The 132,816-nt window shown below is 38.5% G+C and overlaps 1 protein-coding gene across 10 annotated transcripts; it reads left to right on the forward strand.

The window, feature by feature from the left end:
- The first annotated feature begins 2,033 nt into the window (after nucleotides 1-2,033).
- LOC5569466 (casein kinase I) lies at nucleotides 2,034-110,656 on the forward strand. Of its 10 annotated transcripts, none has more exons than XM_021838948.1 (3): nucleotides 2,034-2,626; nucleotides 18,850-19,812; nucleotides 107,875-110,656. In XM_021838948.1, the coding sequence occupies exons 2-3, from the start codon at nucleotides 18,989-18,991 to the stop codon at nucleotides 108,020-108,022; spliced, it is 972 nt and encodes a 323-aa protein (XP_021694640.1). In that variant the 5' UTR covers nucleotides 2,034-2,626; nucleotides 18,850-18,988; the 3' UTR covers nucleotides 108,023-110,656. The 10 variants fall into 10 exon arrangements, with proteins under 10 accessions (XP_021694640.1, XP_021694642.1, XP_021694643.1 ...); XM_021838950.1 differs by having other exon boundaries at nucleotides 2,034-2,420; XM_021838951.1 differs by having other exon boundaries at nucleotides 2,034-2,341.
- Nucleotides 110,657-132,816: the final 22,160 nt, after the last annotated feature.

Raw genomic sequence — 132,816 nt, forward strand, 5'->3', positions numbered from 1 at the left:
CTGCCACACAGTGCAATTTTTCGTTGCCAGTTTTTCAATGGCCGCAAAACCGGGAGAGAGGAGGAACCTTTTCAAAAATTATTCAGCTGGAGCACCACAGCAACTTCATGCGAAGGATAAGAAAGGGGATCTTTAATATGTTCTTGAAGAATTTCTTCGCGACGGCTATCTTCGCTCTCTTCCTGATGGTTCCAGTTTCAACTTGTTTGGGGTCTGGGAAATATGTTTGCGCACGTTAATTACATTTAGGTTCCGATGTTGGATATTTGAGCGGCCAGCACCAGCACCAAGGTCGTTTCCGGGATGGATGTGGGGATTGCAGTTACCACCATTACCAAGAAGGGAACAAATAGGGCATCCAAACCCGAAGATCAACAAAGATGAGACCAATGTTCTGAATTTACTTAGGTAGCGCAAATCATTGAAGCGTGCAACTATTTCTTTCTTTTATTTTCTGGCTGACGTCACTGTTTGCTCTGCATATGAAGAGCGAAAGAATAAAAGAGAGAACTAGTGTCACGCATCAATGATCTGCGCCTGTCGGCCAAACAAACCGATTTTAGCATTTTGATCGAGATTTGTTCTAAGTGTTACGTCTGTTTGTCTGTGCTGTTCCAACTGATATAAGCCTGAATAATAAGCCGTTTTATTCAGTTACTAGCGACGCTTTTCTACCAGTGTAAAATCGACTCAAGTAGAGTTTTGTATTGATTCGCGGTTAAGTCAATTTGTATCTCCGTACAGCGGGGCAACGAAAGTAGTGGTTAGGTTGCGAAAGTTGATAAACTTACATTCGTCGTTTTGTATATCCAAAAATTAAACGTTCTAAAAGTGAAAAATCGTGTTGGTTCAGAGCGAGTAGAATTTGGTCTGCGAAACAAGTAAGATCGATAAAATAAGTTTGTATACTTTCTTGACTTGAGTATATATGAATAAGTTTTCGAAAATTACAGAAAAAACCGTCTTCGCCAGTCTAGTCTCAGTTCGCTACCAATCGTGAATTTCGTACACTGAAATGAATTTTATTGTAGAAATTACTGAATCTATGGTAGAATTAAGAACTGCACCAACAATTTTCAACTGACTACATTAATCTGTTAACTCTACCAAAACATAGTCAACATCACTACACAAAACAATTTCTTCTGTCAATTTAACCAGAGATGTAGTATTTATGAATAGAAACAATCTAGATTTTAGAAGTTTAGCATCATACTTTTGACCACACTGTGTTGTACGGTGGGTGTCACGGATTGAAATACAATGCTTTGTAGTGGATGCTTCTATGGACATAGTCAAATTTACTGCACTGCTCAGTGATTTTCACCACATTATGGTAAACTTAACAGATTTTTGTAGTCGGTTGAAAATCGTTGGTGCAGTTCTTAATTCTACCACAGAGAAACAGACGTTACACTTAGAACAAATCGCGATCAAAATCATAGTCGCGAAAACATGTACGCCCAATGCAAAAAACACTCTAGGTGGCCGATGGACCAACAGGTGGCGGTAGTGTGTAAACGTCAAACACGAACAAAAACGACGCGAGCGCTGCGGGTGGTCGATTGACCACCTACCATATATTTGAATCAATCGTTAAAAAGTTGGTCGATGGACAGCATCGAGAGTGTGACGTCTGTTTATCTGTGATTCTACCATGGATTCGGTAGATTATACAAGAAAATTTGTTTGCGTGTAGTCGCAAATTGGCCCTTTGGATATCAAATGCGTGATTCCATTTTTTCACACCCCTCGGACGCCCAGTCGACCCAATCGCGATGAAACGTCAAAAAACCGCCCGTGGCGGTGGGCCACCCTGTTCTTGTCGACCTAATCGTTCTTTCAAATCGGCCATGTTGGAACAAGTACTATTCCATTCCCGCCAGGTCATCACTTTTGTCCCACGAATCCATCACCAAACTCGACATTCGTGACGTCACCGCGTGTATGGCGGTGTATTTCATGACGTGTTCACTTGAAATACTACTGCAGTCGATGAATTTTGTGGCCCTTCGAACGAATTCTTGCCAGTCGACCTAATCGCGGGACGAAAAGAAAGAAAACCACCTCATCACGAAGAAGAGAGAGCCATCAAAGTGCGCTCCGCAAAAAGTCGCGAGTGTTGCTGATGGTGAAAGACGTCGTCGTGCGAGGAAAAAATAGTGACGACGAATCGAAGTAGGCTGTGGAGCAGAGAAGAGTAGTGTGTGGTGCGTGTGTGCTTCGCTTTTTGGGGTCCCCATCTTTTCTCCTTGGGACCGTTTTCGCGGAAGTGTTGGCCGTGTCCAGGGAACCAAAGGATTTTACGGTGAAAAAACGGTGCACACGGTTCGAGGAAAAGGTGGCCACGCCGTCGCGGAAATCAGGGCGACGAAGAAAATCGGATTTTTTTTCCTGCTGCTGCCGCTTTGCTCTTGCTGGTATTGCGTTCCGTTCCGTTTCGTTTCCATTCGTTCGTCCGTCATTCACAATCATCGTCCGTCCATCTTTCGGATTCGGATTCGGTTCGATTTTTGGTTTCGATCGACGGACGGCCGCTGCGATTGTCGTCCGTGTTTCTGTATGTGTGCCGCGTGTACGTGTGACGGATTGGCCAAGTAGGCTAAGCAGCAGCAAGTGCAGTTTTGTGGGTTTATTTTTTTTTTTTGCGTGGCCATATTTTGAGGAAGAACGAAGACCAAAGAGGCCAGAGTAGTTTTTTTTTCAGTTTTTCTTCCTCTTGTTGAGATTTTCTCTCCTCCCGTCCTCGATTGTTGCTCTAGAAGAAGAAGTAGAAGAAGGAAAAGTGTGTGGTGTGGAAGGGAGTAATAATAAGAAGAGGAAGTGGCACTTGAGTCCGAAGTAAAGAGTAAAAAGTGTGTTTGAAGAAAACGAAGTATAATCAACACAAAAGGGAATAGGAGGAAGAAGGGGGAGAGGAAAATCTCGAATCAAAGTGAACAACATTACAAGGAAGAAGAGGATTACAGTGAATTCAATTCGATTTTATATTCGTACAAGGGCACTGTTTTCACATCAAAAATTGGTAAAAAATACTATCAAATTATCTAGCATAAAATGTTAAGTGGGCATAACTCAAAAATGTTAACAAAATGAGATTTTATGCTGTTTTTATCAAGAGACATTGTTATCTATTCTGAGGCAAAACTACTTAGGTTTTCCATACATCTCGACTTATGAATTATTGAACAATATTATCCTACCGAACGTGGGGCCTTCCTTAGCCGAGTGGTTAGAGTCCGCGGCTACAAAGCCAAGCCATGCTGAAGGTGTCTGGATTCGAATCCCGGTCGGTCCAGGATCATTTCGTTATGAAAATTTGCTTGACTTCCCTGGGTATATAGTAGAATCGTACCTGCCACACGATATACGAATGCGAAAATGGCAACTTTGGCATAGAATGCTCTCAGTTAATAACTGTGGAAGTGCTCATAAGAACACTAAGCTGAGAAGCAGGCTCTGTCCCAGTGGGGACGTTAATGCCAAGAAGAAGATCCTTGATAACTCCAACGCTACAAGGGTTACTTCGAAATTGTTTAAAAAAACTCTGTTAGGGATTTTTCCAAGAAACCCTACAATAATTCTTACGCCTTTCTATCTACGGTTACTTTCGGGAAAATGCTCCAAAAATTCCTCCAAAGATTAAACGAGAAAATCTTTTGAAAACTTTCTAAGGAATTCCCAATCCTGTGATTACGCATTAGGTTTCTCTAGATTTTTTTTCTAGTAATTACCACAGTATTTCATCCAAGGATTGCTCCTGCAGTTCTCACAAATTTTTCTCAATCAATTTCTAAAAAAAAAGTCCATTTTCGAAAGTTTAATGAACACTACATCAAGTTATCCAACCTTCGATCCTTCCAACACTGAAAAACTCAAATTCTCATCTAACGTTCGAAATTTCTTATGCGTGACTTGCCAACCACACAATTCAGCAGTCAAAACATCAACATTCAATTTTCACAAGTTTTTAAAAGGGTTCCATGATTGAATCATGTTGAACGGCTTGAATGTGTTGAGTGATTTTGCTTGAAAATCTCAAGCGTGAGGTTTGCGGATCAGATTTCCAATGAGCTTGCTCTCGCTCAATAATTGAGATTCGATTGTGAGTCTATCAACACTGTCCCGACCCTCGTTTTTTTCAGTTTCAACAGAGGTTACTTTGGAATTTTCTTTAGAAACATCCCCGGATTTTTCTTTCTACCTTTCTCAAACATATAAATAGTTTTGGCTCTATTTCTATGTTTGGATGATCGTGAAAGAACTAAAATGTACAAAATTTTTGTTACACTCTAAAAGCATTTCAGGTTATAGAATATAAAAGTTGTCCAGAAAAATAATCATTTTGATTTCAAAACTATGAAAAAATACCAAGGGTACGTCGTTTGAACGCGGATTTCGGTTTTAGAGGGTTAAACAAATCCCGAAAAGCATCTCCGGAGAAGGTACCGGTTGGGGGGTCTCGTAGCCTCGAGGTTATGGTTTCGCTTCGTAAGCGGAAGGTCATGGGTTCGATTCCCAATCCCCCCACACTAAAAACTCCGTCCAGCCACCAGAAGACGCCGCACGAAGGACTGTGTATAGGGGAACACATCCATCCTTCGTCAGTATCGGATGGTGACTGAGACACACTGACCCTCTTTGTAGGCTGTTGCCTCACACGACACATATACATGGCAAAATGAACCACCGCACACCAATGGATTTGGATATGGATATGGATTGGACCAACGGCAGCACTCTCCTCTACCTGCTCGGTATGAGAGAAATAGCAATAAGAACTAGGATATAAATAGATTCTGTAATGATCCTCGGCATAGTAGTGGCCAAGTGCACGGAGTGCCTAACAAAAAAAAAAAGGTGGTACCGGTTGAATTTTTGAAGATGTTCTAAACGGGAAGTTTGGAAGTTTGTCCTTGGAAAATCAATGAAAAAATCATTGGATTTGGACATAATCCTGGACTTAGATATTTCTTGAAATTTTTTCAAAGGAGTCTTTGGAGGCGTTCCTGATGGAATCTGTGAGGTAATTTATGTGCTTATCCTTGAAAAAAATCCTGGTGAAATTCTCGAGGTATCAACAACAGAAATCTTGGAGAAATTACCTAGGAAAATACTGGAAGGAATTCTCGTACAATTATTGAATGAACTCATTAAAAGATCTTCGGAATAAGTAATCTGTATCTGTAGGTAAATAATAGAAATATGTTTTATGGAACTCTCAAAGAAAACCATAGAAAAACTAACAGTACTACGATCAGAAGTATTTGTCGTAATGTCATGAGCAATTCATTAAAAAAAAAAATTAGAAACATTCTTAGAGAAATGTCTGGTCTGAGTCTATGAGGAATCAAACTCTTATCTGATGATTCCTGTTAGGTATCTTTTTGTATTCTTCATTCCTGTTTCGGTCTCGTTTATTCAGGCAACAGGTCTTCTATTTTAATGTAATTCAGTCGCTTCAGGACTACTTCCTCGGACTCCTCCAGAAATTTCTCTAGAGATTTACCACAAACTCCTAAAATTCATCCAGAGATTTTTGAAGGGCAATTAAAATAATTTCTCCAGAATTTATTCCAGGAAAACCAACACAACTTCCTCCACTATTTTCCACAAAGATTACACTGACAAGAATCCCTGCTACCATTCCAAGACTTTCTCCTGATATTTTACCAGTTTCTCCAGTAGTGACTTCAACAGAGCTTCCGCAAGAAAATCCTCAATGCATTATTCCAGAGTTTTTGAGTGATTCGCTAAGAATTTTTCTCTGGAAATCCTACAAGTAGGGTGCTGGTACCAATGGTTGTAATGTACCAGTAGATTGGACTATGGAACAAAACGTACATTTTTTGATAAAAACGACATGTGCTATTTTTGTTGGATAGATCGCCTCTAGTTTAGTCGATTTGCCAAATTTCAGCTTTTTATTTCATCAAAAAGTCATATAAATAATTAAGTTTACGCAAAAAAAATGCTTCCTTGCACCAATAGTTGCCGTCGTGTTCCAGTAGTGGATCAACGGATGGAAGCAGTTTTTAAAATAGATGTAGAAAAATGAAGAAAAGTCCCAGAGATGTTCTTAATGCTTCATTCGAAAGATATTAGTTGCTGTTCGAAGGGAAAAATGTTAAACCTGTGTAAAAATTTGCCTTTTTGTTTAAAATTCCTTGTATAATTCCCAAACGTCTACTACTGGAGCACTAGCGCAACTATTGGAGCACGTGTACCAATAGTGGCTCAAGAAATTTTATGTCAAAAAAATCGTTTTATCATTTTTTTTATATTTTTCCCATATAGTAGAGGTTGAAATCTTTCTGTTGACGCCAAAAGATCTCTGCTAAGGCTTTTCGTTATTTTGTTTTGATTTTTTATAGCTTAGGTAGTCCACTAATGGCACCGGCACCCTATTCGTCTAGGAGTTCGTACGCCGATTCTTCAGTTATTCTTCCAGCCATGTTCATATAGATTCAAACCAAATGCTTCCAGAATTCTACAGCGGTGTCTTCTAGAATATCTGCAGGCACTCATCCAGGGATCTCCCCAGCAATATTTTTAGGCATTTCTCCACCAATTCTCTCAAGAATTCATCCAGAATTTTTTCCAGCGGTTTCTCAAAATGCTTAGAAGAATTTCTTCATATTCCCTACAAGAAATTCTTCAGAGCTCCAACGCTACTTCCTTTAGTAATTTCAGCATCCTGATTTTAATCCTGATGGATTTCCCAGAATTTCCTCCAGCTTTTTTTCAGTTATTGTTCTACCGATCTCTCTTGTTTGTACAAAAGTGTTTGCTATTTTCAAGGAGATTTTTTCATGAATTTACGAACAGTTTCTACTATGAATTTCTCAAAAGTCCTTCAGGGTCATTCAAGGAAATCAATCTCCATAGACATTTATTCAAAAAAAGAAACTTTCGATTTTTTTTTGAAAATGTTTTCAGAAAATCGTATAGGATATCATCTAGATATTCTATTGATTATTTCTCCATTTCATTTATTATCTTAGCAAATCATATAAAAAAAAACATCAAAACATCCTCATTAAGTAAAGAGTTTTTTCAGAGTTCCTTAGCGAGAATTCATCAGGCTTTTATGTTGGAGTGTTATCAATGATCACTGTAGGTCCTTGACAACTCTTTGAAGACTAGGGAAGAAACCTTAATAAATTTTATGAGTACTTACCTGGACAATCTTTGCAAGAGCCTCCGGAAGACTGACGGAATCTTAGAAAAAGTATCTGGAGTTATTTTTAAAGGTATTCTCTCATGGTTGAAATTAGAAAACATATATTCTGAACGACAATTTCGGAGTAAATCCTAGCAAATCAAAGGAGGCATCGCCGGAGAATTGTCTAAACCAAAATCCTTAGACGAGATCGATGGAAAAATCGTTTGACGAACTTCTGGTGGACTTCTGATTTTCTTGAGAAATTTTTGAAAGAATCTTTGGAAAAATTACTAAAAAAAAACAAATCATGGTGGAATCTCTCGATTGATCTCTGATGTTATCCTTGAATAAAAAAAACCTGGTTGAATTGGTCAAGGTACCTTGAACGAAATTTCTCAAGAAGCCCGTTACCTGTGATACCTGAAGAAAAAGCTTTGGACAAATACCTGCATTGGTCTCTGATGAAATGAGTAGTAATACCTGACGGATTGTCTGAGTAATACTTAAAACAATGTTGGGAATATTCATGAATAATTATTTGGCTAGATTCTTTGAAAACATTTTATTAAAACTCATCTTTTGGACCCTTTTAAAAACCCGAAAAGATACTTGATCGGTAGGATTGAACCGTTTCTTCATATATATTTATCTAATTGTACCACTGATATTTCCAGTTGTTTTCTAGGAATAACCTCAACATTGCATTCAAGTCTTATTGCTGCAATTATTCCAAACAATTTCATTAGATATTTATCAAGTATAATCTCCAAGTCTTCTTTAAAAGCACATTCATGGATTCCTTGGGCGTCAAACAGGCAGTAAACGAAAAGTAAGGAAGCAAACTTTAAATTTCTTGGTTCCATTTGATTCCATTTTGGTTCTTTTTTTTGTTCCTATTCGTTCTTTTTTTTCAGACAACAGGTCTCCAATGTTCCTTCTTTTGATACACTTAGTCGTTACCAGTCACGTTCTCTTGAAAATGAACTAAATTCAGAAGGCGCTAACTCGAGCAGTATTTTTCTTAAGGCCGAACTAACTGATGGGGCTTAATCAGAAAAAAATATGACAAAAGTCTAACTATAGATACAATTACGTTAAATAGTCAGCCTAACTTATCCCAGGGCCCACAATTGCATTCGTAGGATATGTTTCGTCATATATCTCTTGAAGGAGTGCAGATATCGCCATTTTGAAGTGATATTTTGTCGCTAAAAGTCCTAAATGTAACAAAACAATTCGAAAAGTATACCAAATTTTTGAAGAGTTCACTAAAACTGCAATTATGTTTATTGTGCCGCCTTTAAACCTTAACCAAAAGCTCTATTTTTTCACAGGATGTTATTTTGGAACCGATGATCATTTTCTACTTGACTTTCTAATTTTGACCACAACAGATTTTGAAAAATAGGCCCCGTCCTAATGTGACAAGTGCTTAGATTTCCGAATTTTCCGTATTCTTATTTCTCATGTTTACGTTTGCAAGTTAGGCCCTTATCACATGTTATACTAGAAAAGATGTATCGAATTCAAAATACTTTTTCAATAATGTAGACCAAAGGTGTCATCTATTATTCGGCCAACAAGGTCGTTAAAATGTATGGAATAATAGAAAACTATTGAACTTGTGTCTTACATTAACCCATGTCCATATTCGTACATCTTCCAAAATTCAAACGTGTAATACATACTTTAAACTATATTTTACTCCTCATAAACGCATAATTGTCCCATGCGAATTAAAAATCCAGCAACATGGGACTGGCATGCGTTTATGGACAAAGATCGATCAAGTTCTTTATAACGTTATTCAGATGTATTAGAGTACAATTCGACAATTTTAAGGCTTCTTCAACGATTTTGCTAAGAACCCCGACAATCTAACAGTAACATACATTTTGTCGAATATTAGACATTTCTTCCACAAACTACTCCTGCAGTTCATCCAAACAATTCTCGAGTAATTTAAAAAAAATCTCAACCTCTTATTTTCATTATTTTTTTGAGGTTTCATACCAGCAAATACAACAGCATTTTTTTCCGACCATTTCTACACAAGTTTCTTCATGGATTCTGTTCGTTGTTTTTCCAGGAATGCATCCTGATAATCGAGGGTTTCAATTGAATTTGCCTTTCAATAATTATCTTAGGAATTCATCTTGAAATTCTCCTAAATATCTTCAGAAGTTAGGAAGCTTGTAAAGAATTACTACTACTCGCTAAAGCTCATCAAGAATTACTACAGAAGTTTTATAGGAGAATACTACAGGATTCCTTTCAGCAATTTCCGTTTTTACAGCGATTTCTCCAAAAATTCTCTAAAAATGTCCTCTAATCTCCCTGGAAACAATCTTTGAGAAATTTCTCAAGGAATTTCCGCTGGGCTTTCTGAAGAAATAAGAGGAATAAACTCTAGAGTAGTTTCTAACGTTATCCTTTTGAAAATTATGGCTTGAATTTTTGGAAATATTCTACCGTAAAGTACCCATGTTTCGCGTGCGCTCCTAATTTCGCTCACTGACACTTGAATCTTGCGAAAGAAGCATTCAACGACTGTGCATTTTCCATTTCAGCTTTGTGTCCGTAAATTACCCGAACAACAAAATATGGAAAGATGTATATACCTCTTTTAATGCATTATATGCTAACACAAAATAGAATTTTAAATAATTTCGAAGTGATTGCTTCTAACTGAGATAGGCAAATTTATTTATTTTTATTTTTTTGGGTTATTCCTGAGGGGCCCTAATCATGTTAGTGATGTTTTCTGCCTAGAATCTAAATGTCCCATCATTATTTGAAGTAACCTACAGGTCATTAGTTTCAAGTCAGGCTGGAAGTAGAAAAATATACGGTTCAAATGCAGTGAGTTAATGCCAAGAAGAAGCAGTGAGTTCTATGGGCATTTCTCTTCCGTTTTAAAGCTCGAAAAACATCTTTCTTTAAGACCAGTCAACACGTTTGGCTTGGTTTTAAACATATTTAAAATCGAAAATGTGTCAAACTTACAGCTTAAAAATATAGTAAATCAATGTATTAAACTATGCAACAATACTGAATTTATACCGCTTGATTGCATAGAGCCAAGCCTTCAAAGTTTGTACGGATAATTTACGGACACCATGCACACTAGTAAATAGTTTAAAATAAGAAGATTGAATAATGGTTGAGGTGAACCGGCCGCCAGGTTGAAAGCCTCTTTAATAAAGACAAAAAAAAAGATTGAATAGAAACATCCACTCCATCAGAGATATTCACTCGTACCTACTTCAAAACTTATTACAAGTTTTTGAAACTCATTAATTATTCACAGATATCATTTTTAAGTAATATTATAAAAAATGTACGATTTTGTTGATTTGCTAGAAAAAAAACGGAAAAGTGGTATTTTTCATTAATTTGTTCAAACTCTAAATTTGTTTCTAAATATACTCTAATCACTTGAATTGATTGTTTGAAAAGCATATGAATATAGAATTAGGTCCATTTTAGACAAAATTAAATTATCCATTCCGCTTTCCAAAGATGAAATATAAATGGAAAAAGTTTAGTGTGTAGCTTGTTGTGATCGAGGAAACGAATGGATTTACATGTTATTTAACAATGCTACGATGAAAAGAAAATCTTCCTCTATCTTCCAGTTGTGATATTTTTCATCATGGTCTATTCATTTGCTTAGAAAGAACAGGGTGTCTACTACCTGGAAAACCTGGAATTATCAGGGAATTTTATTCAACCTGGAAAAACCTGGAATTCTCAGGGAATTTCAGCCACAATCCGGGAAATTATTTTGAATTAGTAATGCATGGTAGAACATGTCCTTTTTGCAACTCCAGGACTTTTCAACCAAAAAAATTTTCGGCTGCGCTGCTAAAACGCTACTTTTGATGTGCAGTCATTCAACTATTTTGTCATCAAGTCTTTGACATGCCTTTTTTGTGTAAGGTCTTTTTTTTGTCTTAAGTTGCTTGCTGTAAATCTTGATTCCAAACTCTAGAGGCCCCAGAGGAGCCTTCAGAGGCTATTACGCGACTATTCCACAAGATCTCAATGAAATTTTTCTCAGATCCCGAGGAGTTCTTCAGGAATTCTAGTGATATCTGCAGAGATTCGAGTTCTGTTTGATCCTTCGACCTTGACGCTTGCTCCTGGGCAGTGCGTCAAGAAAGCCCGAACAGTTTTTTTTTTTATTCTTTTTGGGTCGCGCGCTTATTTTTTTTCCTGAGTGCTTTTTTATAGCCGAGCAAACGAGTGAAGCCGAAAGTGGATTGTGGCTGCTCATTCAAGGATAACGGATCAATTGGTGAGCTCGTTTCATGCTACTATTTCTAATCTATAAATTATGTATGACTGCACATTCAATCGTTACAATGGTGGGATGTAAATATGATTTTTCAACAAACTATGGATGGTTCGTCACTGTGAGTGTCGACACAAACTCTGATTCATGATTTATTTATGTTTAACATTTTTTTTTTCAGAACACCTCTTATATACCTTTATTTTTGTGATTAAAAAAAACTTTGAATGGTTCGACACTACAAGTGTAGACTTGCGAAAGGTTCACTTTATTCAACAAACTTTGGATGGTTCGCCACTGTAAGTGTCGGCATAAGAATAAGAGTGTTCTATGATGTCCCAACCAATCGAGTTTTTTGTTTCTTTTCAAATGAGTAAAATATAATAACACATGCTTTCGTCCTGACAGCTGTAGGAATGTTACATTTAGGTATTTGTTCAACAAACTTTGAATGGTTCGTCACCTCAAGTGTCGGCATAATTTTCCTCTACATAGAAATTGTTCATATCAAATGAAAATATTATATTTACGTATAAGCATGTATATATCTCACAAATCATTGTTTATCATGGTCTAATCGCTTATCAAAGTGAATCCTATGACCCAACGATCCTCCCCATTAACAAACATCCCTCCCAGTAACCTTTGTGGAGATGCAGAGGCAAACACGGTCTCCAAAAAGCAAAGGTTACACACTAACATTCCTTCCCCAATCCCACCTGACTGCAAGGACGTGGCCGGCGCCGTTATTGACCCTGTATAAATAGAGGCACTGAATTATGCACACTGAAGAAGATTATGGACAATCCCAGCCGAACTTCTAGTTGATTCTTTGTGCATTTTCACTGACTTCGGTCAATCACGGAATAGCAACCATTGATATGTGTAGTCAGTCTAAGCTAAGCTAAGCTAAGCTAATTCTAGTGATATCTGCAGAGATTCCTTCTGGAATACTTCCAGGATCTCTTTCAGGAATGCTACCACCGATTTCTAAAGGGATGCTTAAAGAAATTTCTTCAAAATTTAATCCAGAAAATCCTAGAACACTCCAGCGCTACTACCTCCAGTAATTTTCAATGAGATTACTCTGAAAAAATCCAATTTTTCAAGGATTTCCTCCAGATGTTTTTTTTTTCACTGGCTTTTATAGCGATTTTTCCAACTGTTAGAAACTTGTTACTTCTAGGAAATTTCCCACAGATCCTACAGGTGTTCTTCCATAATGATTTATTCCAGTGTTTGAAAAAACACGTTTCAACATTTTTCCAAACCTTATACCGTAAAGTGCCCTAATTCAGCGCAGTGCCTAATTCCGCGCATTTCTTACAAAACTATTTATATATGGAAATACACATTATTATTTCAGCAACTTTTAATGCTATTCGATGCTACAGTCGACTCTCCACATCTCGATGTTCTACATCTCGATATCTCTCCCTATGTCGATGATTTCATAAGTCCCTTCAGTCTGCATACATTTTCACTCTCCATATCTCGATATCCTCCTTATCTCGATATCTCCATAGCTCGATGTGTATCAGTTGATTTTTCGTTCTCAATTTTCTCTCCGTATGTCGATATGATTAATATCGAAGGTTACTAGACCAAAGTTTTGGGATTCAAAACAAATTAGGAGCGCAAAATGACGTTTGTTTGTGTATTACTTTCTTGGCAACGGAGTGTTTTTTAATCTAGTATTCATCAAAATTGGTTCTTTGTCTCGATCTCTCCCTATCTCGATGGTCCCTTCGATATCGAGATGTGGAGAGGCGACTGTACTTTGATTTAGCATAAGTTTGAATCACAAATAAAAGCAAATAAGGCATTTTTTCGCAGCATAAAAAAATAATCACTGAAGGCCCGTCGGAGTAAACGTCATTTTTCTAATTTTCTTAGCGTCCGTGCTAAGACTGTAGGACAACAACAAACACGATTTCTTTATCGAAAATGTTTTATTTTTTATGCAATATTCCATGGAACTACTTGCTACGGATATGTTTCATGGTGCTTCTATGAAATCTTATCAAATATTAGCATAATTATTGAGTGTTATTTAAAAAAGTATTGCGCGGAATTAGGCTACGTCTTTTTTTCAGAATGCCCTAATTCCGCGCACTGTTCTTCGTATGACAACAGACAAGTAAAACATGCTATATCCGTCTTCACATCTGTCTATTTTTCTGAAAAGTAACTTCATGCATACTTACGCTTCATTCTTCTTCTTCTTCTTTCTGGCGTTACGTCCCAACTGGGACAAAGCCTGCTTCTCAGCTTAGTGTTCTTATGAGCACTTCCACAGTTATTAACTGAGAGCTTTCTTTGCCAATTGACCATTTTTTGCATTTGTAAATCGTGTGACAGGTACGATGATACTCTATGCCCTGGGAGTCGAGAAAGTTTCCAACCCGAAAAGATCCTCGACTGGTGGGATTCGAGCCCACGACCCTCAGCTTGGTCTTGCTGAATAGCTGTGCGTTTACCGCTACGGTTATCTGGGCCATACGTTTCATGTACAAGCGGAATGTCGGGAGAGCCCACTTAGGCAGCGTCCAGTAATGACGTAGCATTTTTTCACCAATTTTTGACACCCCTCCCCCTTCGTAGCCTGTTTTTCCATACTTAATACATGGTTCGTAGCAAAATCGTAGACTTCCCCCTCCCCCTAAATTGCTACGTAATTTATGAACAGTCCCTTACAGGGAAAAATACCACGTAGTTTATGCACAGCCCCAAAAAATAATCTATACATCTGTGCGCCGCACAAAATTGACTTAGCATAATGAACCACACAATGTTATGCCAATGTACACTTGTTTGATTCTTATTTATATTATACAATCCATATAGAATTATTGGAAAAACAACATATGTCGTAATTTGTAGAAGACCCCACAAATTACGACACATTCTCGGGAAATGATTCACGGAAACGTTGCGATCCCTACATAATTTACGAAGCCTCCATACAAAAAGTATGATAACACGGAGGAGAGGGATTGACGTTATTTATGGACGACCCTTAGGTTCTTCTAATTTTTTGTTTTTGCTTAAAAAAATTAAGTTTCAGTTACCCGTGGCATTAGTGGATACCATTAATTTATTTGCTTAAAACTTATTGATTCCAAGCGATAATGCGAACTAGTCCTTGTATTGTATGAACAGTGCAGAATACAAATAGGGGTAGTCGGGGCGGTTTCGCCAATGCAAGGGGGTGGAATGATTCACATTGGCATGGGGGTTTTTCAGGGGCCTTCCTTAGCAGAGTGATTAGAGTCCGCGGCTACAAAGTAAAGCCACGCTGAAGGTGTCTGGGTTCGATTCCCGTTAATGCCAAGAAAAAGAAGATGGGGTTTTTTTCTCGACCGAATTGTCTAAAACTATGCAATAAGAAACATATTTTAAACATACCAAATATGAGCTCAGTAGATTTCGAAAGAGTATTTCATTTCCAAACTTTCCAGTTCAGTGAATAAAATAATTAAATTGTTAGATTCTATGAAATAATATCACAACATAAAATAGGGTGCTCATATCACCCCATCGACAAAAAAATCAATGAAAAATTCATTCGTGATTTTTTTAAGACAACGGAAATCATGCATATCTAGTGTATTGATCGAAAAATTGCAATTCTAACGACTTTTCTTAAGATAACCAAATTGCCCCACTTTCCCCTAGACGATATTCACACGTACCAATGCCACCGTATTGGTTATCTTTATTTCATGTGATAGACAAAAAAATAATAAAAAAAAAACTGAACGTAGACTGAAAAGTTACGGTTCATACAAAACTTTACGTTTTCTCATACAAAAAGTGTTACGGAAGGGGAGGGGGTTGAAAATTTTCAATTTTAAGTGTTACGTAACGAATGGATGCAGTCCCTCATCAAAATTAATGTTAATTTGATTGTTTCATGAGTGCGCGAAATTAGGCATTCTTCTGCGCGGAGTATGGAAAAGCGTTTAAAAAATGCGCGGAATTAGGCAATTTCAACGAGTGAATTATTTCAAAAAAATCACGAATGTAAATTATGAATACAGTCTAGTTTACATTTTTCCCATAATCTAGAATAGATTTGCTAATGATCCACCCATAAAGCTTTTTTGTTGATGCAATACTAATTTTTAGGTAACCATTTGAATCGTTTTATTCCTTAACTGCGCTGAATTACGGCACTTTACGGTAATAATCTCTACGCTAATTATTTTATTTTTCCAGGCATTTCGAAAAGCATTATTTAAAAAAAAATCATCTACGTTTACTCTCAGTAACTGCTCCAGAAATCATTCAGGCATTTTGCGATGAAGTCTATTATAAACTTTTCCAAGAATTCTTTAATAAATTCAACTTGGTATTTCTCATTAGGTTTGTCCAAAAATTTCTCTTGGCATTTCTCCAGCATTTCATCAAAATATTATTACTGCAGTTCAAACATTTCTCGAAAAAAAAATCAAATAACATTCCTTAACATCCATGGGTTTTTCACAACTTCATTCAAGGTTCCTCACTAGTTAATACTACAACAATTATTACAGTTACTATTCCGATCAATCACACATAAATTTCTTTAGATATTCTGTCCGGATTTATTCTAGGAAAAACTTCGAAAAGTGTTATAGGGCATTATTCAGTGATACGAAAGTTTTTTTTTAATTATTTTAGCAATTTATTAGATAAATCCAAGAAAGATTTTCATCATGAATCTAGGAGTTCTTTTCGAGATCATTGCAGAAATTTATTAGGGCAAACTTAGAGTTCACACAAGTTTCATCGGAGATTACTCTAAGATTTTCTTTGAAAGTTCCACGCGGATTTTTTCAAAATTTTCTCCAAAAAATCTGAAAAAAAAATTCTGATATGTTCCTGGATACAGCCCTTGATGAATGATTGGATAAATTTAAAGTCCTTGGGGAATTAAAAAAAATGGTGGACTCCCTGAAGGAATTTTGATTTCTTGAAATGTTCTAAACAGAAATGTTGCAGAATGTCATAGGAAAATCAATGGAAGAATCATTAGATAAATTTCTGGAGAACTTAGAACTGCCTTGAAAAATGAAACAATCTTTGGAGAAATTTTTTGATCCTTAGAGATCACAAATCAAACTCCAGAAGAGATGTTCGGTGTAACATGTGATTGAAATCTACAGCAAAATAAGCAGTTATATTTGTCGTTATGTTACGAATAATTAAAAAAATCTAAGAAATATTCTCAAAAAAAAAATGTCTGTTTAAATAAAGAATTAAATAAGGTACCGCGGGGCAAGTGGGTAAATGGGGTAAGTGAAAATAATTGGTATATTTTACTGAATATGTGAATTAACGTTTCAAACTCATGCGTAAACCTTCGAGGCCATTCAGAACATTACGATAGGTAAGAGATTCCTGAGTTTTTTCAACCATTATTGCATAATACAGCGAAAGATGTTAACCTGTTAAATATAACTCCGTAACAAGTTGGCGGCGTGCAATCTTATTTTAATATTTTCAGTGGAAAAAAGTTGCGGAAAATAATTTTCTGTACCACTTTTAAGTTGTCCGCTCTGACAGTTTTGAACTGCAATGAAAAAAGTTTTAGAATTAATTCGACATAGAACTAAAAATAACTAAATTAAAACACCGTCAATTTTCCAATCACGTGGGGCAAGTGAAAAGTTTCTCATTAGAGATTAAATTAGTGTTTTCTCTTTAGGTAGCTATAAGTATATAAGGTGCGCAATTATCATAGACTAGCTGAACGTGCTGATAATTCAAGAAACACTATACTCAAAGCGTTAAAAGCTATAATCATGGCATTTCTCTAAATAAAGGTTGCCAAATATTATGATATTAATATGTGTACTTCGAACAGCTGATTAAAAGTAAGACGTTGATTGAAAAGTTCCAATATAAGAGAACGCACGGAAATCTCGTGGAATGTATTTGTAAAGCTAGTTCAAAACATAATAAATGGAGTATTGGTTTACCACATAAGAAAGTTTCGAAATACTTTATTGGAGGATTCCGTTTGATTGCTCTCTAAGAGTTATCCGACGTGAAATCCGATTTTCATGAAAACAAATAACGAGCGGTGAAAATTCTACAGAGCAGAAAAGCAATTGCTTTCCCATGATGTAAGAACTACCATTGGAAATGTTGCAGTTATAATGTTGTCGAATCATTTCACCTAACATAACTGAACAGAAGAAACTTCAAGTAACAAGAATAAAATGTTCTTTGTTTACATGTTATTTATGTTATTGTTCATTGGGACGCCTTAATAAATGTTAAAGGTAATAGGAATCGTGAATATGACTGTTAGTTTTTGAAATTATTGCTCAAAACGATAAACTTTTCACTTGCCCCACTTGTGAGGCAAGTGAAAGATAAAGAGACGTTTTTCAAAAACTTTTTCTGTACTTTTTTCTTCAAGTTTACATAAGAATCAATTTCAGCATACTGCTTATATTTGGTGGAAGTCAAGCTAAAAAATATACATAACCTCATTTGTTTTAATTTAAAGTCTCTAGAATTTGAAGAATCCCACCTATGCGAAATCCATTACCCACTTGCCCCACGGTACCTTACTCAGATCATGATTTCTGTTAGTCTTTTTCCAGTTTTTTTTAAGCTAGAGGTCTTTAAAGTTGTTTCAGGGTCGGTGATAGTCACTACCAGCCTTAATTTGCCCAAGATTTTTTCTATGAAAATATTCAAAACGACCTCCAGAGAAATTTCCTGGGTACATCGTTGATCCTTAACCTTTCAGTCGTCGCGCAGTTTGGCATCGTCAGAACCACCACGCTGCAGTTGTGTACGAGAAGCGAGGTTTTTTCACCAGTGTTGTACAAAATACAACAGCGCGACGACTCAAGTGTTAAATCTGAATCCCGTTTTGAAGGAACGGCTATTTTTTCCTCAGTTTGATTAATATTTTCTTCATATCTTACTTTGATGATTGAAGGCACTTTCAAATCATTTGATGAGCAATCTTGGTTCTCACGGAAATTAAAACGAAAGCACTAATTACAATCATTAATGTATTTTGGCGTTTTTCTTGAACCTGGAATCATCTGGAACTATTTTTTGAAGCCTGGAAAAACCTGGAAATATCAGGGAATTTCATTTCTGTAAATGAGTAGACACCCTGAAGAAGGAGCTATACACTTGGTTACCAATTGCTTTTAGGACGTGATCATAAGTTATGCCAGAATTATAAATGGAGAACGTTTATGATTGTTGAATAATACATGACACTTTTGATCTACATTATTAATTGATGACGTATTTTGATTTGAATATGCTATTTCTCAGTTGTTTGCCAATTTGATGTGAACACCTGTGCGCCCTTTACGAATATGAATTTGACTCACTATATCTAATTGTTGGTGCAAATTTTCCCGTGAAGATCCTGATCCTGACAAGAGCCAGATCACAATCAACCGGAGGAAGGGCGCCACAGAAGAGGCAGAGGCAGAGGGATTCGCTTGGAAGCCAACAGTGCAAGAACGGCAGCAAAAGTGGCAGCCCCCGCAGCAGTATCGAAGATGAACGAATTCGTCGTGGCCGGAAAGTACCGGATCGTGCGGAAGATCGGTTCCGGTTCGTTCGGAGACATCTACCTGGGGCTGAATATCACCAATGGCGAAGAGGTGGCACTCAAAATGGAAAGCCTTTCGGCGCGGCACCCCCAGCTAATGTACGAGTACAAGCTGTACAAGGTGCTGATCGGCGGCGTCGGAATTCCACACATCCGGTACTTTGGCCAGGAGCGGCATTACAACGTCCTGGTGATGGATCTGCTCGGACCCTCCCTGGAAGATTTGTTCAACTTCTGCAGTCGCCACTTTACGATCAAAACGGTGCTCATGCTGGTCGACCAGATGATTGGCCGCCTCGAGTACCTGCACATGAAGAACTTCATCCACCGGGACATCAAACCGGACAACTTCCTGATGGGCATCGGGCGGCACTGCAACAAACTCTTCATGATTGACTTTGGCCTCGCGAAAAAGTACCGGGACTTCCGGACGCGCATTCACATCATGTACCGGGAGGACAAGAACCTGACCGGAACGGCACGCTACGCGTCCATCAACGCTCACCTCGGGATCGAACAGAGCCGCCGGGACGACATGGAATCGCTCGGGTACGTGATGATGTACTTCAATCGCGGGTCGCTGCCCTGGCAGGGCCTCAAGGCGACCAACAAGAAGCAAAAGTACGAAAAGATCTCCGAGAAGAAGATGTCCACCCCGATCGAGGTGCTGTGTAAAGGCTTCCCGGCCGAGTTTGCAATGTATCTCAACTACTGTCGCAGTTTACGATTCGACGAGGGGCCCGACTACATGTATCTGAGACAACTGTTTAGGTAAGTGGGGGAACAGCTGTTTCCGTTTTTTTTTCGCTTGCTTTCTTTCTTTCAGCCACACCACTAAACGGTTCCCACGCAAATGGCGAACCTTCTGGCCGTCTGTTCGGTTGCACTTGATTTTTTTTTTCTTTCGTTTTCGGGGGCATTCGTTGATCGTATTGGTGCGAACGTTTTGGAAGCTGGAAGCCGAAGATGAGCCTCTTGCAGTTTGTACCGGGTTTGATCGATTTGCGGAATTGGGCGTATCGATCTTCCTCATTAGGCATGGTGGCTTAAATTATGACAAAGCGTGAGATTAATCTGCCAAAATTTGGCATTTGCCGTTGTTCAAGTACAGGTCGGACTCGATTATCCGGAGTATAGATTTTTTTTTCACTCCGGATAATCGAATCACTAAGAAAAAAATTGAACTTAAATATTATCTTTTTTCGTTGTTTTATTTATATGATGCGGTGGCGTAGACAAAAATTATTTCTAGGAACACAGAAAACAAGAAAAAACTAATTTTGATCAGCACACACAGAAAACCACTTTATCAAACCCCCTTTTCTTAAATACGTTCAAAACTGCAAAACCATTCATATTGTATATTGCAATACCAAATTATCTCAGATGCATGTATAAAAATTGAAAAACAAGAAGATCAAAAAACAAATTCCGGATAATCGAGTCTAAAATTCCGGATAATCGAGTCCGACCTGTATTGATTCTGCAAAATGTTGATACAGGCAGGGTTGGAAGCAGGTTTGTTTTTAGAAACTTTTTTTTTAATGCAAGTGATTTCAATCCAAGTGTTTATTCATAGTGGAAGGTATTTATCGATTACTTTTTCAAATCGACGTAAGTAACTTCCATACGATTTTGAGAAAATTAATTCAGAAGAATCACAACCTGTCTTCTAAAACTGTTTTAAAATGAATCACCCTTTTAACGTTATTTTTGACGTGTACATTGCTTAAATTTTGCATACAATGAGCTCGCGTTCAAAAACTATGGAGTTCCTATTATTTCACACAAGAATTTTATGACAAAATTATAAGCCGTTCTATTCAGTTAGCTGCGACGTTTTTGTACCAAGTAGTGTTTTGTTTTGATTCGTGTTTAAGTCACTTTCTCTCTCCATACAGCGGGGCGGCGAAAGTAGTGGTTAGGTTGCGAAAGTTGAAAAACTTACTTTCGTCGTTTTGTAAATCCAGAAATTAAACGTTCTAATAGTGAAAAATCGAGTTGGTTCAGAGCGAAACGTGTAGAATTTCGTCTGCAGAACACGTAGGATCGATAAAGTAAGTTTGTATACTTTTTTGACTTGAGTCTGTATGAATAAGTATTCGTGATTTTTTTAACGAAAATTGTCTCCAAAATCACTTTTTTCCTCTTAGGAACTATTACTCGACTATTTCACAGGCTTTTCAAGGATTCCCTCTCAGATTCATCGAGGAAAAGCTTCAGGAATTCTTCTAGTGATTTTTCCAGAGATCTATTTGCAATACTTCCAGGAATTCATCCAATGATTCGTCCAGGAATTTCTCTAGAGATTCCTCCACCAATTTTCCCAGAAATTAGTCCAGCGATTGTTCAATAGATGCTTAGATCGAAATTCCTGAATAATTTTTGGAGTAAATTCTGAAGTAATCACTAAAGCAATTCTGGGAGAAACTGCTCCAAAAATTAAAATTATATTTTAATATTACGTTATAACAACGAAGTTCTTGTACAAACTTTAGAAAGAATTTCTATAGAAACTTTTCTGCAGCAATCTTTAGAGAAAATCTCGAAAAAACTTATAGACAAAACATCCGGAGGAATTTCCAGAGAAATTCCTTGACTAAATTCCGGAGCAACTCCTAGAGGAATTACCAAACACATTCCTAGAGGAACGTCCAAAGGGAATTCAAGAGCAAAAATCCTTCCGTGGAAAGTCCTATAGAAGCTTCTGGATTGGTTTTTGGAGAAACTCCTGGGAAATATTGAGGAGTTTCAAAAGGAACTACTCGATGTATTCTCGGTGGAAATCGTAGAGCAGCTTCCGAAGGAATTCCAGGAGAAACTTTCAGATGAACTACTAAAGGAACTACCTTAAGATCTTTTAGTTGAACATCTGGAGGAACTCCTAGCGAAACTTTCTGGGTTATTTTTAGCGGAACTGCTAGGAAATCTTACAGAATCTTCTAGAGGAACTCCTAGGGGAATTTCCAAATGAATTATTTGCGGAACTCAGCCGAATTTTCTAAGGATCTTCAACAAGAACTTCTTCAGGTAACTCCTAGGGAACTAAGGGAACTCCTAGGGAAGCTTCCGGAGGAACTTGCAGAGTGATTCCTAGAGAAGGTTCTGGAGGAACTCCAGAATAAACTCTCGGAAGAATTCCAAGAGTAACTTCAAGAGGAACTACTAGTGGAACCTCCGAAATCACTTCAAGTGAAACATCTGGAAGAAATTATAGTGGAAGTTCTGGAGGAACTTCAATCGGAAGTTAAGGAGCAGCTCCTTGCATAACTTCCGGGGTAACTCCTGGGGAGATTTTCGGAGGAACTATTAAGAAAACTTGCGGAAGAACTCTTAGAGGAACTTTCGGAGGAACTCCTAGACGAACTTCCAAAAGACATCGTATAGAAACTTCCAGGAGAAATCCAGAACAGGAGAAACTTCCAAAACAGCTTCTGGTAGAAATCTTAGAGGAACTTCTAACTCTACGAAAAACTTCCGGGAAACCTACCAGAGGAACTTCCGGAAGAATTTCTAGTGCAACGTCTGGAGAAACTTCCAGGGAGACTTCTACAGGAGCTTCTGGAGAAACTTCCGGAGAAACTTTCAGGGGAACTTCCGGAGAAATTCCTAGTGGAATTTCCAAGAGAAACTAGAGACATCCTAGGAGAACTTCCGAAATAATTCCTGCAGGAACTCACGGTAAAACTCCTAAAGGAACTTCCGGAGCAACTTTGAAAGGAAATTCCTTGGGAAAATTTCTAAAGAACTTGCTGTAAGAACTGGAACAAGAATTTCCGGAAGATTATGGAGGAAGTTTCTGGATAAATTATACAACACGTTCCAAAAGAACTCTTTGGATGAAATCCTAGGGAAACTTCGGGATAGTCACCTAGAATAACTTCTGGAGGAAATCTGTGGAACTTTCGGAGATCTTCTAAAGCAACTTGTAGAAGAGCTTCTAGAGGAATTTTCAGGGGAACTGCTACAAGAACGTCCAAAGCAACACCAGCAATTACTTCCGGAGGAGTTTCTACAGGAATTTTCGGAGAACTTTTACAGGAACCTCCGGTGGAACTACTAGTACATCGTACAGAGGAGCTTCTACAGGAGCTCATGGAAGAAATCCTGAGAAACTTGAAGAAGAACTCTAAGAAAAATTTGCGAAAAATCTATTAGAGGAACTTTTGGAAGAACGTCTAGTGCTACATCCAGAGAAACTTTCGGGGAAATATCTACAGGAGCTTCTGGAGGAACTCCTAGCAAAATTTTGGAACTTCCGGAGCAATTTGCAGGGGAAATTCTTGAGAAAATTTCTTCTAAAGGACTTGCTGGAAGAACTCCTTGAGGAATTTTTGGGAAGTTTCGGGAAAAATTCTATAGCAAGTTCCAAAGTAACTCTGCAGATGAAATCTTAGGAAAACGGAAAATCACCCAGTGGAACTTCCGGAAGAACTCCCAGTGCAACGACCGGAGAAACTTTCTGGGAAACTTCTACAGGACCTTTTGGAGGAACTTTCGGAGAAACACCTAGCGGAATTTTCAGTGGAAATCCAGACGGAACTTCTGAAAGGGGGGAACTCTTGGAGTAACTTATAGCGGAATTCCCAAGAGAAACTTTCGAAGACATCCTAGAGGAACTTCAGGCAAAAATCCTAGAAGAATTTCTGGAGCAACTTCGAGAGGAAATTCCAGGGGAAATTTTTGAGAAAATTTGAACCTATGGAGGACTTGCTGGAAGAACTCCAAGAGGAATTGCCGGAAGATTCCGGAGAAAGTTTCGTGATAAATTCTGCAGCAAGTTCCAAAATATCTCTCTGGATGAAATCCTAGGGGAACTTTCGGAAAATCACCCACTAGTGCAAGGTCCGGAGAAACTTCCAGGGTAACTACTACAGGAACTTTTGGAGAACTTTTGCAGGAACGCCCGGAGGAACTTCTAGTGCATCGTTCAGAGAAACTTCCAAAGGAACTTCTACAGGAGCTTATGGAAGAAATTCTAGAGGAACTTGCAGAAAAACTTCCGGAAAACCTACCAGATGAGGTTCTGGAAGAACTCCTAATGCATCGTCCAGAGAAACTTCCAGGAATACTTCTACAAGAGCTTCTGGAGAAACCTCCGGAGGAACTCCTAGCGGAATTTTCGGAGAAAAGCGAGGGGCAATTCTGGAAGTACTTCTAGAGGAACTCCTAGCGGAATTTTCTAAGACATTCTAGAAAAGAACTTCAAGAAAAACTCCTAGAAGAACTTCCGAAAGAATTTCTGGAACTTCCAGGAGAAATTCTTAAGAAAATTTCTGAAGAAATTCTAGAGGACTTGCTGGAAGAACTTCCAAAAGAATTTCCGGAAGATTCCAAAGGAAGTATCGGGATAAATTCTGCAGCAAGTTTCAAAAGAACTCTGTAGATTAAAACCTCGGGGAACTTCCGGAAATCACCTAGAGGACCTTCCGGAAGAACTTCTACAGGAACTTATAGAAGAGCTTCTAGATGAATTTTCGGAAAAACTGCAACAAGAACGTCCAAAGGAACTTCTGAAATAACTTCCGGAGGAACTTCAACAGGAACTTCCGGGGAACTTAACAGGAACGTTCGGAGGAACTCCTACAAGAAATTTTGGAGGAACTACTAGTGCAACGTCCAGAGAAACTTCCAGAGGAACCTCTACAGGAGCTTATGGAAGAAACTTGCAAAAGAACTCAGCGAAAAAATTCCGGAAAAATTATTAGAGGAATTTCTGGAAGAGCTCCTAGTGCAACATCCGGAGAAACTTGCAGGGAAACCTCTACAGGAGCTTTTGGAGGAATTTCCGGAGGAACTCCTAGTGAAATTTTCGGAGGAAATCCAGGTGGAGCTTCTGGAAGTACTCTTTGGGGAATTTTTGGATGAACTTCTTGCGGAATTCCCAAAAGAAACTTCCGAAAACATGCTAGAGGAACTTCAGGAAAACCCGCTAAAAGAATTTCTGAAGGAATTTTGCGGAAAAACTTCTAAAGGAACTTCCGGAGCATCTTTGAGAGAAACTTCCACGGGAAATTCTTTAAAAAAAAATTAAGAACTTCTCGAGGACTTGCTGGAAGAACTCGTAGAGGAATTTACGGAAGATTCCGGAGGAAGTTTCGGGGTAAATTCTACAGCAAGTTCCAAAAGAACTCTCTAGATGAATTCTTAAGGGATCCTCGGATTTTGCGGAATCAGGAAACTTCCGGAAAAAATCCGAGAAACTTTCGGATGAACTTCCACAGAAACTTATAGAAGAATTGCTACTAAAACTTCCAAAGGTACTCCTGCAATAACTTCCGGAGGAACTTCCAGGTAACTTTTACATGAACGTCTGGGGAAACTCCTACAGGAACCTTCGGAGGAATTCCTACAAGAACCTTCGGAGGAATTCCTACAGGAACTTCCTTTGGAACTACTAGTGCAAAGTCCAGAGGAACCTCTACAGGAGCTTACGGAGTAATTTCTGGAGAAACTTCTAGAGGAACTTTCGAAGGACCTCTTAAAGGAACTGCTCGAGGAACTCCTAGTGGAACTTCCGGAGGAACTCCTTGTTGAACTATCAAAGAAGATCCTAGGATAATTTTCGGAGGATTTGCTAGGCCGCTTCCGGGGGACTTCCAGAATAAACTTTTAATAATTTTATGAGAATATTACGATTACGATCCCAAAGGAATGGCTGGACGAATTTCAGCAGACACCACTGAACTTAAACAGACATCGTAAAGTAAACAGGATCCGGCAGCAGCTGTATGATTTTGACAAAACAGTGATATTAGATATTCGAGGAGGTAGAAGGAAAATCATTATATCAGTTGTCAAACAATATCATCATAATATCCAGTGTGAACAGGTTTCGTGACACTGTTGTATCACGTTGCTTGTATCATGATACATTTCCGTAGTTCTTCTATGAAAATCCATAAAGTATTTTCTTTTATGGATTTTCATGGAAGAACTACGGAAATGTAGAAACCCTTTAAAATTTCCTGTGTTGCTTCAGAAATTCATTCACGATTACTCCCAGAAATTGGTCGAAAAATAATCCAGCAATTATTCGAAGAAATCTATCATGTGTTCCTCAATATAGATCAAAGAGTTCCACAATAAATGAGATCTGAGAATCCTTATGAGGTTTCTTACAAATTTCTCCATGAATTTCTTCAGCATTTCATCTAAGGATTATTCCTGCAGTTCGTTCTTCCATGTACTTCTCGAATAATTCTCGCGTAACTTTTTAAAAGGACCTATCCATTGAGAGGTTTTCTTTGTTTAATTTCTCTTTAGTCAATAACTGAGGAACATTTACTCCTTCTGTTGCGTTTTTTGTATGAAACGCTAGCCAAGAACACTGTCTTTCGATCTGCTGTGAAAAACACCCGAAAGGCTTGCTATATTGCTATGAGGAGAGAGGAGGAAATCTCTCATTGTTACCTAAGTCCTTTTGAGTCACGCGAAGAATTTGCTCAAGTTTCCCCAAACTTCATTTAGGGGTTTCACATAAGCTCAGACATTGCAGAATTCGTTCTCAATTGATTTCGAAACACGACCAAAACAAGCAAAGATAAACATCGCATCGGTATCGGTTCATAATCGGCAATGTTTCGCTAGTTGTAGCAAGCTTGATAAATAGCAGTAGTGAAGAAGAGCCCCAAAGAGAGAGCGATGATAAAACCCATTCTTCTCGCTTATTTGGAGGTTGTTTAGATGGGTTTTCTCATGTTCTGTTATCTCCCAGATATAATCACAGCTGTAGCAGTAGACGATAATCAGACTCATGATGTGCAGCGGATCATGATTGTTACAGAGAGCGATAAGTGAGAGATACTCTCAATTCTCTCAGAATTCAACCCCTGATTATAGTTCATAATGATAAAGTGATGAAAAGTAGATCATCGCTTTGGGCAACAAAGCTTGATCATAACGTGTTTTCCACAATAAGTTGCAACGTGTTCTGAATGACAGTTGTGTTATTTTCAATAGCTTATGACGCACAATTTCGATTCTCCTGAACACAAAGCTGCCAATTTACGTTTTTATTAGTAAACAACTGCAGTCCGCTTCATTTCGAACAATATCACCTTCTATCTTCCGGTTCATCCAGCTTACAACGTGCACCACAGATTCCCTTTTTCATCTCAATCAATGTTTTCAAAATTCAAATGTTTTGTATTGTGACAGCTACTCACTGGTCCCACTGCTACCATTCGATTCAAGAGGTTGTTCTCGGCTCTACCCTGAAAATAGCATCGATCTCGCGTTGTGAAATTCAATCAAGCTCTCGTCGTGATGAATCAATCCATCCGTCGTCCCATCCATTGATTGCCACAACGAAGATGATGAGGTTACAACAAGCTCGGCAAAAAGCGAATAGGAAAGGCGCTACGCAAAAGTCGACACAGCCAGTCCCGGCTTTGGGGCTTATCAGCAGTTGCTCGTCGCAACGATGAGGCTTATCGCCACCGACCGATGGGCTCTGATTGACTTCCTTTGCCTGTATCATCTTTGTCCAGCGTAACATTTGAAAAGGTCTTAACTGCAAAATGTAAATAAACGCGGTTATCTGATGGATAGGCCCTTGTCGAATATTTTCTAGAATACGGGATTTTCGAAACTTGCTCTCAATTTGAGGTACACTGTAACTTCTTTGTCATCGAGAATTGGAACGTTTCGGCAAGTTAATTTTGCGTTTTTGTGCATCCTATGCCTTTTTCCGTTTAAGCGTGCACTGCAGTCGTTCATAAACGACGACGGCCAATAAAAATTGATAACAAACAACGACGGACAGCGAGGAGGAAAGATGGCTTTCTCGCCTTTCACACCGATTTGTACGACGCAGATCAAAATAAAAACAACGAAAGGGGGCCCCTCTCGAGTTGGTTATTTCCGGTTTGGCGTTATAGTATCTACTCTTCTCAAAGGGAATTAAAGTGTATTCGGCTACGAACGCACGCTGCATGGGAGAAAGCTTCGCCATCATCCTTCATTAATTGGGCTGCGGTCTATGTTTGTAAGTGCGAGGAATAAGGTTAATCGTCTTGCCTGAAAATGAAAGACGATGGTGCCACAGTAGTTGGTCAAGGACATTCGGTCTATCTCTATCTCTTTCTCTATCGTAATAGTTACGTATCTTTTTGTCGATGAGCGAACCTTGTTGCATAGCCTTTGAGGACTGTTTGTCTTGGATTATTATTCCTGTAGAAAGTCATGATGCAATCCTCATAGAAAATTTAAAAAATGGTGCTCAATTTGTGTAACGCTGATACGCCCCTCTCTACACTTTCTATGTTCGATTCCCGGTCGGTCCAGGATCTGGCATTTTTGGCAAAGAAAGCAATCAGTCAATAACTGTGGAAGTGATCATAAGTGCACTAAGCAGAAGCAGACTCTGTCCTGGTGAGGACGTAATGCCAAGAAGAAGAAGCACCCGTACATCTCAGAATGGCCTTATTGACCACTATGGCTGAAAACTTTTTCAAAACAGAAAGCCAAACATTTACTAAAGTGAGATCTTACTAGCCGAAGAGACAACAGTAAAACCAAAAAGCTTCAATATTAAAGCATCGAGACAGACTATCTAGAGTGATAATGTGCCGCTATAACAGGGCTCCACCAGTAAAACCATTCGTCCTTGACACAATTCGCACCTTTCCGCAAACCAAGCCGCGGCGATCAACAAACAGTCAGTCGTCTCGTATTTGCAAAGCAGCTGAAATGAATTCAGAAAGGCACAGTTATCGCTCACTCCCCCATGCATGGGTAATTACCGACTATCGCAACGTGCATTCATTCGAATCTCGCTCCCTTCAGAAAAAGACGACGGACCTTACCGAGCGGAGCTTGAAGTTGCTGCTTTTCGGGCGGCTTTGCGTTTCTTGATCAATGACAAACAAAGTTTCATCGAAAATGATCGATTCCCAATCGGTAGCAGTGCTGCGGCTTGGACGCCGAAATTGGTCAATCAAAACTTCATTATGGCGCGTTATCTCGATCCCGTCCCCGAAAACTGTGTGCGCGACAGCAGTCTAAAATTGCTACCCGACTAATTGCCCTATAATTATATCAGTCGACGAAACAAGATCAGGAAGTTGTTCGGTTTATTTGCGATTCAAATGTAGGCTACTGATGTCAATCGCTGCTAATCGGCTGTTAATGAGCTTTTGACGAAATTTCGATCGGGACCTTGAAACCTTGGCCGTAGACAGTTTGAGGTACTCGTTGAAGTCCTGGAGTTTCTGCGGAAACCCTTAAAGCTTTTGTGATGTGTTCAGAGGCGTCGCGTGGCCTCATTGTCAACCTGTGCACTTCTAAATTAGTATCATTTTTTTGTCATTATTAGGTATACCTTGGATTCAAACTATTTTTAATAAAAATGTGTGTTCAAATATATATTTCTTCTAATTTTTCAGTTGTTTTAAACCGTTCAAGATAACATATGCAATTCGGGTTGTTGATTTTGATTTATCAATTACACCAATAGTTTTTCTATTTTACCAATTTTTCATGATTATGGGCAAATTGTGAATTTAAACATAAAAATAATTCTAATTATGCGGGTCATCAGTAACGATTTCAGCAGCACTGACGAATAAAATTACTGTTCAGTAACGATCAGTATTTTTTTTTCATTTCAATTCAAAAATAAACACTTTTTAAGTGCATCTCGAAGAAAAGTCAAAATGTGTTTTCACATTTCAAATGTGAAAAAATAAACAAATAAATAAGATACTCAAAAAAAAAAATGTTTGAGCTATCAAACATACTTCAAATTTTATTATTTTTTTCTTGCTTTGTATGAGAAATATATTAAAATTTTTATATTGAAAATTGACCATACATTTTTTTCTATAAAAAAAAAATATTTCAGGGTTTTTTTTTGAAGATTGTGATTACATAATAGTAGCATTCCTAACTATAGGTCGCTTTATTTCTATTCGCCCTACTTCTTCTGTTTATTTAATTAGAAACAATAAACAAAACTTTATACAAAGCTTATTTATACATCCAAAATCATATAAGATTTTCGTAGTAGCATCAACGCTTTAGATTTTCATGAATATATGAAGAACAAAATCAGATTTTCACACGGTTTTTACGTTGATGGATAATTGAAGTATACTTTAAGAGGTCCTGAAGTTATCAGGATCAAAATCTGGTTTTTAAGTTCAAATGAAAGGTGGCTCATATTACCCCGTAAGACCATATTGCCCCTCCTTACCCTACTTAGTGCACGCATCATGAAATATGCTGACTTTCAAAACATACTACAAGCGTGAAGATGCTGGAGTTGACGAAGGACGCGACCGCTCTTGAGTTAGTTTTCTGGTTGTCATCTGATTGGCCACCGTAAGTACCACCGTGAGTACTGAGTGCCAAGCCAACTAGCAAAAGCTTCCTACCGCCAAACAGCCGCCAGAAAAATCACGCTTGCACCACACCACAAGCGTGAGAGCAAGCAAAATGGATCTCTCTCGTGGACTGATTTCTCTCTTGTCTCGCCATCCGCACGCTCGAACTGATCAAATTTGTTGATGTAGCAAAACTGTGCACCGGCCAGAGTTGGCGCTTTGGCTACTAACACACTGGCATTTGTAGTTCAAAAAGCTTTCTACCACATATGCAGGATTGCGTGTACGATACAAGACAGCGCGTTTCCCGATGAGAGTGCACGCGTTGGTTTCCATCGTCACAGCAGCAAAGTGTAGCATGGAACAAAATGTCGCAGAGCATACATCGCGCGAAGCGCGTTAGGAAAATTAGGTCTCAGATCGCATGAACCAGCTATTGCATTTCATTTGCTTAGCAAAAATTTAATAATTGATAGGTGAAAATTGTGTTGCATTCTATCAGCAATAGAAAAAACATGAAATGGGATAAATTTTGTTGGAAGAATTATTATAAAAGCAGTACATATTGTAGGTGGTTTGGATGAACGAATTGCCACCTGTGCAGTGCACATGTTGCACATGCGGACGCGACGCCTCTGGATGTGTTTTAATGTGTTATTTGTGATCTTAGGCTTAACGTTTTGTGCAAGAATGCTTAAGATTTAGGAGCAATAGGGTCCTAAAGCGCTGTCCCAATTTTAGTGCCAAACGCTTAAGTTTAGGCCAAAATCACATGTTTACTCAATTTTTCAATGTTTTCCTTTGTGATGGGCAATGGACGGGTGGCTAAATGACCTATGAGGTTTTAAGGGTCACCTAGACGACGGGAACTGGTTTTTACGGGGTGTGATGCGGCTGTTTTTTCTATACGGGTTCTCGCCTACCACAGCGGCAGTGGACTGTGGAAAGGCAAGGATCAAACGGGTATTGCTGGAATCTAGCAGAACTACGTTTTTGGCACTATCACTTCAGCCAACAGTGCGAGTTCTCTACGGTCGAGGCAATCTTTGGAACGGGTAAAAGCACTGGCAAAAATTGGCGATTTTTCGGATATCTTGCATTGAGACTTGCACAGGTGATTAGCTCTCGGTTATAACTAATTGTATTTCGATGATATAACAATGACAGTCGTCAGAAAAAGGGAAAAGCAGAAAGAGAACTGAGAGGCTGAAATGTTTCAGCTTGTGTAATGTTTCAAATACAGTAGTAATTCAATTTATTACCTAACATAATACCGGCCACCTTTTGCAAACTATTTGCGAAATTAAACTATACCTATCTCAAAATATTTCATATGAAATTCACATTATCATCTTACTCTTCTGTAGCACATTCCATGGGGCAAATTTTGCAGACGGCTCTTTTAAGAACTCCGGACGGCGTACGAAGACTCACAACTCGAGTCACTCCATCGGGTCCTGGATGAAGTTCAGTTATGCGGGCCAACGGTCAGCGGGCAGGGGGATAGCATTCATCTTTCACGATAACGAGGTCTCCGACGCTTAACTGGTAGCCTTTTGGGTTGGTCCGGTACAGTGAGTTCAGCTGCTTCAAATATTCGTTTCGCCACCGATGCCAAAAAAGTTGGGAAAACTTCTGAAGAGCCTGATATTGACCGAGACGGTTGAATGGAACATCTCGAACGTCGACTTCGGGGAGAGGGCGGATCATATTCTTCACCAAGAAGTGCGCTGGGGTAAGAGCACCTAGATCATTCGGGTCACTCGATAGCGGCAACAGCGGTCGAGAGTTCATGCATCCTTCAATTTTGATGAGCACCGTACACAGTTCTTCAAAAGACAGCAGAGCAGAGCCAAGCTGACGCACGAGGTGAGTCTTGGCAACCTTGACTGCCGCTTCCCAGAGGCCACCAAAATTAGGAGCGCGAGGAGGTATCATGTGCCATTGGATGTTGTCTTCGGCGAGATGCTTGGCGATCTTATCGTTGTCGGGACCGGATTGAAGCATAGTGTAAAGTGCGTGCAGTTCATTTTTCGCCCCAACAAAATTCGTACCGTTGTCTGAGTACAAATGCTGGGGCTTGTTCCGCCGCCAAACGAATCGGTCAAGTGCCATTAGGAATGCAGCCGTACTTAGGTCACTCACCAACTCCAAATGGACCGCTTTTGTACTCAAACAAACGAAGACGCAAATGTAAGATTTACGAGCAGCGGCCTTGCGGTGAACTGGCTTGAGGAAAATGGGACCGCAGTAATCAACACCGGTGCACGCAAAGGCTTCGTTGGCGGTGACACGGGCAACGGGTAGCTGGCCAATCGGTTGCTGGATGGGTTGGGGATTCGATCTGCTGCACCTGTAGCATTTTCGGATGGCACTCCGAACTGCTCTCCGGCCATTTAGCGGCCAGAACTCGTCACGAACGACCGACAAAGTCATCGTAACTCCTCCATGAATGAGCTTGCAATGGTGGTGGTTCAAAAGTAGTTGCGTGAAGGGGTGGAATCCAGGAATGACAATCTGATGTTTCACATTGAAAGATTCGTTGGACAGCCTCAATCGGCCACCGACGCGAATCAATCCATCGGCGTCAATGAAAGGGTTCAGCAGGCGAAGGCAGGATTTGTTTGAAACCATTTGTCCCTTTTCTAACCGTTGTAGATCCTCGGGGAAAACCTCACGTTGAACTAGCTTTGCAAGCGCTAGTTTGGCATTCTGCAACTCGATGACGGAGAGGACCTTGCTGGAACACTTATTAGTTTTATTACGAGCATAGTTGCAGAATCGGAAGCAGTATCCGACAACACCAAGAAGAGTTTGGTATGACGAAAATCTTTCAAATAGCGGATTTGGCTGCAGTATTTGGGTGGTCAAGACGCTATTCTTTTTCATCTCCAATTCTTCAACAGTGAAATGCTTTTCCTGAATATCTGGAACGGGCCACTGCGACCGTTCTTCGCGTAGCCACTTGGGCCCACATTTCCACAGTTCACTGTTCACCAGATCATCGGCGGGCATTCCTCGTGATATTATATCCGCAGGGTTTTCGTTTCCAGAAATATGGTTCCAATGTGAACCGTGAGAAAGAGCCTGAATTTCGGCGACACGATTAGCCACAAACGTCTGCCACGTCCGCGGGGGGGCTTTCAACCACTGAATAACGATTGTTGAGTCCGACCAGGAGAAGCTCCTAGAGAACTTCATATCTAACGCAGAGATGACCTTTTCATATAAGCGGGCGGCGAGCAGAGCGGCACACAGTTCCAAACGAGGGATGCTCAACGGTTTTAGAGGGGCTACCTTCGATTTGGAAGCGAGCAAGCTCACATGTACACGTCCTTCATGGTCCTCGGAGCGGATGTACATGCAGGCGCCATAACCGACTTCCGACGCATCAGCAAAACAGTGCAGTTCCGCAGAGCAATAGCCGTGAACAAACGCAAATCTGTCGATGCTGAAGTTGGAGAGATGTGGAAGTTGCTCGCAGAATTGGTGCCATTTTCGTTGCAAGTCAGGCGATACTTCGTCGTCCCAATCTAATGCTGCATTAGTATTTTGGCTTGCACTACAACGGGAGCGATGATACCAAGCGGGTCAAATAATTGCGCAATTGCTGATAAAATATTGCGCTTTGTAGCAGGTTGGTTCTTCACCATGGGAGACATATCGAAACGAAATACATCTGCTTCAAGGTCCCAGCGTATTCCCAAGGTCTTGATTATTTCACCGGCATCGAACCTCACAGACGATTGTATCCCAAGCAGCTCAGAGGGAAGTCCGGATAGGACCGGGAGCGAATTCGAACACCATTTACGTAGACGAAAACCTCCCTTTTGTAGCAGATTAGAGAGTTCTTCACGGAGCTGGATTGCGTCATTAATACTGTCGGCTCCAGCGAGTAGATCGTCGATGTAAGTGTTTTTCTTGATGGCTGTGCTTGCATGCGGGAACGGGGTGCCTTCGTCCTCGACAAGTTGCAGGAGCGTTCGTGTAGCGAGGAACGAAGATGGAGCCAAACCGTAAGTAACGGTGCTCAATTCAAACTCTTGAACCGGAAGCGTACTGTCGAAGCGCCACAAAATTCTTTGCAACGGACGATCTTGTTCGTGCATCACAATCTGGCGGTACATCTTCTCGATGTCAGCCACCAAAGCGATCGCAAATTTCCGAAATCGGATGACCAGACTAAACAAATCGTCTTGGACGACGGGTCCGACAAGCAAGGAGTCGTTCAGAGAGTGTCCTGAACTCGTCTTCGCAGACCCATCAAAAACGACTCTCACCTTCGTAGTGGAGCTGGAATCTTTCAGAACCGGATGGTGCGGAAGGTAGCAAGCCTTCGGATCGTCCTTGGCGTGCAGCGGAACTGGTTTCATGTGCCCAAGGGATGCGTACTCCCTGATGAAGTCGTGGTATTGCGCCCTCAGAGTATTATCCTTGGAGAGTCTTCGCTCTAATAGCAGGAAACGGCGGAGCGCAGCCAGCTTGGAGTTACCAATCATTTGGTCGTGGTCGGGGTGTTTTGGCATGCGCACGATGTACCGACCGGTTGGATCGCGAGAAACGGTCTCTCGGTAATAATCTTCGCAGTGTTGTTCGTCGATGGAGTAATTTGATCCGTACAGCTCCTCCACTTGCCAAAACCTTTCTAACTGATCGCTTATAGAAGTTACGGTCGCCGCATGACACGTAACTGTAGGTTGAGAATTGCTATCACTAATAGCCTCAAATTTCCCGGATACTATCCAACCAAATACCGTTTCGACGAGTAACGGACCATTGTTGTGCAAGCGGAACCTTCCATCCCGCAGGAACGAGTAAAAATGACCGGCGCCAATAATCATGTCCACCTTTCGGGAAGTATGAAAGTCGGGATCAGCTAGCGGAAGATTATCGGGAAGTCTCCATTGTGACGTGGAAAACGACATGGATGGCGAATCATGGGTCACTTTTCGCAGAACAAGGAAATCTAGAGATTCGTTGAAATTAGCAATTCGAGAGCGAATTTCTGCCCGAACTTCGTGTTTCGCATTAGTGACGATACTGTCCACTCCAGCAATCGGCACGTTGACAACCTTTCGGGGGAGATGAAGCTGCTGACACAATCGCTCACTGATTGCATTGGGTTGCGAGCCTGTGTCCAACAAAGCGCGAGCGATATGCTCTTGGCCGTAGACATCAACGATGATCAGCACGACGGTCGTGAGGAGAACATTAGTGCTGGATGATTTAGCCGTGGTCACAATCTCTGGTACGGGTGCTGCTACCACTGCGGTGGTAACACTGGAAGTGCTGGGCAGCGTAGCGTCGATATTGGGCGAAAAATTTCCTTCGGAAGCAATCTCGAATGGTCCCGGGTGGATCATGGAATGGTGTCGCTTGGAGCAGTGTTTGCAGGAATATTTGGAGCGACAGTTGCGGGCAAAATGGTCGCTGCGGAAGCAATTGCTGCAAAGCTTTTTGTCGGTAACCACCTTTAAACGGCCTTTGGTGTCCAAGCCGTTGAAGACAGAGCAGTCGAATATTGAGTGCTTGTGCTTGTCACATGCTGGGCAAATCGGGAACGTCTTCGGTGGGATTTCAGCCGCTGCCATAGTGCTTATACGGGGTTGATTTGGCTTTTTCGATGCGGAATTATGAGCCGCCGGCTTGGCGACAGAATGCTGCGGACGATTTATGGCGATTGTCTCCAAAATGCGGGCTCGTTTTAGCAGAAAGTCGACCATCTTGTCATAGGTGGGATGTGCATCATTGGCAATCGACTCCTCCCAAGCTGTGAGCGAAGCATCATCCAATTTATCCTCCAGCAACTCGATCAAAATAGAGCTGAAATGGTCCACTGGCTCACCTAGCTGCTCTAGCACTTTGGTGTGGCGCTGAAACTCATCGACGACCTTGTGAAGCGCCTCCACATTGTTGTTTGGGATCTTGGGGTACTTGAGCAAGGCCCTTATATGTTTCTTTCGTAGAATGGCCTTGTTGGAGTACCGGTTGACCAACGTGTCCCAAGCAACGGCGTAATTGTTGGCTGTGATCGTGATCGACTGGATCGAACTGGCCGCTTCACCCTTTAGAGCAGCACGCAGATAATGAAATTTCTGCACCTGGGAAATTTCTGTCGATGAATGAATCATTGACAAAAAGGTGTCGTGGAAAGTCAGCCAGGTATTGAAATCGCCATCGAATTCGGGGAGCGATATGGTGGGTAACTTGACGTTGGCGAGTGGCGACGGAGTAATCGGCGCCGATGAAGGTCCTGGTACTGCTGGAACAGGTGCTGGTGGCAGTTTTGCAACAAGACCAGCTTTAACGCGAAAGTATAATGCCTCTACTTGACCACGTAATTCCAAATTCTTCTGCACGGATTCTTCCGCTTCATCCAGCTCTTCACATTCGTCCTGCACGGCTTCGAAAATCTCCCACACTTTTTCCAAGCGGTCCAAACGAGGAGCAATCTCACGCTGGTGTTGCTCAGGAACATAGCTGGCGAGAAATATGTCCATCCGCTTGAAGACATCGATCGCGTTCCGCCGCTTAACCTCCTTGACCTTCAAGCGCTTTTCGTCGACCATTGCTGAGCCTCGTTCCGACGTCGCTGATCGATAGACGGGCTGAAAGATCAAAAGGATCCAGGAAGTACCGCACAACTGGGGGTAAACAGGTTGGAGAGGTACTCACCTGGTACCTCTCTTTAAGAGGCCTTGTATATTTATAATCAGGAACCAGCTACAGCCTCCGGAGAGATTTATGAGGGAGAGTGAAATCGAAAGGAGGTTATGTTGTGCACGTATTCGGGAACGGGAGGACCAGAAATCCTGGTCACGGCACCAGATGATGGGCAATGGACGGGTGGCTAAATGACCTATGAGGTTTTAAGGGTCACCTAGACGACGGGAACTGGTTTTTACGGGGTGTGATGCGGCTGTTTTTTCTATACGGGTTCTCGCCTACCACAGCGGCAGTGGACTGTGGAAAGGCAAGGATCAAACGGGTATTGCTGGAATCTAGCAGAACTACGTTTTTGGCACTATCACTTCAGCCAACAGTGCGAGTTCTCTACGGTCGAGGCAATCTTTGGAACGGGTAAAAGCACTGGCAAAAATTGGCGATTTTTCGGATATCTTGCATTGAGACTTGCACAGGTGATTAGCTCTCGGTTATAACTAATTGTATTTCGATGATATAACAATGACAGTCGTCAGAAAAAAGGAAAAGCAGAAAGAGAACTGAGAGGCTGAAATGTTTCAGCTTGTGTAATGTTTCAAATACAGTAGTAATTCAATTTATTACCTAACACTTTGGTTTAAGTCCAAAAATACTTTTTTTTTAGATTTTGTCACACCCTTTGGCTTAAACTCAAGTTTTGGCTGTATTTTGTTTTCCGTGTCCCTTCCGAAATGTCAGATAGGAACAACCCCAGTGTTAAAACTATAACCCCTGTGGTAATTTTGTCGACTAAGCGAACGTCAAACATGCTCAAAAGTGTCAAGGTTCATATATGGACCAAATTTTTAAATTAAAGTTCAAACATATATAGCCGTTATTTGAGCGGGAAAAATGCTAAAGTAGTTGCAGTAACATGCTCTTTCGTGTTATTAAATAAAAACAAGATTTCATTTAAAATTTAAGGGATCTAATAGCTCCTTTGAGTTAAAATCTCTGTGAATAACAAAACAACTGATAACTATTTTAATGCAAGTCTCTATTGCTGATGAACGATATCTAAAGTTTTGTACCAAAATGATCTTTTTTCCTTTTATCTTTGTAATTGAAACCGGATGATAAATTCTAAAGACTCCAGAAATACTTGACCATACCAGACTTGGACTCTAAAAATATATTTTTCAATGCAAGGTCGTAAAAGTCAGTTTTGAATGGTCTCTTAAGTCACCCTTCAAGTAGTTGGTTCTGTTGCTTGCTCCTGCGAGGGCGAGCGATGTAATCAGGATCAATCGTGTCTGATTTCACGTAAATAGTGCGAAGACAAAAAAGCATTGGCCATCAATGCTCATGTATTCGGCAAACAAACAACCCTTTTCCATATATCCAAACTGTTTTTTTTTCTGGGAGAATGCAGAGAATTTCTCGGCTTTCGTAAAAGAAGTCACACGTCAATATTTCCCTTTCAGAATCCTCTAGAGACTTTTAGGAATTCTGATAGAGATTTTACGTGGAATGCGCGAGGAAAGGTCATACGATCTCTTATAATGATCTTTTCAGAGATTTTTTCTGCAATACAGGTCGGACTCGATTATCCGGAGACTCGATTATCCGGGGACTCGATTATCCGGAATTCGATTATCCGGAATTTTAGACTCGATTATCCGGAATTTGTTTTTTGATGTTCTTGTTTTTCAATTTTTATGCATAATTCTAAGATTATTTGGTATTGCAATATACACTCCCGTGCATAAGTTTGGGTTCACCCCCTATAAAACATGCAAAAGTGTTCTGTCCATATCTCTGTGATTACATGTCCAATTGAAACTCTCTAAGCCGCATTCGAAAGGCAAAGAGTTATTCTTACTTCGTATGTATTTTTCCAAAAACATTTTTTGAACTTTGTATACTAAATTTTTACTTAAAGTTGTGACATTTTTCAAAAAACACACTGAAAAATCATATCTAATTTCCTCAGCATTGGGTCGACCAAAATTTTAAATCAAAATGTCATTAGGATCGTAATCTTATATTCTTTGAAGAAACCCCACGAAATTTTGGCGGAAAAATCTGGAAAGTATTCAAAATCAATGAAACAGTCAGTCAAGTCATCGTGCAAAAGTTTGGGTTCACCCCTCAGTATGGTGTATCGTGCAAAAGTTTGGGTTCACCTGAACTTACTTAAATCTGTGAAATCTCATACCAATCATGTACGCGCCATTATTCGCGCTCAAAAAAGCTTTAAACTATTAAAATCGGTTGAAAAATGGCTGAGATATTGACACAAATAATGCGCGTGCGGCTCAGGTGAACCCAAACTTTTGCACGATTTGCATCATACTGAGGGGTGAACCCAAACTTTTGCACGATGACTTGACTGACTGTTTCATTGATTTTAAATACTTTCCAGATTTTTCCGCCAAAATTTCGTGGGGTCTCTTCAAAGAATATAATATTACGATCCTAATGACACTTTGATTTAAAATTTTGGTCGACCCAATGCTGAGGAAATTAGATATGATTTTTCAGTGTGTTTTTTGAAAAATGTAACAACTTTAAGTTAAAATTTAGTATACAAAATTCAAAAAACGCTTTTGGAAAAATACATACGAAGTAAGAATAACTCTTTGCCTTTCTAATGCGGCTTAAAGAGTTTTAATTGGACGTGTAATCACAGAGATATGGACAGAACACTTTTGTATGTTTTTGAGGGGGTGAACCCAAACTTTTGCACGGGAGTGTATAATATGAATGATTTTGCAGTTTAGAACGTATTTAAGAAAAGGGGGGTTTGAAAAAGTGTTTTTGTGTATGCTGGTCAAAATTTGTTTTTCCTGTAAAGACCCCTACTGTTCCTAGAAAAAAATTCTGGCTACGCCACCGCATCAAATAAATAAAATAACGAAAAAAAAAGATAATATTTAAGTCCCTTTATCAAAGATTTCAATTTTTTTCTTAGTGATTCGATTATCCGGAGGATTCGATTATCCGGAGTGAAAAAAAAAAAAATCTATACTCCGGATAATCGAGTCCGACCTGTACTTTCATCCAACAATTCTCTCAGGAATTCATCCAAAAATTCCTCCAGCGATGATCACTGGATGCTTAACATAATTTCTCTAGGTTTCTGCATTCGCTTTCATTAATCCGTTGCGATTAAAGGGAGAAGGTCAATTTTTTTATTTAGTTTCAGAGAGCGAGCTATGGCGCTTAAGCCTAAGCTTATCAGCCCAGACAAAAAGTGGAAACACGTTTGTCCTATCCCAGGTAGGTCAGTGACATAAACTTTCTTATCCACTCCACTCCCATCGATTTCAAATGTCCTCTGAATCTGAAACGTATGGTACGATTGTCCCCGTTTCTTCCGTATAATACTAAATTGTTTGTTTATTAAATGATTTATAAAATGAATCATTTAATCGCCATTGTTTTTTTTCCAGGAAGTTATAAAATTCCTCCATGAGTTCCGACGCCGATTTTTCTAGTTATTTTTTCAGTTATTTTCATGCTTAGGAATCCAAGAAATCATTCACGGTTTCTGACAAGAAATTGCTTCAGAAAAATTTTCAAAGACTGTTCGAGGAAACCTATTAAAAATTCTTCCAGGAATTCTTCAATAAATTGGTGATGTTTCTGTCAAGGAATTCTTTCAGTATTTTATCCAGGGATTACTTCAGCAGTTCTTCCAAAAAAAAAAAAATGTATCATTCAAGTAAAATCTCCATAATATAAGATGAATTGATGCCGGGCTTCAGTTCTATGGTGGCACAGATCTGGAGAGTCGAACAGCAACTCAGACTGTAGGCTCGGTCGGTTGGTCACTCGCTGGTGAGCAGTCCATCAGGGTTTGGACGGGAGTGGTTGTCTGGTTTTTTAGATTTGTGCTCTTGTAGGATTGAGATTCGGCCTCGGTTCATCTTCACCTTAAATTGACTTCAAAGACCTTGGGAGACTTGATTTTTTTGGCATTTGAAAGACATTGAGGATTCTAATTTTTGTAACGACAAGTAACAATTAAGATATACATAATCTGACAAATAAATTTGTAATTTGGGATTATTATACAAATGACATGACAGAGTACAAAAACGACATTCAACAAAACTTCAATTCACTTTGTGTCGATGAATAGTTACGCAATGATTGATTGATTGCTTTACTACTTCTTTCGCTACTTAAGTTGATGTTTTTAATTTAACATTTCTCATGTTGCTATTCTAAGTTTATTTTTCAAAATTTATTATACTACTGATCAAAGTTTTTATATGCAGCCATTCCATGAAAAAACGATCTAGTGGGTCACCGAATTCCGTGAAAATTTGCTATTTTGTTCCTTATCCGAAATAAGGATACACGTATTTTTGGATTTTTTGATTAGGGTGACCATTTCCGAAATAGGGTGACCAGAAAAATCGCGATTTTGCAAAATTTTTATTTTTAAAAAAATTATAACTTTTGAACCGTTTGACCGATTTTCAATCTTTTTGGACGAAATGAAGGCTAAGGATTTTGACTTTTCAGGAAAAATATAAAATTTCACAAAAATTGTGTTTTTTACATGGAAAAACTCAATAGTTTCCGTTTGTTCGTGTTTTGAAGGTCTCGGGACCAAAGAGGCTATCGCTGTTCTCATTTTTTCTTGAAAGTTCAGAAAATTTTACGTTTACTGTCAAATTTTCAGCGATGTATGTTTTTTAGTTTTTGAGATATATATTTTTGAAAATAAAAAATCAGTCATTTTTCATCGGCACACACTGTAGATCTCAGCGCATTAAATTTTTAATGTTTAAAAAAAAATCATAACTTTTGAACAGCTCAACGGATTTCCAATCTTTTTTTATGGAATGTAAGCTTAAGATTTCAACTTTTCAGAAAAAATAGAAAAAAAAGACAACTTTGAAAAGTTATTTTTTTTTTCATTAAAACATATGAAATTTTCTAGAAATTTTTTATATTTTTTCACGTTTAAACATATTTTTATCAGATTTTTCAATTTTGTCTGAAAAGTTGAAATTTTAAGCTTTCATTCCATAAAAAAAGATTGGAAATCGGTTAAGCTGTTCAAAAGTTATGATTTTTTTTTAAATAAAAAATCAAATGCGCTGAGACCTTCAGTGTGTGCCGATGAAAAATGACTGATTTTTATTTTCAAAAAAATATATCTCAAAAACTAACAAACATGCATCGCTGAAAATTTGACAGTAGACGTAAAATTTTCTGAACTTTCAAGAAAAAATGAGAACAGCAATAGCCCCTTTGGTCCCGAGGCCTTCAAAACACAAAAAAACGGAAATTATTGAGTTTTTTTTTTTTATGTAAAAACACACTTTTTGTGAAATTTTATATTTTTTCTGAAAAGTCAAAATCTCTAGCCTTCATTTCGTCCAAAAAGATTGAAAATCGTTCAAACGGTTCAAAAGTTATATATATTTAAAAAAAAAAAATTTTGCAAAATCGCGATTTTTCTGGTCACTCTATTTCGGAAATGGTCACCCTAATCAAAAAATCCAAAAATACGTGTATCCTTATTTTGGATAAGGAACAAAATAGCAAATTTTCACGGAATTCGGTGACCCACTAGATCGGTTTTTCATGGAATGGCTGATTTTGCAGCATTATTAGCATTAGTGTGTCAAGTATATCCTATTTAACTAACACCCAAGCCAATTCTATTTTCCTTCTCCCATGGCGTTTGCGTGGTCAGCATAGACTATTTATCCATTACCCCTCCTATCATCGGCTTTGGATTGACTTGCGCTCTTATTGCCCCACCAAACGCTGCAAAATGGAAATGAAATTCTCTCAGGAATTCATTTAAAAATTTCTCCAGCGGTTATCACGAGATGCTTAAATAAAATCCAGGTCCCTGTATTTGCCTTCATTGATGCGTCGCTATCGTATAAAGCGATAGGGATATTTTATTTCGTTTCAGGGCGCTTAAGCCTAGACTAATCAGCACAGACAAAAGGTGCTTTGTCCCATCACAGAGAGGTCAGTACCATTGAAGTGACTTAAACTTTCTTAGCCACGGTTGATACAATTGTCCACGTTTTTTCCTTATGATACAAACATGTTTTTTTTTGTTTCGTCTGAAATACCCAACTTTGAACAGTGGGCCAGGTCGTTTTGATATTTGTCATATTACTGATTTGCTAATTAGAAAAATGATGGAATTTTATATTCTACCATTTCCCAGGTTTTTTTTTCAAGTTCTGGCTATGTATGAATAGTCTAGACTAGACTAGGCTAGGATGTTAAAATGAAGGAAGTCCAACGCTACCTCCAGTAATTTAAGCAAGGAGTACTCTTTAAATTCATCCCTGGATTTCCTCCAGAGATTGCCCATTATTGTTGTTTATCTAGTAGATCTATCGAAGATGCCTCCAGGAGTGCTTGCAAGAAAATCCTCAGCCCATATGAAGAAATTTGTTCAGGATTGTTTCCAAGAAACCACAAGATTCCTTCATGAGTTCCGACATCGATTTTTTTTCAGTTATTCTTCCAGTCAGTTTTCATTTGAAGAAATCCAAGAAATCATCCACAGTTTCTCAAAAGGAATTGGTCCGAAAATTTCTTCAGGGACTATTTTAGAGAATCTATTAAATTAAGAAGTCTTTCAGGAATTCTTCAATAAATTAAACCAGCATCTCTGATGAAATGAAGATCCTCTAGAGATGTCTATGGGAATTCTTCCAGTATTCAGGGTGTCTACTACCTAAAAAAGCTGAAATTATCTGGGAGTTTTATTCAACCTGGAAAAAACCTGAAATTTTCAGGGAATTTTGGCCATAATCTGGGAGATTATTTGGAATTAGTAGTACATGGTAAATTATGTACAAAAACAAATCCTTCTCAATCAAAAATTTTTTGATTGCAATGAAGCAGAGCTTAAGATTCCCAGTTGGTAAAGGCATTTGTGTGTCATTCATGAGCATATGAAACGTGGATGAAAACATCCCAATTTTTGTTTATTTTTGTTTTGTTTTTTTTTTTGCTTATTTTACGAAAACCAAAAAAAACTTTGTAGGAAAAGAGCAAAAATTACAAAACGTACCGAAAATTCGTACATTTTTCAGGTAAGCAGGTCACTTTTTAGAGCCTTCTTCACAACAAAGTCTCTATTTTTGATGTAAGGTCTCTGAAGTTTTTATATGAAATGGTTTCTAAAGTTACTGTTTTGCCTTAATCTGCAGTGAATCTTGAATAATGGCTTATTCAGCTAAATGCTGATTATACAGCCTCTTCAGCTGAATAAGCTGTTATTCAGCTACCAATGTTACCTGTGATCCTACCAACGTTTTTTTTTAAGAATGCTTCAATGGATTGGTTCAGTATTAAGTCCCGAGAATCCTAGCGCACTCCATCGTTACTACCTCCAGTAACTTTTATAGAGATTACTCTGAACAGAAAAACTTAGCGTTTAGTTCAGAATTTCCCTCAAATGTTTTGTTCACTGCTTTTTTCTCATCAGTTGCTACTTTCTAGAGATTTCTCAACAATCCTACAAAAGTTCTTCCACAAAGATTTATTCCAGAGTTTTTAAAGAAATATCGTTTCGACTCCTACGCCAATTTGTTCATTTATTCCTGGCATTTTCATGAGGATTATTTAAAAAAAATCATCTACGTTTTCTCTCAGTAATAGCTTTGAAATTTCTTTCAGGCATGATTCGATGAAATTTATAATGAACTTTTCCAAGAATTATTCAATAAATTTGACCTGGTATTCCCAATCAAATTTCTCTCGGCATTACATTTGGAATTTCATCAAAATATTATTTCTGCTTGTATTTCCACATGGATTCTTCACAATTTTATCCAAGGCTCCATACCAGTTAATACTACAACATTGGTTACATATTGCTGCGATCATTCACACATATTTTATTAAAGATTCTGTCCAAATTTCTTCAAAAATTATTGTGGGACATTATTAGGAGATTCGAATGTTTTTTTTTAGTTATTTTTGTGATTTATGAAGAAAATCCTAGATTTATTTCACATATTACTCCGAATATATCTTTTGCAGTTAATAGTAAATTAAGAAGCCAGAAGTTATTCCAGAGATTATCATCATCAAAGCATACTTAGATCAGTGGCGATTCCCTAAGCTCAAATCTACCTGTTCTACGTATAGAAACTTTTGAATTTTCACAACAAATGCGTATCTACTTAGTAGGGAATGGCCTAAAAAGTCGATTTCAATTATTTGTATTTTGAATTAGATAGTAAATTCCCCAAAATATTTACTTCTAGTAACGTAGAACAGGTAGAAAGTGAGGTTAAGAGTCGCCTCTAACTTAGATATTCCACAAGTTTCATCAGAGATTACTCTAGAGTTTTTTAGAAATGCCTAGCGGATTTTTCATTTTTTTTCCAAAACAATCTGACAAATTTTCTTGACATTTCCCTGGAGCCATCTCGTGCTGAATGCTTGGAAAAAATCTCTGAAGACTTCCTTGAGAAATTAAAAATAAATTGAATTGATTCGTGATAAAAAATGAATTCTTGAAGATGCTCTAAACAGAAATGTTGGTTCTAGGGAAATCAATAAATAAATTTCTGGAGAACTTGGAACTTCGTGGAAGAATCACGAAAAAAGTTGTTGAAAATCACAAATCTAACACCTAGAGATCTTCGGAGTAATTTGTGAAATAAATCCACAGCCAAGCTAGTAGTCATGCTAGCCGGATTTAAAAAAAAAGTCTTAGAAATATTCTTAAAAAAGGTCTGTTCAAATGAGGAACTATGCTCTCATGTTGTGAGTTCCTGTTAGGTTTCTTTTTGTTTCGTTTTTTTCTGGTAAGAAGTCTCTGAAGTTGTTATTTCCAAGATGGTCTGTCACTACCAAATTCTGATTTCCTCAAGGTGTCATCTATGGAAAAATACAAAACACTGTCCAGAGAATTACTTGGGTACGTCGCTGATGTCCATAAATCTGAATCCCATTTAAGGGAAAGGCTATTTTTTCAAAATTCGAATAGACTATTTTTTTCATATTTAATTTCGATGATAAAAGGCACTTTCAGATCATTTGATAAGCATTCAACAAAATCAAACTTTTTTTTTCTTAAGTTTACAAACTTACAACAAAAAGATGAAAATACTTTAAAATTTTATGTTAGATTTTTTTTTAGTGTTAAGATGCTGAACTCCTACTCTTGAAAATAAATTATAAGTCATTTAAAATGACAAACTCGTGAATCTTTTACGTATTTTTATTTTATTTTTTTTAAATCGACACATTTTTTAAAAACTTGAAATATTAAGGAATTTTATTTCTGTATATAAGTAGACACCCTGAGTATTTCATCCAGGGATTACTTCTGCAGTTCTTCCAAACATTTTTCCTGTGATTTAAGTAAAATCTCCATTTAACATTTCACATCAGCAAATACTACAATAATTATTGCAATATATCCTCCGATTATTTCTTTACAAGTTTCTTCAGAAATTCTGCTCATTGATTTTTCAAAGAATTTCTTCAAAAAATTCTGCAGAATATCCAGGGGTTCGATTAATTATTGCTACAATAATTATCTTGGTAATTAATTTAGAACATCCACCAAGACTTTTCCAGAGTTCAGGATTCCTTTCAGAAATCCTAGCAGAAGAGTTCATCACTAATTTCTACAAAAGATTCATCAGAGATCACTGTAGAATTTATTTCAGGCATTTCTCCAATATTTTCTAAAAAAAATACTTAAAAATCTACTGAGACATTTTTGGGAACAATGCTGGATAATTTTTTTGCGAATTTTATTTCGAAAGTTCTTTAATGCTTGGAAAGAAATGCTCAAGGAATTTTGGGAGGACTCTCTTGAAGATACCCCTAGAAAAATTCTTGGCTCAAATCTTTAAGAAATTCTGAATAAATATTTTAAAATACATTTAAGAAATCAGGGGAGCATCTCTGGATTAATTATTACTTCAATTCTTGGAGATGTTCTAAACGAAAATCTTGAACGAATTCTAAGAGAAGCCGATGGAAGATTCACTGAGTGAATTCCTGAAGAACTTAAACTCTCGTGAGCACTTTGTTATAGGAACTTTGGAAAAAAAACCTGGTGGAATTTCAGAAAAATCTTAGTTGAGTATTTCAAGGTAATGAACTTCTGTTGAAATTTTTGGAGGAATACCTGAATCATTGCAAATACCTGAAAAAGTTTCTGATAAAATTCCTTGAAAAAATACGAGCTGTAATATTTGTCGTAATAACAAAAACTCTTAGAAATAGCATTGTAGTAATGTGTAGCCAAATTCTCTGAAGAATCCTTATGAAAATTCCTATTACCTGGTTCCGGTTTGGTTTCTTTTCTGTTTCTGTTTATTAAACACTTAGGGGCTGTCCATTAATTATGTAAGACAATTTTGGCGGTTTTCCAACCCCCCTCCCCCCATGGTAAGATTTTTTGTATGAAAATCAAAAATAATTTGTATGGCGCGTAAGAAATCTTGAACCCCCCCTCCCCTCATAAACCCTTACGTAATTAATGGACCACCCCTTAGTGGCTACCAGCCCTGGAAAATTTTCTAGCGATTTCTACAGATGATCATCTGGAACTCTTTCAGATATTCCTGCACCGATCCCTTTATAAATACCTGTAGATGTTTCTCCAACAATTCTCCCAGTAATTCTTTTCCAGTTTCTCCAGTCACTCTAGGAGGTTTTCATAGATTCTTACAGGGGTCCTTCCTAGAAATCCACAAAGGTTCATACCAGATTTTATACAGGGATTTCTGCAAAATAGCATTGACAGTTCCCTGGAAGTGGAATATTCCTGGACTCTTAAAAGGAATCTCTGGTGTGGTTTCTGAATACGTTCTTAGAAAAATTACTAGTTGTAATCTTGAAGAAATCCAGAATGTAAATTTTGGGGAAAATTCTAAGAAATGTGGAGATCTATCTCTGGAGTAGTTGCTGGAAAAATATTGGTTGCATTTTTGTACAAAACGGATTCCAAGAAAAGATCTGGGAGGCCACTTTAGGGAAATCGATAGAAAAATCTCTGAATGTGGTCCTGTAGCACATAATATTGTATTGAAAAATGTCTAAAAGAATCTGCGGAGGATTTCCTGAAGAAAATCCTGATATAATTTTTGACGTTACCATTGGAAAAGTTTCAACGAAAATCTTGAAGAAATTCCTTGAGAAATATGTAAAAGAAACACTAATAAGATCTTAAAGAAATGTTGGCAGTAATACCTGAAAGAAACTTTGGACTAATACCTGAGTTAATTTATGTAAAATACCTGTATAAAATCATGGAAAAATCATACAGTAATAAGAAAAGTTATAATTATCGTAATCATCTCATGAGCAATGTCTGAAAAACTTTTGTAAGAATCTTTGGAGAAATTTCTGAATGGATTCTATGAAAAATATTTGTCTTGCCATCAAGTAGGCTGTTGAAAAACGCTATTGATCGTCCCATACGACAGTTCCGTTCATGCTCGTTTCAGGGTGTCCATCCATCCGGGAAAAGCGGGAAAAACCCGGGAATTCCAATTGACCGGGAAAAATACGGGAAATTGTAGAAAACACCGGGAAAAATATGTATTTCCAATATAAGAATATCAATTGATTTGCCACAATATACACGACTACCTGAAACTCAAACTTCGCATTACATATAACTATTTTTTGGAGAGATGCTAGAGAGATGGTTAGCGATTTCTTTTTTTTTTAATAAATTAAATTTGTCGGTTTCTCAGAGAGATTTTTGCAATTTATACTGGTTTCTTGTTCGATGAATTAAAAATTTCTGATAGCTAAATATAGAGTCGATTCAAAGGAGATCATATGAAACGTCATTGAGATCCTTGAAAAATTCTAGGAGGGCATTTTTTATTCCCTACAATTTTCTTGGTGAAATCCTTGATAGAGTTTCATTGAGATTTATGGCGAATTCTTAGTGAGATCAGTGCGGTAGTTCTTAGTGAGATCATGTAGATTTTATAACAGATCCTTGGCTGATTTTCATTTAAATTCTTAGCAGATTCCAAGTGGTCACCGGGAAGCTAATATAAAACAATTGTTGGTACATTTTCTTGGGGGAACTTGATGTTTCCCTACTGAAAGCCTATGTTAAAATAAGTTAAGATTTTTCAAGAGTTCCTGTTTGGCGGATTCTTGGATATACTCATTCTTAGTTAGAATTTGGATTACTAGCCTGACTAATACTTGATCTATGACAAAGGCCTTATAACATCCTGAAGAGTCTTTGAACAGATAACTACATATTTGCAGCGAATTCTGACAGCCATTTTCTCTTAGGAGATCTCTAATGAATTCATGATGAGATACTTAAGGTACCCTTGGGCAATGAGTTCTAAGGCGTTTAAACTTTGCTCTTATGTAGGACTATGGTTAATATTTAGATTTTTACCTAACAGAAAATAAATACCTAGTGGAAGATTATTATACCATGCTATTTTTTTTTCTTTTCACCAGATCCACAAATTTTAAGTAATTGTTCTTAGTAAACATTTGAATTGATCTATCTAAAATATCGAAGACCTGCCTGTGAATTCCGGCGAACAACGACTTTGAAGAGAAGAAATTTTCTTTCATTACTCACCATCAGGAAAATTTTCTTTTCTTCGAAGAAAAAAACGTGCCGGAATTCGTCTACTGGTCTGAAAGTCATTTTTAATTCTGACAATTTTTGATGTTTGCAATAAAGATCTTTAGTGTTGATCTTTTAGACTTTCCAATAAATCTTCCATATCTCTTTGTCCAAAACTCTTTCGAAATTCAAATCGATATTGTTTGGAACCCAAAGTATTTTAAAAATATCATTTAAAAAAATCATAAATGACTTAAAGTGACTTGTATTTTTGACAGATATGTTCTCTTCTTCATGAGTGGTTTTCTAACTACTATTGGGCTTAAAATTAGTATCAAAACTTTTATAATTTGAGCGCATCTTACTGCAGACTTCCAGAAGATTTGGCTGACGAATAATCTAATGACGAAGGAGACAAATGGTTAAAAATTTGTAAATTTGCTTAGATCAAGTCCGGAATTCGAACATATGGTATGAAAAATAAACAATAAAGCTGCGAATGCTTTGCTTAATTCTGTAACATTCTAGAGCAAGGAGTTGCGGAATTTATCCCATTATTCGATCTGTTAGATTAGATTATAATATCTCTTAAATTCTCTACTTCATTTATATATGTAACTAAAATGGTATTGCTTATAAATTGTCAGTTTTATACATAAAAAATGAAATGATATTCTAATGTGAAAAACAACAAATTTAAACACTTTTAAATTTATCGTTTACGGCAAATCAGCTGAGTGGTCAGTCGTGTTACCCCTACACCATAAGGTAATGCGCTCTCGGCTAGGCATTGCATTTACAATAGAATGCGTATTGTTTGGATGGACGTCTTTCTTCCGATAGAGGTGCGCTTTGCGAAAAAGGGCCACGTGATTATTTAGTTGACATCGAATTCAAATTGACTTCTGCGCCCATGAGTCCTTTCCTGGTGTAGGGGTAACGCGCCATATCTAGTAAACAGAGGGTCGTGACTTCGATTCTCACACAGAAGACGTGTAACTTTTTTTTGCAAATTTCACATCAATTGCGAATTATATGTAATGTTTAGTTTTACGGTAGCTGTTCAACATTTTTTAAGTTAAATAAAATACGTAAGTGCTGGTATATACTTTACTAACAAAGTTCTGGAAAATGTCATGCCGAAGGATCATGATGTAACCCGGTTTGAAAGTTTTAGGCACCCGGGAAAAATCCGGGAATTGGAAAAATGATTTTGAATGGACACCCTGTCGTTTTTCCAACATTCCCGGTAAACATCCTGGTACTTTTATACACACAAACACGTCGGAATCCTTGACGAACAAAACGTAGAAAGAATCATTCAAATCTGTTGACCCGTTCGGAAGCCATTTCGTGACATACAAACACCGCTCCATTTTTGTTTATATAGATTATATCTCTTGTCTCCTGTTGGGTTTCTTTTTATTTTTTCGGATCCATTTTGTTTTTTTCTTGTCTCTTCTTTCAAGAATGGTTAGGTTAAATTTCTTTCCCACGTCTTTGTGCTTAGCGAAGGTCCAAGAATAAAAATTCGTTTTTGCGCGCCATCGGAGTGATTTCCTATCTCAACTTTTGCGTGTTGATGCCGAGATTGTTACTTCAGTTGAGGATGGATTACCAACTGGTGAGCTCGTTTCATGCTAGTGATAACACATATTTCTCGATTACTTTTTCAAATCGACGTAAGTAACTTTCATACGGTTTTGAGAAAATTAATTCAGAAGAATCACAACCTGTCTTCTAAAACTGTTTTAAAATGAATCACTTTTTAACATTTTTTCGCAGTGCACACCACTTAAATTTTGCATACAATCAGCTCGCGTTCAAAAACTACGTAGTTTCTATTATTTCCCAAAAAAAATAATTACACAAAATGATAAGCCGTTTCATCAAGTTACTTTCGACGTTTTTCTACCAGTGTAAAATCGGCTCAAGTTGTGTTTTGTTTTGATTCGTGGTTAAGTCACTTTGTCTCTCCATACAGCGGGGCGGCGAAAGTAGTGGTTAGGTTGCGAAAGTTGAAAATCTTACTTTCGTCGTTTTGTAAATCCGGAAATTAAACGTTCTAAAAGTGAAAAGTTGAGTTGGTACAGGGCGGAACGTGTAGAATTCCGCCTGCTCAACACGTAGGATCGATAAAGTAAGTTTGTATACTTTTTTGACTTGAGTCTGTATGAATAATTTTTCGAGATTTGTATCGTAGCAATGTTACAATCATTCAATCGTTAAACGTCACTATAAATGTCGGCATAAGCCTTTTTTCAGTTTTATAAACAAATTTCAAACAAGTATCTATTCTTCTATTTATTTGTTGCAATTACTATAAATAATCTTTGTATAGTTCGACATTAATTACGACGCACTGATAGATAACTTGATTAAATTAATCCTAATTATGCAGTTTTTGAACCCTCTTGTTAACAAAATTTCTACCTGTAAAATCCGTGGAGATGCAGGCACTCTCTAGGCACACTACCATTCCTTCCCTTCCCCGATAAACACTTCGGAATGGGGATAATCTATTTCGTATAAAGACGTTTGGCATGATGGACGTTTCGCTTAAAGTAGTTTCTTACAAGAACTGGTAGTATTTTGAAGAAAGGCATAACATTGTCCATTTTGTGAAACATCCACACAATACACGAAATGTCCCGCCCGTTCGAAAGAAGTTGCTTTAAAGGTGGAAGCAAAAGACAATACCTTTCCGAGTTGTCAAAGTACTTGTATACGCAAACGATTTCAGAGCTTGGACACCATTATCATCCATTACTGCTACTTAGACTTGGAACCAGCTGCACTGAGCAAACAAAACCCCTCCGAACCAGATCGTCCGGCTTAGATGTCTGGCCAACGGCTGGCAGGGCTGGCAACTGGTTTAGATATGGGTAAAAAGTAACCCAACCAGCTGGGACGGGACCACAACACAATCAACCCACATAATAATGGCACACCAGCTCAGCTCAGCTCAGTTCAGCGCCAATACGGATTGGTGAGGTAGGCAGGCATGTAACTCTGTGCGAGCCGTCCAGTTTGTTGAAGCATCCTTGATCCGACTTGCGCGCGCGACTTGCCTACTGGCTGAATGGCAGTCCCTTTGGCAAGCTATGGAGTCTCAGAAACAATACAGTTTGATGGTCGGGTTTGGACAATATGGCATCGCTGGTTGGCGAATATCAAAACTTGAAGTTCTTTGTCTTTCAGTGTACTCAAGTGAAGCTACATATGAAGATTATAACCTTGCAAAACATGAAAAACGGAAAATGTAGGTATCATCTATGGGCCGTTATTTATATTGAAGATGGCATTTTTTGCTATTTTTTCATGCCTATACAGAAAAATAAGTATCTTTACAGGGAGTAGCTTTGATAAATTTGGGAGAAAAATTTTGTTTTTTATCTACAGTTCATTCTAATCCCTTCTGAGCTATTGGTAACAAAGTGGCTCAGTGGTCTAATTGATAGATCACTCGGCTAACGTATGAGAATCGTTGGTTCAAATCCCACCTGAGCAAGTATTTTTTTTCCAATAATTTGACTCACAATGAATAGACAAAGTAAAATCAAAAATGATTAAATCTAAGGGCTGGATAACAGGACAAATTATCTGTTCAGACATCTCCCTTGAAAAATTTCTCCAGAATCGTTTATTTTAAGCGTTATACTGTTGGTTTAGAGACAAAATATCGAAAGCAGTCAATTCACAACAACGTTTTGCAATTGTTGTTTTTTCTTGCTCGACTGATATGCTACTGAATTATTTATTCTTTTCGAAGGGAATCATTCTTTCAAGAAATTTTTGTTTCCTTACAATTTTCTCCTTTCGAAGTTTTGTGGTTTAGTTCATCCAGACATTTCCGCGGGAATTTTATAGAAAATTCTCTCACGCATTCTCCCAGAAATTGAAGATTGAATTTGGGAAAAGAAAATTCACAAAGTATATCATGCTTTGCCATAAATAATGCTCCACTTTCAAGGATGAATCATACAAACTGAGTTATGAGATTGGATTTCCTTCATTTTATTTCCACTCGTTGCCTTGTGTCTCGAGGAAAAAGAGATTGAAAGCAGACAACTTCGATAGGATAGCTGTATGCTAGTCAAGGTGCAAGTCAAGTTTATTGAATCCGGAAGGAAAAGGTTGAACCGTGGGTACGACGCGGAGCTCTTTACAAAGAGGCAACGGTGAGAAGCTCCCCCCCCCCTCTCCATTCGCGCTCAGAAGATATTGATTTCTCCTGTGGGTAGGGGGCGACTATCAGTGGTGGGAAAATCGTCTTCAAACTGTTACGCACCTTTCCGGGAAAAAAGTGGTTACAACACGCTGTTAGATCGATAACGGGTATGCATTCTTATGCTTTCCAAACTGTTATCCTGTCGTTCCGGAAGGAATGTGTGTGTGCAGGAAATTGAGAGACATATGATCAATAATTTGAAGTGGTTTGATCAAAGACATGCATCCGTTCGAATCACATGGTTATTTTTCTTTAAATTTATCCAAAGCATTCCGTTCTAGCTTTTCTCAGAGGCTGAAAAAACTTCCTTTGAAAAGCTATGAAAGCTTTCCCAGAAGCTGAGAAAGCTTCTTCCACAATGTGAGTAAACTTCTTCCATAAACTATTTTTTCTAGAAGCTTACAAAGCCTTTTTCCAAAAGCTGAGGAAGCTTATCCCATAAGTTGAAAAAGCTTGTCCCAGAAACATTTCCTAGAATGAGAAAACTGCTCCCAGAAGCTGAGAAAGCTTCTCCTAGAAGCTTAGAAAGCTTCTCCTAGAAGCTGAGAAAACTTCTCCTAGAAGCTGAGAAAGCTTCTCCTAGAAGCTGAGAGAGCTTCTTCTAGAAGCTGAGAAAGCTTCTCCTAGAAGCTGAGAAAGCTTCTCCTAGAAGCTGAGAAAACTTCTCCTAGGAGCTGAGAAAACTTCTTCTAGAAGCTGAGAAAGCTTCTCCTAGAAGCTGAGAAAAATCTTCCCAGAAGCTGAGAAAGCTTCTCCTAGAAGCTGAGAGAGCTTCTTCTAGAAGCTGAGAAAGCCCTTCTCAGAAGCTGAGATAGCTTCTCCTAGAAGCTGAGAAAGCTTCTCCTAGAAGCTGAGAAAGCTTTTCCTAGAAGCTGAGAAAGCTTCTCCTAAAAGCTGAGAAAGCTTCTCCTAGAAGCTGAGAAAGCTTCTCCTAGAAGCTGAGAAAGCTTCTCCTAGAAGCTGAGAAAGCTTCTCCTAGAAGCTGAGAAAGCTTCTCCTAGAAGCTGAGAAAGCTTCTCCTAGAAGCTGAGAAAGCTTCTCCTAGAAGCTGAGAAAGCTTCTCCTAGAAGCTGAGAAAGCTTCTCCTAGAAGCTGAGAAAGCTTCTCCTAGAAGCTGAGAGAGCTTCTCTCAGAAGCTGAGAAAGCTTCCTTCTCCCAGAAGCTGAGAAAGCTTTTCCCAGAAGCTGAGAAAGCTTGTCCCAGAAGCTGAGAAAGCTCTTCTCAGAAGCTGAGAAAGCTTCTCCTAGAAGCTGAGAAAACTTCTCCTAGGAGCTGAGAAAACTTCTCCTAGAAGCTGAGAAAGCTTCTCCTAGAAGCTGAGAGAGCTTCTTCTAGAAGCTGAGAAAGCCCTTCTCAGAAGCTGAGAAAGCTTCTCCTAGAAGCTGAGAAAGCTTCTCCTAGAAGCTGAGAAAGCTTTTCCTAGAAGCTGAGAAAGCTTCTCCTAAAAGCTGAGAAAGCTTCTCCTAGAAGCTGAGAAAGCTTCTCCTAGAAGCTGAGAAAGCTTCTCCTAGAAGCTGAGAAAGCTTCTCCTAGAAGCTGAGAAAGCTTCTCCTAGAAGCTGAGAAAGCTTGTCCTAGAAGCTGAGAGAGCTTCTCTGAGAAGCTGAGAAAGCTTCCTTCTCCCAGAAGCTGAGAAAGCTTTTCCCAGAAGCTGAGAAAGCTTTTCCCAGAAGCTGAGAAAGCTTCTCCTAGAAGCTGAGAAAAATCTTCCCAGAAGCTGAGAAAGCTTCTCCTAGAAGCTGTGTCATCCAGGTTATAAGCCTAATAAGGTTCGCCGGAACACCATGTCCATACATTATTTGCCGCATCTCAGTTATTTTCACTGAATCAAAATAGTTCTTCTAATCAATGGATAGATTCAGGGAGTGAGTTTTCAAATTCTTTAAAGGCACTACAACCTTTATCTTTTTATCTTTTTCATTAGTACACTTGCCTCTCACGCCGAGGAACTGGGATCGTATGTCGTAAAAATTATAGTAACGACTTCCTTCGGAAGAGAAGTAAAGCCGTTGTTCCCGTGATAAACTAGTCCTGGGCTAAAAATCTCGTTTATAAAGATAGAAACAAAATCTTAATCATTTATTAGAGGCTCGAACGCATCTAAAGCTTTACGGGGCCGAAATTCATTTTTGTACTTATGCACAAATATTTATCTTCTCAAGTACCAAATGCAGTACGGGATAGAGCACAAGCGAAAACTTTATTCATATGATTCGTTCGTATCAATATATCAATAATTGATTCTCATTTCACCGTCAAACCCTACCGGCTTGGTAGACAACGATCGTCATGGAAGAGAACAAACATTACGTCGCGGAAGAAATTCTTTCAACCTTAAATATTCTCTGCGAGGCACTAGGAAGCTACGTAAATAAGTAACTCCGACCGCACCAAGACAGAACCGTATCAAAACAAACTCTTTCCTCATCGTCACTATCGCCGTACAGCAACTCCACCACCACCACCACCACCTTCACCTTCCCTCACAATGCCAATCGATTTCCTCACTAATGGATCAGTCGTCGCGAGTTTGGCCCATTACATTGCTGGTAACGTATTCTCAAACTCGACTCGACTTAATCGGTCTGAGTGCCAAGTTTCGCTCGGAAAGGTGGTATTGGTGCTGCGAATGCAACGATGAGGGTCAGCTGGCTTGAATCCAGTTCTCGGTGTGTAAGCTAAGCTGTGTAGCACTCAAGCAAAAGGAAAACTCAGCTGTTTGCATTGGGAAAAAAGATGGGCCCATACAAGCACCATCTCGGGAGTCAGCAAGATGGTATAAAGCAAAATGATCGACGGTTTCAAGACTCTTGATAGGGTGGGTGTGTCATTTGTGGACACTATATTAACTATTTGAATATACAGAAAACTTCCTATTGACTGATAGGAATAAATTCAGGAAAATACAAAAGTAAGTTGTTCAATTTCCTATGAAACCCTAATTGAAGCAAAATTTTTGCTTTCCGATAACAGTGCTTCTACCCTAGACTGAACACTAAATATATGTAACGGTTTCTCCGCTTTACCAAGTTTCGTTCAAGCGGTTTGTCTGTTGGAGTTTTCATTATATTTTGCTTTAGTCTTTCCATCACCACCACAGACACACGGACACGCAGTACAGACTACAGACAGAGACCATACCTGCTGGTTTTAAGTTATAATAGAGACCGAGTCGGCAAAGTGCCTCCGGTTTTTCGCTGTCTGTTTTGACTGTCAAACTACTAAACCTACTCTCCACGGTCCACACATTATTGCTTGCTATTCATAGTCAGGCTGGCAGGCAGGCTCAATGTATTGCGTGGTGAAGGCGAAGGTGAGACCTCGCTGATGGCTACACGAGTACGTGCCTATCTCTACCTACTCTCTGCGGGCCATTTCGAAGTTTGGTCGGATCTCGGTATGGACGGTTTGTCTGAAGCAGACGTTCCCAAATTAAGTTCTATGAGAACGGGAATGTTTCCAAGAAGATCACCAGAAATCCCACAAAACATTTTTTAATTTGTTTATTAAAAACTATTCCTAAGCTACACAGCTAAAAATATGTTGTAAATTTCAGTTTATTTTCATGCACATATTTGGAGCATAAAAATAAACTGAAATGTCAACGACAAATCGCTTATTTTTCAATCGAATGCACTTTAAATTTACACGATCATGTAACATTCAAACATCTTTAGTTGAAAATTAAACGTGATGCTGTAACAATAGATGAATTTGATTAACTTTTACTGTGCTCTTCTGTTTACGCTACATTGAAATTTAAATATTTTTATCTGTGTACTTTCTGCAAGATTCTAGATTAGGATATAAAAAAAACTATCATCTACAGGGGCTTCAATATTTTCGAATGCTTCAATAATAGTTATCTTCTTCCAAATCAGTCTCCCAGAAATTGACAAAATCTTCCTATAGGTTGAGATCGCTTTCGAACTCATGAGCAACTTGTTTCAAATTAGACTAGTGAGACCTAAATTGAAACCTGCGCGCTTTAAAACTGCATCGCAAGGTTTTTTTTAGATTTTTCGCTCTTGAGTAATGATATTTAGTTTTCCTCTCTAAACGCCGGAAGTAGCTCTTAAGACTTTTCAAAGTTTTAAATAATTATCAAAAAGGCCCAAGAGAGGTCCAATTGTAAGATTTATCTTCAAAATTATTGTTTCTCGATTATATAAAAAAAGTTTTTTTTTTCAGATTCTGTCATATAGTTTTCATTTCAGGATCGAGAAAGCGCTGAAATCACTTTCTCCTCACATTTTTAAGACGATCCAAGAGTTCAAGTACATTTGTCTACAATAACAGATTCGAATTTTATTTTATTTTTTTGGGACGATTGTCAATTTTAAATTCCGTTTGCAAAAAATGTCAACGTCGAGATTACTAACGATCTATGTTTTATAGGTGCTCCAATCACCTCCAAATAATTGGAAGTAGAACATATAGGGAGTCGATGCCGGTTATGGACCCTTTGCGTATTATGGTCCCTCTACGTAAAAACATAAAATTAACACTCAAAGCTTCCTTATTCCTATGAAAATTCACCGGGGGAACTTCGCTTGTATTGTTGGCTAGTTTGCTACTGACAAGAAAAGGAATCGCCTATCTCGATGCGTGGAAAATTTATATACTCGACATATGATAATCACCGGAAGCCTCTCTGGCCACTTTGAATACAGGCGACCATTTGAAGTCCAATTTCAGAACCTCGTTTACGGTTCCAAAAGACCAAATTTTATCATTAGAAAACACCCATGAAGCGAAACATCAAATAACACTGTTTCAGCAAATTGCAACTTTTGGAGGTAATTCTGTATTCGATCCGGAATACAAATCCATAGTTTTAAGAAAATATGAATTGCCACATGAATGAAAAATTGAAGGGAATTCTCATCACGCGAAACATAAAATCTGACTGAGTCGTGAAGGTTAAATTTTTAGAATGCTAAATTTGAGTATTTTGAATTCGAACATTGAGCCAAAAGCCAGTGCGGTAACGAATTTCAGAATCCTCTCGAGATGCGTGTCAGCATCTTAGTAGAGTCCTTCCAACATCGATACTGAATCTTTACAATAATCGATCCATGAATTTTATCAGAATCCAGAGGCGACTCGTAACCTCACGTTTTACCTGTTCTACGCATCTAAAAATGCCTTTTTCGACAAATTGAGATCATAAAGCAAATAGTAAATGATTGGAATCTTCCTTTCTAGCAAATCTTCACTTAATAGATGCAATTTGGTTGCATAAAATCAAGCATTTCTATTCGTGGAACAGGTAGATTTGAGGTTAGGGAATCGCCACTGTCAGAATCGTTCCAGGATTCTCATCAGAAGCTCTACTGAATTCGCAACAGAATTTTTCCAGGATTCTCGTCGAGATCATTCCAGTCAAACTCTTAAGGATTCTCATCAGAAACATTTCAGAAATCTTATCAGGAATCAGGAATGCTTGCCACAATTTTCATCAGATCCTTTCCAGTATTGTTATCAGTAACCTTCCAGGATTCTTATCGGAAATCTTTCTAGGGCTTAATTAGAAACCTTCAAGGGAACTTATTAAAATCCTCCTTTGGATTTCATTAGGAGCCTTCAATAATTCTTATCTGAATCCATCCAAGATTCTCATTAGCTTCCTCTAGGATTCTCATTGAAATTTATTAGGGAGGCACAAATGGACCCTCCCAGTATAATCGGAATATCTCAAATAATACCTTGATCTGGGGTTCTGGTAATTTCCTCCAGGTTTCTGGAAATGTTCCCACGTCACACGGACATCGAACATAAGTTTTGCTTTTACTAAAGCTTTAATATTATTTAGTTATTTTTTGTTAAAGTGAACTAAATAATATTATTGAGAAAGCCCTTTCCGAACAATGCCAGATTGGGTTCTCCTTTTCATAATGATTACTTGGACTGGAGAAAATCCAAGTAAATCTTTTATTCCATTATTGATCTTTTTAGGTGACTTATAGTCACTTGAGAGACCTTTCAAGAACTTTAAACTTTGAACAAACGTTCAGTTTTGTCGTCATAAGTAAAAAAAATGTGCTTCTTCTCTTCAAGATGTTTGAGAAGAAGTTCGCGATCTTCAAGAGTTTCCGGCAAAACGCGACAGTTTCCTTTCTTTGCGATTTGGAAGGAAACCTTGATTCCCCTAATGGAGTTCAAGATCTCCTGCCTAAATCCCCCAAATTCGGAACAACTGGCCACGATAGGCGGGGCACTCTTTGCTTCCTCACTTGAATCAAAGCGCCTGGGCTAGAGGCTGCTTCGATTTGGTGTTCGGAAAATTTGTCTAAAGCATCGAACTGATTGCTCATTTCGATACAATTATTCATTTCACCCTTGGAAGAAAGTTCGCATTCCGGAGAAACGTCCTTTCTTCCATTCTTGCCACGTTTAGTGAAAGTTTTAAATCCCACTTTTTTGGAAGGAAGTTGTGAATTCAGAGATTCACCCTTCCTTTTGTTTGTTGTTGATACCATGTTTAATTAATATACGAAAGAAGACGTGACCTTCGAGAGGTTTTTTCCCAAGACGGTGTCCAAGAAGGATTACCACCGCTAGCTTTCGCCAGCGGGTCCACGAAGGCACGGGTCCAAACAAGGATCGTAAAGGGATCAATAGTAGAAAAAATAGTACTGAAAAGTACTGTTTTAGTAGCACTGAAAAGTACCGTTTTTTATTTTAGCACTGAAAAGTACTGTTTATGTAGCACTGATGAAAAGTACTGTTTTGCAATTCCGTTACAAATCAGCCTACTTTTTATCAAGAAAATGGACAACATAACGGCCTACTTTTCCTACCGAAAGAAACAGTGCTGAAAAGTGCTACTTTTCAGCACTAATATCAGTATCGAAAAGTAGCACTTTTCAGTACTGTTTTGGAAGTTATCAAAATGACGTCGGATTGCATCCATACGTCATTTATTCAATTGTTTTGAATTTCTCAATGGCTTAGTCAACTAGGTTCTGATGCTTCATCCGTTTGACGAACCAAATTGGCTCGGATTCGAATCGTAGATTCGGATGTACAAACAGAAGTTAGTTGACTGTTAGGGATTCAGAGTTGAAGTAGAGGAGGCAGTAGAATATGAAAGTTCACTACAAAAAAGACGGGAGCTTTATGGGGCGATTAGTGTTCACGTAGACAATTTGTGTGTTTATAGACAATTCAGCACCTGAATGACTTATAATTAGACTGAAATTGTATATAGGTTCTGATTCTCCGACGATCCGTATTTAGCCGGGCCTGGATAGTGCAACGGATATAGAATCGGAAGTCAGTTGACTGTGAGGTATTCTATGTTGGAGCTTGGAGCACGATCGTCTTGCAAACATAGAGGAGGCAGTAGAGTTTGTTGGTTCATTCTCAAGAAAGGCGGGAGCTTTATGTGGCGGTTCGTGTAGGAAATCCAGCACATGCAAAATAGCTTTAATATTATTAAAAAATTTCAAGCGGCATCTTACCTGATCAGCCTGAAAATAGAGTGAGCAACGGAAATGTGAAAATTTGTGACAATCATGTCACAGCCTACCTGATTGAGGAACAATGAGTTATTACTACACATTGATGCTCATGTGGGTTTTCTTGAAATATGTTTATGCCCCAAGAATTAATCCAACTGTAACAGCATTTTTCGTAATTGCAAAAAATGTTGTATGCAACTCGTTGCAAAACTCGATTTTTTCAGCACTCGTCGTATTTATCCAACTCGGCAAGCCTCGTTGGATAAATGTACAACTCGTGCTGAAAAAATCATCATCATAACTATTTTATTGCTTTAGATAGTTTTTAAAAAAACTTCCAAGAGCAGAGTGAATTCGTGTACGCACAGCACGAAGGTACGATGCGCACTGTATGTACATTTGTTGATTTACCGCATTATAAAGAGCCGTACTGTAAACAAAAACTGCCGAGTATTGTTCTTGAAAAGATTCTTGAGAAATACATTTTGGTTTTGTGTAGATCCGTGGTGGCCCGCGGGCCGCACGTGTCGTCTGGATCTGTTGAATATGACAAACTTCGTACAGTTTTTCGTCAAAAGGCTGTACTACCCCTAAAGTTGACATGAATAGCACACTAATCTATTTGGATAGCTATCTTCGATCAGAAATACAGGTGACTGAAAAATGAGCCGGAGCACCACTGGATATCTTTGTTCAGTATCATAGCATATAAATCACACAGCCCGAAGGTTAAGGTCTCTAAAGTCCTATGTTAATCAAAATGGTATCTAAAGTCACTTATTTGTCTGGGATTCGTAATTAAGTTCATCCAGAAATTTCTCCAGCACTTTATCAAAATATTACAACAATTATTTCAATCATTGCCCTGGTCATAAATTTCTTCAGGGATTCTGTCCGAATTTCTTCAAAAGTTCTTGTAGGACAATATTCAGAGATTCGGATGTTGTCTTTCAGTTATCTTAGCAATTTATCATGAACATCCTACGAAATATTTCATGGAGAATCCAGGAGGTCTTCCAGAGATCCTTAAAGGAATTCATCAAGGTCGTCTTTAGAAATTCTTCGCGGATGTTTTCATAACATCCTCCAGAAAAAAAAAATATAAAAAAAATCCTTGACATTTCCCTGGAGACATTTTAAGATGAATGATGGGAAAATTCTTTGAAGACTTTCTTGAGAAATAAAAAAAATGGAGGGATTTCTGGATTTTGAATTCTCAAGATGCACTAAACGGGAATATTGGAGGAAGTCATAGGGAAATTAATGGAAGAATCAATAGATAAATTACTGGGGAAATTCCTTGAAAAATATCAAAAACGATCTTTAAAAAGATTCCAAACGGAATCTTCTAAGTAATGTCTGTGGTTTTCCTTGGAAAAAATCCAGAATTAATTCTTGAAGGTATCTGAACGTATCTTGGAAGTATTATTAGGAATGTTCTTGAAAAGCACAGAACAACCTCCTGAAAAGATCTTCAGACTAATATTTTAAAGAAATTTACAGTGAAACAAGACTTAGACTTCCTTTCGTATACATAATTCATGTATGGTTTCTTTTTGATTGATATTTGTTTTTGTTCCTTCAGGCAAAACATCTCTAAAGTTTTTATTTTCTAGCCAATCAGTCGCAACCAACTCTGATTTCCTCAACATATCATCTAGGAAAAAAAATACAAAACTCCCACCAGGGAAATTATTAAATACTAGATTAAAAGCACTCTCAGCTCATATGATAAGCATTTTTGTTATTCATTGGAAATTAATTAAAAATATAATTTATTTTTTGTAACTTACACATTTAGAATCAACAGATTTATTATATTGAAATTACTTGGCGCCGTAAGTAAAAACATATGCTTCTTCTTTACAAGATGTTTGGAAGGTAGATCGCGGTTGTGCTTTTTCCCGATTTTCATGAATTCTGTTGTTGTTTTGATATTCATCAAATTGATCATCAAATAGCTAAGTTCCATTCTTACAGCAAATAATGCGCATATATTGGGCTGAAATTATTGAAACACACTTGGTCCAATCCTTCCGAACACCGACCAAGTGTCATAACTGCATACATTATAGGTGAATGCACCGATCATATGATATGCACTCTTCTTTATTTGATTGATCGACATAAGGAGAGATATCGAGATGTAGAACATCGAGATGTGGAGAGTCGACTGTAGCAACAATCATCAACGACGCGAACAAATTGCAATGACGGCCTACTTCGCCTTAAAAAAAACATATTTTTTAACGCAAGGGTTAACTTAGCTGAGATGTTATTCTTCTCCAAGATTAACTCTCACTGTTTTTCCGCTATGAAAAGAATAAGCTTAAACCTATGACCTTAACTATGAATTAATTTACTTAGTACGATTCGAAGCATCAAAGTAAACCGATGCTACAGAAGAATGAATAAGTCTTAAACCGTTTTAGTTATTGTCGAAAGCTGACTAAGTACAAATGCAATGCGAAAACCTCTGAACCTATGACCGCTAGCAGAGAAGTAGAATAAAAGCTTTTTTGCAATTTATCATCGTAATAGGCTATTTTCCTTTACGCCAATCTGTCATGAAACGGCCTACTTTCCTGCACTGAAGTATGAAGTGCGGGAATAGTCATTACCTATCTGAAACCAGTGCTGTAATGATTCATTACGCAACGCTTTCTCATTACGCAACTGTTTTGAGTTGCGTAATGAATCATAACACAACAATTTCTCTGAAATTGTAAAATAATAGTGTATGCATTCCTATATAATTTCTGATACCCTCGAGTGGTCTTCTACGAAATTACAAAAAATGTTGTACATAACTCGTTGCAGAACTCGATTTTTACAGCACTCGTCATTATTATCCTACTCGGCAAGCCTCGTAGGATAAATTTACGACTCGTGCTGTAAAAATCATCATTCTGCAACTTGTTCCGTAAACTACTATTAGGATTTTTTTCTTTCAGCATTGACAGCATGCTAACTGAAGTTCACTATTGTTTTCAATTTCAGCCAAATGACCCGGAACTATTCGGCTTTTCATCTACTTGATTCTCTTGAACAAGTAGATGAAAAGCTCCCGCCTAAATCCAGAAAATTTGTATAGACTACGAATGATAGAATCCTTTGCTTCCTCACATGAATTAAAGACACCTATATTAATGTAAATTTCTAAACAAAACAGAAATTTGTTGAGCTGGAAATCATACGAAGTTTAATGTTCAACTTAGCTTTTAAATAAATCATCGCAACTGTTCAGAAACTGAGAAGCAGCCACTGTCCCAGTTGAGATATATGTCCCAGCTTGACATATATGTAAAACCAGAGGCGACTCGTAACCTCACTTTTTACCTGTTCTACGAATCTAAAAATGGATATTTCGGCAAATTTAGTTTATAAAACACAAAATAAATGGTTATAATCTTCCTTTCTAACAAAGCTCTATTTGTTAGATGCTAATTTGTTGCTGAAAATCCAGAATTTGTAATCGTGGAACAGGTAGATTTGAGGTTAGGGAATCGCCACTGTGTAAAACCCAATTGAACGCTAGGTGCATGAGAGCAGCATTTTGATGCTGTTGCTGCTCTAGTGGCGTTCTGCTACTGACTCGAATGCCCTTTGAGCTGTACAAAAAGGAATGTGTAAAACGGCTTCATTGGACAATCTGTAGATAAAGATGAGCCCGATGTTGAACAATGGACGCTTTCGGCGGGAAAGCATTCACCATTCTATTTGTATACAACGTTAACCCAACTTAGTTCATGGTAGGAATGTACTACAAAGTTCGAGAACCACTGTTCAAAGCCGCAGTGGAGCTTTTGGGGCTTGGGTGTGCGCACGTTTTCGGTACCCTCATATCTATCATTCAATTGTAGTTTGGCTAACTAACTACCAAACCCCCCGAACTGATGGTGGTGACGGAGTGCGAACGTCGTTGAACCGTCCCAATGACGAAGCCATCCGCCGTGTTGTGAGTCATCATCCAAAGTCGCGGTTCCAGGTCCGTGGCTTTGCAGAGACGACACTGGGCCGATTTGAGGTTGTGTTTGAGAGAGTGTTATGACGATTGTTTCGTCACGTATTCAATTTTTATGCTCTGACGAAATGCGCGCCAGGTAGACTCGAACCGAGACGGGGTCTCGGGAAGCGATGCAAAACTTTACTACTATCTCCAGCGACAGCGCATCGCCGCGGATAGATATCGCCGATTTGACTTGACGTTATGTATGGGGAAAATTTAATTGAGACTTGTTCACCGAAAAGAAGAATGACTAGAGCCGGTCGTTCGTTGGCGACGTGACTCAGTGGCGATTTTTTTTTTATGATCGTCACGAGCGATATGTTGCGAAATTGGGATTGAGGCGGAATCTTGCATTCACGTTGTGATGGAGGAATTTATGGAAGAAAGCACGTAGATAAGTGGATGTTAGTTTAAGTTTAACCTTCCGGTCGTCGAGCCATCTGCCATCGAGCGAGGTTTTTCACCCTTTTTGTGTAGGTAACGTAACATTGCGACGACCGGAGAGTTGAATATATTTACACAAGATACTGTTTTTGCCAAATATGTATTGCACTATAATAACAACTTTTCTCTTTTTTTTCCTTTCAGGTATGTACACATGGTCAAAATTGCGATAAAGTAAGGTAACCCTAGAAAAACTATATCGTTCTACAGATTTCAGGCAGGTCTATCCAATTGTCTGAGTTATCTTACACTGTACTCTACAGATTTGAAACAAATCTGTTTACCAATTCTGGGTAATTAGTTGGGGTGACATTTTTTGCATAAGGACTTTTCTTCTAGGTCTAGATTTTTAGGTTCCTTTCCTCAAATTTTTATAGAATTCTGTATTTGAGCCTGAATCTTTGAAGGATTCCAATCAGACAGTGCTCAAGATTTGAATCAAAAACCACCTAAGATTCTGTCAGTCGGAATCTTCTCTAGATTTGATTCCGAATGATTCCATTGTCAGTGTCCTCCCAAGATTTAAATCAGATTTGTTTGTTATAATTTCAAGAACGCCTTAATATACAGTGAGTTTTTCAGAGACAATTTTCACGGTAAGGAAAAATATTAAGAACATTCAAAAGTCAAAGTCACGTGATATTCACGACATTTGACAGCACTGGACAAGACCTAAGACACGAGTAGTTTTTTTTTTTCAATTTCAACCTAGCACAGAACGGCGGGCGCGAGCTTTAAAGGTACCTTACTTCTTCTCCTCAGTTTAGAATGAATTAGTCCCAGAACCTTTACATAATCGCACCGCAAACCAGTCATTGTCGACTGTCTCATATAACGAGTTTGGTAGATGGATGCACCACCGAAAGCCACTCTATTAGGGATCATCCATTAATGACGTAAGGGATTATAGTCTATGATTTCTTACACGTCACACATTTTTGTTTTGATTATCATATGGTATGATATTTTTACCATGAAGAAGGGGGATTGAAATACGGCCATAATTGCCTTACGTAGTTAATGGACAATCCCTTAGTCATATACCTTGTGCATATGCAGTAATACAATGGTGCTTCGCAATTTTTCTAACCGGTAAGCGACGGCACTTTCAGGTGTTTGATTTCAATGTTATTATGTCGACTCGCAAGGCTTCCTCCGTTTCCTGCTAAAGTGGTATTCGTATGGCAACCAGTTGCAGGAATTTTACAACACGTGCAGTCGTCCGGGTTGCCGATGATCGATAAATCAATGGTGTGCGGCTAAGGTTCGAGTCTCCGTCTCCCTCACTGTATTGTTCTACCTCTACAGTAACATTAGCAAAAAGATTTGCCGGCGGAGAAAGTCTCGTTCCAAGTAGATTGTTGCCCAAGCCCGAATCGAAACCCTTATTTTCGCTGCGATTCGTTCCAAAGTCCCTTAGGCACGACCGAAATAAATAGGTCACCCTTACGTCACGATCGGCCAGATCGGCCACCGCCCGCCTTCAAATGGCCTGTCTTTTACATAAGAGAACGTCTATACGACTTGCTGCGGCCACGATCACCTCTTACTCTCTCAACGATGGTGCTGCTTTGAGTCTTGTTCGGGAGGTTATAAGGTGGTAGCACCAATATTCGCCACCCAAATCATACGCCGATTCAAATAGGCACAAATCATTTAGCTTTCATTAAACCACTTCAAAATAATGTGAAAATGCAGTCAACTCTCCATAACTCGATATTGAAGGGATCATAAATTTAGGGAGGTATCGAGTTACAGAACACTAAACCAGTGCAACTGTAATCCAAGGAACGATCGAGGTTGCCATGAAAACCATCTTTTACTATGCTTCTGTAACTCGATATCGAGTAAGAAACAGATGACAGTATTCTCAAAAAATCTGAAAAATTGCTGGAAAAATAATAGACAAAATCATTTTGTTTCAAATTTAGCTCCCTTGCATCTTTTTCGGCATGGTGCTACTAAATTCGTCACCTATCATTATATTTTCCTGCCAAATATGGATTGAAAGCTTTCGTTTAACATATTGACAATAGGAAAAGTGTGCCAATGATAGATATAGTTCCTATTTGGCCTATATGAGATTTTTTCGAAAACTTTTACATTTTAATACTTTTGAATGTCTTAACATCAAAATGTATTTGATATCAAACTCAAGACGGCCTTACAGTTGAGGTCGAGATACGCGTATCTGTCAAAGGATACAAACTCTTGTGAAATTAAATGGTATAGTAGTACTAAATTCGGTTTTTTCATCTACCTAATTTTTTACGTATGGCGAAATATTGAACCATTATGTTCATAAATAACCACCCTTTTCAAACGTTTTGTGATAGATTTAAAAAAAAATATAGTTTTTCTTAGGGTGCCTATTATTGGTACACCTACTCTAGGGACAAGACAAGTCGCAATTTGCGTTTAGCTGTGAGCGCACGGCTTCAAACAACGGACGGATGTGCAGCTGAAAACCAAAGCGAAATGCGAGATTGACATATCGAATGTCTGGGTTGGCGGCGGCGGTGGAAGGTTTTTGGCTGAACTGAAGCTACACTGATCCCTCAGTTATGAATCGAGAGTTCACTCAGAGACTACACTTCCTCACGCACCAGTGTTGTGAAAAACTCAATTTCTCATAACTCACGCTTGAGATTTTCCATGCGTGAGTTGTCAATCATGCATCTCAGCATTCAAAAAATCATGGATGAGTTGGCTCACCTTTTTGGCTTATTATCTCGTATTTCCACTGTTTACACACGGCAATAATTTCTTGTTAGTCTGGTAAAATTATAGTAATCCTCTCTAACGTAAACAACAACATTCGGGTTTCACGAATTTTTGACGTGTTTTGCGACTGAATCATTTTTTACGGTTTGAGTTGATTGAGTGATTTTGGCATCAAAATCTCAAGCGTGAGATTTGCGAAACAGATCTCTAATGAGTTTGCTCTCACGGGAGAGCGTATTGTTTGATATTTGAGTGTGAGTCTATCATCGCTGTCACGCACAGGGGCCTTCCTTATCCTTAATGGTAACGTCCGCGGCGAAATTAGCACCAGAGTTCATAACGAAAGAAATCTCGCGTTACTTTTGAAAAGGACCTATTTAACAATGAGAGATTCTCTCCTCTCACGCGCTCTCTCTATCTCGATAATGACAGTGCATTACTAAAGCTTTTGGGAAGTTTGTCACAATAGATCATAAAATAGACAATGTTCTTGGCTAGCGTTTCATACAAAAACACAACAGAATAGGTAAATGTAGCTCAGTTATTGATTAAAGAGAAAGTAAACAAAGAGAATCCCTCAATGTTTGGTAGACCCTTTGAAAAGATATACGAGAAACATCGAACCTTTACTTATTTTGTGAAAAACGTGATTTCTAAAAAAGCATTATTCTAGTGCTGTTTTGAAATAAGTCATTTACGTAAAAAATAGAGCAAAATTTCTTATGTATGACAGAACTCAACAGGTATGATTTGTTCTCTAAATCTGGCACCCAAACTAGCATTCCTGACATGGCGCTTCAGATGATTCATTATTGTTGGGTTAGTGTAGTAGAGCAAGCAGTCATTCAAGCCCTATCAGCGATCAGTTTTCCGTTTTTCGACAGCACGTTTTCGCTACACTCCGTCGTGAACTGAATTGGTATGGCTGATTCGTGAAAAAGGGTTCGCTTATATTTTGCTGATGGCTACCACTAATCAATCTTTCAGTACGTGATTTTGACTAGAATATAATTGAATGAAGTAGCCTCTTCCGCAATCGAAAAAGAATGTCTCGTGTAAAAACAATGAACTGGATTACTACAAATTTCGAAATATTGGATGACAAGATCTATTGAGTGGTGGATTTTTTTCTTTAAAAAAAACTAGTCGATTAAAGTCGTTGGAAAGAATTAACCCTTTCTCTAAAGTCATTTTTTAAACTTTTTTGGTAAAATTGGTCTCTAATCGAGCAGGTACCATTTATGGATGCAATATGCCAACTGTTTGAATCAAAAATCAGGTTTTAGTCATTCCTGAAACGCAAGCATGGCCTATTGATGTTAATTATTAGTGAGTCGATGCCGGTTACGGACCCTTTGTGTATTATGAATTGCCTACAAAAAACAGAAAATTAACGCTCAAAGCCACCTTGTTCCTATAAAAATCCATTGAGGAAACTTCGTTTGCTTTTCTAGACAGCAATTTCAGGCAAAATATTATATAATATTTTTTGCATTTTTTCCAATGCTGTATCCATTATAAGTTGAAAAAAAGAACACCGTTTCTAACCACTATTAAGCAATTACTCGTCAGGCTTTTGGCGAAATTTTGGCTAGAATTAAGTCGGAATAATACAATATTTTTTCTAATTAATATCTCTAAAGAGTTGGTAGGCTTACAATTAAATCTCAATCAAAAAGCTCTCTGGCAAGAAAAACATCATTGAAGTTTTTCGTCACGAATCTCACTATTGAGCAGTGAAAGAAGTATTTGCTTCGCGGGGCAGCTCACGAGTGTAAATCGACGAAAAACAAATATGATAGATTTGCGAACAGACTTGGTGTAAGTAGGTTTGCACCCGCTCGCTCGTAAGAACACACTAAAAGAAATAGCAAAAGGTTCGCAAACATTTACTCGCGAGTAATCGAACTAGGAGTGATTTATTATGATTATGATAGACAAATCAATTGTATAAACATCAAAACGAAACGACAGTACAATTGACTCTAAACAGCTCCAAACACGTTCACGAATCACTTTAGCTGCGTTCACTCGTGAGCAGAACAGGTACGAGTATTTCAGCAATCTGAGGCTCACAAACAATTTGTTTTGTTTTTATTCCGTTCAGCAGACATGTTCGCTAGTTTCCATCACTGCTCTTGAGTGTTCCACACACTAAACATAATGGCAAAAAATATACTATCATAAAACCCGTCAGAATAACATTGAATCATCAGCAATTGCGAAGATAAAAAGAATGAAATTTTGATACAACAAAAGCCTGAACCCGCTACTAAGCAAACGACACAATTTTTCATCAATGAAAAAACGAAATTTATTCGCAATGGCTTCGCGGACCCCCTGAGAAGCCGTCACGGCCCCCTAGGGGTCCGCGGACCACCGGTTGGGAAGCCCTAGTTGCAACAGAAAGCATATGATATTTGGTCGAAGCGACATTTCGTGGAAAGGATAGTGGTCGAATCTAAATAGTATGGAAACATAGTTTTAGGTTTAGTCTGATTAACCTCTTTTTTTATGTTTTTCATGTTTCATGCTGCTTTTTCGTTCAGGCATGTTCTGCTGATCCTAAATTTTTTTTCTTCTTAAAAGTTCATTTGAATAATCATCGAAATCCTAGATTTGAGCATAACTTCAAATTACAAATCAAAAGATGTATGAATTTTCAAAATAAAACTACATAAAATGTCGCAATTTTTTATTCAACAACAGTTTATTTTAAAATATAAAAAATGATTCAGATTATTCAAAAGAATACGTTATCTTACCAACTTTGCAAAACCTAGAAAACAATCAATTTTACCAAGTGATATTTCAATAAACCATTTAAAAATAAACTTTCAACCAAATATCCGTTCAACTGAACGTTATTCGACCAAAATAAATGTTCCTAAGCTGGGCGTATGTATCTAAATTAGAAACACTGAGTAAAGTGCACATAAGACATAATTGAAATTTATTTTAAAATATAAAAAATGGTTCATGGAACACTTTTATAGACTCAATACAGTGCCTTCCCGATTTTGGCAACACCCGATTTTGTCTACCCCCGATTTTGGCAACATCCGTTTTTGGCAACAATTTCTTCCCGATTTTGGCAACAAGTCCAAACATCAATTTTAAGAGTTCTCAACCTAATGGATGCTCATAAATAACACAAGGTCCATAAAAATCATAATTAAATCGTGTATTTCTATTACAAAAGGTAATAAAAATTGCAACCTTTGTAATTGAATTTGCATTTTGAATTGTGATTCAATTCAATCGTGATAAATTAAATTCATATTGTGTCTCAGTTAATATTTGTGGAAGTGCTCATAAGAACACTAAGCTAAGGAGGGCTTCGTGGCCGTGCGGTTAGTGTTACCAAGCATTTTTCCGCATCGAGTCAAGGGGTGTGGGTTCGATTTCCGTTTCAGTTCGGAAAACTTTTCGTCAGAAATGTATTTCGATTGTGCCACTGGGAGTTGCATGCTAGTCCGTTGTCTAGTGTGGTGCTTTCTTCAAAGGGCCAATCGTCCACTGGAAGCTTAACGTGTCGCTGTCTTTAAAAGAAAACTGAGAAGCAGGCTTTGTCCCAGTGAAGACGTAATGCCCAGAAGAATAAGAAGAAGAAGATTGTGCCTCATTTTCTAAGGTTTTGCACCTTGCAAAAGTAAAGCCAAAATTATTTAGACAATCAAAAATACTTCAATCAAATCATGAAATTTGATTTTAGCAGCTCTAGAAAGCAGCAACGAATCAGTAAAATAGATATTCCAAACATATTTGTTGCTGGCAAGCACTTCTGAAGCTACACTAAGGCAAAATTCAAATTTTTAACTTTTTCTTTTGATTTTGGTGAAGAATTTCATTACTAAATTTCATAAGTCAATTAATTAAAATTGGAAACAAACGCAATGATTAATGCCTTATTAAAATTATCAATCGATAATAATGTTTGCCTTTTATTTCAGGCGTGCTCAAAAATGGACATTTGATAATATGTGATCTTGTACTCAACATAGAAAGCGGGTCATTCCTTCTAGTGATTGCTATGAAAATGATTTCAAGTAATGGTTTTTAAATAATTCAAAGCTCTTACTTATGAAACTTTAGACCCCATTGTTGAAATGGTTAAGCGTTAAATGAAACCCTAATTTGGCTGGTTCATAAGTCATGATCCTACAAGCTCGATTAACGTGTTTCACACGTGAATTTTCACTAATTGTAAAACACTTCAAACGATGGTGTAAAACCAGTCGCTATCGGCAATCCAAAATTAAATGTAAAACACGTTAATTTACAAATTATCGAAAACGTTGCTGTAGGATTTATTAGCGATTGCGTATTTTCCGATTCCAGGCACCCATTACGAGCGCCCGGTTTTTCCAAAAATAACATGTTATTTAACATGTCAGGCGTGAATGGCAAGTGTGAGTCCTTGTCATGATAGGCAAACTAGTTCTACTAGTGATGGATATTGCCATTGTAAAACACGTTCAAATCTTGTGAAAAATTGTTGCTGTCGAACCAAAGTCAATCTTTAACAGAGGCGTCGCGTGCTCAAATAAGCCACCTGTGCAACAACAAGAAAAATATATATTTTAATTGGGTAAATAACGCCTATGTAAACGGTAAACTGATGATTAACTGGATTTTGCACGTTTCAGTTACAAAACATATCAGAAATAACAAAATGTATCAATGTGCGCGTATTTGCATATATTCTTGCATTTAGTAAAATAACTGCAGTGTGCATTTTTTGTTTACGATTCATTAGTACGTTTTACTTGATTTGCAAATGTTTTCATCTGCATATTAATCTCGTGTATCCGGCAGAAATATAGAAAAAAAAACACTATTTTTTAAATAATTTTCTTGGTCCCTTAGGCATTACAACTAATATGTGAATATGTGCGTATTGTGTTCTGCAAAAAAAATCCACGGAATGCGATTAACAGAAAATGGTGGTATATCGTCGCAGTGATAATAAAAATCACCAAATGTTTCAGATTTAGATAATTACAAACATTCGCGTACTTGAAGAACGAAAAAATTCAAACCTACTTGAATGTTGACGTTGCGCGCATATCTGCGCGTTATCGCCGCCGTTGGATGTGGATTTAAAATGAGCAATACCGTCGTCTTTGGTCCATAAGGGTGACTTTGGGCCAAGATTTTTACAGCAAACTATAACCAGAATAATGAAAACAATGTGGCAAGCTTCAAGAATACGTTATAAATAGCCACTAGATGGTCATGGATTAGTTTTTTGCCTCCCGTGCAATTCAAGAGATGCATCGAAAAGGGCGGTCAAAGTCATCCCCTAGGACCAATGTCACCCCACACGGCGGTACTTGAATTGTATGAATGCAGCGTAAGAACACATCGCGAATGATTTGTACGCTGTCCGCTTCGGTGGCGAGCCGAAAATCCCGTTAGAAAGGTTAATCCTTCTTTAAAAACAACATGAATCCCACAATAAACTATAGAGAAAACAGATATGGAATCATCTATTATTAAAATATGGAAATTGGAGCAGTCTACGGAGCAAAAATAAATGCGCTAATTCCATTGATAATACATTCTTCCTGAGCTTTTATCATCTTCTTCAGCTTGTTCAAATCGGCTGGTTGAACCTGTCGAGAGAAACCGATTTCGTATTGCATGAAAGTTAGCACCGTAAAGCATGCAATTTGCACTCTAAGAACACTCTATTTCCATATTGACTGCGCTAACTTCACCAAAGACCAGAAATGATTAGTTTAACATTGGGTTAATCGAATTTACGTATGCTTGGTATGCATTCGAATTGTTATAAATTTAATTTTAATTATTAAAACCTCTCATTTTATAATGTGGATATCCTTCTAAGTTGATGTAAATATGTCTGGATGGACATTGGACATCCGATCTATTCTGAACAAAATGCATTCTACAGTGGGGATTCGCTCGTTGGAGCTCCGCTACATGGAATGACTCGATGGTTGGATGTTCGCTGGTTGGAAAATGTTCCAACTAAAAAACATTCGAATGTCAAGAGTAGATGTCAAACTAACTTTGACGTCTGAGCACCGTCGCATTGAAGTCTCCATATATAGAACAAATGTGAGTGTATATGTGCGAATCGTGACGATTTGCTCTCCAGCTGCATGAGTATGGAGCATTTTCACTAGCCGTCAATCGTTCCAACTACCGGGTCAGATTCACTAGATGGAAGGCAGTCGTGTTTCAACCAGCGAATCCCCACTGTATTAGGAAACTGCTTAGCGTGCACCAATATTTCGGAAGGAGAAAAAGTAAAACCTGTTCAACTTCTTTCGTTGAACGGGTTGTTTCCACACATGTATGCTTTTGAGCGTGTACAGATTACTAAGCTGTGAATGTATGTGGGACCTTAGTTATATGGGATTTGGTTCAACAGCAGCAGTTGAACAGGCACAGTAATTTCTCTTCAACTTTTGTGCTGCTGTCTTTGGTGAAATACCGCGCTTGTGCTGTGGATGTCAAGCGAGCTTTTTACATGATGCGTGAACTCAGCACACTACGCGATCGTTCTTGGTGCCTTGGGACAATTGTTATGCTACTTTCTATGTAGTACGTATGAACCCACACTCATGCTATTTTAAAATTTGTTGAATTTGATTTACTTTATTAAATTAGTTGTACGATTTTGAATCAAATGGTCTACCTGTTCAATGAACAGGTTGAACAGGCTGACCAGACGCCTCTGATCTTTAACATAATCATAGATTTTACACGTTATTTTACTTTGCCAATCGACACGACAGATGCACGTTGAAAACAATATGGATCGAACGTGTGGATTTTTTTTTGGACCCTGAGAATGTTTAATTGGTTATTGGAAATTATGTCCACATCATACTAAACGAAAACAAAAAAAAAACTCCTAAGATTTCTAGAGTGTCCTGTAAATTCCTAGCGAGGTAATTTGAATTTCTAGTAGTGTTTTGATCCTGTAAATTTCCGTTGATTTAATAAGGTAGGTGTACAACATGATTGTGCTACTTTTCTCCGAATGACCTTTCCTCTTATGTCATTTCCCCGAAAGATCCGTTTCCCCTTAAAGTGATGCATTTTACAGAGGTACAAGAATAGTTTTTTTAGTGACAGGGTGCTGAACTAGACAGACCGATAACTAATCAAAAGAAGGAGATATTTGATCGTTCTAGACTAAACACATATTGCCAAAAATGCTGAGGACAGCAAAACTAGAAAGAATCACCAATCAAAATGCAACAATTAATGACAATCGACACGACAGATGCACGTTGAAAAAAATATGGATCGAACGTGTGGATTTTTTTTGGATCCTGAGAATGTTTAATTGGTTATTGGAAATTATGTCCACATCATACTAAACGAAAACAAAAAAAAACTCTTAAGATTTCTAGAGTGTCCTGTAAATTCCTAGCGAGGTAATTTGAATTTCTAGTAGTGTTTTGATCCTGTAAATTTCCGTTGATTTAATAAGGTAGGTGTACAACATGATTGTGCTACTTTTCTCCGAATGACCTTTCCTCTTATGTCATTTCCCCGAAAGATCCGTTTCCCCTTAAAGTGATGCATTTTACAGAGGTACAAGAATAGTTTTTTTAGTGACAGGGTGCTGAACTAGACAGACCGATAACCAATCAAAAGAAGGAGATATTTGATCGTTCTAGACTAAACACATATTGCCAAAAATGCTGAGGACAGCAAAACTAGAAAGAATCACCAATCAAAATGCAACAATTAATGACAATTATGAATACTAAAAACTTTTCGGGGAAACAGGCTATTTGGGGAACCGACATTCGGGGAAAAGTAGCACAACGTAAAACACATATCATGCTCAATTGAAACTCATTTCAACTAAAAATTATAAGAAGCTTGTTTGTGTTTTCTACAAACTTACGAGTCGCAGATCATGAGATGTAATTTTTTATGTTTGCTTTTTTGACTGCCATCAATCATTCATTATGAAATGCTTTACTTTATCAGAAACATAAATTAAAGGAGCAAATTTTAACCTACTGAGTTATGGTCAAATTTTATACTGAAGCCTAGAAATTGAACTTATATTTGATGTTAAATAAATTACAAAAAAAATTCATGCCGTTTTGTACTACCCAGCGCTTTTGTTTTGTAATTACGTCTTTGTAAGAATACAGTAACATATTTTATTTCTTTCTTCTTTTCTCACAGTTTTAAGAAAATGCCCATTTCTTGAATAAAGGTCACTTTTGCGATTATTGATTTACATGGCCCACTCATACAAATAGCTTCTAAAAAATCATTGAAGACGTTGTGGGGTAAAAAGTATGTAGAACGTTTGGATTCGTAGTACAACCCTACGGAAAACTGCTTCGAAGTGAACCGTTCCGAAGTCTCGATGCAATATGGGCCATAAGGGTGATGTAATAATATTCTAATGATGTTTTCAAAACCAATAGTTGAAAAATAAAATTTAAAATATAGGTTCCGATTTTGGCACGGTTTTGTTTTTGGCAACTGAAAATTTCGACTTTGTTGCCAAAAACGGAATCCCACTGTATTTTATTTTACCAACTCAATATCCGTTCTATAACAACTGTGTAGATGCAGAAGATTCTTTGGTAGCGATGATTATCTAATAAATATGTTTTCCCTTTCTTAATGACACCGAGGATATGGCCGGCGCTGTATTGATTTATTGACTTTTAGCTCTGGAATTATGCACATTAATAATTCTTTGCACGGTCATTATTTTTTATAATCTATAACTTGAATAAGCTAGTTTTATAATTCACAAGAATTTCCCATGCCCTATTTAAGGCTTACAGAACTCATAAGGATAAAAAATACAAGTAAACAAAAATTCCCGAATTTGGCAACATCCCCAATTTGGCAACATAACATTCGCCCGTGGTTGCCAAAATCGGGAAGGCACTATATGTAGATTATGCGTTTGTCGAGCACATGCAAAGCTGAACTGGATTTGTTTATTTTTGAATATACGTCGTTTTGAAAAATTATGCTTTTAATTCTGGAATTCAAACACCATCGGCAGATAGGCCTTATTACGAGTCTTCAAACCAGTTAGGCTCTTTGATTAAATATGGTTTCCGTTAGGTCCTTTTAGAATTTGCTAATTTTATTGATTACAGAAGTGATTTGCATAATTCTTGAATAAAATCAACCCATTATGTGTGATAAATACGATATAAGAGATTAATTATTTTGAATATTTTTTTATTTGTCGCGGGTTGTTGCCTCCAGTTGTGGATCGAGTTTCCAGGGCTGGTAGTGAGTCACTTTTTAGTGACTTGGTCACTTTTTTCGGCCTGGTCACTAAAAAGTCACTATTTGCAACAAAAAGTCACTAAAGTCACTTTTTTCAGAGAAATGGTCACTAAAGTCACTATTTTCGTGATCTGACAATAAAGAAACTAAGTGCTGGATCAACTTTTCAAAGTCAAACTGCTAGAAACACATATTTGTCTACAGACAAGCGCAGTGTAATTTGGAAATCAAAGTGCCAAGAAAGATTCCAACGGAGAATGTGAAATATTTCTTGGTAAATTTTGAAGAAGAGTTTATCAAAACTTTGGAAATGATTTTAGGCGAAAATCTGGCCAGATATTCGAATAAATTTTGACGAAAGCCAGATCCAATATCTGACATACTTGAGCAATGAGATGCTTGTGAACTTTCTGCAGCAATCTTCGACGTACAGGAATCAACTGTGATGGAGGTTATGTTTCCATGGGATTTCGGCTTTCAGTTTCCGTTGATGATCTGTATAGACTGAAAACCGAAAACCCATCGAAACATTTCGACTAAAGTAGGAATCATAAGCCTATCTTCTAAAAGAACCTCAACATAAACCCTTCGGAAGCTAAGCCAGAAGTTCAAAATTAGTAAATTTTAGTTTTGAAGAACAGGTTAAACATGAGGTAACAAGACGTCACTGAGTGCTATAATTATTATTAACAATCGCGATTTATTGAAACGTTCAGTTGAAATGTAAATATTTTAAGTGCGTAAGTCATCATTTTCTTTTAACTAATGCACAATACTCAAATAATTAAGTTTACCTCAAGTTTGTAAAAAATCCTTGGCGTTCTAGATTTAATTTTTAGGGAAAAGGAAAGGTTTAATTTCTCAGAAATTTTGCCAAAGATTCATCCCGAGATTTATTTTTTTGTTTTTAAATTTTGGATTCTACCAGAAATTTCTACATAATCTTCTGAAAATTTTCCATTTTATTATGACTTTTGTGGTATTTTTTCTCGAATTATTGCAAAAATTTGTCCAAATATGCTTTAAGTGATTTGTTTTGTATCTCTAAGACAATTGAAAAATCGTCAACGAATTTCAGCTACCATCAGTGCATCAGATTCCGCTCATTTAAGGAAAATTATGTGTTCAAATGTTTATTATAGAAAAACTATTGTGTTGATCGATATTTTTTATGTCACAATGTAGCTCTAAGTATACGTAATCAGCGGCAAAATAAAAAGAATTTGAAAAACTTTCATAAAAAAAAAACATTTAACTGCATTTATTACTGCATCTAAGTGTTCCTATTTCCGCTCACGGTAAACAGATTTCATGACGAACTTACTATAAAATGCATTACTTATTTATCCTGATATTTTTAATGGTCAAACCATAGCTACTACTGCAATAAAGAAGGCTGTACACTAAAAATCGAAATTTCTTAAAAAAAAATTGTTTAGTTTTTTGCATGAGCGGTTATTGGAACACACAAAAATACCTAATGGCCCAATAACCGCACACGAGCTCTTGTGTTTTCAATATAAAGAATTATTTTATTAAATGAAAACAATGTCAGACGGATTTTTTTGAAAGTTGTTAATATTGCTAGAATACATTCGTTTGAAAGATTTTGAATTTTGACACGAAGTATCAATGTTTACACTAGTAAGCGGAAATAGGGGCATGAGCGGATACTGGTGCACTGATTGTAGTATGTTCTTCATGAACAGTGGATAAAGCTTGATTTTGGATTTGATAAACTACGAGTTGTCTACCGACTAAAATAAGATATTCAAAATAGAAGTCCCTGTCAAGCGTATTCGTATCGTAAAAAATAGGTGTGAAATCCTCAATGCACCAGGTTTTTTGACCATTCGCAATCAAGTCTTATCCCAGATAAAGAGCTGTTAAGAAATATCCCAAATATCTGCAGTCCACTACATTCTTAATTTCATATAATATGTAGATTGTTTAATGTACATGCAGAACGTATTTTTATTATAATTCATTATTTTTTTTGACAAATCCTCAAAGTTTTGAAGTCACTTTTGAGTCACTATTTGGTCACTTTTATATTCATTTTAGTCACTAAAGTCACTATTATTTTGCTGTCTGACTGCTACCAGCCCTGAGTTTCAGAAGTCGCGATTTTCTCGAATACAATTTCGAAGTTTTTGTATTCAGCCCTGCAACTATAGAAAGAGTAAAAATGTGAATGGGCTTGAAACAGGCATAATCAATATGGTACTGAATCTTTAATCGAGAATTTTCAATTATTATACTGTGTTTCGTTCGACGGGGTTGGTGGTCTAATGACTACCGCTTCTGCTTCACAAGCAGAAGGTCATGGGTTCAATCCCAGGCCCGTCTCTTTTCTCGTACTTTGTAGTTGTATCTTTCACTAGCTTCTATCTACCATTCTTAATATATCACAGTTGATCTATCACAGATCATGGCATTTGCTAGAACCCGAGACGGACAGAAAAAAACCGTTTCCCTACGCTTCCATTCTTCTATCATTATAGCACGCCTTTCCTTACGCCTGATACATAGGCAGTCTGCTAACCAAACCAGCAAGTCTCTCTGCCATAAAAATTACCCCTTACCCCTTCCCGGATGAACTGGCGTAGACGCAGTGGAATATACGGTTTTCCGTGGGAGTCAGTTCAATGCATCATCAACTCCTTCCACTTCCCCTCATTGGTCTGCATTCTGACGTGGCAGGCACCATTGTTGCCTAAAAATAGAAGCTCACCAGTACTTATACACTGAAGGTGTCTATTAATCTCAAGCAGTCAGCTGGTTGGTTCTTTGTGTAAGTGCAGCTGATCTAGCGATACTGGAGTAGCAACCACGGGCGGTCATTTGACAATTTTAGACCCCCACCCACCCCCATGCAACAGCTTTTGTATGGAAAATTTTAAATTTTTGTATGTACCGTAACACTATGTAAGACCTCCTCCCTCCCCCTATTGCGTTACGTAATGTTTGAACGATCCCAATCAAGCTCAAGCTCAAGCTGTGTTTCTCTCGTTTGATTTTGTTCAAAAACTATGAAAATCACTTCAATATGGAATTATCTTTAATCAAAGGGTTAAACAGCAAACTATGTTCAATCAAAGAACCTAACTGGATTGAATTGGTTTGAAGACTCGTAAAGAGGTCTATCTGCAGATGATGTTTGAATTAAACTATTTTCACGAGTTGTTGCGTTACTTGAGATTTAAAACGTTATGGGTTACGTAATAGGCTATAATGAGATTCAAACACAAGTACCGTAAAATGGGGTGAAGTTGATCACTTTTGAGCAATTCTGTTCTATAATTCCTTTTAGGATGCATGTATTCTCGTCGAAATATTTTTAAAACCTGTACTGGTTGGATGTTTATCGAATTATACAAACGAAATTTTTACGAATTGTTACAATAATAACAAAAACATTTTTTAGAAATCAAAAAGTGAAATTTTTGATTCCGGGGTGAAGTTGATCAATTACTGTGACACGTTTCATAAAATAAAAAGACATGCTATTTACTAAATTTGGGATCACTGATCCTGAAGCAAGTCTCGAAAATATTACAACTTGTTGATAAACCGGTCAATTTTAGAATTGAATGTTGTGAAATTCAAAATACACCAAATAAAACGCCTAAAGGTATGCAATTTTCTTTGAAATTAGCAACTCGCTCACAAAAAAAAACATTTTTAGCTCTGACAATGATTTTTAATCCTTAATGCAAATATAAAACTGGATTCACACAACATATATGGAATGTACGAAAGAGCTTATTTAAATGGTGTCTTTATATAGCCTTAGCAATAGTCGAATGTTTGGGGTAGAACCCTTCAACAGTTCATCGAACATTTCCTTAAAAATCTGTTTTTTTCCATGGAATAACTATCTTGAACGACGAACTGAATTTAGAAAAATTAAGAGCAGCTATCAGGTAATACAATATGACATAAGATGTGATAATTGGAAACAGATAATAGCTCTCTTGGCAGTTCATACATGTGGGTACGGGAATGATCAACTTCTCCCCACATATCAACTACACCCCGAATTACGGTATAAAACTAGTAAAAAAGGAATTGGGTTTAAAATAAGCATTTCAATATAGTACTGTATCTTCAATCAAGAATTTCGAAACTGAAAGGGCCTAACTGGGCTGAAGACTTTTAAAAGGGTTCATCTGCCGATGATGTTTGAATTCTGCTATTTTTACGAGTAGTAGTGTTTGAGATTTAAAACGTTATGATAGGCCGTAATGAGTGTCGAACACAAGTATAAAACTAGCACAAAAGGCGAATGGGTTTAAAATAGGAATTATAAATACGGTACAGAATCTTCAATCGAAAATGTTTACGTTTTGTAGATAGGCCCTTTTTAAAAATTTTCGCTAGGTATGAAGAGACTAAAGTCGTTTTCGTTTTTAGGAACTAGGTCGGTGATCAACACATAAACAAACCAACGTCAATCAAATTGTGGTTCGGCCAAATCTGAACCGGGTTGAGGTTGTAACTGTGATTCAGAACGGGTCGCGCCGTTCCAACCTTGGTTCAAAAACGAATTCGACATAAGTGACTCAACCATGAATCAAAACAAAACACTACTTGAGTAGTTTTTACACTAGGATATCCGTCCTATTATGGAGGACTTAAGCACGGTGTTGAAATTAAAATCGTATTTTAGTGTCCAAAATCTAAATATTATAGTATTTTGCAATGTTAAGTGTTAAAACTATCCTTTATCTGGAGTATTGTGAAGTAAAAAAGTAATTTTTGGAATCACATATACATTTTTTAGACATAAATCTTAAGCTCTTCCTCTGTCCTATTATTGCGGTATTTTGTCCTACTATTGCGGTAGTGCCGTCCTATTATTGCGGTATATTAAAAATCATAGATTTTATTACATTCAATATACATTCAATACCACACAATGTTCGAGCATTGAAATTATGCTCCCTCCATGTTAATGACACTGCACGGTACTATCAGTTTGTGTGACTTTGGGCATATATATGAGGAAAACTAATTCATTACTTTATGTCACGATTCGAAAACAAATCAACAGAATCGAATGATTTTCTGCCGGCCTCGTCTGCTTTTTCGTCGTAGGTGGACAATGTTAAAGTGAATAGACAAGATTGTTCCATCTGAGACCACTAGTCGCTATATAAGAAATTTATTTGTTGACTTAAGTATAACCTACAATTTTGATGCTTTTAAAAATATTTTCCACTAGCAATACAATTTTAAATGATTGCTTCCCTGCCGTCATCTTATATCTTAGTTTTTCAACGTATTTTTGGCATGTGTTACGATTTTCAGTCAGTTTACGTGGTTTTTTGGTAAAACATTGTTTTTATTTGCAAAATATTTGTAAATAAGAGGAATAACAGGGTAAAAATAAACATAAACCTTTTGTTTGACTAAATAAATGTATGAATAACATGTCCCAAATTAGTATCCTAATAATATAATTAATGTATCCAGCAATTACATTTAAAATGAATATTAAAATGTCGAATTTTTTAATGAGATTTACAGATACCGCAATAATAGGCAAAAAGCTATTTTCATTGTCCTATTATTGCGCATATACCGCATTTTCTCAAAAATATAGAACTTTTAATCAAAATTCAATATCTATCATGTAAATACATCCATACTGAACTGATATACCCACTACATATAATTGTTTTCGTTCTAAACTTTTAAAACTTAAGCTTATGAAAACCCGCCCGTAGATAGAGAGACTGGTTAAAAATATAGGATTTTCTTGATGCACCATTTAAAACTGTTCTTCCAACGATCAAAATTGTTAAATTTTTAAAGCATTCATCTGGTACAGCTTGGGAATCCTATAAGCTTTCATCATCATCAATAATATCCATAGAAAATAGAGTTTTCGATTAATAATGAGGGTTCAATTCTTATACCGCAATAATAGGGAATACCGCAATAATGGGCAAATTACCCTAGTAATCGAATAAAATGGTGAATTGATTTTAAAACTACTCTAAAAGACAGGTTGTAGTTCTTTTAAATTCAGTTTTTTTTTCAAAACCGTTCTTTACGTCGATTTGAAAAAGTAGTCAAAACTTCAGTCAGAATTTGAAGTAGTTTTTTTTTGGAAAGATTTGATAGAAAATAATGTAGGGTGACTTATTGTATTTTCGGCAGCTTTGTTCTATTCGGGCTAAAAATTTGCAATAATACTTTCAGTATACAGTCAGCTCTCCCTTACTCGGTATTTCCCCTAACTCGATGGAATACACGGTCCCTTCAATCTAGCATGCTTTGATATCCCTGTAAGTCGATACATCTCTTACTCGATGTAACCTAGCTCGATGCTATCTGTTTCAGTTTCCCATGTGAGTTTACCTATAAAATAAATATTTTTTTTTTTTTTATTAAGGCACTCCGTGCTCGTGGCCACTACTGTGCCGGAATCATTTTTTTTTTATCTGTATCTTCCTTACCGATACAGTTCTATTTTTAACTAATCTATATTTACATCTGCTTTCACTCTCTTCTGCTCTTTTGCTCTCACACCGAGCAGGTAGGAGAGTGCTCTGCTGTTGGTCCAATCGATTTCCATAAGCCATAGTCCATTGCTCTTGCGGTGGTTCGTTTTGCCGTGTTTCTGAGTCGTTTTTGAGGCTAGCTGCCTGCGAAGTGGGTCAATTTGTCTCAGTCACCATCTGATACTGACGGAGGATGGATGTGCTCCCCCCTATGCACGGTCCTCCGTGCGGCGTCTTCTGGTGGCTGGACGGGTTATTTTTTGGAGGGGCTGGGAATTGAATCCATGACCTTCCGCTTATGAAGCGAAAGCGTAACCTCAAGGCTACGGACCCCCCTTATGTGAGTTTACCTCTCTAACTCGATATTTTCACTAAAAGTTCCAAGTGTCCTCCAAATGTTAATAAATTTCATGAATTTGAAAAAATTGATAGTGAAATTAAAGTTTACATCCCATTTCTGAGTGATTTGATTTGATTTCGAAGAAATTAGTTATAATTTGCTCGGGATTTGAACCAGACTCGTGCTACGATCATTGCTATATGAATATGATTTCGATTCCAATTTTATACATATCGACGCTCTTCAATAACACTTAAAACAGTTTTGTCAGGATGTGCGTTACATTCCTGCATAGATTTTAGTCCAAATCATCTAAACACCTAGAGTTAATTTTTTTTCTAATGCTTTTTTTTCTCTCATGATATTATACGTTCAACCAAACTTGAGCTCATAATAGAGACAGACCCACCTAATGTAATCCATCCACAAACTGCAGTACTTAACTAGGAAGACATTGTCTGAGCCCAAATTAGACATGATCGTTAAAATTGAAGCGTTTCTCGTCTTTTTTTTTCCTTCCTTGACCCCCGCGGTTCGTTTCAATAACACTTCTGACTTAATTGGACTGTACATTCGCATTTCTATCTCGTTGCCTATTACTTCCAAAATCCAGAAGGAGGTAACGCTCCCATACACACCGACCGACACGCATACCATTCGAAAAGTTGATGTATCATTATTGCGCTTGGCGTCGAAGAAGACGACGACGATTTGCGGAGCATTTTGGACGGTTGACCTCGAAGAAGTCGAAATAGCCATATGTAGGTACAGTGCTTCATTATTAAGACACACACAATTGAGATTTTCGCTAGCCTTTTCCGCCGTCATCAGAAAGCCGTCGTTGTTCTGGCCGGTACATTATTTCGCTACCGGAGAAACCTAGTTCGCTTCGCTGTCAGTCTAGTCTGATGGTGCAAAACGAGCCCCAGGTAAGCCGCGATGATGGGCTAAAGGCCCAAACACAATGTGGACGGCAAGCCCGACTTGATCTACTGTTTACTTGTCAGGTCCAGGTAAAATGTAATCTGGATGACACTGAATAGAATATTGCCTTATGGCACAAGTCAGTTTTGCCGACCTATCCGTAATGCCGTTGCATTATTGTGTTTAGGCCTTAAGGTTCTGTTCTGTTGTACCACAATAATTCGCATACGTTCGAACCGCGCAGTAATATACCGATCGGTATGAACCAACAACGTTTCGCATCGGGGGGTAAGCACACATTGTCTACATTGCACCGCAGCACTTCTTACCTGGGCTCAGTCCGAGTCGGAGAACCAGCTGTCCGTCCGGAGATAATGAGAGAAGAGTTTGTTGGTTTTCTTTGCATGCAATCCATGGGAAATGGCCTTAATTCAATTGGAGGCCTCGGCTCTTGAAATAGGTTTGCGGCTGGCGATGACTATGAGGGTGACGTCGATGGCCGGCGATGACGATTGGGTTAGAAGCAATTGCGCGAATCTCCCCACGTGGCCACCGAGTGGTGCTCAAGAAGTGGCAATTTCGGCAGCGGCTTAATGGGGTTTGCGTTAATATGTATGTGAGAGAATTCTGAATTGATGGGTTTGGGTTTTCCTGTTTCTGGGGTGTTCTGTCGGCATCGAGGTGCAATACATCTTGGAATTTATCTTCTTTTTTCTGGAGCTACGTCCCAACTGTGTCATAGTTGCTTTTCAGTTTAGTGTTCTTAGGAGTTATTAACTGAGAGCTATTTGTAGATTAACCATTTATGTATACATCCGAATGGTTAGAGTACGTGGCTACAAAGCAAAGTCATGCCGAAGGTGTCTGGTTTCGATTCCCGGTCGGTCCAGGATCTTTTGGTAAGGGGTCGTCCATAAATGACGTAGCTTTTTAGGGGGGAGGGGGGGTCTTCACGTATTTGTGACGAAGTGTGACGAGGGGGAGGGAGGGGTACTAGCTAGTGGACGTAGCATTTTGAATCATGTTCGTTAAAAGAAAGGCCCTGAGAAAAATTGCATAGAACTATTTTTTATCAAACTTCTTTAATTTTTTACTCATAAACTTGGGTTATAAAATTATGATTAAGCTTCAAAACATTCATATGACAAGATTGAAAAAATATCTATGAAACTTTAGATTTTCTTGATAAATGCAATCAAACAGATGTTTTGAAGCTTTGAATAATTTTGTGAATATTATATTATATTCGTGTCTAAATTAATAAATTTATAAATAAACAAAAAAGTTTAATAAATTGATTTAAAATCAATGCTCTAACTATTTAGAGTACATTTTTTTGCCATTTGTTAACATAACATGAAGTCAGGCGTTTTAGTTTTATCCATATTTTCTGTTGGGGCTTTATTTCTTCAACAAAATAAAATATGCTCTTCTTGGCAAATATTACATTGAAAAAAAAAAATATTCCGTGAATTATGCCTTCAATGTTGAAGGAGATCTCCACCCAATCAACTCATCATTTGTTTTGATATATCACTGCTCTTGATGGAATGGCCTGAATGAGGATAATAGATTCGAGAGTTATCAAAATTGCCCTATCATTCAATTTTCTTAAAAACTCGGTAATTTGAAGAATTTTTATTATTTAACTTTTTCATTATAGGTTGTGTAAGATTATTTCAGTATGGAAACAATAATGAAATTCAACTGAAATATTAATAGAGATCAATGTATTTGTATAATAATCGCTAAAATTGTCTAAACATTCCAAATATTTCAAGTGTAATCTATTATGTATCTGGCCACTGTTTGCTAAAATGATTTGAAATTGGATAATATTAACGATGACTCATTTCAAAATAATATATTTTCATTATCATCTTTATTGAAATCTATTTCCTAACAACGAATAATTAAAAAACAATCCTCTAATATAACGAAATGTTTGTTAAATATATTATAAAATATATTGGACCCTAACTCGACAGTAACGAGCTTCATCAATCCAATCAAAAATTTTTTTTTTCACATTTTTTATAGTAAACTTGTTTTTCATGGTAAGAACAGCAAAAGAAATATAATTTAGCCTATATGAACCTGGAAACCAAAATCAATGAAAATTTTTATTTAAAACTTTTCCAAATTACTTTTGAGAGCTACTGTATATCAAACTGTTAGATTAGATTATTCTTACATTTCAGTCAGTAATTAATATCAAACTTTGTATTGAACTTCTCAATTTCAATTTTTTGTTTCAACCCAGTCACTACGGAAAAGAAATTAAAAAAATAAAGGGGGAGGGGGGGTGCTTGATATGCTACGTATTTTCCAGGGGGGAGTACCAGCATTTGTGACGAAATGCTACGAGGGGGGAGGGGGTGTAAAAAATCAGTGAAAAAATGCTACGTCATTTATGGTTTATGGACGGCCCCTAATGGATATTTGCTTGAATTCCGTGGGCTAGAGTATCATCGTACCTGCCACACGATATACGAATGCGAAAATGGCAACTTTGGCAAAGAAACCTCTCAGTTAATAACTGTGGAAGCAGGCTCTGTCCAAAAGAGTACGTAACAGTGTTGATAGACTCGCACTCAAATGTCAATCAATACGCTCTCCCGAGAGAGCAAACTCATTAGAGATCTGCTTCGCAAATCTCACGCTTGATATTTTGATGCAAAATCAACTCAATCAACTCAAACCGTGAAAATTGATTCAGTCGCAAATCCCGGCCAAAACTCGTGAAACCCGAATATTGTTGTTTACGTTAGAAAGGATTACTATAATTTTACCAGACTAACAAGAAATTATTGGCGTGTGTGAGTAAACTGTGGAAATACGAGACAATGAGTCATAAAGGTGAGCCAACTCATCCATGATTTTTTGATTGCTGAGTTGCGTGATTGACAACTCACGCATGAAAAATCTCAAGCGTGAGTTGTGAGAAATTGAGTTTTTCACAACACTGGCACAAAAAAAAAAAGAAGTGTATATCGTGTGGCATGAATCACGAAGATATTCTTTGTCCTGGGAATTCGAGGAAATTCCAATCCAGAAAAGACCCACGACCGGTAGGAATTAAATACGGAATACGGGAAAATGAATAGTCGAGTCTGATAGAATAGTTTAAAATATTTTTTTGAAAAACCTCCCGGACTGGATCTTGCTTTTCCAATAATTTCTCAAAAGCTGTAGAGAAATTAATTGGAGAATTTCCTGGAAGAATCTGTTGAAGGAATCTCTTGAGTTATTTCTTAAACTTGGTTTCTGGTTGAAATCCTAAAGAAATTTTGAATAACATTTAGAAGAAATCTTGTAAAAACATCGAAGCAATCTCTTGAGTAATGTTTAAAGAGTCCCGAAATCTTGTGGGAAATCATAGCTCTATTATGACTTCTGGGATGGCTGAGGACTTTCGAAAAATCTTTGGAAGGATTTCTGAAGAAATCTTTGTCGTAGTGTCTGGTAACTTGTAGTGTTCCAATTCATTTAAAATTTTCACCTAAAACAGAAACAACATGAATTTCACTCAACAACAAATCACAATACTTCAAACAACTTGAAGAAAGTTTAAAAGTTATGCCAGACAATATGGCTGCTAAATATTTTTAGTTTTGCAAATGAAGCTCCAATTTTTTTTTCTCTAAAACCATTTTATTGTGAATGGATTGTTGAAGAAATTTTTGAGTGAGTTAAGAATGGTCAAAAATCGAGGGGTTCTTCAAAAACTGTTTTAATTATAACAATCGAGGAGTACATCAATTTGACAAACTGAACGCAGTTTCTTTACTTACTTGAAAGGAGCTTCCGAAAGAGCATAAATTTGAATATTTTGAAAGACCAAGGGTAAACCTTAGTGGTAAAATCAAAATTTTCATAAAAAAAATAACAGTTGAGAAGAAATAGGTACCACGCAGTGAAACTTCAATATATTGGCTATGATTTTGCTGAACAAACTTCTGTCAAAATGTTTACCCATTTTTAGTTATGACAGTTTTAAAATTTATTGTCTAAAACAAACTGTTGCCCCTCCAGTGGGGCAAGAGTTTGAATCTAGTGTGGGGCAAAATTTCGCTGGCCGAAACAACAAAAATATCGAAACTTTTAAAACAGACATTTTTTCTCCCAGCTATAAACTTGTGTTCACAGATTAACACAAACACACACACACTAAGATTTTTATCACGAGCTCGGCTGTGCGGATCTCGGTTTCCCGATTTTAACCGAGACTGAGCTAACAAATTGTCCGGTTGCTTAGCAACGAAGTACGATTTACTGATACTCGGCTTTTATTTGCTGAGAACCCACGACATTTGTTTGTCGACTACTCGGCTGTGCGGATCTCGGATAAAATTAGCCGAGATTCGGCATTCCAAATTAAGTGTGCACTAAATTTTTAACAAAAAAATACCCACAACAGGGTTAATTGTAATATACCCAAAAATAGCAGGTTTTTGCAAAATTTAGTAGAAATGTGAAATGTTGGTGACTTTTTTTTCGCACGATTAGGTAGTTTTCGCTTAATTTGAAAATATTATGTGGATTTGAGACAATGTGTATTTTTTTCCGCGAGTTTATGTATGAGACAAACTCAGAGGCGTCGCGTGCTCAAATTAGCCACCTGTGCAACAACAAGATTTTTTTTTTGATATACCGTCGCAGTGGTAATAAACACCAAATGTTTCAGATTTAGATAATTTCAAACATTCGCGTCCTTGAAGAACGAAAAAATTCAAACCTACGTGAATTTTGACGTTGCGTTTGAACTGCGCGTATATTTGCGCGTTATCGCCGCCGCTGGATGTGGATTTAAAATGAGCAATACTTGAATTGTATAAATGCAGCGTAAGAACACATCGCAATTGACTTGTACGCTGTCCGATTCCGTTAGAAAGGTTAATCCTTCTTAAAAACAACATAAATCCCACAATAAACTATAGAGAAAACAGATAAGGAATCATGTATTATTTAAATATTCAAATTGGAGCAGTCTAGTAAGAAAAAATAAATGCGGTTGTTTCATTGATAATACATTCTTCCTGAGCTTTTATCATCTTCTTCAGTCTGTTCAAATCGGCTGCTTGAACATGTCGAGAGAAACAGTAGAAGCATTTGCCGTAGAAGGCCAATGTCGCGACTGTTCGTTTGGCCAACATCTATAGTTTGCCACGCTCTGACAGTCTGAGTACCGGGTTTATAAGTGTCAAATCAAATTGTTCAACCATAATAAAACATTCTCTACAACATGGCAGTAAACAAACTATCAAAAACTTTAAGAGTAAGTATTAATAAAATAATTCTATTTTGTGATAACAGCGCCATTAGCGTTCTACTACTTATATTTCTATTAGAGAAACCGACTTCGTATTGCATGAAAGTCAGCATCATACTTGCATGCTTTACACTCTAAGAGCACTCTATTTCCATATTGACTTCACCAAAGACCAGAATTGATTAGTTGAATCTAATTTACGTATGCTTGATATGCATTTGATTGTTATAAATTTGATTTTAATTATTGAAACCTTTCATGTTAAAATGTGGATATCATTCTAAGTTGATGTAAATATGTCTGGATGGACATTGAACATCCGATCTATTTCGAACAAAATACATTCTATCAGGAACCTTCTTAGCGTGCACCAATCTTTCGGAAGGAGAAAAAGTAAAACCTGTTCAATTTATTTCGTTGAACGGGTTGTTTCCACACATGTATGCTTTTGAGCGTGTACAGATTACTAAGCTGTGAATGTATGTGAGACCTTAGTTATATGGGATATGGTTCAACAGTAGCAGTTGAACAGGTTGAACGCACATTAGCTTTTTCCGACTGCATGTCTCTTCAACTTTTGCGCTGCTGTCTTTAGTGAAGTACCACGCTCGTGCTGAGGGTAGCAAGCGGGCTTTTTACATAGTTCGTGAACTCAGCACACTACGCGATCATTCTTGCTGCCTTGGGACAATTGCTATGCTACTTTTTATGTAGTACGCATGAACCCACACTCATGCTATTTAAAGATTTGTTGAATTTGATTTGCTTTTTCAAATTAGTTGTACGATTTTGATTCAAATGGTCTACCTATTCAATGAACAGGTTTATCAGGCTGACCAGATGCCTCTGGACAAACTTTTTCCCCACTGATTCGAACTTTTGCCCCACTATGGACCAACAATTGATTCCATGTAAAAATTAATACACCTCAAGCCATCCTTAGGCCCAGTGTTGTGAAAAACTCAATTTCTCACAACTCACGCTTGAGATTTATCATGCGTGAGTTGTCAATCCTGCAACTCAGCAGTCAAAAAATCATGGATGAGTTGGCTCACCTTTTTGACTCTTTGTCTCGTATTTCTACAGTTTACTCACACACGGCAATAATTAATTGTTAGTCTGGTAAAATTATAGTAATCCTTTCTAACGTAAACAATAACATTCGGGTTTCACGAGTTTTTGCCGGGTTTTGCGACTGAATCATTTTTTATGGTTTGAGTTGATTGAGTTGATTTTGCATCAAAATCTTAAGCGTGAGACTTGCGAAGCAGATCTCTAATGAGTTTGCTCTCACGGGAGAGCGTATTGATTGAGATTTTGAGTGTGAGTCTATCAACACTTGGTTCTGCTCAGTCGGACACATTTACTAATCAGTCAGGGGTGCCTCAGGGCAGTAACCTAGGACCATTGCTGTTTAGCATTTTTATTAACGAAGTCGGAATTATTCTTCCACGAGGGTGTCGCTCTTTCTATGCTGACGATGTCAAACTATATTTAGTAGTTCGATGCGCCGAAGACTGCCTTCGGTTGCAAAATATGATAAACTGCTTTGAGCAATGGTGCTCTTCTAACTTCGTTACATTGAGTACATCAAAATGCAATGTTATCACCTTTCATCGCAAGCTGAAGCCGATTCTACATGAATACAAGATTGGCAGTCAACTATTACAACGAGTTGATAACGTTCGTGATTTAGGACTCCATCTCGATACAGCTTTGACTTTCAACAATCACTACTCGGACATCATCGCTAAAGCAAATAGGCAGCTGGGATTCATCTTCAAAATTGCTAGCGAATTTCGTGATCCATTGTGTTTGAAAGCTCTATATTGCTCCCTCGTCCGGTCGATATTAGAATTTAGTGATGTAGTTTGGTGTCCATATCAAATAACCTGGATTACTCGAATTGAGGCTATCCAGAGAAGATTCATTCGCTATGCTCTACGATCGCTACCCTGGGACGATCCTGTTAATTTGCCACCTTATGAAGACCGATGTCAGCTTTTGGGCCTTGAAACTTTACAGAAGAGAAGAGCTGCCAACCAAGCAGTATTTGCAGCTAAATCCTTGTTAGGAGAATTAGATGCTCCCGCATTATTGGACGAATTCGAGATATACGCTCCAACCAGGAATCTCCGCTTCAGAGCCTTTCTTAACCTTGGACACCGATCCGCCAACTATAGCTTGCACGATCCAATACGGTTTATGTCAGCCAGATTCAACGAGTACTACGAGCATTTTGACTTCAACCGATCAGCTCTCGCCTTTCGACATAGCATTCGACGTAATACGGTACCGCAGGGCATGATCTCTTGATACAGTTGTTTGGCGATTGGCATTATGTTTAATTGATTTTAATATGTGTTTTTTTGTGTGCTTAATTGTTATTGTTAGATATAAGTTGTAATTCTTGTGTAATGTTTTGTGAAGAAAAGATATGGGGTTTTTATAATTTTTTGAGTAAGGTTTATATGTCAACCAACTCAAGGGGGCTTTTCCTCATCATATATTTCATTAAGACTGAGAGTCAGATGAAATTAAATAAATAAAATAAATAAATAAACACTGCTTAGGCCTAGAAACGCCCTTACATAAAAAATCGAATAGGTGTTCATCTTCATTTGGTTCCATGCAATGAAAGTTTGTCCAAAAATTACAATTTTTATGTCAGAAAACAACAAATAGCCCCAACTTTTCCTAATCTCAATGATTTTTATGATATTTATAGTGGAAGTCTCTTACTTGAATAGCATTCGAACCACCATGGCATTCATAAGTTTTATTTTGAATTGATCTAGAAATCTTGAAAAGCAACTCTCGCCCACTCGAACTTTTCCCCCACTTTACTTGAACTTTATTTGAAATTTTGCAGGGAAATCTGTAGATGAATCTTTGGACGAATTTCTGGAGACATCGTTGATGCAATTTGGAGTAATTGAGTATCCCTTAGAAAAAAATCCAGGTTGAACTATTGAAGGTATCTTAGAGAATCCACTAATAAAACTCCGGAAGAAATATTCGGATGAATAGGTGAAGAAAGCTTTGGGCTATTATTCGAATTCGTAATGATGTTCTTGAAAAATATTATGAAAAAATACACACAGTAAAATTATATCGTTGGTGGAAAAATTTCGAATGCTCATTAGTGTCACTTGAAGGAAGAATTTCAGAGCTCGAGACCCTTCGCATGTTGGGTCTTTGATCTAGTCACCAATTAAGTGCATTTATTAAAACTCTGGATAGCATGAAGGCCTGATATGCCTATGTAGATCCTATGAAGTAACAGTGATGCTGTTATAGGTGCGATGCGATCATAAAAGTAACAATGATGCTGTTATAGGGTTTCTATGCAGTGAAAAACACATTAAGTGTTTGTATTTGTATTGTTGTTTTGGGTCTACCCCGTTTGACATATAGTCGTTTGACATAATAGCTGTTTGGCATAACGTCATTTGGTATAACGGTCGTTTGACGTACTTCTAAAAAACTGCTTGATAAACTGTTCTCAAGCATTCCTTTCATTCGTCAGTTATGGATAGGACATACTGCCAATCTTAAGTTGTCAAGGTAACAATGTCCAATAATGCCCTATTCCATAACACTGCATCACACATAACTTCCAGGGCCATGATGTCCGGGATTTTATGGCCAATTTTTCACAAAATTGTGCCGTATTGCTATGATATGTCGTTCCGGTTGTGCTATTTTTCCCCCGAATGTCGTTTCCCCGAACGCCACTTCCATCAATGCCAGTTCCCCGAATACAACGTTTCTCCGAAAAGGCCATTTCCCCGAAAAGTACTTGGCACCCATAACTTCATTCAAATCAGGGTGGTGAATTAAACGATGCACCCTTCTCTACTCGATTTGCAATTCTTTCGAGTTTTACCGTCCTTGGCATCTATAACGTTGTTTAGTCGAGAATGACCTAATATTCCCTTCTTTTGATTGCTTATCGTTCCTAGTTTGCCACCATATCTTTGAAGAATATTCTGGTAAATTTCTGAACTGCGTCACTTTTCGAGGAAATTACATTCGGGGAACTGGCGTTCGGAGAAATGACATTCGTGAAAACAACATTCTGGGAAAAGTAACATAATCGTCATGCCATCTAAAAAAAAAAGGCAGCTGATTTTATGATGCATCTTAAGGTCCCGTTACATTACCACTGCAGTAGCTTCCTTTTCAAATTATGCCAAACAACTGGTATGTCAAACGGCATTATACCAAACGGAGTAGACTCGTTGTTTCAACTTGAATTGGAATTTATTTTTAATACTAATTGAAGACTTCGTTAAATATCGCTGAAAAAAAAATTCACTCCAAAAAAACTGATCGTTTTTGGATTTGATTCCGCCGCCTTCATTGTGATATTAACGAATAACTGAATTAGATATGCGTCCACCGTTGCAACTGTTTGGGCTACTACTTAGATTCGTATAAAAACACTTGAAATTTTTGTCCCATGGTACTCTTCTCATTTCATGCATAATCTCCCCAAATAAAGGTCATAGTCTCAATTGGTGTAAAATAAGAAAACGCGCTTCATTTTAGTGTTTCGTCACGTCTCTGGGGTGTTTACCAGTTCACCTATTTCATTGCTGGTAGTATGCAAATAGAGCTCGGTGTCGCTGTCGTCGCCACAACCTCCGTTCAACTCAGTAGCGCAAAAGTTCAAGATCAAACACCCCCTTTCATCGCAGGCACCACTACTGTGGAAGGCTGACCTCTTTCGGTGCAGAATTAATTACGCGCCGGCACTAAACTAGCTTATAACGCCTTCACACCTAGCGTCTGCCTCCTACTACTGCTATGCACTCTTGAGTCATGGTCCCTTATCTTATATGACCATGGTTCCTTGGCTATCGGTCGCCGTGACGACCACCTCGAAATATGGTATCGATTCTCGAACCGACGAAACATTCCCAAGGGAACTTTCACCTCGCCTGGTTCTGGTTATTACAGGGATGGTAGCAGGTCTATTCTTAGAGGCTTGGTCTCTATTTTAATGTGAGTCTCTATTTTTAATAAAAAGGTAACTTTTTTTTAACCAAAATGGTCTCTAATGTCACTATTTTCCTCATTCTCCTTGCAGTGAATTCTGGTTCATAATACTAGAGACTCCAGTGAAACCCTCATGGAATCTCACGCAATTATTCTCAGAGAATTCCTTTTCAGATTCCTCGAGGAAACATTTCAGAAACTCTTTTAGTGGTTTCTACAAAAAAATCTGTTTTTTACAAAAATTTTTCCTTGAGACATTTCTGCAAACATTCCTGGATAAATTGTTTGAGTGCTTCCTAGGAAAACTTCTAAAAAATTTTCAGGAGAACTTCCTGTTCAGATTCAAAGAAATATTTAGAAGAGTGATTAAAATCCTAAAAAATCTTGAACGACATTTTTGGAAGAAATCTTCAGAAATCAGTTCAAGAAATTACTGGTTGAGTTCATAGAGATATCCTAACGGAAATCACGGACATTATGTTAACGAAATCGATGGAAATGTCACTTTATGAACTTCTGGAAAGTCCGTTAATCAATCATTTACATCCTCATTCGCTACCAGTCCTGTTATTAGCAACCTGTGCTTTGGTTGGACAACAGGTGCGTGCTTTTGCACAATTGACCTGGTTTGCCTTCGATGAGAAGGTATCCCTTCTCAGCGAAAATATATCGATCTATTAACCAATCGCTCACAACTTGAGTCCGTTCCCGAAAGTCGAAATAATCAAGATATCGTGAGGAGGATGAGGAGGGAGGATGGTGTCGCCCGAAACTGTCATTCATCATTCCGCACAGTCACGAGACGTAACCAAAGGTATAAAAGATACTTGACTCGAACGCGCAAAAAATACCGCAACGCGGCTACCGATATCGAATTTTACATTTACAGTGCCGTTCGAAACTAACGAAACGCATGTGAATTTCCATACAAAACAGTTAGCTTTGACGTGTTCCCACAAGAAATTTTGCTGAAATTTTCTTCTCTAAGCACTACAAATATGTTCAATTATGCAACCAGGGGTGTTGAATTCTGATAAAATTGAGAGTATCTCTCACTTATCGACATGCTAATTTTCCGACCACAACTGTACCTACATGTGAGTTCTATCATCCATCTCTAGTTTGATGGTTCAGCGTGGAGACGTCACTCCAACGTTGGTTGACACATCCGAGTGTGTCGTCGGCGAATATTATTGAACATTTCGATATCACTGTGAGTTCGGTGTTTTCAACCGCAACGGTAAATTACACTTGTTTCACGACGACGGCAGCGGTTCTGGTAACACACAGTCACACATTATAACACATGGTGTCGTAAATAACTCGTACACCTCACATACCTTATGGTGGAGCGCCGTAGAAGCTTTGTTTTCATGGCTATCGAACGACACGAGTTGAGGGAGCACCGCTCGAGCGCGGTTATCGACTTTGAGTGGCATTGAAACTGTGCATTGGGGGTCTGACGGGGAATAATATTGATGATGCAAAACTAGATTGGTCGTCAGTTTTCGGTTTGGGCTGTGTGAAAAGGGCGCTCAAAAGTTACACTCAAAAAACGTGGAATACATGAACATCAAATGTATGTCTATGCATGTTTCCAAAGCAATAGAACAGTACTTCTTAATGCGACAAAAACGGCGGAAGTAAAGTTTCGTTAGGGGGTGTCCATTTATTACGTAAGACATTTTTCGGGGTTTTTCAAATTAAAAATAAATTGTATGGCGCGTAAGAAATCTCAAAACGTTTGCTTTAAAATAGCTCAAGTAATGATGAGTAGGGCCTTCCTTAGCCGGCTACAAAGTAAAACCATGCTGAAGGTGTCTGGGTTCGATTCCCGGTCGGTCCAGGATCTTTTTGTAATGGAAATTTCCTTGACTTTCCTGGGCATAGAGTATCATCGTACTTGCCACACGATATACGAATGCGAAAATGGCAACTTTGGTAAAGAAAGCTCTCAGTTAATAACAGTGGAAGTGCTCATAAGAATACTGAGCTGAGAAGCAGACTCTGTCCCAGTGAGGACGTTAATGCTAAGAGGAAGAAGAAGAGATCTTCCTTGTGGTCCTTTGTCCAAACAAAACATTACCCGAATGCGACGTTTACCCGAATGGAATCCCGAGTGATTGTAGATATCCAGGTTGGATGGACCATCCGGGAAATCCGGAGAATGCGAGAAAAACCCGGGAATTGTGTCCTAAAATGTTTAATGAATTTTTGTTTTATTTTATAATACGAAAAAGCATGTTCTTGCAACTACTTTAGCTATTTTTCCAGCTCAAATAACGGCTTTAACATTTTTAAACTTCAATTCGAAAAATGGTTCCACATATGAACCTTGACACTTGTGATCATGTTTGACATTCACTGTTTCGACAAAAATGCCACAGGGCATATAGTTTTAACACTGGGGTTGTTCCTATCTGACATTTCGGAAGGGACACGGAAAACAAAATATACCCAAAATTTGAGTTTAAACCAAGGGGTGAGACAAAATCTCAAAAATCATGAAAATATGTTTTTTGGGCTTAAACAAATGAAAATCAATTAAAAATTGAGTAAACATGTGTTTTGCCCTAAACTCAAGCGTTTGATTCTAAAATTGAGACAGGGCTTTAGGACCCTATTACAAATTACTGGGAAAAATACGGGAATTTGGAGAACACAACGGGAAAATATTCTGTTTCAAACATAAGAATACCGACAAATCGAAACAAATTTCAATTCCAAATAAAACTAGAAAATTGTAACAGGAGGCTACCCGTCAAATTGTACTTTTTGCATTATGACTAGTAGGATTGATTTGGTAAAGAAATATTTTACGATTTCTAGTATTTTTTTTATCAAAATTCTTCAAAAAAAAAAAAAAAACGTTGCCTTACTGGGGAGATGTTGGATACATTGTTCAACAATGGTTACCGATTTCTTATGAAATGCTTCGTTGTTTTTTGGTGTTTGGTTCGAAAAAGGAATTTGGTGAGGTTCTGATCAGTAGTGCATAATCACAATGCGTAAATACTAACCATTTTTGTCGGCCAGAACGTCTTCAGAACGTATCCTATGGCACTACCCTTTCCATCAACATTCCACAACATCCCGTAACACCTATGAGAGGTCGTAGAGTTCTCTGCATCTTTCTTAAGTAGGTGTTCAATCAATCATCCTTTCCCATTCCCCAGCTTTCGCAAGGACGAGGCCAGGACAGCTCTCCATTATTGGAGGATGCGTCAATCTTGTCTAAGAGTAAGAGGTCAGTCCCAAACCTCTCACTTTGGTAACGGACGGGAAGGAGGCAACCCTCATACAATGGTTTAGGACTGTACCACTTACGAATTTGTGCGAAATGCTTAATGCTAATGCTAAATGCTTCGTTGTTTTTTGGTGGCAAGATATTGAACAAATTCATAGGAGATCTTATGGAACATGAATAAGATTCTTGAAATACAGTGAAACCTCCATGAGTCGATATTGAAGGGACCATCGACTTATGGAAATATCGAGTCATGGAACAGCAATCCTTTGCAAACCTGCTTATAGGGACCATCATAGTAACCATGAAATTTTGTTTTTAGTATGGTTCCATGAGTCGATATCGAGTCATGGAACATCGAATCATTTAGGTATCACTGTATTTCTAGAAGGGTCACTTTGGGATTTTTGTCAAGATTTTTAATGCTTGATAGATTTCCATTTAGATTCATTTCAATTTTTTACTTAGATGTTTGCAGGAATCCTAACGGGAATCGAGGCGATAATTGACCAATTTTTTGCAATTCCTTCGTGAGATAACTGAATAGGTAATAAAAAGATTGCTTATAAGGTTTCTAGCGGAATCTTTAAAATACCCTTGGTTCATTTTTCTTGAAATTCTTAGTAGATTCGTAGAGTTTGGTGATTTCTTAGGAGATGTATTGAAATCTTTGACAAATTAATTAGGGACTCCGTTTTTCAGGAGTTACTTGATACTGATTGAGTCACATTGTTAATAAAATGAAGATTACACGTCCTGTAAACTTCATTTATGCGATGTAAACATAATGTCATGTAAATTTAAGGCTGAAGTCATGTAATAATGTGTTGTATGCCATGTAATCTCACAGAATCCTGTTGTATTACATGACATATAATTGAAGTTTACATGACATATCATGTAAATATCCATGATATTCCACGCTCCAATTATGTGCATTATATGTCTCAGACATTTACACATTTCGTTCGAACTGTGCATGTCAGGATTACTAGTTTGACTAGTCCTAGATCTATGACAAAGTTCTTATACGGTCTTTGACGAGATTTTTATGGATTTCTGCGGGTTTAAATTTTTCCAATCATTCCCAACACATTTCATGTAAAATTAATCGTGAATTCATGGTAAGTTCTTTGATGGATAAATAAATAGTGAGGTCTTTTAAGTACTCTTGGTCAAATTAAATTCTTGACAAGATTCTCTGCTAAATCTATGATAAATTGCTTGATAAATGCTTTGTGGATTTATGCAAGCTTCATAGAAAAACAATCAAATATTAATCGTTTCTGTTAAAAAATCTCTTTTAGATTTTAGATACACAAAGCAGATATGTGTTCATAAAATTGCAAAACCTCTATGAACTTTTCATGAATTCTAGGAGCTGGACGATCTTTCGAATATTTCATCAAATATTAACATAAATCAAAACCATTTTGTTCAAAACATGTTCATAATTCAAACAGTTTTTAGCTACAAGTATTTTATAAAATAAATCAAAAATAATTCACCAATAATTTAGATGAAATCCACCGAATTTAATCATTTCGTATCAAAATAAGAAAAAATCAAGTCCCCGGATCCTTTTGTAACCTACATTTTTAATTTTTTGGACATCCGGGAAAAATCCGGAAAACTGATTTTGAAGGGACACCCTGGATATCTAATTTGGAGTTTGCTTTTCTGGACCTTGGTAATAACACTGGAGTTAATCACTCTTGAAAATTTCTGAGCTAGCTTCGATTCCTTTTATTTTATCTAACGAAATTTACAGCTACAGATCATATTGGAACTAACTGCTTTATTTTTCTTATGAAGAAAGACGACACTTTCAGATCTTAAGTGACTACCCAAGTAGCCACACGCATTATAACATTGCACGTAATCTACTGCATATCAATAATACTGATGCGACATTGCATTTATTCGATACCATTAATGCTACATTACAAATGTATCAATCCACTAATATTATTTTACGAATTGCTTGGTTGTTTTATAAACATTCTTGCATTAATTCAACTAGGGTAAATCGCCAATTGTTGAACGGGTAAAATGCTCGCTAATTGTTGAACACGCCCTCAGGAATACACGGATTGTTCAACAATAGGCGACTACCGTCAAACGGGGTAACTTGCAACAATTTTCACCTCAAATCTATATGAATGAAAATTTTAAGGATTCAGATGAGACAAAAACCATCTGGTACCCTAATCGCCATGTAAAGAATATCACGCTGTATTGATTTTATCAGTATTTTGTTTTCTTGGGTCAGTATATTAAAGCGCAACTTTTGACGAAAAAAGTTTTGTGATCAATCCACCTAGCAGTGAGATAGAAAAACTATTTTTTCAAAACATTTAGATAGACATATGGTGTCTTCGGCAAAGTTGTAGAATTGACAATTTGAAACAACTTTGTCGAAGACACAATTTTTCTATCTCTTGTACTTTTTGAGATATATGCCGTTGTATGTGAATGACCCCTAAAAATCATATTTTTTATCATAACTTTTTTCCAAGATTTTTAACATTTTTTGTGTTTTCTACAAAGTTGTTTGTCATAGAAAAACTCGTGTTTTTGCTGAACATATCATCACCCTATCTTTTGAAGTAACAAAGTTATTCATGAATTACTCTTTTTTCAAGGGGTAGTTTAGGCCTCTATAACTGGCTTCGGCGCAAAATGGCGCAGACAACTCTTACAAATCATGAATGTACCATATCTCCTCCTTCGGCAGTTGATAAAAACTTTTGTCTATAAGCGTTGGGTTTTTACTATCAAACAAATAAGCCTTATTAAAACGAAATCGACTGATAATTCTTTTACTTTAAGAGATAGAGAGGTGCAATGTTAAGCAAAAACACGCGTTTTGAGATGTTTAACAACTTTGTAGAAGACATGAAAAATGTTAAAAATCTTGTATGAAAACGCATGAAAACGAGAAAATAAAACACAGTGAATTGAGATCAAAATTACTGTTGCAAGTTACCCCGCAAGGGTAGTCAAAAACGTTTTTGAATTTGTATAGTGTGTAGTGTATAGTGCATCAAATTATCAAAACTTTTATATTGTCAATTTGTACACTACTAAGTACTGTAACTGATAGCAAATGCCTCGAATGATATGTTTCTACCATTTATATGGTATGAGGAACATTTTTCAACATTAATTTCATACAATCTAACGTGTAATATGATTTTCATTTTCAGCAAACGAACCAAAAAAGAAACAATACCCAAACACTCGCCAAAATCTTCTGTTGTATATCTAAGGTCAATAAATGGCGGAATAAGTTATAATAATTCAACTCAATGCTGAACGAAAGGACATTTCGGTTACATGTTGAAGTGTTGCAAGTTTCACCCCTGTTGCAAGTTACTCCGTTTGACGGTACTTTAACGGTAGGCTTACGGCAATGCAGCTGCTTTATATAAGCAATGATATAATGCTCCATGGTTACTTGGGTATATGGGGTATGGGATTCGATTCCAGGACCTCGGCATGAGAGGCGTGTGTTAAACTACAGTCAAACCTCCATGAATCGATATCAGAAGGGACCATCGGCTCATGGTAATATCGAGTAATGGGACAGAAATGCTTTGAAAAACTCTTTGAAAGGACCACCATAGTAACCAAGATTTTTTTTTATCATGGTTGGTTCCCTGAGTCGATATGGGTGTAGGTCGTTAGGCCGAATGCCGTTAAGCCGAAATAACATTTGATCATTTACTATTTTTTCAAATGGCCAGCGCATTCATTAGTGTTTTTTTTTCTTCTAATCAAATGCGAATATTGTGGGCTTCTAGGTAATGCAAATTATCCTGATCTAATAACTGACAATCCGTTCAACCTGAAAATTCATTAGACAGCTTCTAGGTAAAGAAAATTGTCGTGACCTATCCCTGTTAGTTACACATTCGACCTTACGGTTCATTAGAACTATCGGCATTTTCGGCCTAACGGTATAGAACCGTCGATATTGACTCATGGAAAATCAACTTATGGGGGTTCGTCTGTACTATACTAGATACATCCTTCATTGGTTAAGTTATTACAGGTCGGACTCGATTATCCAGAGTATCGATTTTTTTTCACTCCGGATAATCGAATCCTCCGGATAATCGAATCACTAAAAAAAAATTGAAATCTTCGATAAAAGAACTCAAATATTATCATTTTTCGTTGTTTTATTTATATGATGCGGTGTCGTAGCCAGAAATTATTTCTAGAAATAGTAGGGGTCTTTAAAAAAAAAATTTTTTTTTTTTTTGATCAACATACACAAAAAAAAAACACTTTTTCAAACTCAAATACGTTCAAAACTACAAAAAAAAAAAAAATATTTTGTATATTGCAATACCAAATTTTCTCAAGGGGGGTCTCGTAGCCTCGAGGTTACGGTTTCGCTTCGTAAGCGGAAGGTCATGGGTTCGATTCCCAATCCCCCCACACAAAAAACTCGTCCAGCCACCAGAAGACGCCGCACGAAGGACTGTGTATAGGGGAACACATTCATCCTTCGTCAGTATCGGATGGTGACTGAGACACACTGACCCTCTTTGTAGGCTGTTGCCTCACACGACACATATACATGGCAAAATGAACCACCGCACACCAATGGACTTCGATATGGATATGAATTGGACCAACGGCACTCTCATCTACCTGCTCGGTATGAGAGAAATAGCAATAAGAACTAGGATATAAATAGATTCTGTATATATGATCCTCGGCATAGTAGTGGCCAAGTGCACGGAATGCCTAACAAATAAAAGTAAGGAAAAAAAAAAAATTCTCAGATTTATGCATAAAAATTGAAAAACAAGAACATCAAAAAACAAATTCCGGATAATCGAGTCTCAAATTCCGGATAATCGAGTCACCGGATAATCGAGTCTGACCTGTAGTAGTATCATCATATTATTTAATCGATAACATTTCGTTCTTTAAATCAGGGAGTGAAATCATCGGTCACGACGATAATCATAAGCCTATCGCTCAAGCCGATTTTTCGGAGGAAAGAGGCGTGCGATAATATCAAATCCGTCCAGTACTGCGAGAGTGTGTTCTCTCGCGATCTGCAGCAGCGAATTCAATATAATCACCAGCAACGAGAAGTTGGCTTCCTCCTTTTCTACTCTTTGTTTCGTTGTTTTGAGAGTCCTTCGCTTCCGCCGCATGTTACTTTTATATACCAAATTTCTCGCTCCTTTCGTTCAGCTAGCGTGATCATATGGTTATGGTACGAGTGCTTTGAAAATGTGTTTGGACATGAGTTCGAATCCCGCAGGTGGCAATTTTTTTTTGTTTTCACCTCGTAATATTTATTGCTTAGGTTATGTTAATTTAAGATCCGATAAAATTGGAGCAGTGAAAATGGTAGGATTGATCTTGACTTATCGTCAGTACTATGATCAACAATTATAACAGATGTTTTTTGAAGAGAAAACGGGAAAGTTTTTTCGAGCTTCTGAAAAAGCTGTTTTCTTCCGGTGGAACTTACTCTAAATCAAAGACGATATAAAGACATCCATGTTCTTTGCAGTTACACAAAATGGATGGCACATAAGGTAATAAAGAAAAATCTAGAATGCGGTAAAAAATGTTCTGCGATCTGTCAAACTTGGGTACCATTTGCATTACCAAGTACTCATTCTAAACCCGACTACTATATTTCTATTCGTCTCTGTCGAAATTATTGATTCTGAAGTTACTGAAACATGTTTTATAACTTCAAAGTTGGTGAGGTAAACTTCCTTGAACTTCAGGTCGAAAATTCAGTTTAGTTTTAATTTATTTTAAAGGTTTTTGGAGCTTGTTAGCAAACAATAGCGGAAACCTTTTTCAACTTTCTGTTATTACGCAAAGTATTCGTCTTCATCCGTTAAGTTCGTCGATAGTTGCAGAAATTGTTATCTGTAGTATCCCCAAGCCGGCAAATATATCGTGGAATCGTGCCTCTGCTCGCATCCATTGTTTTACGCTGCATCGCAACATTCATCGGTAAAGCACGAAATGGAAACAACAAATGAAACGATCTGCTCGAAGTGTAACACTGCTGTTACTGATGGGCAAACGTATACAATATGCCAAGGCTTTTGCACTGATGCCTATCATGCAGAGTGCGTCAAATTAACAGATGCCGATGTATTGAGCTTCAAACGAAATCGTTGTATTTGGTGGTTGTGCGTAAGCTGTACCAGCCTGATGAGCCAAATACGGAACGACAAATCATTGCTCTCAAAGCGATCGAATTTCGCCCCCGAACACAATCAGTCGATGAATAAGGTACTTGCGAACGATATACTGGAGCTGAAAAAGGAAATTGCTGTCATCCAACGCACTATTGCCGACCAGAGTGATCGCACTGCTACTACAACATCGATCAATGATAGTCCTCCTTTGGCTCGATATTCCCCGAAGTCAAATAGAAAATTGATGCATGGCTCGAAGTGCTCTAATGAAAATTCCTCAATTTCATCCTTACCTCGGGACAAATTTTGGCTTTTCTTCACTCGATTGAGAAATACTGTGAGCGAAAATCAAATGCTTAGGATGGTGTCAACTGCAATCGGATCGAAAACTGTTACAGTGAAGAAACTTGTCGCTGACTGGAAGGACGTTTCCACAATGCCGTATGTTTCGTTCAAAATTGGAATTGAAGCAGAATTCAGGAATATTGCTATGCGTCGCTCTACTTGGCCCGTTGGAGTTTGCTACAGAGAATTCTACAACGAATACGATATCTGGGAACCTGAATAACTACCGAAAAGCTAAACATTACATATAATTTGCAATTGGATTAGATGGACAAATTGATGTGAAGATTTGCGAAAAAGTTACACGTCTTCTCAGTGAGAATCGAACTCACGACTCCCCGATCTCTAGTTGGGGCGCGTTAACCACTACGCCATGAGAGGACTCATGAACGCAGAAGTTAACCTGAATTCGATTTCAGCTCAATAATCACGTGGTCCTCTTTCGCAAAGTGCACCTCTTTCGGAAGAATTAGATGCCCATCCCAACACAACGCTTTCTATATATATCCAATGCCTAGCCCGTTGCGACCGTTTTGTTATAATGAGCTCAGTAGCTGATACTGGACTCCAAAAATTGTTATACACAAAAAATATAAAAGTTGTGTAAAAATACGATTATAATTTGTCTTTTGTCTAGGTATGCCCTGAAACTAATGGTACTATTATAGGAAAAGAAATTATAAATAGTGCTAGGTACAAGTATGCATATAATAGCCCAAGTGATGTTGATTTTGTTCTTAGCTGTACGCCTATTGGTACACCGACCCTATTATAACTGCCACTCGAGACCGACTCAAGTTCCTCGTTCCTCCGTACAATTCCTGGATCTTCTGCTTTGTGGGCCGTTGAAGGTAGTGGCAAATTCAATGGATGTTCTTACTGGTTGAAGGGTGTCTCTTATTTACCGCTGCTGGTCGGTCGGTGCACCAGTCAAGTGCAGTTTGTTGTTGATTCTTGACGCGCTCAGATGAGTGAAGCAGAGAGCAGCGGGATGGGTGATTATGAAATGAATGGAAAACATGGAGGCCAACATTGCGAGGTGCAGCAGCAACAGCGGAATCACCGTTCACTTGCCCACCATAAGTCGAAAGGGAGTGTCGTCGCCGTGAGGTAATTCGTGGGATTGAGAATCGCGCGAAGATATTGGGATTGCCTGCTCGGCCGAACTATGTTTAAACACGGTGTAAAGTAATTACCGATGTAAAAATAGATTATTATTTTTTTCATTTCATTGAAGGAAAGTTAAGGCGTATGTAAACATACTATGTTGTGCACTGAAAATTGTTTACAAAGTATCCGAAACGACGTGTTGACTTTTGTTACTCCTTCAGTAGTATCACTCCGAGCGTTATTAGTTTTTACACATTTAAATTGACTCACTGAATTCAGCAAAACAGATTGCTGAGAATACAGTACCTGATATCGCGGTAATTTTAAATACCGGATCTCGGTTTTTATTCCAGCAAGCATAGCCTAGAGCCTGGCCTAGACTAGAGGCTTCTAGACTGATTGTACGTGATTGATCGGAACTGTTAAGAATTGCACTTCTAGGGACTTTCGATTTACTCTCAAAGTGCATTTTAGCAGCTCTCATATTATTAATCAATAACGGCACCGGCCAAGTTCTTACAATCAGTTGGGATGGGGATTGAATGTTAGTGTGTAATTTTTGTTGCTTCTAGAGACCGAGAATGTCTCTGCATCTCCACAATCACCACGGGGTGTTGATTGGTGCTGATTAGTGAGAGAGAAAAAAATATCTGGGAGTCACCTTTAGTCGGTATTGGATAAGAACGAAAAATACGACTTTTACTTAAAACTAGTTTTGCATATTTGTCTCGCGGTGAAAAGATATTGGTAAAATATTAATGATAGTACGTCGACATTCATAATATCGAAGAATTCAAAGGTTACTTTTAGTAATAACGAAAAAAGATGGCATGTGTGTATTAAAATTATATGAAACAAAAATAATGGTATGTCGACTAGTAGTGACGAAGCATTCAAAGTTTGTTTGAAAATTACATAAACACAACGTTGCCAGGATAAAAATTTGTTATCATATGCATGAAACGAGCTCACCAGTTGGTAACCCATCCTTGACTGAACACGTATGTCTTTTTTTTTGGTATTCTCACAACGCGAACCTTATGCAATCTCTCAGTTTTTATAGAAGATTTTATGGCGTTTTTTCAACAGCCTACTTGACTTAACGAAGCTTGCGATTGCCACCAGTAATAAATATAAAAATACACGGTATTCAAACACTAATAAATGTTTTTTTTTTCTCTTTTACTGTATTTCAGAATCCTATTCCGTACGCTAAATCATCAGTACGACTACTCCTTTGACTGGACGATGCTGAAACAGCGATCGCTGATGCCCGGCGCAGTGAATCGCGCGGAAGAACGGCGTGATAAAGATAAGCAACCACCAACGGAAACTGAGAAATAGAAGTTTTGAAATTATTTTTTATGTATAAAATATATTACAATTACTAAAACTGAGTAAACTTAAAACAAAACGGGAATGGCAGAAGAAAAAAGAAGATAACAAGAAGGAACAAAAAGGCGCGAATGCGAAGAGCTGTTACAAAGCGAGGAAGAAGGAAAATGAACAGGCAGCAGAAAGAGAAGCGGAAGAAGATGAACAGAGAGAAAACAGAAGCGGAACCAGAGGTGCAGGACGCGGATACAGAATCGGATACTTTTTTGCTTTGTGGGCAACAGAGAAAGGTTATAACTGTGAAGAAGCTGATATAGTTGAGTAACACTTGTAAACGAAACGAGTGGAATGTGGCAAAACAAATCTTGCTGAAAATAAAATAAAACAAAAAGGAAACAAAACATTAGCAAACTCTTAACATTAATTACAAACAAACAAAGTATGTAAAATTAAATATAATTATTAGTGATTATGAATTACAACAATATCGGTTGAAGATGCGGTGGAAATGGAGGACGGCGCGTTTTTTCACGGCCGGACAATGGCACGAGCAGAGCCGAACATCAAACAACAGAACTGCACTTCCCGTCTCGGCTTTTTTCGTGCGCATTATCCGATCGTCAGCCCTGCGCATCCGTTTCACTTCAAGTACATTCATTCACACAGACTCATACATACGTACGTACATACAGAATCACCATTTTTCGTCTCTCATGGTCTCTCGTTCCTCCCCGTTCTCTCAATATAATCGTAAGCCACAACTACAATCATGATCATTTCACATACACATACAGACGTTCGTTTTATTTCCCCGTTCGTACATATTGATGAAATATTGCTGTGTATTACTACTACAGATAAAACAAGAACGTTCAATACGATGAAACGCTATTACTCTACAAGTACTACTACTACAAAATAGCATAAAACAATGGAAATAACAAAACAGTGTTTGTCTAATGTTTTCGTTTTCCGACTCTAGTTTTTAGTTCAATACACTCAATATTATTTGCAATCGAATTTTGCGTATTTCTTCACCATAAAACGAAATGAATGGAGAAACCCAAGAATTTAATCAATTAAGTAAAAAAAGAAAGGAACAATAATAAACACAGCCAATACAACAAAGTTAAGTAAATGCAAACCAGAGCAAAAAAGAAAAACTCTAGAATTAGAAAGGGCCTGCTCCGTGACCAGTAGCAGCGTTGTAAATGTGACTCTGTGTCTGTGAATTTAAAAAAAAATCTACTACTCTACAACAAACAGCAACAACAATGCACATTTTCCCTCTCCTGGAAAACGCTTTTCTCTGTTTCCGTTGTTCCAAACACTTATTGGAAGTCGTCGTCGAATCCCGTCGATCCGATCGCTTTTGGATTTGTGTCAGTTTTGCAATTTGGTCCAAACCACCCTCCCCCCATCCCTCCTCACTCACACTCACGAGTGTGAGCATAACCTCAAACTTGTTTTGATTGTTTTTATTGTTTTCGGATAAAAACTGTTCAAAAGCGCCGCCGATGCAGAAACCAAGTTCTCCTGTGTTAGAGTACTAGTTCTTGTACTGTCGATAGAGTGAAAACTAATTAGTAGGAGTATAATTGATCCTTCTGTCCGAATGTTGTGTCTTTTTGGTATATGTTTTAGGATTAACATGTTTTCCTATTTTTTTCTTTCACCGGAGATCTCGCGAAGGAGCAAAAGAGGTCACTCTATGCAGCAGCAGCAGCAACGTCAAACAATGCATAGAAATTTCGTTTGGAGAACAAAATTGTGGAAAACACAGAAATTAATTATAAATTAATCGAATATACTATCAAATTAAAAGAAAAAAAAAACAGAAAAGAAGAAAGTAACAAATTATGTGTAAATATAAATAATTAAAAACAAAATGAAAACCATGAGCAAAAAGCGAACAGACGTTGACAAGAGTAAGAAGACAACTCTTCTCTTGAGGAAAAACTAAAGTTCTAGACAAAACAACAAAAAAGAAAACAAAACAAACAAAATCAGTTTTTTAAACTATATTCAAAAACAAAAAGCCCAACAAATATCTAACGACTATAATTGTTTAAGTAAGACAAATAAGATAAAAATCCCAAAACACACGGACGGAAAACAGTTTCCAGAATGCGATCTGCAGAGAAACGGATCCGTAAATCCTCCTAAAGGGCTCTTTATCCCCCTCTCACCGGTTCTCCGGAAGTTCGATTGACCCTTCCTGGCTGCGGTCAATTGGATCCCCGGAGCACGCCCCTCCCCTGTTCCCCCACGCCTCAAAATGGTTTGAACCACCCTCCCATCCCTCGTTCTCCTCGACTTCCCTCGAGAGAGGCTACACACAATTACAAACAAGAAGGAAAAACCAGAAAACAGATATAAATATGAGAAATACATGATAACAAGAACATATAAAGTGTGCGCGGTTCAGCTAGGAGCCGGGCCGGCCACAAGAAGAACAAACAACAACAACAACAGCAGTAAAAGAAAAAAAAAGGAAGAAGGCGAATAAAACAAGCGTAAATCAGATACAGTAGGAAGGATTTATTATTAGGAAGTAATGATTATTATTTTTTTCATTGAATGAAGGTAAAAATGATAGGATGATGCAAGAAGTAAACAGTTATTAAATAAAGAAAACCTAAAGAAAAATAATGGATATTAGAGCGTTGAAAACCGCGATGGCGAATAGGGTGAACGGCATTTGTGGGAAGTTTGAGAAATCCTTCTAGAAAGTCGATTGCAGAATTTCTGGTAGACATAATTCTTTCCTCTCAATTCAACAAAATGTATGTCATGCATCTTCCATGGATTCAGGTCTCCTTCTAAAGATTTGTTCTAAAGATTTTAATGTACGTCTCCAAAAAGTCTCTATTTTTAATGGAAGGTTTCAGAATTCTCGATGTCAACCAAAATGATCTCTCTTTTTAATATTCTGCTTGCTGTGAATCTTTGTGCAACATTCTACTTCTCAGATTCCTAGAGAAAAATCTTCTGCAATTCTTGAAGTGATTTTTCTAGAGATTTTTGCTGAAATACTTCCTGTAATTTCCGCAGGAATTACTTTGACATTTTTCTAGAGCTTTTGAAGACATTAATTGATTTTTATCCCATGAAACGCTAAAAGAACTCCTACGATTTTTAAAGTTATTTTCTGAGGCATTTTCATATATGGGTTTATTCTACGACTGGCGTGAAGTGACAATTGTCGGTCTCGTATATCGAGCTGACAATTCTCGACTCGAGTGAAGTGACTCGCCGTGTAAATCAAATGGAGAGTCACTTCACTCGAGTCGAGAATTGTCACCTTGCTATACGAGACCGACAATTGCCACCTCACGCCAGTCGTAGAATGATCCCAATAGATTTCAAGAACTGATTCACGCTATTCCTAGGAAATTTCTCAAAGGTTCCTCCAGGAATAGTTCGAGAAAATCTATTAAAAACGCCATCCTGGAATTCCTCAATGAATTCAACCTGGCATTCCTCATGAAGTTCATCCGAAAATTTCACTAGGAGTTTCTCCAGGCTGTCATCCACGGCTTATTGCTGTGTGCGTTTGATACGCAAATATCAAATGCGGAAACACCAAACGCAATACGATTTTTAACAAGGAAGGCGAAGTCAAAGATTGGTTTTCTTTGCTAGGATGGTAGGATGATATGGATCATGGTTACTAAGTATCCTTTTGTTACCGCATTGAGGCTCTGTTAGACTGGATTTTCACGTAACCGCCAGGAAATCCTGCTTCAGACCAATATGCTTGTTGGATACTCTTGGATACTCTGGAGAAGGCCATTCTGATTCCGTAAAAAGATTTCGACGGTGGATGCTATTCGGGCAGTCATCGTGTGTGCTGAGAAAGCGTCCAAGCAGAAGAGGAGAGGCAATCGATACTGCGCAGTGGTAACGATAGACGTTAAGCACGCGTTTGACAGTGCCAGTTGGGAGGCTATCGCCGCAGCCCTACACAGAATGCGAATCCCCGAATATCTGTGTAAAGTTCCGCAAAGCTACTTTCAGAACCGGGTACTGGTTTACGACACAAACCAGGCACGGATGTCAATTGAAGTCACGGCGGGAGTTCCACAGGGATCCATACTTGGCCCAACACTGTGGAATATGATGTACGATGGAGTGCTGCCGAATGGAGTTGACATCGTTGGGTTCGCAGATGACGTCGTTCTTGCGATAACTGGCGAGACACCATTGAATCGTGGATGACTGGTGTCAAGCTACAGTTGGTTCATCACAAAACGGAGATGGCGCTGGTCAGCAACTGCAAGGCGATTCAGCAGTTGGAGATCAACGTCGGAGGACACGGAGGAAAAGGCAGCGAAAGCAGCCAACACTGTAGCTAGGATCATGCCCAACATTGGAGGACCAAGAAGCAGTACGAGGCGTCTTCTGGCGATACGAATTCTCGACTTGGGCTGCAGCGTTGACAATTAATCGCAATCGAGAGAAGCTGGCAGGTACGTTTCGGCTCATGGATAAACGGGTGGCGAGTGCCTACCGCACTATATCGTCGGAGGGAGGCAGTGTGCGTTATTGCCGGAATGATCCCCGTCTGCATCACTCTGGCTGAGAACATTGCATGCTACCAGCAAGGAACACTAGGAATGTAAGGAATACCATCAGATTGGATACAATGGCCAAATAGCAGCAGGAGTTGAATAACTCTAAGAAAGGAAGGTGGACCCACAGGTTCATTCCAAACGTGTCGGTTTGGTGACCAGAAAACATGGAGAAGTTAACTTTTTTCTGAGCCAGTTTTTGTCAGGCTATGGACGTTTCCGGAAATATCTGGACAGATTCGGACACGCAGAATCTCCATATTGTCCGGCCTGTCCAAATATAGAGGATACCCCGGAGTATGTTATATTCCATTGCCCCCGATTCAGGGATATGATGTCAGAAACCGCAAGCGTCCTAAATCCGGACAACATGGTGCAGAACATGTGCCAGCATGAAAGCACTTGGGATGCGGTGAACAGAGGGATAAGACCGAGTAGGGTGGGCGTAGCGTAGTATCGGTAATAAATCGTCGGGGCGCCTGCAAACCGTAAGTCATCCTCCAACCGGAATCGCTGGACCGACCTCGGCATCCAACTGGTCAACCAGGAGAGCTCGAACAGCAGTAGCGGAGAAAGAATCGTCGTAGATCAACGAAATGCACATGAGTGTCCACTAGAAGTTCAATAGGGCTCTGACGTGAGGCCAGCCCAAGTAGCCTAGGCAAACTGCTTCTCCTAGCCGACTTACACAAAGGGACCAGCCTCGGCAGGGCTAATCCTCTGCAGCCAACTCTTGGTCGGCGCGCCATAGGCGCTGCAATTGTAACATAATGCGAGTGACAGCCGTAGTTACTGCATTCCAGCACTCGGCATCCGCACACATCTTCTCTATTATATTGTCGGGGGACGTGTCCCTTCCGCATGTAGCGAGTATGCAACCACAGACAAACAGACGTCACACTCTCATCATTGTCCATCGACCACCTTTTAAACGGTCGATTCAAAAATAAGTTAGGTGGCCAATCCGCCACCCGCAGCGCTCGCTTCGTTTTTGTTCGTGTTTGACGTTTACACACTACCGCCATCTGTTGGCCCGTCGGCCAAACACGCTGATTTTAGCATTGGGCGTACATGTCCTCGTGACTATGATTTGGATCGAGATTTGTTCTAAGTGTTACGTCTGTTTGTCTGTGATGCAACCTCTCACAACAATGAAACGGGGGCAATCGAACACGGCATGATCCTCTGTTTCCTCCACACCAGCACAATTGGGGCACGCAGGAGATTCTGAGTGCCCGAACCTATGCAGGTACTGTCTATAGCAACCATGTCCTGACAGAAACTGCGTCAAGTGGAAGTTCACTTCCCCGTGGTTTCTACCATACCAATATGACACATTTGGTATTAGCCGATGGGTCCATCTACCCTTAGTGGAGTTTTTTTTTTTTTGTTTTTTAAATAGGTAAGTCTGAAACTTTTTTTTTTTTTTTTTAAGGCGCTCCGTGCTCGTGGCCACTACTGTGCCACTGTGCCGGAATCAGTTTTATTTGTATCTTCCTTACCGATACAGTTCCATTTTAAGCTAATCTATATTTACATCTGCATTCACTCTCTTCTGCTCTTTTGCTCTCACACCGAGCAGGTAGGAGAGTGCTCTGCTGTTGGTCCAATCGATTTCCATAAGCCATATGTGCTTATTCTGCGCGGCGTGTGAGTCGAGACGAGTCGCTCTCACCGCGAGTGACGTGAGACGACTAATGTTAATCAAATGGGAGCGAGTCGACAATTGTCACCTCATTCGACTCGTGTCACCTCACACGCCGCGCAGAATAAGCACAACTGACGGAGGATGGATGTGTTCCCCTAGGCACGGTCCTCCGTGCGGCGTCTTCTGGTGGCTGGTCGGGTTTTTTTGGAGGGGCTGGGAATTGAATCCATGACCTTCCGCTTATGAACCCTTAGTGGAGTTATCCCATTCCTGCTGCCAGCTTCTGAGCGTTTCCTCTTTACACGTGTCGCGGACTCCTTGGTTGAAGCCGAGGGGAACGACACTTCAAGTTTATCTTCATTTTTGGGCATAATCTGCATTAATCCACGTGCGACATAAAATGAATGGAAATTTGTACAAAATAGGTAAAATGAAAAATAAATCGTTCAAATTTTGTCATATCCGAGAAAATCCGATAAAATCTCTGATAATTCATCGCATCGATCAAAATCGATGCACATCCCTAAAACACAAATGTCATATTTTGTCGAGTTTGTTGTTTTGTTTTGCTTCGTTTTCGTTTCATTCCGTACACGTGGCGAACTGTTGGAGGCGGACGATTGTTTGCTGTTGAAGAATACCAAAAGCATAGTTTTTTATTACATTTTAAATTTGATTTAAAAGAATATTAGCAATAAATCGCATCAATCAAACCTAAAACACACTCCGAATTGTTTAAATAAATGTATTGTGAATTCAGATTAATTTTAGACCGAAGTTCATACGAGAAATGAAATATCACCGACAAAAGTTCGCCGAAGTTCGGCGTCGGCATTCTACCGAAGTGCTACGCCGACAAAGGCAATCCTTATGCGTCGGCGAAGCACCAAATTAGAATGCCGACGCCGAAGTTTTGACTGACGAACTTCAATTGTCACTCGAATTGTCAATAGTGAGGTAATGTTGATCCCGAGTGTTTGCAAGATCAGTAGCAGAGGCGGTTGATATAAATTAGGATTTTTTTTGCTTGACTCACATCAGAGACTACTATTTTTACTAGATACACATCGGCTTCTCGCATTTAAAGTCTTCACTGAGCTTTGGGTCCATTCACAAATTTCATAACGCTGGAGGGGGTGGGTGGGTGTCCTGATTATGTTACGGCTCATAGAAAAACTCAAGAACCATCCATACAAAAAGCATTTCATTGAGGGTAGGTAGGTGTCCAAAATGGCCAATTCCAACGTTATCAAATATGTGAACAAACCCTTTTCAGAAGGAAAGAGATAAATACATCATTTTCCACTTGTATATTACATACCCATGACAGGAATGGTTACCATTTACTCCGAGCCATTCTGTTTGAAGCCCCGATCTGACTACGATCAAAATCATTGCAGTTTTAGCGTTTTGGCCATGTTGGCTACAACGCTGATATTAAATATTTGATTAAAATTGTTGTTCCTTTGGTTCTGGACACCAACGTCATGTATTTTGCAATGCAAGCGCGTATAAATAATTATTTATTTCCGCACAAAGCCGGTGTCTACACTGAAACAAGCGTTGAAGTAATGAGAACCATGAACGAGTTTTTAAATTTACTATTCGAACCACGATTGAGCTTTGATGAACGCTTTTTATTTGCATTTTGTTGCCTCTCATTCCAACCGTATCGATAGCCGTGCGGTAAGCGTTCGCGCTTGACAATCACCAGATCCTCGGTTCGATTCTGGCTTGCTGCAAGTTTTTAACCATGATATAGTAATTTTTACTGTCCAAATGATGCCATGGTAAAATTGAATAACCAAAATGTTCGAAATAAATACGAATTTAGTCTGCACAAATCAAGTGGCGTTGTGTATTTAATTTAACTCCCTGATATAGTATTTTCAACCGCAAAACTGTTCTCAGTGTAGTAACATATCAAGCGTGTGCTTGAATAAGGGCGTAAGTCGCATGATCGATTTCTTTTCATCGATCCTCTCTTCTGTGAATAAAGGTGACAAGATGCGGATTTGTCAGCATTTTTTCAGTCTGGGACGCTAGGCAGCGATACAATCTTGCGTCCTGAGGTGAAAAGATGCTGAAAAACCCGCATCTTGTCACCTTTATTCACAGAAGAGAGGATCGATGGAGAGAAATCGATCATGCGAACTACGCCCTTTTTATAGCACACGCTTGATATATGTTTTCGCTGAAAAGGAGAGAGATAGAGAAACATAAGGGAGACAACTGTCAAATTCAACGTCGACTATTTTCGCTCCGTATTGGGTGGTTTCGAAACGGATTTGCTCATTTTATGAGATATTTGGGATAATTTCGGATTTTGTCGATTATTATCATTTTACTGTGAAAACTTATCAGCAGAAGTCAGAAAATCAGTAAAAACCTTGAAAATACATAAAATGTGAAAAATCCGATAAAATGGAATTAATTTGGTGATAACTTGGAAACTGAAATGCAATGGGGGCATATCCCACGAAAATTAAAACGAAACTGATGAGTGTCGTTCCCCTAGGTTGAAGCATTGAACATCTTCCTGATGATGAGCCCGATGGGCGTCATCCCGGCTATGATGCACACGGCCTCTTTGGATACCGTCCGGTATGCACTTGCTACTCTTAAGCACATTATAATGTACGTGCTTTCCAAACGCTTTAGGTTTCTGCTCGTTCTAAGCGCTTTTGACTAGATCGGTCCTCCATACCTTAGTATGGACAGCGCCACGCTTGCCAGGGGCTTACGTTTGTTTACAATAGACCATTTCCGTGCAAAAAATGTATTGGCTCATATGCCTTGTATCAATTTACTGAACAAACTTTCCTAAGGAACCGATATGTTTTGGGGCCTTTAACTATTAGAAAACAATGAAAAACTTGCGGCACGTTAGTTCGCCCCTCGGTCCCCCACAATTTGTTTCACCTCGAAAAAATGCAGACCCCTTTTTCCACTACGGTTTTGCCACCACGTTGTGGTGAATTTGAGATCAGCTGGCATGACCAGATGATTTTTGTTTATGTTTTCATTCATCATAATGGGCTCCGCTGGTTTCGCTCCCTTCTTCCTTCACGGTTCCTGAAGTCTCCGTAATCACCGCGGAAACCACCTTCACCGCTTCGGCCGGTTATGACCGCACCTGGCGAACACTACACGGTTCTGTAACGTAAGGATTGTAGTCGACAAATAGGGTAACCAATATATTTTGGGCCCCCTGGGCCATTTTCCTGCAAATTTTCCAGTTTGAATCGAAAGACCACCTCAATCCGCATACCATTTGGAAAGATAGGACTTTTTCGCACTTGCATCAACCGTTTGTACATAGAAAAAGTGTTTATTTTATCTGAAATTAATTTTATTTAATCGGTTCATTAATGCAACCGTTACAACACGTTACACATAGAAATTGAAGCCGTCAGAAATTTTTCAAATGTAAAAAAACTTTTTTCACATTTCTGAACTAAAAGCGTACGATTTCTTCGGTTTTCCACTGTCAATCGATTGATTAGACCAGGGCTGCCCAACGTACGGCCCGCGGGCCGCATCCGGCCCGCGACCTCATTTTGTGCGGCCCGCGGAAGGTTCGAAGATTCTTCCCGTTGGCCCGTTGAATATTCTACCAACCCGAAATGAGAACATACTAAACCTTATTAATTTTTAATTTAGTTTCAACCTAAAATTTTGGTATAGTAATTATTTATATTGTTTTGTTTATAAACCTTCTTAGATACTAAATTTATTCAAATTCTAAATCGAAAATTATGAGTGTTAAACAATGTTTCAACCAACCATGGCTTCTTCCGACATTCATTCATTTGTCCTTGAACATTTGATCCTTGACGGGATTATAAGAAAGGCAGGATTTTTGTTTTCAAAATCTTGAACAGGATTTTTTAAAAATTCTGGACACGACTTTCACGGATAACATTGACAAGATTCTCACAGAATGTTTACCAGGATTCCATAACCAGAATTTTCAACGAATTTAATACATAGGTTTGTAAAATCCTGGGCAAAATTGCAACATAACGTTATGTAACATTTTGCCAGAAAACTAAACGAATTTATAATAATATTATGAACAGGTTAATTTTGAAATAACTCTAGGCATTTTCAAATATTTATAGATAGCATTTCAAAATGATTATTGAGTAAGATTTTGAAGAAAACCAAGGCACGAAAGTTGTAAAATCTTGGACATTTTGATCAAAAATTTCGTAAAAGCTTGATCTGAATTTTAGCACACTTCTGCTTATGCTTATAATATTAGGTCGGATTCTGAGAGAATTTGGAGTAGGATTCTAAAAAACAATCCTAGATATTATTCTCACAGGATCCAAAATTTCTTGGGTAGATTCTTCAAAATATTCTGGACTAGATTATTATATTATTTTGAAAGGGACTCTCACAATGTCCAGCAGCAATTATCTTTTTATCGATTTCTTCAAATGAAATTTACTCCATTCACTGAATTTCGTCGGGTTTTATGAACTTCATTTACTAACTTTCGTCAGATTGCATAGGAATATTTGTGCGTTTAAAAATGTGGCCCGCGACACAAACTTATTCTTGCGATTTGGCCCGCGGTACAAAAAAGGTTGGGCAGGTATGGATTAGACTATAGAGCTTAGTGACATTTGAACACACGTAGACTAGCATACGCTCGTCATACACAGTTTGTTTATGTTTTCCTCAAAGAAACTTGCACACGCTTTCCAGACTCATCAAAATGCATATGGAAATATTACCCAATTTGAAAAATTTATACACGGATACTGGGTGTTTTTCGAGACAGAGTGCATATTGTTTTCCTCTAAGGTTCACAACTACATCTACACTAGGGCACCCATACCATCGGGCGTGAAAACCACTATGGGCAAGCACAAACAGTGTCGAGGACTTTGTCGCCAAACGATAAAAAATGCCGGGGGTCCAAAATATATAAAGGCAGTGTTGTGAAAAACTTAATTTCTCACAACTCACGCTTGAGATTTTTCATGCGTGAGTTGTCAATCATGCAACTCAGCAGTCAAAAAATCATGGATGAGTTGAATCACCTTTTTGACTCATTGTCTCGTTTTTCCACAGTTTACTCACACACGGCAAAAATTTCTTGCTAGTCTGGTAAAATCATAGTAATCCTTTCTAACGTAAACAACAACATTCGGGTTTCACGAGTTTTTGCCGGGTTTTGCGACTGAATCATTTTTTACGGTTTGAGTTGATTGAGTTGATTTTGCATCAAAATCTCAAGCGTGAGATTTGCGAATTGCGATTTGCTCTAATGAGTTTGCTCTCACGGGAGAGCGTATTGATTAGGATTTTGAGTGTGAGTCTATCAACACTGCTTTGAGGGTCCAAAATGTATTGGTGTATCCAAAATAAAGGAAACAGTGCTTCACAATTCAATTATTTTCGACGTTTTTTTGGATCCTGCATGACCGTATAGGCATTTTTATCTCATAGAGGAAGTTTTTCTCTACATTTTGGCATATGCTTTGACCTGATTAAGTTGTGTAATTAATAATTTGGGACAAAAAACTAAAATTACTTCCTTAGGGGGTCCAAAATACGACCGTTACCCTACCTGATCTATCTGTTTTGTGCCGACGATGATTGAATAAGTCGGAAGATTCCCGCCTAGAGGCAGCAACAGCCGCGTAAAATTTCCTTGCGCGGCTGTTGCTGCCTCAAGGCGGAAATCTTCCGGATCAACAGCCAACAGATAGATTTAGGCATTTGTCGGCATGAATGGGAAAAAATAGCCTCTAATAGAACTAGCGGTACCGTAACTGTTGAGTGGATGAGAGATTTGTTGTTAGAGGGGGGTTTTGAATTTTGAATCTGTGGAGGAAAATATAATTTTCCTAAAGGAAGACCTGAACCGGGTTGGGGTTAAAACTGTGATTCAGAACGGGTTGCGCAAGTTCCAACCTGGTTCAAAAACGTTTGTTTGAGTAATTTCAGGATAGTTTCGTTAGCGCTCCTTTTTGGGGCGCTTTGACCGCGGTCAATTTGAGCGCGCACCTGATTTGACGTTTCCAAATGTAAACATGCATCCCAATGCTGGGGTGGAATCGAAAAACTGTTGCAAAATCACCACGCTGATACCCATAGGGTTGAACAAACTGTGCCGCATCTCGAATTATTTTTCAAAATGTGGTGAGTATCCATGTTTTCAAAAATTTGTAAGAAAATCAGGAGTGCATATAAACAAAATCTGAAAGCGTTGATATTCATTAAAAATAATTGTCTTTCGAAGAAAAATACAGAAACTGGGGGTTAGATCTGACGGAAATGGTCTATTACAGCAGAGCTGTTAGACATCATCCACGTTAGCGCCGCTATAGCCGTAGATGCCCTTTTACAGGCATATTCAACGTGGCTAGCGAAGCTGAGCTTGTCATCGATCATTACCCTAAGATGCCTAAGGGATCGCTTGGACTCTTTGGTGCAATCATCTACCGAGATAAGCGCTCGTTGCTCGGACTTGCGGTTGTTTACCACCACCACCTCAGTCTTGTGACGGGCCAGTCCTAATTTCCTAGACTTCATCCATTCCTCAACTATGGAAATAGAGTGCATGGAAGCATCACACGCACCTGATATCACTGCAACTAGTTCTACACCGTTTAGGTCCAGAGTGTTCCTTTCGCGCTTCAGGGCTTCAATGAATACTTCGCCGTCGAAGCGCGCTGTTTTTCAACCTCGGGCTTGGGTCGAGTTACGTCGCACTGACCTCCGCCCGCCTGGTATTATACTGTAGCGAATCGATTGATCGCTATGAGTATAACCGTCATCAACGCGTCAGTTCATGGTATCTAGAAGATTAGGACTACAAAACTGTAAACGTAGTAGCCGTTGGTTTACAGACGTGAGCGCCCACGCAATCTTTTCAACCCCATCCCACATCAAGACACCGAAGTGTACAAACCGTTTCCTGTTAATAAACCTTGTTCGTTATTGTTAGAACCCGTGTCCTGGTCATTTCTCCCAGCCCTGTCCGCCTCAGATTCCATCAGGTTATGGGCTTGTCAACGATGGAAGGCTTCGGAATTCCCCTGTTGGATGCTCTTGGATCGAACTTCAAGAACTGGCGTTTCCGAGTTCAACTCTACTTGGAAGCAGTGGAAGTTTCGGAGGTGCTGAAGAAGGACGTTCCTGCTGAAGAGGACCCTGGAAGAGCGAAGTTCCTGCAGACCGATCGAAAAGCGAAGTCATTGATCGTTTGATTTCCTTCGGATGAGTGCCTTGGCAACGTACGGGAAAAGGAGACGGCGCGTGATATGTGGAAGGCTCTCGAGGACAACTACGCCAAGAAGTCGGTGGCCAGCCAGACCCTGCTACGGAAGCAGCTGGCGAGACTCCGGATGAAAGAGGGCGCATTGATGAGGCATCATTTGCAGCAGTTCGACGATATCGTACGGCAGCTCAAGTCAGCCGGCTTTTTTTTACCCTTCCCGACAGCTACGACTCCCTGGTTACGGCTTTTGTGAATATAAACGAGAAGGACCTGACGTTGGAAACCGTGAAACAACGACTGTTAGCGGAGGAATCCAAGCGGTCTGATCGGTTGGAAGATTCTTGCAAAGATAGGAGTGCAGCGTTTGTCGGTGGAAGAAATAAGAAGCCCGAGAAGCCGAAGAAGCCGTTTGCTGGTAAGTGCCATCGGTGCGGAAAGCCTGGACACGACGAGATTGTCGTGTCAAGAAGCCAGAAGGTAAGGTGAATGCGGCCGTTGGAAGTAAGGCTGTTTCGTTCAACAAGACGTCGTTGAACAAGACACCAGCGGAGATGGACCACAAGAAGTCGACTTTCGTGGTTGATTCTGGATGTAGCGATCATCTAGTGAACAGCTTGGAGTGCATGCAGTCGGTGAGGAAGCTCAAGGAACCGTTCGTGAGCGATGTGGCCAAAGATGCGTATCGATTGTTGGCAAATATGAAGGTGAAGTCCTCGGATTTTCCAAAGAAGGCGTGCGGTTTGAACTGAAGAATGTGATCTTCGTACCTGAGCTGAGAGGTAACCTGTTGTCCGTGAAGAAGATGTCCCAGGGTGGCATCGACGTGATGTTCACAACCCGTGGTGGAAAGCATCAAGCTGTGATGAAGAAAAAGAACGCAATAATTGGAGTAGCACATCTAAGAGGTAATTTGTACGAACTTGATTTAGATTTGAACGTGACGGGAGCCACAGCAAATGTGTGTGCTTCGGATACTGGGAACCTTTGGCATCGTCGTTTGGGTCACGCCAGCCAATCTACGATGAACGCGCTGGCCCGGTTTAACATGGCAGAAGGGTTCGGTCCTAAAGTGAATGCTGTTGGATTCTGTGACACCTGTGTGCTTGGAAAGCAATGCAGGGAACCTTTCGACGGACATCGAGAAAGAGCTAGTCGTCTGCTGGAGCGGATACACTCGGATGTGTGTGGACCGATCGATCCTCCGGCTTGGGACGGGTCGAAGTACTTTGTCTCATTCATTGATGATTGGAGCCATTTCGCTTGCGTGTACACAATGAAGAAGAAGTCTGAAGTATTTGGTCTTTTTCAAGAGTTTGAAGCGATGGTGACTGCCCAGTTTGAAAAACGAATCAGCAAGCTTACCGTTGACCAAGGACGAGAGTACGGTTCGAAGGAACAAAAGGCGTTCTACAAGCGGAAGGGGATACAAATCCAGCCTACCGTTGCATATTCCCCGCAACAAAACGGTGTTGCTGAGAGATTCAACCGTACGCTAGTTGAGAAGGTAAGGACGATGCTGATTGATTCGAATATGCCGAAGTACATGTGGTGCGAGGCTGTGCTTGCTGGTACGTATATTTTGAATCGTTGCCCTACTGCCTCTCTCTCTGACAACCGTACACCTGCGAAGTATTGGACCGGTGTTAAAACGGATCTCTCGAAATTGCGAATTTTTGGATGCAAGGCTTTCGCATGGGTGCCAGGCCAACTTAGAAAGAAGCTGGACAACAAGAGTCGAGTGGCGGTGATGGTCGGATATGCTCCTAATGGCTACCGCCTTTGGGACAGATCGTCAAGAAAAATCTTCATAGCTCGTGACATCAAATTTGATTTGATTTATTGTGACTGTAGGCATTTGCCCATTATCTTAAACTAATTACAATGTTCTTCCGTCAATACAACTAAAAATTAAATCTTATTACATACTTAATTTGTTCTTTGGACATTTCAACATTTAAACAATCACGGTTTGCATTATAAAACGACATCATACGATATATAGGTTCATTCCTAGCATAGTTTTGAACTCTATTTGGAATTTGAAACGGCCTTGTTAATCTTAAACCTGTTCTACCCTCATATAATGAAATCTGCCCTGCTAGGTATTGAGAATTATATCTACCATCAATTATATCCTTTAGGAACAAAGCGTCAGCCGTTTTTCTTCTAATTTCGAGTGAATCAATTCCAACAAGCGTGCATAATGATTTATAATCTGGCAAAACGTCTCTCCACCCAAGGTTCCGGAGTGCAAACCTAACAAACTTTTTCTGTACATAGAGAAACTTAAAAGTAGATGGAGTACCGTGTACCTTTTAATTCCGCTCCTAAATGCTTATCTTTGACAGATACGCGTATTTCGACTACCACTTGCAGTCTTCTTCAGTGTCAGTTACTCGTATCCACTGAAGAAATCGTCGCATCTTCTACCTTAAATACTAACACCAGATAAGTACCTACACAATCAATCTACCCAGGAAAATTTTCGTTTTTTCGACAGGAGTATACCTGTCATGTCTTGGTCAAAAATTAAAAAGGGGATAATAATAACTATACAAATCCCTAACTATCTACCTATGTATTCAAGCTCGTTTATATTTCTTAGGTACAAACTTAAACAGCCTTGACTGTCCGTTTCCTTGATCCCTACACGGGAAAAAATTCTGTGGTAATAATTACTATTGTAGCTGACTACGCCCATTCTTGAAACTACCATGGAATTTTAGACCAATTTACTATGTTTACGGTACATCCCACCATATAACTGGTACATTTGACAGAAATAATTTACAACAATCTGATTTCGACTACAGACATGGTAAAATCAAGCGCATTTCTAGTCTGCTGAAAATTGCCGGTGCGAGCGCTTAAGTTAACCCCCTAAAATAGTAGTTCTTACCGCACAATTTTTTTGCGTGTATTAAGAAGTAGTGAAGGCTTTTGTTTGTAAATTTCTAAACTTTCAGCGACGTCTAGTTTCCAAGATGAAGATACGCTTCGTACGATGTCTATGTTATCGCTTGTCATTTGATGTCCATCCTGGAAAACATGTTCAGCCACTTTTGATTTAAAATCATACGCTAATCCCTTTTCTAATTCCTTGCCCGCTTTTTTTACCTCAGCAATATGTTCTTTGAATCTTATTTCTAGAGTTCGTTTTGTTTGTCCTATATAGATTTTATTACAATGGGGGCATGAAATTTTATATACTCCTGCTCTATTCAGTTTATTAATTTTATCCTTTGTTGATCCTAATCTAGATTTAAGCTGACTACTCCTACTGCTGAAAACCAAATCTACTCCATATTTTCGGAATTTCTTAGCCAAAGGCTGTGTAATTGTATTGTACTATTTCTATATCCGTTAAGCCTAGCCGTCTCAAAAATATAATCCAGTTCTTTTGATTTTCCAGTTTCACTTAAAGGAAGGGTTTGCATTCTATGTATCATATGATGAAAAGCCGCCATTTTATGTTGATAAGTGTGGTTGGAAGTACTCGGAATAACTCGCATAGTATTAGTTGGTTTCCGGTAAATTTCAAATTCAAAGTGAGACGATTCCTTAGTAATTAGCAAATCCAAAAAAGGTAGTTTATTATCCTTTTCCTCTTCATGAGTAAATTTTATATCTTTGTGGATACTGTTAATTGCCTCCAAAATTTTTGGCAAATAATCCTTTTTGATAATGCTAAACACATCATCTACATATCTCCACCACCGCTGTGGTAACAGATCTTTCTTTTTCAAAATGCTTTCAAAATTGGCCATAAACAACTCGCTCAAAAACGGAGACAATGGATTACCCATAGGTGCACCTTTTGTCTGTTTATAAAAATTACCACGGAAGCTAAAATAGTTCTCTTCCATACAAAGTCGGGTTAATTTGATGTAATACCGAACTTTGTTTTTCCAATTTGACTCATTGTGTTGGTTAAGTAGCCATTCTTCCAAAAGGTTTATGGCTTCTTTAACCAGCCACTTTGCAAGTTTGTGTGTAGGAGACCCTTCTGCTGATATAATTTCTCTCATTTCATTGCCAGGTTTGTGAATTTTTGGCAATCCTTTAATTCTTGGTAGAACTGGATTAGAAACTTTGAGGCGGCTAGTGTTATCTCCAAGAAGTGGCTTACATTCTTTTAAAGTTTTTTCTACATGTCTCACCATTGTGGGAAGTGGATCGACTCTAAAATGCCTATAGGGACCAGTGGTTATTTTTTCGTTCATTTGATTATCATAATCATCTTTATCCAAAATAACCACTGCATTGCCCTTGTCCGCTGTTACATAGTATACCGGCTTATCCCGAAGTTCACTCAAAACTTTATCCTCATCACTATTTTGAACTCTTAATTTAAATTTGTTATCTTTTAATGACTCTTCGGTGTCATTTCTAGCTGATTCTTGCAATTCTATAGGTATTGTGTGAGTAATGGCGGTTTCAACATCGATTATTGTCCGTTCAATATCTGGTTTTGTGGCAACCGCATATGCTAATCCCTTATTGAGAAGTGTCAATTGTTCTTCTGAGAACTGCTGCGTCGAGCGATTGACCACAAAACCTTCAATAGAATGGACTTTCGGCAATGCTGTTACCACCTTATTGTGCTGCTTATTTTTTAAAATTGCTAATTTTTTTGAATGAATATCTTTCTTTCTACGTGCTTCGCACTCCTCTGCTTGTATCACCTTGGTAAGGAAAAGTGGAAATTCCCAAGGGTATTTCATGGCCAATTTCAAATGTAAACTATAGCACTTCAATGTTTGTGAGTTCAGTTTTGAGTACAACTTCTTGATACTGGATCGTAAATATTCTGATTCCATTTTCTTAATAATGTCCTGGGGGACCTGACCTCTAACCTTAATTTTATGACTCTTTGGTGTGAGATTAAGCTTACGACACTCACTTAAAAATGCTATGTCCTTTTTTAACCCTGCGATCGACTTCTTCAGCTTGATAAAAGTATTTGATTCGGAAAGCGTGGAAGCCATTACAACTCTTTAATGAATGTTCGAATCCTCTGAGCAGAATCTCAAATAGAGAAACTTAAAAGTAGATGGAGTACCGTGTACCTTTTAATTCCGCTCCTAAATGCTTATCTTTGACAGATACGCGTATTTCGACTACCACTTGATTGATTGTGTAAATTTTCCTGGGTAGATTGATTTGTAGGTACTTATCTGGTGTTAGTATTTAAGGTAGAAGATGCGACGATTTCTTCAGTGGATACGAGTAACTGACACTGAAGAAGACTGCAAGTGGTAGTCGAAATACGCGTATCTGTCAAAGATAAGCATTTAGGAGCGGAATTAAAAGGTACACGGTACTCCATCTACTTTTAAGTTTCTCTATTTGAGATTCTGCTCAGAGGATTCGAACATTCATTAAAGAGTTTTTCTGTACACTTTCGATTCTTGTCTTATGCGTTTCGTAATATGGCTGCCAAACTATCCCAGCATACTCAATAATCGAACGAACTAATCCAACGTAGAGAGAAATTATTGTGTACGGATCATCGAATTCCTGTCCAAGCCGTCTAATCATTCCAAACATGGCATTAGCTTTTGCGATTACCTTGTCAATATGTTTAGTAAAGGATAGTTCACTATCGAGGTCCACGCCCAAGTCATTCACACAAAACGATCGATGTATGACATCTGCACTCATTCGATAGTCATAGTGGATTGTATTAGGCTTTCTAGAGAAAGACACCACGTTGCATTTAGAATCATTGACCTTTAGACCAAACTGCATACAAAAGTTGGAGAACAGCTCAACATTTCGTTGTAGATTCCGACAATCCTTCAAACAACTTATAGGAATGAATATTTTGACATCATCGGCGTAAATGAGGATGTAGACTCCATCGAGGTAACTAGGCAATTCATTCATGACAAGGATGAAGAGCAAAGGGCCCAAATGGCTACCTTGAGGCACCCCGGAATCAACAGAAAATGATTTCGATCTCGTTTGGTGTAGCTTAACGTATTGGGTCCGATTTTCCAAATAAGTACGAAGCCAGCTGAGAATTCGATCTTCAATGCCGTGTTTTCCCAAAACTGATAGAATGGCATTAATGTTAATGACATCGAACGCTTTAGACATGTCTGTATATATTGTGTCCACTTGTAGTCCATCCATCATCCACTGGGAAGTTCGAGACACAAATTCAGCCAGATTCGTGGTCGTAGAGCGCTTTTTCAAGAACCCATGTTGACATGATGAAATACGCGGTTCAATCCATGAATAAAGCTGGTCATAGATTAGGCTTTCAAACATTTTCGGTATTGCGGATAGAATGGCTATTCCACGGTAATTTTCCACCGGCAACTTGGAACCCTTTTTATGAACCGGAACAATGTGCGAGATCTTCCACAGCGCCGGGAAATAGCCACAAGAAAGAGACAAATTAAACAATTTGTGTAAAGGAAGTGCGAACGCTTCGACGCAACTTTTGATACAAATATTCGGAATACCATCGGGACCGCTAGCTTTGGAAACATCCAACGTTTGCATTTTTAAACACACTTCGTCCAAAGACAGTGCTATTTCAGGTAACCGCTCTTCCGCACGGGGATATACAGGTACTTGAATCTCATTTCGTTCGGAGTAAACTGCATTGAAGTATTCGGCAAACAACTCAGCTGCACGTTCGATGCAATCAGCATTCGTCGATTTGTACGTAACATTAACTGGGATTCCAGTATCACGCCGTTTTTTGCTGACATATTTCCAAAACACTTTTGGATTAGCCTGAATGTTAAATTGCAATTCATCCATATATGCCGCATACTGGGAACGTTGCTTCGTTTTAAACTCTCGCAATGCTTGTCTGTACGCATCCTCATCACGGATCGATTTGCTCCACCGGAACTTGTTGTGCAGCTTGTTCTTAATCTTTAACAGTTGTACAGTTTCGGAGTCGAACCACTCGGGGTAGACTGGGCCACCTCTTTTACTGTTAACGACACGGCAATGTCTTGAAAAAACTTCATATATGGTAGTATAAAATGCTAACACATTAAAGTCGACAGCATTGTTCACACGATGTACACCATTTCCTAATTCATCAAACATTTCAAACCTGCGTAAGTAGCTAACCATTGAGTCGATGGATGCATTCAATTGTGCTGCGTCAAACGTTTCGTATTCAATGAAAATATCATCCCAATTGACGGTTAAGAGCTCTTGCACAATATCAGCGTAATCACATCTCTTGAGGTCCAATTTACGTCGTGTTGGTTGACTGTGCAGTGCAGATTCATCATAGGTAAGTTTGTTGTAGTTAACGGTGAGTGACATAGCATTATGATGAGTTTCGTTGTGGAGTAGGGGCTCACACAAGTCCATTTGACAACATTCATCGTCGTTCGTAAATGTTAGATCGAGGAAACGATTGTTTTGATTCGGAATACCACACACTTGAACCAGTGCACAGGCAGTCAGTTCATCAACAATAACAGTTTCCTCCGGTGTGCGGACTTGCAGTGGTAAGAGATGCAGATCGTTTTCGTTCTCACGGTACCAAATGGTGTTTTTCAGATTAAAGTCACCAATTACAATAACTTTGCTTTCAGGGCTTGCTGTATCGACCAGTTTACGAACGCTGTCGCAGTGTGACGAGTATCGTGCTAGACTCGCATCGGGAGGTAAGTAAATGCAACACAAGATGATGTCGGTCTTTCCAATGGAGATTCTTACTGAGACTTCTTCATTGCAGGATGACTCATTAATAATACAACTCGGAAGAGTGGCTCTTACGGAGATGAGAACACCCCCTCCGGATGGCTTATCGGCATTCAACGGCGAACGATCACATCGGTAGGTAACAAATGATTCATGAAATATCATTCCATTCGTTATTGACGCATCCAAATTCGTTTCACAGAATACGTAAACATCGTAGTCATTCTCGACGGACGACAAGAAAACGGACTGCAGTCGGCCGCTACTACGGATACTGTTCATGTTCTGGTAGTATATGCGTATTTCGTCGACAGAGTGGACATTATAATCATTTTTCCTTACAGGCTTTCGAGCGGGAGACGGGATCGGAGAGTGTAAAGTCGGTGATATTGGCGCAAATGAATGACTAGAGCTAAGGTTCGAAACGAAAGACATCAGGGCGAGCCGACCGCGAGAATTCAAATTCTCGGAAATATATTCCTTTTTGCCACGACGTGGCCAACAGTGCCTTTTCTCTCAAATCCATCTCAATTCCCACCTTGAAGGAAACGAACGAAAGATCCTCAATTCTTCGTCCCTTCGGAACAAGTTTTACCACTTGCACATCTGATTCAGTCTCCAAATTACGTTTCACTAATCGAACAATATCATCGGTAGTAGCTTTAGGAGCGAATTGCGAAAGATATAACCAACATTTTTGCACTTGGCTTGCCAAGGGCACCACTATGCTCGGATCATCATCTTTACTTCCTACCTGTTCATCACGTGTAGATAGCCTAGTTACAGAGCTACTACCATCGGTTCTGTTCCGTTTGGCAAGTTGAGATGAAAAATGGAATTCACCCACGCGTTTAGGAGTGCGTGGTGTCAGGCTAAGTATTGAGTTGATTTTCGCTGTATTTTGCTTAATCTCAGATCTTAGCTCTTCCAACACTTTGTTTTGCTGCACTTCAAGGTGTAGCATAGCCTCATTCGTGGATGCAATAGCCTGTCGAAACGTTGCGTTTTTCATCATCTTCGTGCAAGCCGAGCACATCCAGTACAGCTGAGAGTTGGACTGGATCACTGTGCGAATCTCCGGACTGAGGTGTACACATCGGAGATGGAAGGTTGACTTGCAGAAACCTTTACAGACGATCTCTTCTTCTTGGACGAGATCGTTACTGCATGCAAAACAACAGGAAGCCATTGTTGTGGTGAAATCCACGATTTTCAAATATACGAGGTAATTCCACGTCGATTCTGAACGAAGTACAAAATAAATACGATGCCAAACGCGTCGAAAACTACGAAATTATGGGATCGCAATTAGGTACACAAACGTAAACAAATTTAGACGTTGACAGCAGCGAACGAGAAATCAATGCCGTATGCAGTTGAAGACAGTGAAGATTTGAAGGTTCCGTTGATGATTCCGACAGTGTACCCAGCCGAGAAAGATGATCAGGAAGCCGAACTGGAAGCGGTAGTTTCTTTTCCAAGCGATGATGAAGATTCGGTTGACCTGGAGGAACTTCCTGAAGAGCAGCTTGAAAATCCTGGGGCACTCCCTTCACAAACAAAAGGTGATGACTGTTTAGAGTCTAACACTAGGCGCAGTGAACGGGAGCGCAAGCTCCCAGGTAAGTTCTTTGACTTTTTGACTGGGTTCAGAGCAACGTCTGCTGGGAATCTTTCACCATCCTCAGATCCCCCGGAATCGTTTGATGAAATCAAAGCGCGAGATGACAGACAGCTGTGGCTGGATGCAGTGGACGAAGAGCTTAAATCCATGGCAGCCAACAAGGTATGGAAACTGGTTCCATGCCCAGCCGGTGTGAAACCCCTTCAGGCGAAGTGGGTATTCCGTAACAAGGAGGATGAGAACGGCAACCCCGTGCGCCGTAAAGCGAGACTGGTCGTCAAGGGTTTTCTACAGAAACCTGGCCTGGACTACAACGACACCTATGCACCTGTTGCGAAGCTAACGACAATTCGGATCGTGCTGGCTGTTGGTGTTCAAAAAGGGTTTCATTTCCACCAAATGGATGTAAAGACGGCGTTTCTTCACGGAGAACTTCAAAAAGAAATATACATGGCGGTTCCAGATGGTTTGCCAGCGCGACCAGGCAAGGTATGCCGTCTGATGAAATCGTTATACGGACTGAAGCAATCCCCTAGACGTTGGAACGAGAAATTCAATCAAGCGCTCCTGAAATTAGGCTTTGTTCGTTCCAAGCACGATTATTGCCTATACACCCGTACCGACGAGAGGGGGGAAGATGCCGTGTTCGTCGTACTGTATGTTGATGATCTCCTCATTGCGGGCATGAAATTGTCGACGATCTTGAAGGTGAAGCGCGAACTGTCCCGGATGTTCGCCATGACTGACTGTGGGGAGCTTAACCATTTCCTCGGCATGAAGATACGGTACGATCGGTCAAGCGGAAAGATGACGTTATCTCAAGAAAATAGTCTGGAGAAAATCTTCCAGAAGTTCGGCATGTCGCAGTGCAACCCTACAAGGACCCCGATGCACAGTGGCCCAAGGCTGGCCAAAAGTAAAAAAAAAATGAAGTTTGCAAATTCCTTCTCGAATATTTTTTCTTGATTTCTTCAGTATTGAATAACAATTCTCCAAAGTTTCAGATCGATTGGTGTATATTTCGATTTTTCAAAGCATGTGACCTGGAGAGATGTCAGCTGAAATTGACCCTTTTGAATTTTTCAAATTTCGTAAAGTTTGTTCTATAGAAATTGCAGTTTCTGTACTAAATCATGACCAAATCTTTCTCAACTGGTCTCATTCGAAAGAATATACCTTAGGCTTTGTTTTGAAGATATTTTGAACCATATTTGACATGTTTACCATTTGAGAATGTCAAGAAGTGTATAACATAGAGCTCCTTCAAAAATAAGTAATTTTTTCAAAGGTAGTTCAAGATATTTGGGAAACGCTCTAAAATGATCACTTACCCCTCAATGTGTGGCAAATATTCCATAGTATTCGATGTACAATGGCTTCACTTGCGCTTTTTTGCGCTAAAATAAGAAAAAATATTTTTTAGTTACACTACGAATCAGCCCATCAGACCATCGTACTTGTTATAAATATCGCAGTTTTTTCCATTATATGCTCCCCAATAGATTTAAGAAGCACCTCGAGCTTGCCCACGATATTGAACTTCAAATGGGCATCGAAATAATGACGTATCATTCAATTTTGATCTGGATACGGATTTCATTTATTGAATTAAAAAAATGTGCTTTTTTAATCTAATTCTGTCAAATGTACCGGAAATATCGATTTTCTATTTCAGCGACTATTTCTTCCAAATTACCTCTAAAATCATGTTTTGTCAAATAATTAGCAATTTTGAACGTTTTTAGTGAGAATTGTACTTTTGGCCAGTATTTGTATGGAATGCGGCCACTGTGCGATGGAGAAGGGTTTGCAGCTCGATCGTAAAGTAACCGAAGCCTTTGACGAACCGTACCGTGAACTTTTGGGGAGCCTGATGTACGTGATGGTGTCCACGCGGTCGGACATCTGTTTTCCAGTCGGGTACCTTGGGAGGTTCCAATCCCAACCCGGACAGCAGCACTGGACCGCACTCAAACGAGTGGTGCGTTACCTAAAAGGAACGATGGACCATTGACTTACGTTTTACCGAGATGA

This window comes from Aedes aegypti, chromosome 1 (assembly GCF_002204515.2).
Source record: "Aedes aegypti strain LVP_AGWG chromosome 1, AaegL5.0 Primary Assembly, whole genome shotgun sequence".
NCBI classification, from domain to species: Eukaryota; Metazoa; Arthropoda; class Insecta; order Diptera; family Culicidae; genus Aedes; species Aedes aegypti.

Coding starts and splice junctions, on each gene's coding strand:
- LOC5569466 (XM_021838948.1), top strand. CDS start 18,989: ATGAACGAATTCGTCGTGGCCGGAAAGTACCGGATCGTGCGGAAGATC. Junction 19,813..107,874: donor TATCTGAGACAACTGTTTAG/GTAAGTGGGGGA, acceptor ACTGTATTTCAG/AATCCTATTCCGTACGCTAA.